Source organism: Chiloscyllium punctatum, chromosome 32, assembly GCF_047496795.1.
Source record: "Chiloscyllium punctatum isolate Juve2018m chromosome 32, sChiPun1.3, whole genome shotgun sequence".
NCBI classification, from domain to species: domain Eukaryota; kingdom Metazoa; phylum Chordata; class Chondrichthyes; order Orectolobiformes; family Hemiscylliidae; genus Chiloscyllium; species Chiloscyllium punctatum.
The window spans coordinates 57,250,746-57,394,924 of NC_092770.1; the positions used below are offsets into that span (position 1 = coordinate 57,250,746).

The 144,179-nt window shown below is 45.2% G+C and overlaps 2 protein-coding genes across 2 annotated transcripts; both read left to right on the plus strand.

Annotated features, from left to right (window-relative positions):
- The first annotated feature begins 24,531 nt into the window (after window positions 1-24,531).
- LOC140458202 (prostaglandin F synthase 1-like) lies at window positions 24,532-70,887 on the plus strand. Its single transcript, XM_072552449.1, has 9 exons — window positions 24,532-24,679; window positions 29,068-29,235; window positions 40,290-40,406; window positions 50,727-50,807; window positions 53,433-53,555; window positions 55,128-55,237; window positions 61,309-61,474; window positions 66,399-66,481; window positions 70,717-70,887. The coding sequence occupies exons 1-9, from the start codon at window positions 24,590-24,592 to the stop codon at window positions 70,757-70,759; spliced, it is 981 nt and encodes a 326-aa protein (XP_072408550.1). The 5' UTR covers window positions 24,532-24,589; the 3' UTR covers window positions 70,760-70,887.
- Window positions 70,888-84,214: 13,327 nt separating this feature from the next.
- On the plus strand, window positions 84,215-117,972 carry LOC140458201 (aldo-keto reductase family 1 member D1-like). The gene is made up of 9 exons (XM_072552448.1): window positions 84,215-84,373; window positions 89,533-89,700; window positions 90,397-90,513; window positions 93,081-93,158; window positions 102,237-102,359; window positions 104,861-104,970; window positions 112,139-112,304; window positions 117,278-117,360; window positions 117,687-117,972. Exons 1-9 carry the CDS (start codon window positions 84,281-84,283, stop codon window positions 117,727-117,729), a joined length of 981 nt encoding a protein of 326 aa, XP_072408549.1. The 5' UTR covers window positions 84,215-84,280; the 3' UTR covers window positions 117,730-117,972.
- Window positions 117,973-144,179: the final 26,207 nt, after the last annotated feature.

Sequence of the window (144,179 nt, forward strand, 5' to 3'; positions counted from 1 at the left end):
CACTCTACACCCCGCTCTGACTCAACTGTAACTCACTCTGCACCCCGCTCTGACTCAGCTGTAACTCACTCTACACCCCGCTCTGACTCAGCTGTAACTCACTCTACACCCCGCTCGGACTCAGCCGTAACTCACTCTACACCCCGCTCTGACTCAGCTGTAACTCACTCTACACCCCGCTCTGACTCATCTGTAACTCACTCTGCACCGCGCTCTGACTCAGCCGTAACTCACTCCGCACCCCACTCTCACTCAACTGTAACTCACTCCGCACCCCGCTCTCACTCAACTGTAACTCACTCCGCACCCCGCTCTCACTCAACTGTAACTCACTCTACACCGCGCTCTGACTCAGTTGTAAGTCACTCTACACCCCGCTCTGACTCAACTGTAACTCACTCTATACCCCGCTCTGACTCAGCTGTAACTCACTTTACACCCCGCTCTGACTCAACTGTAACTCACTCCACACCACGCTCTGACTCAACTGTAAATCACTCTATACCCCGCTCTGACTCAGCAGTAACTCACTCTACACCCCGCTCTCACTCAACTGTAACTCACTCCGCACCCCGCTCTCACTCAACTGTAACTCACTCTACACCGCGCTCTGACTCAGTTGTAACTCACTCTGCACCCCGCTCTGACTCAACTGTAACTCACTCTATACCCCGCTCTGACTCAGCTGTAACTGACTCTACACCGCGCTCTGACTCAGCTGTAACTCACTCTGCACCGCGCTCTGACTGAGCTGTAACTCACTCTGCACCCTGCTCTGACTCAGTTGTAACTCACTCAACACCGCGCTCTGACTCAGTTGTAACTCACTCTACACCGCGCTCTGACTCAGTTGTAACTCACTCTCACCCCGCTCTGACTCAGCCATAACTCACTCTGCACCCCGCTCTGACTCAACTGTAACTCACTCTGCACCCCGCTCTGACTCAGCTGTAACTCACTCTGCACCCCGCTCTGACTCAGCTGTAACTCACTCTGCACCCCGCTCTGACTCAGCTGTAACTCACTCTGCACCCCGCTCTGACTCAGCCGTAACTCACTCTGCACCGCGCTCTGACTGAGCTGTAACTCACTCTGCACCGCGCTCTGACTGAGCTGTAACTCACTCTGCACCGCGCTCTGACTCAGTTGTAACTCACTCTGCACCCCGCTCTGACTCAACTGTAACTCACTCTGCACCCCGCTCTGACTCAACTGTAACTCACTCTGCACCCCGCTCTGACTCAGCTGTAACTCACTCTGCACCCCGCTCTGACTCAACTGTAACTCACTCTGCACCCCACTCTGACTCAACTGTAACTCACTCTGCACCCCGCTCTGACTCAGCTGTAACTCACTCTACACCCCGCTCTACCTTAACTGTAACTCACTCTACACCCTGCTCTGACTCACCTGTAACTCACTCAACACCCCGCTCTGACTCAACTGTAACTCACTCTACACCCCGCTCTGACTCAGCTGTAACTCACTCTGCACCCCGCTCTGACTCAGCTGTAACTCACTCTACACCCCGCTCTGACTCAACAGTAACTCACTCTGCACCCCGCGCTGACTCAGCTGTAACTCACTCTACACCCCGCTCTGACTCAACTGTAACTCACTCTATACCCCGCTCTGACTCAGCTGTAACTCACTCTACACCCCGCTCTGACTCAGCTGTAACTCACTCTGCACCCCGCCCTGACTCAGCTGTAACTCACTCTACACACCACTCTGACTCAGCTGTAACTCACTCTATACCCTGCTCTGACTCAGCTGTAACTCACTCTACACCCCGCTCTGACTCAACTGTAACTCACTCTACACCCCGCTCTGACTCAGCTGTAACTCACTCTGCACCCCGCTCTGACTCAGGTGTAACTCACTCTGCACCCCGCTCTGACTCAGCTGTAACTCACTCTGCACCCTGCTCTGACTCAGCTGTAACTCACTCTACACCCCGCTCTGACTCAGCTGTAACTGACTCTACACCCCGCTCTGACTCAACTGTAACTCACTCTACACCCCGCTCTGACTCAGCTGTAACTCACTCTGCACCCCGCTCTGACTCAGCAGTAACTCACTCTGCACCCGCTCTGACTCAGCTGTAACTCACTCTGCACCCCGCTCTGACTCAGCCGTAACTCACTCTACACCCCGCACTGACTCAGCCTTAACTCACTCTACACCCCGCTCTGACTCAGCTGTAACTCACTCTACACCCCGCTCTGACTCAGCCTTAACTCACTCTACACCCCGCTCTGACTCAGCCATAACACACTCTACACCCCGCTCTGACTCAGCCGTAACTCACTCTACACCCCGCTCTGACTCAGCAGTAACTCACTCTGCACCACGCTCTGACTCAACTGTATATCACTCTGCACCGCGCTCTGACTCAGCCATAACTCACTCGACACCGCGCTCTGACTCAACTCTAACTCACTCTACACCCCGCTCTGACTCAGCTGTAACTCACTCTGCACCCCGCTCTGACTCAGCTGTAACTCACTCTACACCCTGCTCTGACTCAGCTGTAATTCACTCGGCACCGCGCTCTGACTCAGCTGTAACTCACTCTACACCCCGCTCTGACTCAACTGTAACCCACTCTACACCCCGCTCTGACTCAGCTGTAACTCACTCTGCACCCCGCTCTGACTCAGCAGTAACTCACTCTGCACCCGCTCTGACTCAGCTGTAACTCACTCTGCACCCCGCTCTGACTCAGCCGTAACTCACTCTACACCCCGCACTGACTCAGCCTTAACTCACTCTACACCCCGCTCTGACTCAGCTGTAACTCACTCTACACCCCGCTCTGACTCAGCCTTAACTCACTCTACACCCCGCTCTGACTCAGCCATAACACACTCTACACCCCGCTCTGACTCAGCCGTAACTCACTCTACACCCCGCTCTGACTCAGCAGTAACTCACTCTGCACCACGCTCTGACTCAACTGTAACTCACTCTACACCCCACTCTGACTCAGCCTGCAAGCTCTGCTCCCTGCACTGTGCTGCGGCTGCAATTTCTGAATTGAATTGAATTTATTGTCATGTGTACTGAGGCACAGTGAGAAGCTTTGTCTTGCGAGCAATACAGGCAGATCACAGAGTTAAGTAGCAGAGATAGAACGATTGTAGGAAATAGGAAACTTAGATCTGCATGCAGGAGCTCGCAAGGAGTCGACCAAATCCAACGCTATCTTGCTGTGAATATTATAACAATTCATTCTGCACCCCGCTCTGTAACTCAGCTGTAACCCACTCTGCACCCTGCTCTCGGACTCAGCCCGTAAGCTCAGCTTGCTGCACTGTGCTATGGATGCAATTTGCTCTGCACTCTGCTTTGTGACTCAGCCACGGCTCGCTCTGCACCAGGACTCAGTCTGTGAGCTCTGCTGCTTTTCCGTGACTCAGCCCACATGGTCCGCTCCTGCCCAGACGTTGGGTATGATCCGTCTCCCTTCCTCTCACCTCTGTTCTCCAAGTAGGGTGGGGTAGTTTAATCAGTTGGCGGGGGAGGGGAGACTGTTGCAAAGGGGAAAACAAGGAAGAAAAAGAACTGGCCAGCAGAGGAGTTCCGACTGGAGCATCTTACTCTGCCGCCATCTTACCAGATGAAAACCATATTGTCCCTACATGATTACTTTGAACATTTCGAAGTGACCTGCTGTAAGGTCTTTACTAATAGCTTTAAATATCTGTGATAGGTATGAAGCTGACTGGCCTATATTTGTGTGTTTTCTGTCTCCCTTCCTTTTAGAAAAAAAGGGTTTACATTCACTATCCTCAATTCTAATGAAACCTTCCCCAAATCTAGAATGTTTAGGAAATTAAAACTAATGTATCGAATTTCCCACTTGCACTTCTTTTCAGACCTTAAAGGACCACTACTGGTGCATATAATTTTTCTGATTTCCTCCCTCCCTTCAATATCCTGTTAACAGCTATTTCTGGAACTTTGTTTGGATCTTCTATGGTGAAAGTCAATGCAAAAATGTCTGTTCAATCCATCTGCCATTTCCTTCTATTCTAGTACCACTCCTCCAAACATAATTCCTACCGGATCAATGTTCACTTTGTTCGCTCTTTTCTTTTTTAGTTATTTACAGTGTCATGATTCCACACCAGACCATTAACTTAAAGTTACGATAATGTTAGGGACATTATTATTGAAGTAGACCAAAGGTGAGATCTAAGGAATTCTTCAAGATAATAAAGTGACAAGACTCTATTGTTTTGAACAAACAACCATACTTCACTGCATAAATTGGAACAGTAATACAATCTACAATATTGATTTCCAATGCCAAGAATTAGCCGGTGTTAGATATGGATAATTAAACACTGCAGAACACACCAAAGAAGAACCATAGAATCCCTACAGTGTGGAAACAGGCCATTAGTTCCCAACAAGTCCACAACGACTCTCTGAAGATTATCCCACCCAGACATATTTCCCTAACCTATAATGCTACATTTCCCATGACTAATGCACCTAACTTACACATCCCTGAACATGCTGGGCAATTTAGCATGGCCAATCCACCTAACCTGCACATCTTTGGACTGTGGGAGGAAACCAGAGCACCTGGAGGAGACCCACACAGACACTGGGAGAATGTGCAAACTCCACACAAGGTTGGAATTGAACCTGGATCCCTGGTGCTGTGAGGTAGCAGTGCAAACCACTGAGCCACTGTGCCACCCCACATCAAATAGTAACTGTAATCACAAAAGTCTTCTTTCTCTGCCAAATGTTAATGTCATATTGAGTCATCAAATCTTATTAAACCTCACAAGGGATTACTTACCTTCACTTTTGCTGATGTGGCCTTGTACCTCTCTAATGCCTGGTCCTATTCTTGTCAGATTTCCTCCTGTCCTGGGTTCACACTGTTCTGCACTCCAGAACTGCACTCTAGTACTCATTCACAAGCTTAAAAACTCCAGCTCTTCACTGACAGATAGCTTCAATGATGCACTCCTATCCTTGGGATTTTTCCCTGAGCTTCAATTGTGCACAATTACCACAAGCAAAAAATATCTGTGAGCTTTTTAACCCCCAATCTCTCAGCTGCAACTGAAGCACTTACTGCTTCAAACACCTAACAAGCCTCAGGGAGACCTAGAGAGCTTCTCCCTGTCTTGACTTCCCAGGACTTCTTCTCTTGGTTGACTACTAATTCTTAGAACTTCTTTCTGTCTTCATTTTGACACAAGCGAGCCATTCAATTAGTCTTGATTCCTCACCGAGTCCCCGAGTTCAGCAATCTTCCTAGTATTACAGTTACTCCCGAAAAAGGAATCCACACCTTCTACTCATACCTTTTGACCCTCAGTCCCTATTTGTCTCCTTTGAACTCCTGCACAGTGATGCTTGCACTGTCTTGAGTGACCCTGTTAAAAATCTTGCCAAAAGCCCCACTCTTATCACAGGGCAGCATTGAATGTGGTCATACAACAATTTTTGGAACTGCTTGTTCTGTAGGTGTTCCATTCCTACAGAAATGGATTTCATTGCACTGAAAAGTTTCTACTATCTGTTTCAATGTTTCTTGCTAGCTTACTGTAATACTCTAGTTTTCCTATCATTAATATTTGTTGTTTCATATCCTGTCCAATCTTCTGACATGCACCAGTCACCTTTGCACAATTAGAGTCATACATCACGGAAAAAGACACTTTGGTCCAAATAGTCCATGCCAACTATAATCCCAAACTAAACTCGTTCCACCTGTCTGCGCTTGGCCTCTATCCCTCCAAACATTTCTCCAAATGTCTTTTCAGGAGAAAGTGAGGACTGCAGATCAGAATCAAAGAGTGTAGCGCTGGAAAAACACAGCCAGTTAGGCAACATCTGAGGAGCAGGACAGTCAACACTTCAAGCATAAGCTCCTCATCAGGAACGGGAGGACAAGGCTGAGAGATAAATGGATGGGTTTAGATTAGATGAGATTACTCACAGTGTGGAAACAGGCCCTTTGGCCCAACAAGTCCACACCAACCCTCCGAAGAGTAACCCACCCAGACCTATTCCCCTACATTTACCCTTTACCTAACACTACAGGCAATTTAGCATGGCCAATTCACCTAACCTGCACATTTTTGGACTGTGGGAGGAAATCAGAGGACCCGGAGGAAACCCATGTAGACATAGGGAGAATGTGCAAACTCCACACAGACAGTTGCCTGAGGTGGGAATTGAACTCAGGTCTCTGGCGCTGTAAGGCAGCAGTGCTAACCACTGAGCCACCATGCCGCTTGGGGAAGGTAGCTAGTAATGCAATAGAACATAGAACATAGAACAATACAGCGCAGTACAGGCCCTTTGGCCCTCGATGTTGCGCCGATCAAAGCCCACCTAACCTACACTAACCCACTATCCTCCATATACCTATCCAATGCCCGCTTAAATACCCATAAAGAGGGAGAGTCCACTACTGCTACTGGCAGGGCATTCCATGATCTTACGACTCGCTGAGTGAAGAACCTACCCCTAACATCAGTCCTATATCTACCCCCCCTTAATTTAAAGCTATGCCCCCTTGTAATAGCTGACTCCATACGCGGAAAAAGGTTCTCACTGTCAACCCTATCTAACCCCCTAATCATCTTGTACACCTCTATCAAATCACCCCTAAACCTTCTTTTCTCCAAAGAAAACAACCCCAAGTGCCTCAGCCTTTCCTCATAGGATCTTCCTACCATACCAGGCAACATCCTGGTAAACCTCCTCTGCACCCGTTCCAGTGCCTCCACATCCTTCCTATAGTATGGCGACCAAAACTGCACACAATATTCCAGAAGCGGCCGCACCAGAGTCTTATACAACTGCAGCATGACCTCAGGACTCCGGAACTCAATTCCTCTACCAATAAAAGCCAGTACGCCATATGCCTTCTTCACTGCACTATTTACCTGGGTGGCAACTTTCAGAGATCTGTGTACATGGACACCAAGATCCCTCTGCTCTTCCACACTACCAAGTAGTCTACCATTAGCCCAGTAATCCATCTTTTTATTACTCTTACCAAAGTGAATCACTTCACACTTAGCTACATTGAACTCCATTTGCCACCTTTCTGCCCAGCTCTGCAGCTTCTCTATATCCCGCTGTAACCTGCCATATCCTTCCTCACTGTCTACAACTCCTCCGACTTTCGTATCATCCGCAAACTTGCTCACCCAACCTTCTAACCCTTCCTCCAGGTCATTTATAAAAATGACAAACAGCAATGGTCCCAAAACAGATCCTTGCGGAACACCACTAGTGACGGCACTCCAAGATGAATCTTTGCCATCAACTACTACCCTCTGTCTTCTTCCAGAGAGCCAATTCCTAATCCAAACCTCCAACTCACCCTCAATGCCATATCTCTGTATTTTCTGCAGTAGCCTACCATGGGGGACCTTATCAAACGCCTTACTAAAATCCATATATACTACATCTACCGCTTTCCCCTCATCTACCTCCTTCGTCACCTTCTCAAAGAATTCAATAAGGTTTGTGAGGCACGACCTGCCCTTCACAAAACCATGCTGACTATCCTTGATCACATCATTCTTATCCAGATGTGCATAAATCCTATCCCTTATAATTCTCTCTAAGACTTTGCCCACAACAGAAGTGAGACTCACTGGCCTATAGTTACTAGGATTATCCCTACTCCCCTTCTTGAACAAGGGAACCACGTTTGCTAGCCTCCAGTCCTCTGGCACTACTCCTGTAGACAAAGAGGTCACAAAAATCAAGGCCAATGGCTCTGCAATCTCCTCCCTTGCTTCCCAGAGAATCCTAGGATAAATGTAATCAGGCCCAGGGGACTTATCTATTTTCACCCTTGCCAGAATTTCCAACACCTCTTCTCTACATATCTCAAAGCCATCCATTCTACTTATTCGTGCCTCAGTATTCATATCGACAACAATGTCCTGTTCCTGAGTGAATACTGACGAAAAGTATTCATTCAGCGCCTCCCCAATCTCTTCAGCCTCCACACGCAACTTCCCATTACTATCCTTGATTGGACCTATTCCTTCCCTAGTCATTCTTTTATTCCTAACATACCTATAGAAAGCCTTAGGGTTTTCCCTAATCCTACCAACTAAGGACCTTTCATGTCCCCTCCTTGCTGCTCTTAGCTCTCTCTTCAGGTCCTTCCGGGCTACCTTATAACTCTCAATCGCCCCTATTGAACCTTCACGCCTCATCTTTACAAAGGCCGCCCTCTTCCATTTAACAAGGGATTCCAACTCCTTATTAAACCACGGCTCCTTCACACGACCCTTTCCTCCCTGCCTGATAGGTACGTACTTATCAAGGACACTCAATAGTTGCTCCTTGAACAAGTTCCACATATCAATTACGCTCTTGCCTTGGAATCTACTTTTCCAATCCACACATCCTAAGTCATGCCTCAACGCATCATAATTTCCCTGCCCCCAGCTATAACTCTTGCCCTGTAGTACACACTTATCCCTCTCCATCACTAGAGTAAAAATCACCGAATTGTGGTCACTGTCCCCAAAGTGCTCACCTACCTCTAGTTCTAATACCTGGCCTGGTTCGTTACCCAGAACCAAATCCAGTATGGCCTCACCTCTTGTTGGCTTATCTACATATTGTGTCAGGAAACTGAAGGGGTTGGGAGTGATGGTGATAGGTACATGAATAGGTACATGAAGGGGTTGGGAGTGATGGTGATAGGTCAGAGGCGAAGGTGGAGTGGATAGGTGGGAAGGAAGATGGACAGGTGGTATTATCTCTGGACTGTTAATCTAGAGATCCAGATCATATTCTGGGCACCCAGGTTTGAATCCTGCCATGACAGATGGTGGAATTTAAATTCAACAAAAATCTGGAATTAAGAGTCTAACAATGACCATGAATTATTGTTGGTTGTTGGGAAAAAAAAACATCTGGTTCACTGATGCCCTTCAGGAAAGGAAACTGCCATCCTTACCTGGTCTGGCCTGCATGTGACTCTAGACCCACAGTAATGTGGTTGACACTTAATTGCTTCCTAGTTAATTAGGGATGGGCAATAAATAACTAGCCAATTACATCTCATCCTATGAATGCATTTTTAAAAAGGTAGGACCGTTCAAGAGGGCAGTGCCGATTGGAGGTTTGGATCTGGGATAAGGAGGGGGAAAGGGAGATGAGGAAAATGGTGAAATGGACATTGACTCTGTGTGGTTGGAGGGTCCCAAAGTGGAAGTTGAGGTGATCTGCCTCCAGTCGTCAGGTGGCTAGAACTTGGCCGGTGGCTTGCTCGTCCTTGGTGGAGTGGGAGGGGGAGTTGAAGTGGTCACTCATAGGGAGGTGGGGTTGTTTAGTGTGTGTCCTGGAGATGCTCTCTGAAACATTCCGCAAGTTGGTGTCCTGTCTCCACAATGTAAAGGAGACCACACGGACACAGTAGATGAGGTGTTTGGATGTTCAGGAAAATCTCTGACAGATGTCAGAAAATCTCAGAAACTTTTTCCCCGGGTACAACAGAGTGTTACAAGGGGACATAAATTTAAGGTGAAGGGTGGAAGGTATAGGGGAGATGTCAGGGGTGGGTTCTTTACCCAGAGAGTGGTGGGGGCATGGAATGCGCTGCCCGTGGGAGTGGTAGAGTCAGAATCATTGGCGACCTTTAAGCGGCATTTGGATAGGTACATGGATGGGTGCTTAATCTAGGTTAGAAGTTCGGCACAACATCGTGGGCCGAAGGGCCTGTTCTGTGCTGTATTGTTCTATGTTCTATGTTCTATGTTCTATGTGGAAGGATCCTTTGGGGTCTTGGATGGAGGTGAGAGGGGGAGGTATGGGTGCAGGTTTTACACCTCTTGCAGTGAAAAGGGAAGGTGCCAAAAGGGAGGGTGGGTTAGTAGGGGAGTGTGGACCTAACAAGAGAGTCGCAAAGAGGATGGTCTCTGCGGAATGCTGAGAGGAGTGGGGAGGGAAATATATCTCTGGTGGTGGGGTATAACTGTAGCTATACAAACATTGTGACTATACCCACAACCACCACTTCCTCAGGAAGTTCATTCTACACGCGAACTATTCTCTTTGGAAAACCACTGCCCCTCATGTCTTTCTTAAATCTTTCTCCTCTCATCTTAAAATATGTCCCCTACTCTTAAAAGTCCACCACCCTAGTGAAAGGATCCCTGCCATTCACCTTATCTATACCTCTCATGATTTTATAAACCTCTAGAAGGTCACGCATCAATCTCCTACACTCCAGTGAAGAATCTCCTACACTCCAGCCTCTCCTTATAACTAAAACCCTCCATTTCCAGCACCGTTAGGTCCACACCCCCCACCAACCTACCCTCCACTCCTGACACCTGCCCTTGCACCGCAAGAGGTATAAAACCCACACCCATACCTCCCCCTCTCACCTGGTAAATCTCTGCTGACCCTTTTCAGTATAATAATATCCAATAATATCCTTTCTATAACAGGGCAACCTGAACTGGACATGGTAGTCCAGAAGTAGTTCTGTATAATCTCAACATAACATCTCAACTCCTATACTCAAAGGTCTGAGCAAATAAGGCAAGTGTGCTGAATGCCTTCTTAATCCCTATATGATACCAACTTCAAAGAATTATGTATGTGAACCTCTAATCTCTCTGTTCTATAATAGTACTCAAAGCCCTACTTTTTATATAATTCTAGCCTGTGTTTGTTTTCCAAAACGCAATACCTTGCAATTATCCACATTAAACTCTATCTGTCACTTTTCAGCCCATTGACTGAATTGAACAAGATCTATTTGTAATCTTAGATAAACATCTTCACTGTCCACTTTAGCACCAATTTTGGTGTCATCCGCAAACTTATTAAACATGTCTTCTTTATTCTCATCTAAATCACTTATATAAACAAAAGTGGACCCAATACTGATGTAGGTTTGCTTGCTGAGCTGGAAAGTTCAGTGAGCAGACCTACACCCAGAACCTCAACCTGAGCTACAAATCTTCTCAAAACTCGCTATCAGTACTGATGCTTATGGAACACTGCAGGTCACAGGCCTCCAGACTAAAAAACAACCCTCCGCCATCACACTCTGTCTGCTGCCTTTAAGCCAATTTTGTATCCAATTGGCAAGACCACCTGGAATCCCATGTGAAGTTACTTTACTGATTAGTTTATCATGTGGAACCTTGTCAAAACCTTCACTAAAGTCCAAGTAAACAATGCCTTCATCAATCTTCTTGGTTAATTCCTCAACAAACTCAATCACGTTTGTGAGACATGAGTATCCAACCCTAGACCAATTCCCCTATTACTTTACATTTACCCCAGCCGAATATACCTAACCTACACATCCCCGAACACTATTGGTAATTTAGCATGGCCAGTTCACCTCACCTGTACATTTTTGGATTGTGGGAGAAAACCAGAGCACCCAGAGGAAACCCACACAGCCACAGGGTGAATGTGCAAACTCCACACAGACAGTCGCCTGAGGGTGGACTTGAACGTGGGTTCCTGGCGCTTGAGGCAGCAGTACTAACTATTGAGCCACAGAGCAGGCATAGTCAGTTAGGAGAGCTGAAAGCTGGAGTTTTGAAGCAAGCATAGAACAACAAAATTTGTTATCAAACACAATAATTTAATAGAGTGCTGGAATATTAGTTAACCTATGAGAAGGACACAGAAATCAGGTTAGATAAATCAGGAACTGAATTTTGATGTTTTGTAGACAGTTCAAATTACAGAAGAGAAAATATAAAGGTGGATAAATTTCCGGCATGTGCTCCAGTGTTTCCCTTGACATTGTGGGAAGTTAGGGAGGAATCTACTGAGCCCTTTGCAGAAATATTTGTATCATCTGTAATAATGGGTGAGGTGCCAGATGACTGAAGAATGGTTAATGTTGTACCTTTGTTTAAGAAGGAATGTAAGGAGAAGCCTTGGAACTACAGATTCTGTGAGTCTGACTTTGGTGGTGAGTAGGTTGTTGGAAATGATTCTAAAATATAGGATTTATATGCATTTGGAGAGACAAGGAATGATTAGGTACGGTCACCATGGTTTTGTGCAAAGGAAATTGTGTCTCACAATCTTGATTGAGTTTGTTGAGGAACTAGAGCTTAAAAATGTGTTGCTGGAAAAGCGCAGCAGGTCAGGCAGCATCCAAGGAGCAGGAGAATCGATGGTTCGGGCATGAGCCCTTCTTCAGGAATGGAGGAAGATAGCTTCTTCAAGGAAGGCAAGAGGATTTTCAGGAGGTTAAAATCTTCGAGGAGAAAGTGAGGACTGCAGATACTGAAGACTGCCTCACAGCACCAAGGTCCCACTCCAGCATCTGCAGTCCTCACTTTCTCCTGTGTTGAGGAACTAATCAAGAAGATTGTTGAGGGTAGAGCAATAGATGTTCTTTACTTGGACATTAGTAAAGCCTTTGACAAGGTGCCACATGGTAGACTAATTAGGAAAGTTAGATCACATAGGATTTGGGGTGCTCTTGCCAATTGGTAGTAAAATTGTTTTAATGGCAGGAGACAGGGACTGATGGTGGAGGGTTGTTTTTCAGACTGGAGGTCTCTTACCAGCAGTGTTCCACAGAGATCAGTGGGTCTACTTTTGGTTGTCATCTATATCAATGATGAGAATTTAGAAAAATGGTTAGTAAGTTTGCAGATGACACCAAAATTGTTGGTATAGTGGACAGTGAAGATGGTTATCTAAGATTGCAAAGAGATCTTGATCAATTCGGTCAATGGGCTAAGGATTAGCAGATAGAGTTTAATTTGGATAAATGTGAGGTATTACATTTTGGTAAAACAAACAAGGGCAGGACTTATACAATTAAAAGTACTGTCTTGTGGCGCGTTGGACAGAAACGGATACTGCAGATGCTGGAAATCAGAGTCAAGATTAGAGTGGTACTGGTCAACACAGCTGGTCAGGCAGCATCCGAGAAGCAGGAGAAATCAACATTTTGGGCAAAAGTCCTTCATCAGGAATGGGCTGATGAAGGGCTTTTGCCTGAAACGTCGATTTTTCCTGCTCGTCAGATGCTGCTTGACCTGCTGTGCTTCTCCAGCACCACTCTAAATGTGTGGAATGTTGTAGAACAGAGAAACCTAGGGGTTCAGGGACATAAATGTTTGAAGTTTGAGTCACATGTTGCAGTCCTTAGTTTCTCCTAGTCACATGTAGACTTACCTTCATTGCTTAAACCTTTGAGTATTGGAGTTGGGATGTCATGTTGCGATTGTACAGGATGTTGGTGAGCCTCTTCTGGAATACTGTGTCCAGTTCTTGTCATCCTGTTATAAAAAGGATATTATTAAGCTGGAGAGAGTTCAGAAAGGAATTATTCATAGAAATCATAGAATCCCTAATGCGTGGAAACAGGCCATTAGGCCCAACAAGTCCACACCAACAAAAGAGTACTCCAAAGAGTAACCCACCCAGACCCATTCCCCTATCTAATATTCTACCTTTACCCCTGACTTATGCACCTAACTACACATCCCTGAAACACTATGGGCAATTCACCTAACCTGTACATCTTTAGATTGTGGGAGGAAAGCGGAGCACCTGGAGGAAACCCACATAGGCATGGGGAGAATATTCTAAACTCCACCCAGACAGTCACCTGAGGCCGGAATCAAACTCAGGTCCATGTTGTTGGGAATGGATGGTTTGAGTTATAAGGAGAGGCAGGATAGGCTGGGACTTTTCCAATGGAGTGTAGTAGTTTGAGGGGTGACCTTATAGAAGTTTATAAAATCATTGGGGGTATAGATAAAGTGAATGGCAGGTTTCATTTCCCCAGGGTGGGGGTTTTCAAGACCTCATTTTTAAGTTGAGAAGGAGAAATGTTTAAAAAGGACAAGAGGGGCAATTTGTTTGACACAGTTCATGTGTGGAATGAACTTCCAGAAGAATTGGTGGATGTGGCTCTGTTGCAACATTTAAAAGACATTTGGATAAGTTCATGAATAAGAAAAGATATGGGCCAAGCGTAAGCAGTTGGAATTACATTAGTTTGAGATTATGGTCAGCATAGACTGGGTGGACTGAAGGGTGGACTGTTTCCATGCTGTATGACACTATGACTGCATCTGGGCATGGCAATAATTCTCATGATTAAACAGTCTGCTGGAATCTATTGCTCTGGGTAAGATTTGAGTGAATGGTGAACCCCCTGTTGAACACTATCCCCATATACATCAGGGCAGGAGCAAAACAATTTGGAGAGAGAAATGAAAAATAAGAATCAAGTTCAATAAGTGATGAATTTTCTAAGAAAACTTGAAAGAATTGGGCCTCTGGGGGAGAGCTCACATTTTTGAGAATCAGTGAATCAAAAACAAAACTATTCCCCCCAAGAGGAGAACAAAAACTGAGCACATTAATGCAAGTCCTGTATGGTGACATTTTTAAAAGATATTTAAAAGACGTTTTTAAAAGTTTACTGAAGAAGGAAATCAGAAGGGGGAAAAGAGATTGCCTTCACTGAGAAGATTAGGGTGAATCCAAAGAGGTGCTTGAAGTATATTGAAAGGTAAAAAAAAAGCTAGAGAGAGATGGATTGGGGTCCCTCAAGGACCAAAGTGGACATGTATGTGTGGAACCGCAGAGAGGGGTGAGGTTCTGAATGCATATTTCTCCTCTATGTTTACCATGGAGAAAGACATGAATACTTGGGAACTTGGGAAAATTAGTTGTGATATCTTGGAGAGACTCCATATCACAGTAGAGGAGGTGTTGGATGTATTGGAATTTATGAAGAATCTCCTGGCCCTGACCGGATATATCCAAGAACACTGCAAGAGAATAGAGAGAAAATGGCCGAGGCCCTGGCTGATATTGTTGCATCATCGTTAGCCATGGGTGAGGTCCCGGAAGATTGGAGGGTTACAAAGAAGGGCTGCAAAGAAATGCCTGGGAACTATAGACCAGTAAGCTTAACATCTATGGTGAGTAAGTTACTTGAGAAGATCCTGATCCATGCCTCACAAATTTGTTAAAGTTCTTTGATGACAGATGTTTCTGTGGCCAGCAGCGAGAAATCAGAATGGTGTGTTGCTTCCCTGGTGCCAGGATCAAGGATGTCTCAGAGAGGGTGCAGAATGTTCTCAAGGGGGAGAGGGGCCAGCAAGACGTCATTGTCCACATTGGAACCAACGATATAGGGAGGGAAAAGGTTGAGATTCTGAAGGGAGATTACAGAGAGTTAGGCAGGAATTTAAAAAGGAGGTCCTTGAGAGTAGTAATATCTGGATTATTCCTGGTGCTACGAGCTAGTCAGGGCAGGAAAAGGAGGACAGAGCAGATGAATACATGGCTGAGGAACTGGTGTATGGGAGAAGGATTCACAGTTTTGGACCATTGGAGTCTCTTTTGAGGTAGAATTGAGCTGTACAAGAAGGATGGTGTGCACCTCAATTGGAAGGGGACCAATATACTGGGAGGGAGATTTGCTAGAGCTGCTCGGGAGGATTTAAACTAGTAAGGTGGGGGTGGGGGTCGGACCCAGGGAGATAGTGAGGAAAGAGATCAATCTGAGATTGGTACAGTTGAGAACAGAAGTGAGTCAGTCAGGGCAGGCAGGGACAAGGTAGGACTAATAAATTAAACTGCATTTATTTCAATGCAAGGGGCCTAACAGGGAAGGCAGATGAACTCAGGGCATGGTTAGGAACATGGGACTGGGATATCATAGCAATTATGGAAACATGGCTCAGAGATGGGCAGGATTGGCAGTTTAACGTTCCAGGATACAAATGCTACAGGGAGGATAGAAAGGGAGGCAAGAGAAGAGGGGGAGTGTCATTTTTTTGATAAGGGATAGCATTACAGCTGTGCTGAGGGAGGATATTCCTGGAAATACATCCAGGGAAGTTGAAGTTATAAATTGGAGAAAGGGCAATTTTGATGGTATTCGGCAAGAACTTTTGAAAGCTGATTGTTCGCAGGTAAAGGGATGGCTGGAAAATGGGAAGCCTTCAGAAATGAGATAACGAAAATCCAGAAAAAGTATATTCCTGTCAGGGTGAAAGGAAAGGCTGGTAGGAATGGTGAACGCTGGATGACTAAAGAAATTGAGGGTTTGGTTAAGAAAAAGATGTTAGGTATATGTTAGGTATAGACAGGATAGATCGAGTGTATCCTAAGAAGAGTATAAAGGCAGTAGGAGTATACTCAAGAAGGAAATCAGGAGGGCAAAAAGGGGACATGAGATAGCTTTGGCAAATAGAGTTAAGGAGAATCCAAAGGGTTTTTACAAATACAGTAAGGACAAAATTATAACTAGGGAGAGAATAGGGCCCCTCAAAGATCAGCAAGGTGGCCTTTCTGTGGAGCCGTAGAAAATGGGGGAGATACTAAACGAGTATTTTACATCAGTATTTACTGTGGAAAAGGATATGGGAAATATAGACTGTAGGGAAATAGATGGTGACACCTTGCAAAACGTCCAGATTACAGAGGAGGAAGTGCTGGATGTCTTGAAATGCAAAAAGGCGAATAAATCCCCAGGACCTGATCAGGTGTACCCGAGAACTCTGTGGGAAGCTAGAGAAGTGATTGCTGGGCCTCTTGCTGAGATATTTGTATCATCGATAGTCACAGGTGAGGTGCCGGAAGACTGGAGGTTGGCTAATGTGGTGCCACTGTTTAAGAAGGGTGGTAAGGACAAGCCAAGGAACTTCTCGACCAGTGAGCCTGATGTCAGTGGTGGGCAAGTTGCTGGAGGGAATCCTGAGGGACAGGATATACATGTATTTGGAAAGGCAAGGACTGATTAGGGATAGTCAACATGGGTTTGTGCGTGGGAAATCATGTCTCACAAACTTGATTGGGTTTTTTGAAGGAGTAACAAAGAGGATTGATGAGGGCACAGCGATAGATGTGATCTATATGGAATTCAGTAAGACGTTTGACAAAGTTCTCCATGGGAGACTGGTTAATAAGGTTAGATCTCATGGCATAAATGGAGAACTCACCATTTGGATAGAGAACTGGCTCAAAAGTAGAAGACGGGGGTGGTGTGCAGGGTGATTTTTCAGACTGGAGGCCTGTGACCAGTGGAGTGCTACAAGAATCGGTGCTGGGTCCTCTACTTTTTGTCATTTACATAAATGATTTGGATGCGAGCACAAAAGGTACAATTAGTAAATTTGCAGATGACACCAAAATTGGATGTGTAGTGGACAGCGAAGAAGATGACCTCAGATTACAACAGGATCTTGATCAGATGGGCCAATGGACTGAGAAGTGGCAGATGGAGTTTAATTCAGATAAATGTGAGGTGCAGCATTTTGGGAAAGCAAATCTTAGCAGAACATATACACTTAATGGTAAGGTCCTCGAGAGTGTTTTGCTGAACAAAGAGACCTTGGAGTGCAGGTTCATAGCTCCTTGAAAGTGGAGTTGCAGGTGGATAGGATAGTGAAGAAGGTGTTTGATATGCTTTCTTTTATTGGATTCTGGATTAGTGGTGCTGGAAGAGCACAGCAGTTCAGGCAGCCTACAAGGAGCAGCGAAATCGATGTTTCGGGCAAAAGCCCTTCATATTCCTTATGAAAGGCTTTTGTCCAAAACTTCAATTTCGCTGCTCCTTGGATGCGGCCTGACCTGCTGTGCTCTTCCAGCACCACTAATCCAGAATCTGGTTTCCAGCATCTGCAGTCATTGTTTTTACCTCATTTCTTTTATTGGTCAGAGTAATGAGTACAGGAGTTGGTTCATCATGTTGCGGTTGTACAGGATATTGGTTAGGCCACTACTGGAATATTGTGTGCATTTCTGGTCTCCTTCCTATTGGAAAGATGTTGTGAAACTTGAAATGGTTTAGAAAAGATTTACAAGGATGTTGCCAGGGTTGGAGGATTTGAGCTATAGGGAGAGGCTGAACAGGCTGGGGCTGTTTTTCCTGGAGCATTGGAGGATGAAGGGTGACCTTATAGAGGTTTACAAAATTATGAGGGGCATGGATAGGATAGGATAAATAGACAAAATCTTTTTCCTGGGGTGGGGGAGTCCTAGAGGGCATAGGTTTCGGGTAAGAGGGGAAAGATATAAAAGGGACCCAAGGGGCAACATTTTCACGCAGTGGGTGGTACGTGTATGGAATGAGCTGCTGGAGGAAGTGGTGGAGGCTGGTACAATTTCAACATTTAAAAGGCATTTGGATGGGTATATGAATAGGTAGGGTTTGGAGGGATATGGGCCAGATGGGACTAAATTGGGTTGGGATATCTGGTTGGAATGGACAAGTTGGACCGAAGGGCCTGTTTCCATGCTGTGCATCTCTATGACTCTATAAGTGACCAGGAAGGTTGATGAGAGCAGTGTGGTAGATGTAGGGAAAAGCACAGCAGGTCACGCAGCATCCAAGGAGCAGAGAATCGATGTTTCAGGCGCAAGCCTCTTCCTGATGAAGGGCTTATGCGCGAAATGTTGATTTTCCTGCTTTTCAGATGCTGCCTGACCTGCTGTGGTTTTCCAGCACCACACTCTTGACTCTGATTCAATCACCTGCAGTTCTCACTTTTTCCAGGGTGGTAGATGAAGTCCATATGGATTTCAGTGAGGCCTTTGGTAAGGTTCCACACGGTAGGTTGCTCTGGAATGTTAGATCGCATGGAATCCACAGCAAGCTGGAAAACTGGATACACAACTCGCTTGATGGAAGGAAACAGGCAGTAAGAATGGAAAGACGCTTGTCGGAATGGAGGCCTGTGACTAGTGGAGTGTCTCAGGTCAGTGCTGGGCCCATTGCTTTTTGTTATCTATATCAGTGATTTGGATGAGAATGTACAAGGCATCATCAGTAAGTTTGCAGATGACACTAAAATAGGTGATATCGTGGACAGTGAGGAAGGTTCTCAGAAATTGCAGCAGGACCTTGATAAGCTGGGGAAGTGGGCCGAGAAATGGCAAATGGAGTTAATAAGTGTGAGGTCTTGCATTTTGTAAAGTCAAATCAAGGTAGGAGTTTCATGGTGAATGGTAGGGCCTTAAGGAGTTTAGTGGAACAGAGGGATCTTGGAGTTCAGGTGCATGGTTCTCTGAAAGTGGACTCACATGTAGACAGGGCAGTGAAGAAGGCTTTTGGCACACTGGCTTCATCAGTCAGGGCACTGAGTATAGAAGTTGGGAAGTTGTGTTGCAGTTGTACAGGATGTTGGTGAGGCTGTACTTGGAGTATTGTGTTCAGTTTTAGTCAATTTGTTGTAGGAAGAATGCTATTAAACTGGAAAGAGTGCAAAAGATATTTACAAGGATGTTGCCAGGACTCAATAGTCTGAGTAAAAGGGAGAGGTTGGACAACTAGGACTTTTTTCTTTAGAGCATTGGAGACTGAGGTGTATAAGATCATGAGAGGCATGGACAGGGTGAATGCACTCAATCTTTATCCCAGTGTTGGGGAAGCGCTGATTAGAGTGCATCAGTTAGAGGAGAAAGAACAAAAGGGAACCTGAGGAGCAATGATTTTACACAGAGGGTGATACGCATATAGAATAAGCTGCCAGCAGAAGTAGTAAACATCATTTACAAGGCATTTGGACAAATATGTGGATAGGAAAGGATTAGAAGGATATGAGGCAATTGCAGGAAAATAGGGTTAGTGTGGATAGACATTTTGATCGGCATGGACCAGTTTGGGCCAAAGGGCCTGTCTCCATGCTGTAGAACTCTATGACTCTATCACCATTTTTCAGAATTGCACTGTAATCTGTGTGTATTTATTTATACATTATACATTAAAAACTTAGATAATGCACTAGTTGACAATATAATTAACTTTGTCAATTAGTGCACTAAGTTACAAAATATTGTAGATACAGTGCACATTGAGAGCATGAATTTCAGCTCTGAAGTTTGTCCCTTGATTGCACCATCATCCTTATCTTGGCAGATGAACCTACCTGTGTTGCAGCCTTGAGCCAGTTAATTTTACATGATGATAAGCTATTCATTCCTCTATTCTATTTATTTTCTAACTCCACACAGACTATTGCGCAGGGTTGAATCAAAGTCAGGTCACTGGGGCTGCATGTGAAGGGGGCCAATGAGCCTTAATAATTAACAGAACTGAAACAGCTCAGCATCACGTTCTAATATTCTCTAAAATCTTAACAAAACATCAAACTCAAAATTCACTCTTCTTTTTGTGAACACTGCATTAAAAACATAGCAAAGATATTTTAATACCATATTCTCATCTGGCTAAAGCATAGCCACTGACCCAACTATTCCTTTTTAAACAGGCAATTTAGAATTTCAAACAGATTAGGGGCTCAAGGCACTCAATCAATTTGTTTTAAGGTTACAAGTTTGAGAATTTTAAAAACAACATAATGTTATACAGTTTCAATGTAAAAACAAAATTTGCCCCATTACAAAGCCCACAATACACATTGAATTGAGATTCTGATTCAAATAAGGCAAAACAGTTACTTAAAAGGATTTTCTGAACAAAGATTTTAACAAACCAAAATACTTAAATATCAAACATTCACAACATGGCACAATTTACAATGAAACTTCCTTTTCTGACTCAAGTATTAGTCAAGCATTAATTTCAGCATTTCGTGTTTTTTTTTGCATCCTCTCAATGAAATTACACTTATAAAAAGAGAAAGCCCTCACTGCAGACCACATGGTGCTGCAGTCCAAGTCACTCCCTTCCCCCAGCACAACAACTCACCAAGTCGAGTCCACAGCCCAGAAACTGAGACTCCCACAACAAAAACCCAGACAAAGCTTCCCCAGCAGTCAATGCGCTTCACCATCGAGATCTGAGCTATCTCCACTTTCTCCCCCTTTTCCCAGTGACGCCATGTTGTCTTAAAAGTACTTCTAAGAGGAGGTGTGGGGGATAAAGGCAATAATTTTAAGAAGTACCAAGTTCTAACTTATTTTTATTCTGGAGCCTCAAATCTCATCAGATTCTAACCCAGATTTTAACCATGGGACTCTAACTCCGATTCACCCCGGGCTCTAACCCTGATTGATCCCTTGTCAAAAACCTGTTTAAAACCCAGCTTTGCACAAAGCAAGTGTGCGAGTTACCTTAAAGATTCTGTCACTACTGAGTCCTAGAAGATGAGGGGTCATCTGAGTGCTAAATTTAGAGAGAGAGAGAGAGATCAAGGTGAAGCTTACCTTGTGGGCCCGTCTGTCTCACGCAACCAACTCTCAGACGATTGTTTATTCAGTCCCCCTGGAAGCTCTGTGTATGTTGGAAGCCCACCGCTGCCACCATATGTTAGGTTCTTTTACTCTTGAGATTCTTACTCACTTGACGCAACTGCAACATACCTACTTCTGTGAACAAGCAACTAAATTTATTAAGGACAGTACAGCACAAGCTTTCTGGAGGAACCTTTAACACACACCTCACCGAGCTTACAGAATCATGGCAAAAGCTCTCCCTGAACAAAGGAAACACAGTCTTTCCTTTATACAAACCTCTCAACATCACAGTCAGTACTGCCCACAAGATAACCCTCATCCATCCCCTCATATTCACATGCCATTCAAGATACAATGCAGTGACCACCTCCAGAAACAATGTAATGCAAATTATCCCTTAATGGTCAAATCTGTTGCAAATTGTTTTTGTAACTATAGGGGAGTAGTCAAATTCCAACCCGTAGTGCTCTTATTGATTTCTGGATGAAAATGTAAATCATCCTTGAATGGCAAAGAAAAGGCCGTGTCGACCTCCCACATTCCACCTGAAAGGCAAAGACACACCACCTCTCCCTCAGAACATTCAATTTCTTGCAGGTCAGCAGAGCAAGTTAACTCTTTAATATCTCAGTACCATCATCCTTATCTTAGCAGATGAAACTATCGGTGTTGCAGCCTTGAGCCAGTTAATTTTACATGATAATAAGCTATTCATTCATCTGTTCTATTTATTTTCTAACTTCACATAGACAATTGCCCAGTGGTGGAATCGAAGTCAGGTCACTGGGGCTGAGGCAACAGTGCTAACCACTGAACCACCGTACCATCCTCTTGAAATTGCTTTACCCAGGAAATTACCTTATTTTCTAAGATTTCAATGTAAGAAAGGAGAGAAATTGAGAAGATGAAAATATAGAGCAGATAGACTAACATCTAAGGTAATTTCCTGCGTAAGGTAAGAGGGTAATTTCAACATCCAGACTAAAAGGTCACTGCTAGATGAGAACTCATAATGTTGGTGATAATATATCAGCATGGATAGAGGATTGTTAACTCACAAGAACCAGAATCAAGGTAAGTGGGTCATTTTTAGCTTGGTAAACTGTTAGAAATGGAGCTAAGGTCTCACTTATTTCTGATCCATATAAATGACTGGAATGAAACAAATACATGTATTTTCCACATGTACTGATGATACGAAGATGACTAGGAAAGCAAGTTTTGTGGAGGGCATAAGTGGCTGATTTTTTTTTCAGTTCTTTTCTTCCAGAGATAAATAGGGAAGTGGGAGGTCAGTATATGGTGGGTCAAGGTATCAAGAGGGGAATGCAATGAATTCTGGTCACCAATCCAGATGGCTAATGGTGAGTATCATAGTAGCCTCAATGTCAACGAAATAGCCAATTGTGCTTTTTTAGGCCTGTTTTTTCCCACATGAAGGTTTTGACTGTCAGAAGGACTTCCTGTTGGTGGAGATGATCTCCACCTTGCTAGTTCCAGAAGTAGGTTCCCTCATTAGCTGGTGTTCCATGGCCCATGGACAGGTCCATCAGTGGCAACAGTCATCCCTGTGGCAACACCCCATAAGCACCATGTCCCAACATGGCCCTCCCTGATAGTCAAAAACTCAACGCTGAGAACCAGTTCTCCCAATCAAAGTCATCTCTCTTCAAATGTTTCCTGTTATTAAGATGCCCACTCCCTACATGTTACAATCTCATTAATGACCACCATTAGAGGGGGTGATGATATGGCCTCCCAGCTTCTGGCCCTTCTTTTGGGCAGATAGCTGTCATTTTGCCAGTGGAAGCAAAATGTAGTCTACGGCTCCTACAGCTGGACCTCAAATTCTAGCAAGAACTTCAGCCCAAGCATCTGCTCCTGGCCTCCAGGGTGGAATCAACTAAAATCGAAGGGTAGAATTTGAATGATGATTCTGACACTGAACTCTGTTAAATTCAGCAGAAGGTAAAGGCAAATTCTGCAGAAACACTGACATTGTTTCTCTTGGGTATTCACTGATCTTTTGCTGAGAATCCAGCACAAACACCAGACATTAATTTGATTCTTATTCATAAAGAATAGGTGTAGATTGCTGCCTATGTTTGTAAGTGGAGCAATGATGTTTGTATGAAAAGTCCTTCAGAGGTCACTGCCAACCATAGTACTTTCATCTTAAAGTCAGGACATTGTTTATTTGGAAACCCAGCATGACAAGCTTGAGAGAATGATCCAGTTGGACATGCAAGTGCAGTACTGAGGGAGCTCCGTAGTATCAGCAGATCAGTAATGAGGGAGTGCTGCACTGTCATAGGTTGAGTACTGAGGGAGTGCTGCACTGTCATAGGTTGAGTACTGAGGGAGTGCTGCACTGTTGGACGGGTTGTACTGAGGGGTGCTGCACTGTTGGAGGGAGTGCTGCACTCTCAAATGGTCAGCACTGAGAGATCATGATGAAGAGTCAAGCTTGAAACATTGACTGTCTTGTTTCTCAGATGCTGCCTGAACTGCTGTGTTTTTTCCGAGTGCCACACTTTATCAACACTGAGAGATCATTGCAGGTCAGTGGGTCAGTCTGATGGATTGCCATGCTTTTGGAGTGCACTGCTGAAGAGGTGAAATTGATGAAGTGTTGCACTGACAATAGCCTGTATTGTCAGGGGGACTGTACTGTCAGTGGTAGCACTGTCAGGAGTACTACATTAACTGAAATGCTGGCATCTTGGGTGGACATAAAGGAATTTTGTACCAAGGCACCATGTCAAAGGAGATCAGCAGAGGTTTGTTTTTTTTTGTTGAATCTATCTTTCTAATTAACCTGATCAGAGATGTTATTACACACCTCTGGAATAGGTAGGACATGAATTTGAGCTTCCCAGTCCAGGGGTAGGGACACTATCGGTGTGCCATAAGGTGGCCCTTTTGTGTCCAGAACAAAATTAATAGCAGTAAAACTGAATGAGTGGTCTTTTATCATATTGCCGCTTTTGGAAGCTTGCTGTGTACAGGTTGGCTGCCATGTTTCCTACAATACCAAAGTGATAACCTCACAACTTCTTTACTGGCTGCAAAATGGGATGTCTTTGGATGGTGGAAGGTACTATCGAAATGAAAGTCATTTTCACAGTAAATTAGAAACGTACTTTGTAAAACAAACTAAGCGAGGCAGAGCCAAGCGGGGGATTATATAGAGAGTGCTGTACTTTAGTTGAAAAGTTCGATATACTTTTTAAAACAGCATCCCGGCGTGCCCTGTGTTGGCTGGGAACATTGAGCAGTTGTGTGACAGGCGGGTTGGTGGCGAGCTGTAGGGTTGGCTAAATCCAAGCTGGGAACGCCCTATCGTTCCAAACTCCTCCCGAGAAAACTCGGATTTCATTAAAGCCACGGCTCAGCGGTATCTCGGATTCTGGCTGGGATGGGCGATTCAGTGGATCAGCGGTGGGTTCCTTTGAGTGATGGGAACAGCATCCCAATCCTGGGGTTGGGCACCTGCTCCCTGGATAAGGTAAGGAAGAAATAAGCTCTGGGTGGTGAGAGAAGCTGGTCGTTTTATACTTTCCGATCATTTCAGACTGCTGGGCCCCGAGTGCAGGGCGATATACGGCTAATAAATCTCTCTGTTCATTGGAGGAGATTACAGCGGGGAATAGAAACCGTACAGAAATCCCTGGGTTAACATTAGGACTGTCTGACCAAATGAGACTGGATTCTCGCTTCACCTAGAACTTAACTGAGAACTTCACGTTCTCAGAAAGTACATTTTCAAAAAGTTGTCCTGTAGCAATTCTGAAAGAAATGTAGTGGCCAGAGGCCACTCTTTCATTAGAGAGCGAGAGGCAACCGGTTGTGGTTTAACCTGACGATCACCAGGTGAGGGTTGATGTTGAGGAAGTGAGGTGTTTGTGTGAGAATTGAACTCATGCCGTTGGTATCCCATTGTATTGTATCAGTTGTCCAGCCAACTGCACTAACCAACCCTTAAAAGCAACTTCACTTGTGAAGGTGGACAGGGTTACTTCTGAAGAGAGGCATAAACAGAGCCTTGGGGTCTGGAACACCCTGAGGGATAAAATATGGATCTGAACCCCTAATTACATTGTAGAAGGGCAGGTATTTGAGAGTTTGAAAGTTGCAGAGAAGATGATGCAAACCAAGAATTTGAAACACAGGGCATTGTAGGTTGGGGCACCAGTCCTAACTTGATGTTGTTCTCACATTATTCTGACTTGGAGACCTTGTGCTGTACAGGCAGGTGTTATGGCTGGCTCATGAAAGAGTTTCTTGTAGTTGAAGTAAGTGTTGGAGAGGAAGGATCAGTCAGAAGTCATGCTCCTGAGTTGCCATCTACTGCATGTGTAATGGATGTGTTTGGAAGAGTGGATACCAGGTGAAAACATGATGATACTCTCTTCTGGTGACCTTCACAGCCAACGAGCTAAGAGGGATCCCAACATCAACAGGAGGTGGCACTTAGAGCTTCCAAGGGAGTGAGGTAGAGAGGAAATTAGAAGCATAGGAAACAGAGCCAGAAGTCAGCCCTTCAAACCTGCTCCCCCATTTAATACGATCATTTTTGATAATCCATCTCAGTACTTGTTCCTGTTTTTCCCCGTACCCTAATTGGAGAATTAATTGCTGGGAAAACATTTAGAAGGAATGGGCATGTTTCTTGTGAGCCTGCTAAATATTACCATCCTGTTTGAATGTGCAGGTTTTGCAATTCATCCAGGTATTTAAACAGCATTTTTTCATCTCCAGGATCAATCTTGACATTATGAAGTTATCCCATGAAGTCTACACAAGGTATAAATGTATAACAGAGAGAGAAATTACTGGAAAAGCTCAGCAGGTTTGGCAGCATCTGTGAGGAGAAATCAGAATGGCCCTTCCTCAAAACAGATGATAGCTTGGACAATGTTGGTTTTTATGCAGAAGGTTAGGGTTGGAAAGGGAGCAGGGTAAGGAGTAACTAATAGGTGGAGGTAGAGCCGTATGAGAGAGAACAGTTGGACCGACAAAGGAGTAGATGATGATCAGGCTGGGAGATGAATAGCTACTAATGGGGATTGTTTGTCGTTAACAGTGGATTGTGCACAATAGCAGATGATGTAATAACAAGGCCTGATGTGTGGGGCTAGGGGCAAGGACATGGAGCAGCTCAAGCCCTAAAGTTGTTGAACTCAGTTATTGAGTCCAGAAAGCTGTAGAGTTTCCAAACGGAAAATGAGGTGCTCTTTCAGCTTGCACTGAGCTTCACTGGAGCACTGCAGCAAGCCTGAGACAGATGTCTGAAGAGTCCTGAAGAAGGGTCACACCTGAAACATCTACTTCTCCACCTCCTTATGCTGCTTGGCTTGCTGTGTTCTTCCAGCTTCTATCTGTCTATGTTGAGACAGATGTTGGCCAGGGAATATGATGGTGTGTTGAATTGGCAGGCAACTGGAAGCTCAGGGGCATTTTTGTGGACAGAATGTAGGTGATCTGTGAAGCGTTCACCCAGCCTCCAGTTCGTTTCCCCAATGTAGAGGAGCACATTGTGAGCAGCAAATACAATAGACCACATTGAGTACAAGTAAAGCGCTGCTTCACGTGGATGGTGTGTGTTTCGGCCCTTGGATACTGAGGAGAGAGGAAGTAAATGGACAGGTGTTACATTGTAAAGACTCTATTTCATTCTCCCAGTTCCTCTTTCATAATTGTTCTAATGAGGCTAACATTAACAAGGGGGCCTCTGAAATATCCGTTTTCTTCTTCAACCAAGGACTCCCCAGCACCGTATTTGACATGCTCCTCAGCTGGGTCCAACCCATATCCTGTACTTCAGTCCTCACCTCCTCTTTTCCCTGCCTTAACAGCGAGAGGGTTCCCCTTGTCCGTACTGACCATCCCACCATCACCAACATGCATAGGATCATGAGCCACCTCCAACAGAATGCCACCACCAGACACACATTTCCCTCCCCTCCCTTTTCAGCCTTCTACAGGAACCGTTCCCTCTGAAAACCCTGGTCCACTCCTCTTTCACTCCCAACACCCACCCCACAGTCCCATGGTAACATTCCCTGCGACTGCAAAAGGTACAACCAGTCGGTTTACTTCCTCTCTCCTCAGTATTCATGGGCCCAAACACACCTTCCAGGTGAAGTAGCACTTTGTCTGCACTTCACACAATCTAGTCTACTGCATTTGCTGCTCACAATGTTGTCTCCTTTACTTTGGGGAAACAAAAAGTAGACTTGGTGACTGCTTCGCAGAACACCTACGTTCTGCTAATGAAAAAGACCCTGAGCTTCCAGTTGCCTGCCATGTTCCCTGGCCAACATCTCTCTCAGGCTTGCTGCAGTGCTCCAGTGAAGCTCAGTGCAAACTGGAAGCAAAGCACCTCCTTTTCTGCCTGGGAACTTTACAGCTTTCTGGATTCAATATCGATTTCAACAACTTTAGGGCTTGAGCTGTCCTGTGTCCTTACCCCGACTCCCCATGCACCAGGCTTGTTCTCACATCATCTGCTATTACATACAACCTATTGTCAGCCACTAACAATTCCCATCAGTAGCTATTCCCATTAGTGGTGGCAAGGATCTGTTTTGAGGCCACTGCTGTTTGTCATTTTTATAAATGACCTAGATGAGGGTGTAGAAGGATTGGTTAGTAAACTTGCGGATGACACTAAGGTCGGTGGAGTTGCGGATAGTGCTGAAGGATGTTGCAGGTTACAGAGGGACATAGATAAGCTGCAGAGCTAGGCTGAGAGGTGGCAAATGGAGTTTAATGCTGAACAGTGTGAGGTGAGTCACTTTGGACGGAGTAACAGGAATGCAGAGTACTGGGATAATAATAAGATTTTTGGTGTAGAAGAGCAGAGAGATCTTGGTGTCCATGTAGATAGATCCCTGGAAGTTGCCACCTAGCTTGATAGAGTTGTTAAGAAGGCATACAGCTTTTATTAGTAGAGAGATTGAGTTTCGGAGCCATGAGGCAGCTGTACAAAACTCTGGTGCGACTGCACTTGGAGTATTATGTACAGTTCTGGTCACCGCATTCTAGGAAGGATGTGGAAGCTTTGGAAAGGGTGCAGAAGAGATTTACTAGGATGTTACCTGGTATGGAGGGAAGGTCTTAAGAAGAAAGGTTGAGGGACCTGAGGCTGTTTTTGTTAGAGAGAAGGTTGAGAACTGAGTTAATTGAGACATATAAGATAATCAGAGGGTTAGATAGGATAGACAGTGAGAGCCTTTTTCTTTGGATGGCGATGGCTAGCACGAGGGGAAATAGCTTTAAATTGAGGGGTGATAGATATAGGCCAGATGTCAGATGTAGTTTCTTTACTCAGAGAATAGTAGAGGCGTGAAATGCACTGCCTGCAACAGTGGTATACTCACCAACTTTAAGGGTATTTAAATGGTCATTGGATAAACATATGGATGAAAATGGAATAATATAGGATAAATGGCTTCAGATTGGTTCCACAGGTTGGTGCAACATCGAGGGCCGAATGATCTGTACTGCGCTGTTCTATGTTCTATTCATTCTCCCAGCCTGATGATTGTCCACTCTTTTGTCCAACTGTTCTTCTTTCTCATAGGGCAATATCTTCACTATTGTTTCCTCCTTACCCCTTACCCTCTCCCCTTCCTCTCTCTCCTGCATTAAGGGTCTGCTGTTTAGTTAGGTGATCTGGCTTAGGCAGTATCTGCTTTCTGTGCTGAAACTGGGAAAGAGGTGAATAGAAATGAAACAGGGATCCTGCCCTTCCCATAAGTCAACAAAACTCGAGACAATGGATATCCAGAAATGGGGACAAAGCCTACCTGGCAAGTGGAGTCTCAGCTGGGTGGATGAGCGTCTCTGTACGTTTTGAGTCTAGCCTTGATAGATGGCTTGTTTTGACAGCCTGTTAAAGGTGAGACGGTGAAAGCTGTGAAGGCTGGTATTGAAATTGGATACCGTCACTTTGATGGAGCCTTCATGTACGGCAACGAGGATGAAGTTGGCGAAGGCATTCGGGCAAAGATCGCTGATGGGACAGTGAAGCGGGAAGACATCTTTTACACAAGCAAGGTATGAAATGTGAATTATCTTCTCTTCTTCAAGTATCATTGTTTGTGTTATTGAAAGGAAATGACCAGAGAGGGGAAGAGGTAGGAAATGCAGTAGAGGGAGATTGTGTTTTATCCCAGATTTGTACTGAATATAAACTTCACCATCTGCCATGGAAAAGACTGGTAGAGGGAAGTGAGCTAAAGAACTGGAACTTTAGGGAGGGATGGTGGGGCAAGTGAATCTGAGGTCAGACTAGAGACAAGAGAACTGGAAAAAAAAATGGAGAGAAAAGAGGAATGGGAAGGATGTAGAAAAGATTGGCAAAACATATGTGGAGAGTAGAATGGGAGGGAAGTAGAAGAGATTTGGGTGTAGCATAGATGTTTAATGTAATTTCACATTGAATTGATAATAATATGTTTTGAGCATAATATGCAGTGGTGAGTAGATACAGAAAAAGTTTTAATCCTGGGTAGAATTTTAAGGAACATGTTCAATCAATGGATCTTTTCCTACTTATATTTGGGAAGGGTTTAGAAGTGGGAATACACTGTTTAACTCATCAAACCTCCTCTGATTCAATCACCTCCTGACTGATCTATGCCCCCACTTCATTTGCACACCAGAACTGAATCTTCATCGAAATCCTTATTTTTAAAAAAAATTCAATCTCAATTATGAAAAGACTGATTGGCTTAGTATCCAATCTTGTGAGGAAAGAGAGAACTCCCGATTTCTGCTATTGTGTTAGAACTTCTTCGCTTCTCTCCTCTTTCCTCTTTTGAACATACTGATTCTTGCTTGGATACAATTACAAATGGCATCGAGAATCATAGGACAAAAAGTGGCTATTTAATCCATCAAACCCCTGCCTGGATCTCTCTAATGCAATCTGTGTAAATCCTAAAGATAACATAGTGCCTGCTTTTTTTTTTGAAAGGACTAGTCAGTTTGACTCACTTCTCTGCCCTTTTCCTAAGGCCGTTCTATTTCAGTGCATGCCAGATCAGGACAACTTGCAGTAATCTCTTTTCCCTCTTGTTCCCTCTGGTTCTCTTGTCAAGTGGGAGAAAGTGAGGACAGCAGATGCTGGAGATGACAGTCAAAAAGTGTGGTGCTAGAAAAGCACAACCAGTCAGACAGCATCTGAGGAGCAGGAGAGTCGATGATGAAGAGCTTATGCTTGAATCGTCAACTCTCCTGCTCCTCGGATGCTGCCTGACCTGCTGTGCTTTTCCAGCACCACACTTATTGATTTCTTTTGCCAAGTACCTTTTAAACGTGGGAAATTCTCTGGTTACCAAGGTGTTTATCCCTGACAATTCTTCTTCTTTGCTCTTCCAAGTTTAATGAATTTTAATGTTTCAATCAATTATAGCCTTAACAAACTACTCTAAGGAAAACTCCTTTTAGTTTTTTTTTTAATTATCTGGCCAGAACTGGTCACAATATTCTTGCTAGGGCCTACCCAGTGTTTTAAAAATACTTTACATATCTTTTTTGTAGCAATGTTATTATAAAACCAAGGACCCCACATCACTTTTTAACAGTCTTCTCAATTTGATTTGACACCTTCAAAGATCTGTACTTATTCTTCAAGATGTTTGTTCCTGTGCCCTTTCAAAATTAGACCTTTTACTTATCATTGTCTTATTATTTGTGATGATACTGTGGCTTTAAGAGGGGTATTTTGTCCAGGATTGTTTTTTGAAGAGAGGTTTTAAGACCGAGGTGGAAAACTGTCTATTTGGATCCAATAATGTAAATAGCTTAAGAGGCCTTGAGTTTTTTTTTCATCATAACAGTAGAAGCAGCCTGAATGGGTGAAGTAAAGCTCTCCAGAGCCAGGACTTTCATAGTATTGCTAGACTATTAATCCAAGTTTTAGTTTCTCAATAGCAGTTGCTGGGGTCTTGAAGCTAGGTTTGGAAGCTGCGGTAGATCTTTCTCTGCTATTCTCTCAGCATATCAATACAAAAGAGAAGGCTGAAGCATTCATAGCATTTTCAGCCAGAAGTGATATCAAGCAACAGTTGGAGACACTGGTTACTGTGAAAATAATGGGCCCTGAAAACATTACAGCATTAGTAATGTAGACATGTACTCCAGAACTTACCAATTCCTTAGCCAAACACCTCCAGTACAGCTGCAATACTGGTATCTACCCAATAATATGAAAAATTGTCCAGGTGTGACCTGTCCACAAAAAGCAGGACAAAATCCAATCCAGTCAATTACCATACCATCAGTCTCTTCTCGATCATCAGTAAAGTGATGGAAGTTGTCATCAGCAGTACTGTCAAGCAGCATCTGTTCAGCAATGACCTGCTGAGGGACACCTTGTGTGGGTTCTGCCACAGTCAGTCAGCACCTGACCTCATTACAACCTTGGTTCAAACATGGACAAAAGAGCTGAATTCCAGAGGTGAGGTGAGAGTGACAGCCCTTGACATCAAGGCTTCATTCGACAGAGTGTGGCATCAAGGAGCCCTAGAAAAATTGTAATCAGTGAGTATGAGGGGACAAGCTCTCTGGTAATTTATCAAAGATCCTTAGACAGCACATTGCAAACCCACAACCACTTCCATCTCGAAGGGTAAGGGCATCAGATGCATAGAATACCACCATCTGCAAGTCTGGGTGGCATAGTGGCTCAGTGGTTAACACTGCTTCCTCAGAGTGCCAGGTCCCGGGTTTGATTCCAGCCTCTGGCATCTGTTGGTGTGGAGTTTGCACAATCTCCCCATGTCTACATGAGTTTCTTCCAGGTGCTCTGGTTTCCTCCCACAATCCAAAGACTTACAGGTTAGGTGAATTGGCCATGCTAAAATTGACATTTCGGGCAAAAGCCCTTCATCAGGAATCAGGCTTTTGCCCGAAACATTGATTTTTCCTGTTCCTCGGATGCTGTCTGACCTGCCATGCTTTTCCAACACCACTCTAATCTTGACTCTAATCTCCAGCATCTGCAGTATCCACCTCTCCCATGCTAAAATTGACGATAGTGTTCAGGAAAGAGTAGGTTAGGTGCAGTAGTCAGGGTAAATGTAGAGTTGTAGGGTAGGGGAATGAGTCTGGGTGGGATACTCTTTGAAGGGTCAGTGTAGACTTATTGGGCTGAATGGCCTGTTTCTGCACCGTAAGGATTCTATGATTCCCCTCCAAGCCACTGACCATCCTATCTTGGAAATATATTGCTGTTCCTTCACTGTTGCTGGGTCAAAATCCTGGAATTCCCTCCCTGACAGTACTGTGGGTCAACCCTCAGCAGGTGGACTGCAGTGGTTCCAGAGGCTGACTACCACCTTCTCAAGAGCAACTTTAGATGGGCAATAAATGCTGGCCAGCCAACGATGCCCACATCCCATGAATGAATCATAAGGAAGAAGACCTCTTCTCAACACAAAATGCATGATGACTTATGGTGGTAGTGGTGGTGTGTTCCAGTTCAGAGTCTGCATTGCTGTGGCAAATAACACATCTGTGTTGTAGCCTGGAGCGCTGGATAGTAAAGGAGGTGCTATAACATTCTTTCTATCACACGGCTGACCATGAATCTCTTCTCACCTTTCTCCCTGCCATCACTGTGTTTGGGAAGTGTTTGTAGGTTGATAATCAAACGGTTTTGGCTGCATTATCAATTTGCCTTCCTTGTCCATTCGGCTCTGAAGTAAGACTTGGCCTGGAGCTCGGGGACAGAGATGCTTCCCACTTCACCACGAGATGCGGTTGTGAAACTTTTCAGCTGTGACTAACTGGGACAAGATGGTAAACTGTAATAAGGGTATAACAGAATAACATGGTATAACAGAAGACATTTAACCAGCAATGCACAGTTTGCTTGGGATTGGATATGATATCCTACACAGGAATAGGCTATTTGGCCCAACCAGCTCATGCTGTATTTATTCTTCACTTCCTTTCCTCATACTAATTTCTCATTATAATCTTCTGTTCTCCTTCCTTATTTGCTTGTCTAATTTGCAGTCTTGGCATTTAGCCAAATATGTTTACCATTAGAAACAGCCTGAATAGCTTCATGATCGAAAGTAGAATATTGTGAATCACAAGAATCGGAAATATAAACAGAAGATTCTGGAAGTACCCAACAGTCTGTCAGAATCTGTGGGGCATAAGAGTTAATGCGCGAAAGTCCCACAGAAATGGGAAAAGTTGGAGATGGAATGAGTTTTAAGGAAGGACTGGGTGGGGCATGGACAAAAATTGGTCTGCAATCAGGTGAAAGACAGAGGAGTTAGTTTTACACAGCCAAAGAGAATGGCAACTGGGGAGGAAAAGAAACAGATAGGCTGAGAGCAGCTGCTGTTACCGTCTGAAAAGGAAAATAATGGCAAAGGCGAATCATTCAACGAATTAGTCACAATGAGGTCAATGTTTAGGATCTGAAATTATTGAACTCCATATTAAGTCCAGAGGCTATAAAATCACTGATGAAAAGATGGTTTACCTGAACCTTATGATCTTTACTGGGGCAGTGCAGCAGACTGAGGGCAGAGACTTCAGTGTGAAAGTAAGATAAAGAATTAAAATGACAGGTCACTGGAAGGTTGGGGTCATGATTGCAAACAGAATGCAGCTGTCCACAAAGAGTCATAGAGACCTACAGCCCAGGAAAAAAGCCCTCAAAAACCACCACTTGACTCTTTAATCCCCATTTTTGAGCACTTGGACCATATGACGTAGTATCAGAAATGCACATCTAAATACTTACTAAGTATTATGAGAGTTTTTGTCTCTTCTAACTTTACAGGCAGTGAGTTCCAGATTCCCGCCACCCTCTGGGTGAACATGCTTTCTCTTGTATCCTGTCTAAACCTCCTCCCCTTTAATTTAAATCTATGTCCCCTGGTCATTGGTCCCTCTGCCAAGGGGAAAAGTTTCTTCCTGCCTGCCCTGTTTATGCCCCTCAATTTTGCTACATTTCAATGATGTTGCCCATCGGTCTCCTCTGCTCTAAGTAAAACAACCCCAGTCTGTCCAATCTGTCTTCATCACAGAAACTCTCCAGCCAGAAAACACCCTGGTGAATCTCCTCTCCACCCTTCCCAGTGCAATCATATCCCTCCTGTACTGTGGATTCCAGAACTGCACCCAATATTCCCAACTGTGGTCTAACAAGTATTTTATACAGTTCCAGCATAACCTCCCTGCCTTGAACTCTGTGCCTTGACTAATAAAGACAAGCATATCATATGCTGCCTTAACCAGTTATCTATTTGTCCTGATACATTGAGGGACCATTGTACATGCACATCCTGTATTTGGTCTCTACAATGTCATGGAACCCATCACCAGCAAACACAGTAGACTAAAATGCAATAGTGCACTCACAATAGTACACTCACACTTGGGATTGTATTCATTGGAGTTTAGAAGAATAAGGTGAGACTTAATAGAGATGTACAAGATAATACATGGCTTGGAAAGGGTGGATGCTAGGAAATTGTTTCCATTAGGTGAGGAGACTAGGACCCGTGGACACAGCCTTAGAATTAGAGGGGGTAAATTCAGAACAGAAATGCGGAGACATTTCTTCAGCCAGAGAGTGGTGGGCCTGTGGAATTCATTGCAGCAGAGTGCAGTGGAGGCTGGGACGCTAAATGTCTTCAAGGCAGAGATTGATAGATTCTTGTTGTCTCGAGGAATTAAGGGCTATGGGGAGAATGCAGGTAAGTGGAGTTGAAGTGCCCATCAGCCATGATTGAATGGCAGAGTGGACTCGATGGGCCGAATGGCCTTACTTCCATTCCTATGTCTTATGGTCTTATGGTCACACTGTACACTCACTCACACTATACACTCACAATAGTACACTCACACTGTACAATGCTGCTTCATCCAGAAGAAATGTTTGGGGCCTTAGGCAGTGAGGAGAAAGAGACTGGAAATGGGTGTTGCATTTCTTTAATTTGCATGGAAGGACTACTATGACAGGAGCATAAGGATGACTGAAGAGTGGACCAGGAGGGAATGGCACATTTGGAATGTTGAAATACTAAACTTATTTTTGCCCTTACTGTTGCTCTGTCTCCCTGGTCAGACTTCTGAAGGGATTTGAAGAGAGAGGACTAAGAGGCTGCTTTTCATTATATCCCAAGTCTCAGAGCATTGAGGTCTGGGAGAAATCACACCCTGTGTCTCCTTCCACACAGTTTCCCGATTTTCTGTTAACACATGGCTCCACGGAATAAAATTGAGCACTTTCTTCCAAACGGGTTTGCAGAGTCCTGCCAGGAATTTTCCTGCCAGGCTTAACAGCTTAAGTTTGGCTCTGTGTCATCAGCCACTATGTGAGTGCACCGGTCAGTGACAATCCTTAGATTGGGAACTTTTAGTCTGGGCTTCTTTCCCTGCCAATCCAATCCTATCTCCCGTGTTCAATGGACTGGAGCAAAGCAACTGTGTCTCAGCTCAGTAACTGTAACTAGGTCCCTTGACTGAAAAACTTTATTAACTTAGTGTCTTTATGTTGCAGATCAAAACTAGTCAAACAATCATGAAAGATCCTGGACCAGACTAGGCTGTTCAGCTGAGCAAGAGGCTGCAAGGCAGGCAGCATCGGGAGGTGGAGAAGTCCGACATTTTGGGTATAACCCTTCTTCAGGAATGGAGTTGGGGGTAAGGCGAGTTGCAGATAAAGGTTTGAGGGGAAGGGTTATGGATGGGGAGAGGAGTAGAGTGGTGAGGTGGTGATAGGTGAATACAGGTGATAGGTACAACCTTATAGATCGATAGGAGGAATGAATCTGGTTGGTCACTGGAAGGAAGGGTCGGTTGGAGGGATGGAAGAAAGGAGGCGGGGCCAGAAAGGGAGCCAGGGAACGGGTGTGAAATTGGAGAACACAATGTTGAATTCTCCAAGTTGTAGGCTGCCCAGGTGGAAGATGAGGTGTTGTTCCTCTGATTCACTACAACAACAGAGGAGGCCGAGGATGGACATGTCAGAGAGCGAGTGAGAAGGGGAATTGAAATGAGTGGTGACTGGGAGGGCAGGCTTGCCCTTACAGGCTCGGCTGAGATGCTTAAATTCTGTATAGTGTATAAACAGGCCCTTCAGGCCAACAAGTCCACACCAATCCTCTGTAGAGTAAACCACCCAGACCCATTGTCCTCTGATTAATCCACCTATTATGGCCAATCCACCTAACCTGCACATCTTTGGACTGTGGGAGGAAAGTGGAGCACCCAGAGGGGACCCACGCAGACACGGGGAGAATGTGCAAACTCCACACACAGTCACCAGAGGCTGGAATTGAACTTGGGTCCCTGGTGCTGTGAGGCAGCAGTGTTAACCACTGAGCCACCATGCCGCCCATGTGAAATGTGACCTTAGTTTACGTTTGGCCTCACCAATGTAGAAAAGGCTATGTCAGGAGTAGCAGATACAGTAAACTAGGTTGAAGGAGAGGCAGGTGAACCCTTCTTTCTTCTGGAAGGACTGGTGGGGTCGTGGATGGAGATGAGGGGGGGTGGTGTGCCGGCAGGATTTTCATCTTTTCAGTTGCAGGGGAAGGTACCAGGGTTTCAGAGGTGGTTGGTGGGGACGGTGACGTGAACCAAGGAGTGGCGAAGGGAGCAGTCCTTGTGGAGGGCAGAGAGGGGTGCGGAGGGAAATATGTTCTTGGTGGTGGACATCTGGGATGCTTGGGAATGGAATGTCTCCTCATCAGAGCAGATGAAATGGAGTTGCTGCCTGGCTTGCTGTGCTCTTGTAACCTCCTGCTCTTTTACTTTGGATTCCAGCATCTGCAGTTTTTTTTTGTCTCTTTTCAGCTCCCAGTCGCTTGGCCTGAAATCAACTAAGGTTTGAATGTCACGGACCTAGATCCCTCCTACTTGCCAAATTGATTATTCCACTTCTTCTCCTTTTTTAAAATGTATCTTTCACTTGATTCTTCTGTCAGTTCTCTAATCTTAGAAGGCAACATTTTGAAAGCAAGGTTCACGTTTTCAGGATCTGCATAATACATTATTGAGTTACCTTCTCCACACTCCCCACTTCCCCACAGCATTACTTGTGCTTCAAGTAAGGAACCTGGTAGCCATACAAACCAGTTGTGTAGTTATCAGCCAGCACAGCAGTAGAAACCTACAGTTGTGATGTTTTTGGGACAGAGACTGTTATATATTCAGCCAGAGGCATTTAGAATTTGAACCGTACAAAGCAGTCAAATGTGAATTGTTTATTATCTCTTTCTTGCAGACACTCTGCTGGTATATGTATGTATACTAGCCTCAAGCAGAGAATGCACAGTTCAATTTTCAATACATTAGTTAGTAGTCTTCGTGTGAAGATCAGGCAGCACTAACTGTCTCTGAAAGACCTAGTTCTACAGTCATGCTGTCTCTCTGTTAGATTACCTGAAGGACCTTGGAGTGATGATAGTTGGAACAACGAATTCTTCCTGCTTCTTGATCTGCTGGTAACAACAGTTGGGTGCCTGAATACTTTCTCAGTGTCTGGTCTTTGAGATTACTGGGAATTTTAAAAATGATTCTTGATCCCTCATTTGGAGAAACTGATGCTTTATATTTGGCAGCTATCAATTTAACAGCATGGATTAAGAAAGTGCAGCAATTCTCTCAACTTTGTGTAAAAGTCAAGACAGTAGCAACTGTCCTTTCAAAATGGTGTTCAGGAAGGGTTACATTGTTCAACAGTTACATCTTGAGTTTTGACTCATCAAATTGCTTCTGTGCTTACCTTATCACCAGTCTTCACCAGAACAATAAGTTTTATCAGATCCCTAACCTTGGAACTTACTTTTCTCACATGTTATCTCCTTTCTGCTCTGTGTATTTCACAGTGATCCCTGACTGAGCATGTGACAATGCCTGGAATGCTCAGTCACCCTGTCTCCATTCACGTGCATGTTCTGGACCAGAGCTCATTAGATTAGAGTAGGTTACTTACAGTGTGGAAACAGGCCCTTTGGCCCAACAAGTCCACACCGACCCGCCGAAGCGCAACCCACCCATTCCCCTACATTTACCCCTTTTACCTAACACTATGGGCAATTTAGCATGACCAATTCACCTGACCTGCACATCTTTGGACGGTGGGAGGAAACCGGAGTACCTGGAGGAAACCCACGCAGACACGGGGAGAATGTGCAAACTCCACACAGTCAGTCGCCTGAGTCGGGAATTGAACCCGGGTCTCTGGCACTGTGAGGCAGCAGTGCTAACCACTGGGCCATCGTGCCGCTACTTCCTTTTTTTACTCTATTGTTATCCCTCCCTTCATCCTGTTTCCTTTCTTTTCACTACCCTTGGGTATTCTATCCTCTCAAACCACATCCTTCAAAACATCTCATCTTCCTTATTTAATCAGATATAACCCAACAGTAAATCTCTTCTAATAAAAATCCGGCATCTTTCTTCCACCAAACGGATCTTTGAGGCTCAGCGTTTTTTTGAAAGTTCATCTCTTTAACTTCCAATTTCCATCCTTTGCTCTCCATCACCTGGTCCATCTCTGACACTTCCCTTGCCTTCCCAGACTTTACTGTTTCTATTTCTGAGGACGTTACAAACTCACTGACTCTAACAGATATCTGACTACATCTCCTCACACCCTGCTTCTTGGAAGGACTCCATTCCATGTTCCCAATTTATATCATATCCACCTTCCACTGGGCTACTTCTGTTTTTCTCCTTTCTCTCTCAACCAAGGGCTCTCGCCCCCTCCAATGTGATTGACAGGACAGTTGCATCCAACTCATTTCCCGCACTTCTGCCCTCTCTCCTACCCCTCCCTCACACCAAAACAATAGTAGCGTTCCCCTTGTCCACACTTTCCATCTCACCAGTCTGTAGGTTTAAGGGATTTCTGCCATTTTCACCACCAAGTAAAGAGCGATGGTACGTGGTAATCAGCAGGACGTTTCCTTGCCCATGTTGGACCTGGTGCCATGGGATTTCATGGGGTCCACGGTTCCCAGGGCAACTCTCTCTCCTGACTGTGTGTATGCCCGCTGTGCTGTCACCTCTGAAGGGACAAGATGGTCATGGTGCTGCCTTGAACAGTATGTAAGGTATGTTCAATGATTCTTAATCTATCTTTATCCTTATCCATAACTCCATCGAATTTAACTGAATGATAAATAATACCAAAATATTTTCCCACAGTTGTTTCCACTTCCCTTGAGAAGGTATGGGGCAGGCCTTTTGCATCTCCTGTGTGTTGATGTTCCTGTGACGTATATAGCTTACAATACACACTGAGTGTAAGTGACAATCCTAAGTTGGTTGTCTGTGTAATTCTGTACATACTCTGGATCCATTGCAGAATGTGTATATGTATTGCACCTGTTGCACCTCAACAAAATATTTGACAGCTATTTATTGGTGTATTTCTTAGACAATGCTTTAACCAATTAGAATGAACTTGTCCAGTTCAAAATTTAACAAAGCTTGGCAGTTAACTATTAGTCATCATTCATTGCAGCATTCTCCATGGCAACATCTCTACCAATCAGCAATTTCCTCTCATAGTGTATGAGTTGGTTTTCCTTAGCTTTGTATTCTTGCAAATTGTCCTGATGTGTGTGAAACAAAAAGCTTGCAGAAATGTATTTTTTCAGCAATGATCAAATTAGATATTCATCATATTTCAGATGTTTATTAGTTGGTTATTAGATTTAAAATGGACACAAGGTGCAACCTTTTCATGTAAGTCATGGTCATGTATGGAATGAACTGCCAGAAGAGGTGGTGGAGGCTGATACAATTACAACATTTAAAAGGCATCAAGAGGGGTATATGAATAGGAAGAGTTTAGAAAAATATGGGCTAAATACTGGCAAATAGTACCAGATTAAGTTGGGATATCTGGCCAGTATAGACGAGTTGGAGCGAAGGGTCATACAGTGTGGAAACAGACCCTATGATAGCCAAACCATAGAATTTTACAATATAGAGGAAGGCCATTTGACCCATCATGTCTGTACCATCTCCCAAAAGCCTATCCTGAATGTTTTGAATAAAAACTGGCAATGTTGGATGGTTTTCTGGTAAAACTAACAACCCTTGTTATGTTTTGACTGTAGTTATGGATGACCTACCTCTCTCCTGCTTTGGTCCGGAAAGGCCTTGAACACACGTTGAAAAGCCTGAAGTTGGATTACATTGACCTATACCTTATCCACTGGCCTATGGGGTTAAAGGTAAAATAAAAATGAACCTATGGAAGATGGAGCTTGTAATGCCTGGTGGGTGAGCAGCCTTGTCTGCAATGGTATTAAACAATTGAGAATTACCAATTTCGGTCCTCTGTCTTCACTGAGTCAGCTGAGCTTGATAGGGCCAACATCAACTAGGAGATAGTGAGAACTGCAGATACTGAAAAATCAAAGTCGATAAAATGTTGAGCTGGCAAAAGCATAGCAGGTCAAGCAGCATCAGGACTGATGAAGGGTCCTGCCTGAAACGTCAACCCTCCTACTGTTCTCGTGCTGCTTGACCTGCTGTGCTTTTTCCAGCTCCACTTTGTATCGACAAAGTGCATCCTTGGTGTTCCTGTATTTAGAATGGAAAATTAACCATTTGTAATAGTTAACAATAATCCCAGTGTTCATCTCACCTCTGTGGATCCCATGGTGGCCAGTTTCCAGGAGTAGGATCCAAACATGGCTATCCAAAAATATAATTTGAGCGAAGGGTTGATTTGAATTTAAACGCCAGGTTTGATTTATCATATTCACTGATGTGATTGAAAATTTGTACAGGTCCATTGTTAGCAATCATTCTTTGTTCAGAAAGTATCTACCACTTTGGTATTGGCAGTCTTTCTTGGATTTATTTGGCCTTTTTAAGAATTGATGCATTCGCTATGAGTTAATAAAGTTAGAGAAAAGGGAGATTGTCACCACTATTAGCAGCCAGATAGCAAAAAAGCAGAATTATTCCATCTTTCAACTAGAGGTAAAATAAGATCCTGTGTGAGAAAGTGTAATGGATGGTCTTTACTTTTATACAAAATTGAACTAATAATACAGTTGTTTGTGTTCTGTGTTCTTTTATCTACCATCTAAAATAAGTTGACAACAGAAGCGATATCCAATTCCCAAAATAGCATGGTTAATGTTTGAAAGTTACGAAGCAATTCCTTCTGGAATCTAAGTCTGCTACCGTCTCTCCTCTCTCTATCCCCATGTTTTCCAGAGAGTGTACACACGACTATCATGTGACAAGGATGGCCTCTGTCACCCTTGCAATGCCAGTGTGAGCAGAGGGCATGTCCCTTTGATTAATATCCATCAGATTTCCCGTCTTTGAAGCTCTGAAACATTTTTTTCCCCTAATCAAGTTACAAGCCTTTCATCTTTTGTCATTAGTATAAATTATTTGAGTGTGAACATAGGAGATAGTCTTTTTGCAGATGACACCAAAATTGGTGGTCTGGCAGGCAGTGAAGAAGGTTATCTCACACTACAATGTGACATTGATCAGATGGGCCAATGGGCCAAGGATTTTAATTTAGATAAATGTGAGATGCTGCATTTTGGAAAGGCAAATTAGGGCAGGACTTATACACTTGACGGTAAGGTACTGGGAAATGTTGCTGAATAAAGGGACATAGGGATGCAGGTGTACAGTTCTTTGAAAGTGGAGTCATAGGTAAACAGTGGTGAAGATGGCATTTGGCATGCTTGCTTGCATTGATCAGGCCATCAAGTATAGGAGTTGGAATGTCATGTCTCAGCTCTACAGGACATTGGTGAGGCCACTTATAGAATATGGTGTTCAATTCTGGTCTCCTTGCTATGGACAGTTGTTATTAAACCTGAAAGGGTTGAGAAAAGATTTAGAAGGGTGTTGGTAGGGATTGGAGGGTTTGAGCTATAGGCAGAGGCTGAATAGGCTGCGGCTTTCTTTTTCCGTGGAGCCTCAGAGGCTGGGGGAGGGAATATAGAGGTTTATAAAGTCATGAAGGGCATGGATAGGGTGAATAGCCAAGGTCTTTTTCCCAAGATAAGGGAGTCCAAAACTAGACGGCATATGTTTAAGGTGAGAGGGGAAGGAGTTGAGAGGTACCTGACTTTATCACTGAGGTTGGTGCATGTATGGAATGAGCTGCCAGAGGAAGTGATTGAGACAGGTATAATTAGAACATTTTAAAAGATGTCTAGATAGGTAAATTAATAGGAAGGATTTAGAGGGATGTGGGCCAAATACTGGCAAACGGGACTAGATCAATTTAGAATACTTGGTTGGCATGGACACTAGACTTTAGGGTCTGTTTCCATGCTGTATAACTGTGTAGTGCTTTGGCTGTAGTTGGTCTTCAGCTCCCAGTATGACCTGAATGGGACTCGGTGAATAACCATGGTCTTGGCCATTTGGCTAATTGTTTTGTGCCAGCACCAAGATACTCCAGCATCAATTTACCGTGAAGCACAAAGTGGATTCTAACTGCCTCCCTTCCTGTTCATCTTCTCTGAGTCGTTTGGGGCGATGAGGTTGGTGTAAAATCACATGGATATTAAAAAAATAATTATTTTATTTCTCTTTTGTTGAACATTTCTAATCACCAGATGTTGAAATATTGAAAATGGAGGGCGGGGCTGTGAGCATCATCCAATGAGTTTTTGCCTTCCCAGGCGAGGTCAGAAAATAATGTGTCAGGTGGATGAGTGTGTTGGTCAATTAAAGGCTACAGCATGTGATCAAATGTCTAGCAATACACTTACAGATGGCAAACCAGTAACTGGAGTTTTAACCATTTTCCAAAGATTGCTTCTCCAATTTCTAAAGGTGCACAAGATAATATAAAAATCCGTGCTTTAAAGTCGTTTGTAAAACAGTAATTTCATCGACTTAATATGGATTGCAGTAAAGCTCTCCACACAAGCCTTTATCCAGACACTCTGAAGCCCCCCTCAAGAGTAGTAATATCTGGATTACTCTCAGTGCAATGTTCTAGTGAGGATAGGAATAGAAGGATAGAGCAGATGAATGCATGGCTGAGGAGCTGGTGCAGGGGAGAAGGGTTCACATTTTTGGATCATTGGAATCTCTTCTGGAGTAAAAGTGACCTGTATAAGAAGAACAGATTGTACCTGAATTGGAAGGGGACTAATATACTGGCAGGAAGATTTGCTACAGCTGTTTGAGAGGATTTAAACCAGTAAGGTAGGACCCAGGAAGATAGTGAGGAAAAAGATCAGTCTGAGACAGCGGGAAAAGAAGCAAGTCAAACAGTCAGGGGCAGGTAGGAACAAAGCAGAGAACAAGGTAGGACTGATAAATTAAACTGCATTTATTTCAATGCAAAAGCCATAACAGGGAAGGCAGATTAACTCAGGGCATGGTTAGGAACATGGGACTGGGATATCATAGCAATTGCAGAAATGTGGCTCAGGGATGGACAGGACTGGCAGCTTAATGTTCCAGGATACAAGTGTTACAGGAACAACAGAAAGAGGGGCAAGAGAAGAGGGAGAGTGACAATTTTGACAAAGGATAGCATTACAGCTGTGCTGAAGGTGGATGTTCCTGGGAATACATCCAGGGAAGTTATTTAGGTGGAACTGAGAAAAGAAAAAGGGGTGATTACCTTAGTGGAATTGTACAATAAATCCTCCAATAGTCAGCAGGAAATTGAGAAACTAATTTGTAAAGAGTTCTCAGTTATCTGTAACAATAATAAGGTGGTTACAGTAGGGGATTTTAACTTTCCAAATATAGACAGAGATTGCCCATAATGTTAAAGGTTTAGATGGAGAGGAATTTGCTAAGTGTGTACAAGAAAATTTCTGATGCAGTATGTGGATGTACCCAGAGGACAAGGTACAAAACTTGACCTACTATTGGGAAGTAAGGCAGGGCAGGTGACTGAGGTGTCAATGGGGGAGCATTTTGGGGCCAGGGACCAAAATTCTATTAGTTTTAAAATAGTGATGGTAAAGGATTGACCAGATCTAAAAGTTGAAGTTCTGAATTGGAAGAAGGCTAATTTTGACAGTTTTGGCAAGAACTTTCAAAAGTTGATTAGGGACAGATGTTTGCAGGTAAAGGGACGGCTGGAAAACTGGAAGCCTTCCAAAATGAGATAACCAGAGTCCAGGGACAGTATATTCCTGTTAGGGTGGAAAGCAAGGCTGGTAGGTGTATGGAATGCTGGATGACTAGAGAAATTGAGGTTTTAGTAAAGAAAAAAAAGGAAGCATATGTCAGGTATAGATAGGATAGATCGAATGAATCCTTGGAGTATAAAGGCAGTAGCAGTATCCTTAAGAGGGAAATCAGGAGGGCAAAAAGGGGACATGAGATAGCTTTGGAAAATAGAGTTAAGAGAATCCAAAGGGGTTTTATAAATATATTAAGGACAAAAAGGTAACTAGGGAGAGAATAGGATCCCTCAAAGATCAGCAAGGCAGCCTATGTGTGGAACTGCAGGAGATTGGGGAGATGATAAATAAATCTCCTTACTGTAAAGAAGGACATGGATCATATATAATGTGCGTAAATAAATGCTAACATCTTGAAAAATGTCCATGTTACAGAGGATGAGGTGCTGAATGACTTAAAACATATAAAGTTGGATAAATCCCCAGGATCTGATCAGATGTACCCTAGAACACTGTGGGATGGTATGGAAGTGATTGCTGGGCCCTTTGCTAAGACATGTGTATCATCAATGGGCACGGGTGAGGTGCCAGAAGACTGGAAGTCGCCTAACGTGGTGCCTTAAGAAAGGTGTTAAGGAAACGCTAGGGAGCTATAGATTGGTGAGATTGACATCGGTGGTGGGCAAGTTGTTGGAGGGAATCCTGAGGGACAGGATTTACATGCATTTAAAAAAGTAAGGACTGATTAGAAATTGTCAACATGGCTTTGTGCGTGGGATTGAGCTTTTTGAAGAAGTAACAAAGAGGATTGATGAGGGCAGAGCATTGGATGTCATCTATATGGACTTCAGTGAGATGTTCGACAAAGTTCCTCATGGTAGACTAGTTAGCACAGTTCAATCACGTGGAATACAAAGAGTACTAGCCATTTGGATACAGAACTGGCTCAAAGGTAGAAGACAGAGGGTGGTGGTGGATGGTTGCCTTTCAGACTGGAGGCTGTGACTATTGGTGTGCCACAAGGATCGGTGCTGGATCCACTGCTTTTCATGATTTATATAAATGATTTGGATGTAAACATATGAGGTATAGTTAATAAATTTGACACCAAAATTGGAGGTGTAGTGCACAGCCAAGGTTACCTCAGAGTACGATGGGATCTTCATCAGATGGGCCTATGAGCCAAGGAGTGACAGATGGAGTTTAATTTCGATAAACATGAGGTGTGGCATTTTGGAAAGGCAAATCAGGGCAGGACTTATACACTTAATGGTAAGGTCCTGGGGAGTGTTGCTGAACAAAGAGACTTTGGAGTACGGGTGCATAGCTCATTGAAAGTGGAGTCACAGGTAGATAGGATTGCAAAGCATTTGGTATGCGTTCTTTTATTGGTCAGAGCATTGAGTATAGGAGTTGAGAGGTCATGTTGCGGCTGTACAGGACATTGGTTAGGCCACTTATGAAATCTTATGTGCAATTCTGATCTCCCTTCAATAGGATGTTGTGAAACTTGAAAAGGTTCAGAAAATATTTACAAGGATATTGCCAGGGTTACAGGGTTTGAACTACAGGGAGAGACTGAATAGATTGGGTCTGTTTTTCCTGGAGCATTGAAGGCTGAGGGGTCACCTTAAAGAGGTTTATAAAATCAAGAGGGACATGGATAGGGTAAATAGACAAGGTCTTTTCGCTGGGATAGGGGATCCAGAGCGAGAGGGCATAGGTTTAGGGTGAGAGGGGAAAGATTTAAAAGGGACCTACAGAGCAACATTTTCATGCAGAGGGTGAAGCGTGTGTGGATTGAGCTGCCAGAGGAAGTGGTGGAGGCTGGTATAATTACAACATTTAAGAGGCATCTGGAATGGTCTATGAATAGGAAGGACTTAGAATAATATGGGTCAAATGCTGACAAATGGGACTAGATTAATTTAGGATATCTGGTTGCCATGGATAAGTTGGACCAAAGAGTCTGTTTCCATGCTGTACATCTCTATGACTCTAAGCTTTGTATCCAAATATAGCTGTACCTGCATTTCAAAATTTGGCAACACAGTTATGGATGTACGGGGGTACAGTAGAAGGCTAAGGATGCATCTGTTGGGGTGCTCCAGCGTTGAGTGTAATAGGTGAGAAGGTACAGTTACCTATCTTAACTGATTGCGATCTATGGGTCAGAAAGCTGAGGATCCAGTTGCAGAGGGTGGAGTTGAGACCAAGGTCATGGCGTTTTGAGATCAGTCTGGAGGGGACAATGATGTTGAAGGCAGAGCTGGAGTCAGTTAGTGGGAGTTTGAGATAGGTGTCCTTATTGTCCAGATGCTCCAGAGATGATTGCAGGGCTAGGGATATGGCATCCACTGTGGACCTGTTATAGAACATAGTACATTACAGCATAGTGCAGGCTCTCCATTCTTGATGTGTGCCGATGTTGTGGAACCAATCTGAAGACATCTATCCCACGCTATTCCATTTTCATCCATATATTTATCCAACAACCATTTAAATGCCCTTAAAGCTGGCAAGTCTACTAATGTTGCAGGCAGTGCGTTCCACACCCCTACTACTCTCTGAGTAGAGAAACTACCTCTGACATCTGTCCTATATCTATCACCCCTCAATTTAAAGCTCTGTCCTCTCATGCTGCCATCACCATCTGAGGAAAAAGGCTCTCCCTATCCACTCTATCTAACCCTCTGATTATCTTTTATGTCTCAATTAAGTCACCTTTCAGCCTTCTTCTCTCTACTGAAAACAGCCTCAAATCCCTCCGCCTTTCCTCCTAAGACTTTCCCTCCAACCCAGGCAATATCCTAGTAAGTGTCCTCTGAACCCTTTCCAAAACTTCCACATCCTTCTGATAATGCGGTGACCAGGACTGTCTGCTATACTATAAGTGCGGCCGCACCAGAATTTTGTACAGCTGCAGCATGACCTCGTGGCTTGAAACTCAATCCTTCTACCAAAAAAAGCTAACACACCGTATGCCTTAACAACCCTATCAAGCTGAGTGAAAACTTTCAGGGATCTATGTACCTGGACACTGAGATCTCTCTGCTCTTCTACACTACCAAGAATCTTACCATTAGCCCAGTACTCTGCATTCCTATTGCTCCATCCAAAGTGAATCACCTCACACTTTTCTGCATTAAACTCCATTTGCTACCTCTCAGCCCAGCTCTGCAGCTTATCTATGTCTCTCTCTAACTTGCAACTTCCTTCAGCACTATCCACAACTCCACAGATCTTAATGTCATCCGCAAATTTACTAACCAATGCTTCTATGTCCTCATCCAGGTCATTTATAAAAATGACAAACAGCAGTGGCCTCAAAACAGATCCTTGCAGTACACCACTAGTAACTGAACTCCAGGATGAACATTTCCCATCAACCACCACCCTCTGTTTTCTTTCACCTAGCCAATTTCTGATCCAAACCACAAGTCACCCTCAATCCCATACCTCCGTAATTTGTGCAATAGCCTACCGTGGGGAACCTTATCAAACGCCTTACTGAAATCCATATACATTACTCAACTTGCCTTTCCTCCAGCAATAACTTTTGCCTTCAAGGATTGATTCTTTGCCCCCTCCTATTTTATGTTTTGTGTACTAACGTCCATGGTGTAAGCTGAAGGCACCCCATCACGTTTCACTCCCTCCTTTCTCAGTATCACTTCTCTCTGAGTGACTCCACTCTCTCCTATTTGCTTTACCCTCATCCACCTGTTTGGTCATCATCTCAAAGACTAAATAAGGTTTGTGAGGCATGACCTATCCCTCACAAAACCATGTTCACTATTCTTAATCAACTTATTCCTTTCTAGATGATTATAAATCCTATGTCTTTTCCAACACTTTACTCACAACTGAAGTAAGGCTCACTGGCCTATAATTACCAGGGTTGTCTTTACTCCTCTTCTTATTCAAGGGGACAACATTTGATATCCTCCAGTCGTCTGGCACTATTTCTGTAGACAACGATGACAAAAAGATTAAAACCAAAGACTCTGCAATCTCCTTCCTGGCTTCCCAGAGAATCCTAGGATAATTTCCATCTGGCCCAAGGGATTTATCTATTTTCACACTTTCCAGAATGACTAACACCTCCTCCTTGTGAACCTCAATCCTGTCTAGTCTCGTAGCCTGTATCTCCGTATTCTTCTCGACAACATTGTCTTTTTCCAGTTTGAATACTGATGAAAAATATTCATTTAGCGCTTCCCCTATATCCTTGGACTCCACACACAATTTCCCACTACTATGCTTGATTGGCTCTAATCTTTCTCTAGTCATTCTTTTACTCTTGATCTCCCTACAGAAAGCTTTAGGGTTTTCCTTGATCCTACCAACCAACAACTTCTCATGTCCCTTCCTGGCTCTTCTTCGCTCTCTCTTTAGTTCTTTCCTGGCTAACTTGTAACTCTCAAGCGCCTGAACTGAGCCTTCATATCTCAACCTAACATAAGCCGCCTTCTTCCTCTTGACAAGAGATTTAACTTCTTTAGTAAACTACGGCTGCCTCGCTCGACCACTTCCTCCCTGCCTGACAGGTACATACTGATCAAGGATCTGCAGTAGCCATTCCTTGAATAAACTTCACATTTCAAATGTGTCCATCCCCTGCATTTCCCTTCCCCATCCTATGCATCCTTAATCTTAGATTAGTGTGGAAACAGGCCCTTCGGCCCAACAAGTCCACACCGACCCTCTGAAGAGTAAACCACCCAGACCCATTCCCCTAAATTTACCCCTTCACCTAACACTATTTATGTTTTGTGTACTAACTTTCATGGTGTAAGCTGAAGGCACCCCATCACGTTTCACTGGCTCCTTTCTCAGTATCACTTCTCTCTGAGCCACTCCACTCTCTCCTATTTGTCATGCTACTTGTCCTGGAATAGAGAGATCCTCCAACTAAATATTGGAAAGACTGAAGCCATGATGTTCTCGCACCAAATTGCACCTTATGGTCCCTAGCAACTATTCATCTGATGAATAACCAGACCTTGTGTTCTTTGATCCTGATGTGAACCTCTGACCCCAGATAGCTGTTTCATTATCAGAACTGCATATAGATTAGATTCCAGACAGTGAGAAAAGTGGCCCTTTGGCCCAACAAGTCCACACTGACCCTCCAAAGAGCAACCCACCCAGACCCACTTCCCTCTGACTAATGCACCGAACACTATGGGCAATTTAGCATGGCCAATCCACCTGATCTGCACATCTTTTTTGGACTGTGGGAGGAAACCGGAACACACTGAGGAAACCCACACAGACACGGGGAGAATGTGCAAACTCCACACAGACAGTTGCCCGAGGCTGGAATTGAACCCGGGTCCCTGGCGCTGTGAGGCTGTAGTGCTAACCACTGAGCCCCTGTGCCACCCCTTATGTCCTCAACCACTTGCCTCGATAATTAGCTCTCCTGGCCTCCCTTCTTTACACCCTCCAATCCAAATTCTGCTGTCCCTATCTTAACGTTTTTTAAAAATTCTTGCTTGCACCAGATCTGGTTCACTAACACCTTCAAGGGAAGAAAACTGTCATTCTAACCTGGTCTGTAATCCATGTGACTCCAGACTCACAGCAATGTGGTTTACTCTTAAATGCCCTCTGGGCAAAAATTGTTGGTTCAGCCAGCAATGCCAATATCCCATTAGTGAATTTTGAAACCAAATAGCTTTTACGAATGAAATAGGGGACAATTTGTAGAAGTGGGTGCGAGTGGTGCTGAAGACTATAGAGCAGGGGGGCTGGGTGCTGCCGATGAGTAGGAGGTTGGGGATGTGAAGGGTGTCTGGGGGGTTTTAATGTGACTAAAATGCAGGACTTCTCTTCTGGAGTCACCACATTGTCATTCCCTGCTCCAATCACTCAAACTCGCTATTGTTGCCAAAGATTCCCATCAAAAATATACACTCTTGAGGAGAGGAGGCAGCCAGGGTCAGTGTCTCTACTTCAGGCTTTCCTGGAAATAGAACAAAAAGCCATCAACATGAAGGGCAGGCCTTAAATATATGGTGCAATTGTGCTTGCTGACCTACCCTGTGGATGTAGGTTTGCTCGCTGAGCTGAAGGATCATTTTTAGACGTTTCGTCACCATATTAGGTAACATCTTCAGTGAGTCTCCAGATGAAGCTTCATCCCAAAGCTCACTGAAGATGTTACCTAATCGGGCAATGAAATGTCTGAAAATGAAACTTCAGCTCAGCAAGTAAACCTTACATCCAGAATCTCAACCTGAGCTACAAATCTTCTCAAAACTCACTGACCTATGCTATCTCCCAGCCTGATAATGGAATGAAGTAGACCTCTCATGTATTGTTTAAATAATTTCTGTGTTTGTAATTCTGATTTTGGTACAATAAAGCTGTATTGTAAATATATGGTGGTGTTTTTGTTTGTTGTAGCCAAGTGAAGATGTGCTGTTTCCTGAGGATGCAAGTGGAAAGATTCTACAGAGTGACGTGGATTTCTGTGAAACCTGGGCGGTAGGTAATCGCTGTCAGAATTAAATCAAATGTGACAACAGGGAATGTTCGTAATGTGGGAGACTAAAGTAGAAATTAATCTTTAAATTTTGTTTTTATTTGTTGGCATCACAGACTGGGCCAGTGCCTTTCAATGTTTCAGCTTTTAGAACTGCATCTTGGATTGCAAGGTCACAAAAATCATTCCATTACTTTTGAAGGGAGTGTGAAATCAGAACACTAAACTGCAGCAAGTTATTAAAAGCCATCAGAGGGAATTTGAGGGAAACCTTTTTCGCCCAGTGGGTGGTAGGAATCTGGAATGCCCTGGGAGGGTAGATGAGGTGGGAAATGTCACAACAGTTTAAAGTATTTGGATGAGTACTTGAAGCACCACACTTAAGACAATGGACTGAGTGCAGGAAAATGAGACTAATGTAGATTTAGAGCAGTATTTTGTTGGCAGAGACTCGTGCACTTTATTGATTCTGATTCTATCAAGTGACTAAGCACTTAGAAAAACTGAGAGCTGATTAGAATCAGCACATAGTTATAAAGTGTGCTTTATTAATTCAAGTCATTGGGATAGTAGATAGGAAAGTTACTGTGTGGACTTATTTACGAAACTGAAAGCAAATTGAATTAGAGGAAACCTAGTGTCAGGTTGTGAGGTATAAGACAGAGTAGGAATAATTTAAATCATCATGTAAAGCCCAGGAGGAGGCTATATGGGCCTTCATAGCTTTATCAGCTCTTTGAGCAAGCTCACTTTTAAAATTACATAAATGTTCACTGCCTGTCCTGACAACTGACTGAAGCAAATCTCACCTTATCCCATATCCAGGTGTTTAGCCTGTGATTTAGAATGTATAACATTTAGTTAATAACTCATGTGCAGCTATAAAATTTTGGTTAGGCCACACTTAATAGTATTGCATGCAATTCCAGTTGCCACATTACAGGAAGGGTGTGGAGGCTTTGAAGAGGGTGCAGAAGAGGTTTACCAGGATGCTGCCTGGATACGAGCTGTAAGGAGAGGCTAGAAAAACTCAGGTTGTTTTCTCTGGAGTGGTGGAGGCTGAGGGGAGACTTGATAGAAGTCTATAAAATTACAAGATGCAAAGATAGGATTGACTGTCAGAACCTTTTTTCCTGTAGTTGAAATGTCTAAAACTAGGGGGCATGCATTTAAGGTGAGAGAGGTAAGTTCAAAAGAGATATGAAGGGTAAGTTTTTTACACAGAGTGATAGGAATCTGGAGGACGCTGCCAGAGGTGGTGGTGAAAGCATAGAATTCCCACAGTGTGGAAGTAGACCATTAAGCCCTTCGAGTCCACACTGACATTCCGAAGAGCATCCCAGCCAGATCCTTCCCTATCCCTGCAACCGTGCATTTCCCAAGGCAATTCCTCCTAACCCACACATCCCCGGATGCTATGAGAAATTTAGCATGGCCAAGCCTCCTAACTTGCACACATCTCTGGACTGTGGGAGGAAACTCATGAAGTAAGTGGGAGAATGTGCAAACTCCACACAGATGGTCTGTGACTCTGAGACAGTTGCCCAGGTGTGAGGCAGCAATGCTCATGACAGAGCCATCATGCCACAGATACGATACAATACAATAGGGGTGTTTAAGGGGTGGACCAAGGGCAGGCAGGTGGGATTAGTTTAATTTAGCATCGTATTTGGCACAACACTGGGGGCCAAAGGGCCTGTTCTTGTGCTGTACAGTTCTATGTATAGGAAGGCTTTTCCTTTCTTTCATTCACTCTGTACAATTTAAGACCTCCTTGTCATGAAGACTTTGGTTAATTCAGCCTTAATCCAAGGAGAAGTCCTGAACCTCTCCTCATTGCTACTGTCCCTCACCAATGGGAACTTCCTGGTAACCCTTGACTGTACCTTTTTCTTGGGCTTTCACATCCTCCGTTGGGTTGTGATGCCCAAAATTGTCTGTGTTCTCTCGTTAACTAGATGTAGTAGGTGGCACTCTCTCAAGGTTCTGTGAAGGGACTGATTTGGGCACCTAAATTAGCAGATGATGCAGGAAGTATTGTAAACTAACAGAAGTGTTCAGGGATTTAGGCCACAGATCACCCATGATCTCATTGAAACAGGCTCGAGGTGCTAAGTGGCATATTTCAGTTCCTAACTAACTGAGTGGGCATTGACCTTCATCTGATAATGTACGGAAGTTTGGGCTTTTTATCCCTGGTGGGATATGAAGTGGAATATGTTTAGGTGTCAGCAGGGAGGGTGAGGACAAGGTGGATGACATGATTCACAGAAGAGTGTTGATTATTAACAATAATCTAGAGATTACATGCAGGAGGGGGAAGCACACATTTGACACATAAGTGGAAGACAGGAATGAGTGAGTTTTACAGCACAGAAGGAAGCCATTTGGGTCATCCTCTCTTTGTGAAAACTCTTTTGTTTTAAAGAGCTACCTAATCTCCGAGTCTTTTCCTATAGTCTCACAATGTGTACCCTTTCTAATTATTCATTGAAATTTCCTTTGGAAATAACCTGGGGGTGCCGGTGTCGGACTGGGGTGGACAACAACTTTTCCTTTTGAAAAATTGTTAAGTCTGACACACACACACACACACAATGTTGAGTTGTGAATTTTACCATTTGTAGGTGATGGAATCCTGCAAAGATGCTGGTTTAGTGCGATCTATCGGAGTGTCCAACTTTAACCACAAACAGTTGGAAATGCTGCTCAGGATGCCCAAGCTGAAATACAAGCCAGTGTGTAACCAGGTAAGACATGGGAAGTATGCAAACTGTTGTTGTATATACTAATAATGGTGCCATTTTGCACCTTCTGATATGGGAGAGGCTCTGTTACATAGTAATAAATGAGAAAAGACTGCAAAGTTTCAAACCTTGCGCCTTTTGATACCTTCTCGCTCGAGCCTGGAGAGTAAGTTATAGCTGTCAGATTAATTGACTGTGGAGACCATCAATTGTGAACTCTATTTTAATTTAGTGTACTCGTCAAGGATCACCAAACAGGAACACGATAAAGCACATGCCCTTTGTCCCATCAAGTGTTCTAGATGGCAGTCAAAAACCATCTAATTATTCTAATCCCATTTTCCAGCAGCTCGAGGAAAGAACAAAGACAGACATCACTTTGAACCATTTTTAAGAAGTCATTTTGGGGATAGTCCATCAATAAATTGAACAAAAATAGTCTATGCCTGTGACAGATGAGAATGCTTCACTAATCGCAAAACTGTTCTGTAGAATGGAGAAGCAAGGACTGTAGGTTTGAAGTGATGTCTGTCTTTGTTCTTCCCTCGAGCTCTCCTGGTGCAGAGGACTCTCCCGGTCTTTTCCCAAGAAGATGGTGGCTTGGTTCTCTGGATCCTCTGTCTTGTATCTGTCTCCCACCTATCCTCAGCAGCAAATTACTGCAGATGCTGAAATTTATACTGAAAACAATTGCTGGAGATCACAGCGAGTCAGATAGCATCTATGGAGAGAAGGCAAGCTAATGTTTTGAGTCTAGATGACTCTTCATCAGAGCATCCAACCTATCCCTTGCCAAAACCTCTTGGACAATGGCCATGAGCAGATGTCATGATGCCAGGAAGACCATCATCCATTTCCATTTGAAGGTGTGTTTTCATTCCTTCAAAAAATATCTTTTTTTTATTATTCAACAGACTGCACTGAGATTAGGTCATGTACTGCCCAATTAAATCTTTGTGTTTTAACCTCTGTGATTCTTCTCACCCTTCCTCTTTTCATGTACTAGAGATCAGACTAAATTTGCTAAGGCTCATTACTGCTGGAACACTCAAATTGTACAGAAAATACTAAATATAAAGTTTCACTTTTGAAGAGGACCCCAACCTCCAACAACACATGCTATTAGGCCTCATGAGTATTTCCAGGAATTTCAGTTTTCAGTGGAAGTAGGCGAATTGGGGTCCTGTTTGAAATTATTGATGTTTTAACTTTACTTGTGTATCACTCTGATTCAGTGAGTAATTCTCATCTTGAACTCCATGTTAGGGCTCATGTATATAAACCAACCAGCACTTCAGTGCCACACAAAGGGTGTGCATTATCTTGAAAGTCGTGGGTTGGTAAACTGAAGCGCCCCATCTGCCTGCTCATGTGTATGCTCCTGGAAACCTTTTGAATTCTCCTGGTGTTGGTCCTGCATTCCTACCATATTACTGCTGTTTGTCAAACATCACTGCACTCTGTAGGTTCTTTGGTTGTTTTAAGATGCTTCAGTGGGAGAACAATTAACCTTTGTGACATTTTCATCACTTGTTCTTTGCCATTTGTAAACTGTCTGCCCTTTGTTCTTTGCAGGTTGAATGTCACCCGTACTTGAACCAGAACAAACTGCTGAAATACTGTAAATCCAACAATATTGCTCTCGTGGCCTACAGTCCGTTGGGATCATCGCAAGATCCTAAGTGGTAAGTTCATCAAAAGGGGAAACTGCACTGTGCAAAACACATTGAACTATTTCTGCAACTTTTCTTTGGTCTGGGGAGCTGGACGCCCAGAGTGTTAAGAGAACTTTAAGATCTGTTTCATTTGAAAGGTTCAGGAAATTTTAAGTTTCCCCCAGCCCCACTCAGAAAGTGTACCACTTAGAATGTTTAACCACATCGTCAATCAAGGTGAAAAAAATCCCAATGACCCAGTCAACTTCTCAAATGCAACGAAAAACCTCTCCTCTTGGATTCATCGCTGCATCTTGCTGGACATCCATATGAAATAGGAGCAGAATTAGATCAAGTGTCCTTGGAACCTCTTCCTTTGTTCAGTGCAATCCAAGTTAATCATTGGCCTCAAACCTACTTCCCTGTCAGATTCCCATATCCCTCATTTCACTGACTTAGGCTGGTTCCGTTCCACCATTTAATCTGTCCTGTTTGCAGTGCCCCTCCTGACCCTTTTCCCTTCCATTATAAGGTCACCTGGAGTATTACATTCCCTGAGTAAAAGCAAAGTACTGCGGATGCTGAACATCTGAAATAAAATCAGAAATTGCTCGAGAAACTAAGTGCATCTGGCAGCATCTGTGAAGAGAGAAGCAGTTAACATTTTGTCACATTGAACTGAAACGTTGGTTCTGATTCTCTTGCTGTCTTCAGATTAGATTAGATTAGATTACTTACAGTGTGGAAACAGGCCCTTCGGCCCAACAAGTCCACACCGACCCGCCAAAGCGCAACCCACCCATACCCCTTTTTACCTAACACTACGGGCCAGATAGACAGCCCTATCCCATTAGCTGTGTGCCCTCTACTCTTCCTTTCAACCACAGCCTGCCTGTATCATGAACTATAGATATAACCTGCCTTACTCTTCTTGTGAAACCTTAATCATACTTGGAGAGCTTTCACTGCAGTTGAATGTGACAGTGATTTGAATTGAAGGAAGAACAGAGCAACAAGTACTTACCCTGAAGGCCAGGACAAAGTGAACGTGGCCAAGTACATGCCTTTGATAAACAGTCAAATATCTGAAGCCACCGTTTTCTCATTGGGAAGGCTGACTTAATTACAGTGAGTTGTGTTTTTAGTGAGATGCTAACACACACAGTTAGGTATCGAGACACTGACCATCAGAAAGGCCAAAACGACTTTTGAGTTTGGAAAAGAGCTAAAATTTATGTCGACGATGAGAGTCTGAGTTCTTGACTCTCACTCAATTATGTTGACCTGACTGCAATTGTCCTGGCCTATTCCTGGTCTGGGTATCCAGGGTTAGGAGGTCTGGAGAGCAGGCCATGCCAATCCTGCAGGTCCAGTTTATCCAGCCCAGGATTAGTGGTAGATCAGACAGGAAGCTGCGCTGAGATCAGCCAGGGGTCTGGGCACTTGTGAGAAAGGGCTGATTTTCCAAGTTGGTTGGTGGTGGTCGGTGTAGAACTTTCTCACTGAAAATCAAAATCAATTTTTGTGGGCCACTGTTGAAGTGGGCATTATTGAAATCAGCTGTGGGTACTGGAGACAGCATGCTGGGATGCAGAGAGGGTAATAATTGTGAAATCCAGAGAGCAGGATAATCAACATACAAGGATGGGAGGCAAAGGAGCATAGGAGGCATGGGGTATTGCGGCAACTAGCTCACATCCTGACTCTCCAAAGCCTGTCCCATCATCGACAAGGCAAAGTCAAGAGTGTGATGGAATACTCCCTACTTGCCGGGATGGGTGCAGCTGCAACGGCTCTTGAGAAGCTTAATACCATCCAGGACAAAGCAGCCCTCTTGACTGGCACCACATCCACAAGTGTCCACTGCCTTCACCACCAACACTCAGTAGCAGCAGTATGTACTATCTATAAAATGCAGTGCAGAAATTTACCAAAGATCCTTAGACAGCACCGATACCATCTAGAAGGACAAGGGAAGCAGGTACATGGGAACATAACCCAGTTCTCTTCCAAACCACTCACCATCCTGTCTTGGAAATGTATTGCTGTTCACTGTCATGGGGTCAAAATCCTGAAATTTCCTTCCTCAGGGCATTGCATGTCAATCTACAGCAGGTGGACTGCAACGGTTCAAAAGGCAGCTCACCATCACCTTCTCAAGGGCAAGTAGGGATGGGCAATAAATGTTGGCCTGCCAATGTTGCCCACATGCCACGGGTAATGTAGAAAAACCATGCCTCCATGCAATTGTGGAATGCACAACTAATGTGGGGGTAGCCTGGCCTATAGTGCAGCCTACTAGCCTGAGATGTATGGATGTGTGACCGCTAGGTTCTTTTGTCTGAAGGTCTCAGGCATGCAGAGTGTGTCCTGTACAGAAGTATGTTCACCTTCCCCAGCTTGAACTCCCAATGGATTGGGGATTGAAGATGGAGTGAAAGTGAAGGGCCTGGGCACCTCTAGATTGCCTGAGCAGCAACTTCCTTTTCTGTAGCTCCTCTGCCAAGGAGGGTTAGTCATTTAGGGGAGTTGTGGTGGGTAAAAGTGCATGAGGGATGATGTTGCAGGTAATACTGGGAATGGTAGACTATGAGCCTTGGTTTGGGTTGTGTATAGTAACAGCTAATGAGTCTGAGGTAGCAGAGAAAAAATGGTGCAAGATACCCTGGTGGAGCATAGAAGATCAGTACACTTGTGGTGTTGTTGGTCATTCTTCAGGATATTGGCAGGGTCTGGTAGTGTGGTCTTCTCTAGTGGTCATGAGGAAAGACAATCACTGTCTTCTCCACCAGGATCTCCAGGTCCCTGTCAGAGAATCAGCATGCCAACTTGCTGGAACAGTGAAAGGAGATACTTGGTTGGCAGCAATTGAACTGTTTAAAATACCACCGGAATACAGTATTTAAATGACACAACGTGTTAAATACTTTACTCATTGCTGGTGAGAGCAAGTTAGTACATGAGGCATACATAATAAGGTGAGCAGTGTAAAATTGTGAGGGGGCTCACAGAGGAGAATTCTCCATGGAACTCCCTACAATGAACACTTTGTCAAATTCAACTCGTGCGAGTTACTCGAGAGAGTACATATTTCAGTATATCCTGACTCTGGGAATCTTTGCTGTGTCAAATTGCCTCGCAAAATGTAAATTATTATTTGAGAAGCTGCACATTATTGAGATTTTTCTGAGCAAGTAGGGGCACTGGTACCAATACCACATCTGAGTGTCTCGGTGCAATGAATATTGGCAGGTTATCACCTCACAAAAGGCATCCATAACTGAATCAAATGCATGTCTTCAGCCTTCATCAGGAAATGAAACCTGAGTTTATTTTCTAATTGTCTCTTGTCAATCCAGTAGCATTTAAAACTTAAAACATATTAACAAAATAGCAAACCAAATCACCTACCCCACCTCCACCATGCTCGCTTTAACCCAAACTCCAAAGATACCATATCTAATCTCACTCACCAGAATCCTAACTGAGACTTTCTGATTTAACTTACTCAGAGCCACTTTCATAGGAGCATTTTACCTTTGAGTTTATTTTCATTTGCAGAAAAAAATCACATGAAAGACCATCCCAGATATCGACTGTATATTTGAAGGAGAGGGGAGTTTTGTGAAGTTCTTGGATCTTGTAGTGCCCCCTCCCATTTCCAATGCAGGTTTGACCCAAACAATCCTATCCTTTGAATGATCTCGAGCTGAGAAAAATTGGTGAGAAATACAACAAAACAGCAGCTCAAATAGCCCTTCGTTATCAGACACAGTGTGACATTATCGTTATTCCAAAGAGTTTCAATCTTAGATGGGTGAAGCAGCACAAAGAGGTAAAACGTTCGTCAAATAGATGCTTGTTCATTTCGCATGAGTGCACCTGATTTCCAGCGAGGTGAGCCTTGCAAGTTTTGTATTGCAAAGCATGCAGCCAAAATCAGTGTAATTTTTCTTAAGTTAGCCTATTTTTCCTAATCCACCAGTTCAGAGATGTTATTACTCCCCTTTAGAGCAGGTGGAACTTGAACCCAGGTCTCTCAGTTCAGGGATAGTGACATTACCACTGCACCACAAAAGGGTTCAGTGCACTTTTATTAGTCTGAATGTAGCCAAGGGCAGCATCAGTTATTGAAGACTCACAAATTACAGGTCTGACTTGTTAATCTCTGGTTGATCACTTTGTTAATGCCTTTATGGTTCAGAGAAACAGGTAGTGGATATTAATTGTCTTTGAGCATATCTAAAAAGAGAACCTGTGTCACTCTCAGTGTGTTGGGAGGGGGAACTACTGCACTCTCTTCACAAAGAAAAGATACATGTAAGGTCGTAGCTTCATTCGCTGAGCTTGTGTGGTTTTCTGCAAACGTTTCGTCGCCTCGCTAGGTGACATCATCAGTATGTCTTCAATAAAGCGGCATGGTGGCACAGTGTGGGCGGCACGGTGGCACAGTGGTTAGCACTGCTGCCTCACAGCGCCAGAGACCCAGGTTCAATTCCCACCTCAGGCGACTGTCTGTGTGGAGTTTGCACGTTCTCCCTGTGTCTGCGTGGGTTTCCTCCGGGTGCTCCGGTTTCCTCCCACAGTCCAAAGATGTGCAGGTCAGGTGAATTGGCCATGCTAAATTGCCCGTAGTGTTAGGTGAAGGGGTAAATGTAGGGGAATGAGTCTGGGTGGGTTGCGCTTCGGCGGGTCGGTATGGACTTGTTGGGCTGAAGGGCCTGTTTCCACACTGTAAGTAATGTAATCTAAAGTGTTGATGGTCTATCCCACCTGGTATTTTTATCTCTGTTCTTTTGGTACTTCTGGTTCTGTATCTGAGTGGTTTGTATATGGGGTCCAGTTCAAGGTGTTTATTGCTGAGTTCTGGTTGGAGTTCCAGGCTTCAACGAATCTGTCGCATGTCTGTGTTTTGTCTGTGCTATGATGGTTATATTGTCCCAGTTGAATTTGTGTCCTTCGTTGTCTGTGTGGTTGGAAATGAGAGAGTATTGATTGTGTCTGGCAGTGGGGAGTTGATGCACATGCACTCATATGGTCAGTTTTCTTCCTGTTTGTCCTATGCAGTGTTTTTCCCAGTCCTTGCAGGGTATCTTGTATAAATAATGGCTCTCAAAAAAGAATTCTCCATGAAACTCCCCACAATGAACACTTGGTCAAATGCAACTTGTGCAAGCTGCTTGAGAGAGAGTGCATATCTCAGTACATGATGTGGAGGAGCCACATGTAGTGAGGTTGACAGGCCAAGTTCCGTACTCATGAAGATGGCCTCAACTGGGATCTTGGGTTCATGTCACACTACAGGTGACCCCACTATACTGTACACTGCAACCCATTCTAAAAGATGAAAGACTTAACAATCCAGGTTTGTTCAATATGTCATTTCAGTTGCATGACACTGTAATCTTTTGCTCTAAATTGTGTCACAGTTCCTGATGAAGAAGCAACTAGCGCTTCCAAATAAACCTGTTGGATTTTAACCTGGCGTTATGTGATTTTTAACTAGCTCAGTATATCCTGACTCTGGGAAGCTTTACTCTCTCAAATCGCCTCGCAGTGGCAAGATGTAAATTATTATATGAGAAGCTGTGCATTTTGAGTTTTTTCTGAGAAATTAGGGACACTTGTACCAATACCTCATCTGAGTGACTGAGTGTGTCAAGGCGATGAATATTGGCAGGTTATCACCTCACAAAGGGCATCCATAACTGAATCAAATGCATGTCTTCAGCCTTCGCCAGGAAATGAAACCTGAGTTTATTTTCTAATTCTCTCTTGTCAATCCAGTAGCATTTAAAACAAAAAACGTATTAACAAAACTGAAACCACCCCCCCCACCTCCACCTCCACCACGCTCCCCCCAACCTAAACCCCTAAGATACCATGTCTAATCTGCTCATTCACCAGCATCCTGAGACTTTCTGCTTTAAGTTACTCAGGACCCACTTTCATAGGAGCATTTTACCTTTGAGTTTATTTTCATTTGCAACAAAAAAAATCAGATGAAAGACCATCCCAGATATCGACTGTATATTTGAAGTAGAGTGGAGTTTTGGGAAGTTCTTGGATCTTGTAGTGCCTCTTCCTCATTTCCAATGCAGGTTCGACCCAAATAATCCCATTGTTCTGAATGATCCTGAGCTGAGAAAAATTGGTGAGAAACACAACAAAACAGCAGCTCAAATAGCCCTCCGTTATCAGATACAGCGTGACATTGTCGTTATTCCAAAGAGTTTCAATCTTGGACGGATGAAGCAGAACAAAGAGGTAAAACATTCCTCGAATAGATACTTGTTCTTTTAGTTGTTTTTACATGAGTGCACCTGATTTCCAGCAAGGTGAGCCTTGTAAATTTTGTATTGCAAAGCATGCAGTCATATTTTTCCTAGTCCACCAGTTCAGAGATGTTATTACTCACCTTTAGAGCAGTTGGAACTTGAACCCAGGTCTCTCAGTTCAGGGATAGTGACATTACCACTGCACCACAAGAGGGTTCAGTGCACTTTTATTAGTCTGAATGTAGCCAAGGGCAGCATCAGTTATTGAAGACTCATAAATTACAGGTCTGACTTGTTAATCTCTGGTTGATCACTTTGTTAATGCTTTTAAGGTTCAGAGAAACAGGTATTGGATATTAATTGTCTTTGTGCATATCTAAAAAGAGAATCTCTGTCACACTCAGTGTGTTGGGAGGGGATCTACTGCACTCTCTCCACAAAGAAAGGTCGTAGCTTCATTCGCCAAGCTGGTGTGGTTTTCTGCAGACGTTTTGTCACCTCGCTAGGTGACATCATCAGTGTGTCTTCAATAAAGTGTTGGTGGTCTTTCCCGCCTGGTATTTATATCTCCCTGTTCTTTTGGTATTTCTGGTTCTGTGTCTGAGTGGTTTGTAAATGGGATCCAGTTCAAGGTGTTTATTCCTGAGTTCTGGTTGGAGTGTCAGGCTTTAAGGAATTCTGTTGCTTGCCTTTGTTTTGTCTGTGCTTTGATGGTTACATTGTCCCAGTTGTATTTGTGTCCTTCATTGTCTGTGTGGTTAGAAATGAGAGAGTATTGGTTGTGTCTGGCAGTGGGGAGTTGATGTTCATGCACTCATATGGTCAGTTTTCTTCCTGTTTGTCCTATGCACTGTTTTTTTTCCCAGTCCTTGCAGGGTATCTCATAAATAATGTTCATCCTGTTGGATGTTGGTGTCAGGTCTCTAACCTTTGTGACGAGCTGGTGAACGGTATTTACTGGTTTATGGGCCACTAAGATTCCTAAAGGTCTGAGTAATCAGGTAGCCGTTTCTGATATTTCTTTGATGTATGGTATAGTCACTATCATGTCTGATTGTGTAGTGTTTTCTTCTTTAGGTTGCATGAGTATTGGAGGATAGTGCTGCTGCAATATCTGTTTTGTTTAAGTCCCTTGAATAGGTATTCCTGTTCTGCCTTCTGAAGTTCTGGGTTGCTGCAATGTGTTCTTGCTTGTTTGGATTTAAACAAAACGAGTACCCCAGCAGCACTACCCTCGGATACTTAAGCAACGAACCTAAAGAGGAAAACACTATACAACCAGATATGAGGGTGACCATACCGTACATTGAAGAAATATCAGAAATGACTACCTGATTACTCAGACCACTAAGAATCTTAGTGGCCCATAAACCAGCAAATACTCACCAGCTCCTCACAAAAGTTAAAGACCTGACACCCACATCCAACAGGATGAATGTTATTTACAAGATACCTTGCAAGGACTGGGAAAAATACTACATTGGACAAACAGGACGAAAACTGATCATACGAGTGCACACATATTAACTCCCCACTGCCTGACAGGACCAATACTCTCTCATTTCCAACCACACAGTCAACAAAGGACACAAATTCAACTGGGACAATGTAACCATCATAGCATAGACTAAACAAAGGCACGCAATGAAATTACTTGAAGCTTGGCACTCCAACTAGAACTCAGGAATAAGCACCTTGAACTGGACCCCAGATACAAACCACTCAGACACAGAACTGGAACTACAAAAAAAAGCGGGATAGACTGCCAACACTTTATTGAAGACACACTGATGATGTCACCTAGCGAGGTGACAAAACATCTGCAGAAGACCACACCAGCTCGGCGAACAAATCTATGATCTCATCCACAACCCAAGCTACAAATCTTTTCAAAAACTGTAAAAGCTACATGTATTAGTTTCTACCTGACCAGCTGGTTTGGAATGAGGTAGAACTTGGGTGTATGTACAAACCCTCCGGCTTGTTGATCTCCAATATGAACTTGGATTTATGTAGCACCTTTAACTGGGGAGGGGCAAGTGAGAATCTCAAGACATTCAACGTGCAACAGAGGGATCCTCTATAAATAATTAGGAGCTTGACTGTTTTGCAGCTCTTCATTTTTAGATTTAACTATAGTATTTAATATAAATAGTCTTAAGTGTTACAACAGGATTGTTAACGGACTAAAATAATGAAGCCAAACCAATTAAAGCAATATCAGAGAGAATATAAAGATACATTTTAAGAAAGATCTTTGAGGAGGAAGGAGGGTTTTGGAGAGGGAACTCCAGAATTTAAGGTCTTACTTTCTGAAAGCATGGCCATCATGCACTGAAGGGAAGGGAGAATGTATATATATATATAGTGCAGTGAAGAAGGCATATGGCGTACTGGCTTTTATTGGTAGAGGAATTGAGTCCCGGAGTCCTGAGGTCATGCTGCAGTTGTATAAGACTCTGGTGCGGCCGCATCTGGAATATTGTGTGCAGTTTTGGTCGCCATACTATAGGAAGGATGTGGAGGCACTGGAACGGGTGCAGAGGAAGTTTACCAGGATGTTGCCTGGTATGGTAGGAAGATCCTATGAGGAAAGGCTGAGGCACTTGGGGTTGTTTTCATTGGAGAAAAGAAGGTTTAGGGGTGACTTGATAGAGGTGTACAAGATGATTAGGGGGTTAGATAGGGTTGACAGTGAGAACCTTTTTCCACGTATGGAGTCAGCTATTACAAGGGGGCATAGCTTTAAATTAAGGGGGGGTAGATATAGGACTGATGTTAGGGGTAGGTTCTTCACTCAGCGAGTCGTAAGTTCATGGAATGCCCTGCCAGTAGCAGTGGTGGACTCTCCCTCTTTATGGGTATTTAAGCGGGCATTGGATAGGTATATGGAGGATAGTGGGTTAGTGTAGGTTAGGTGGGCTTTGATCGGCGCAACATCGAGGGCCAAAGGGCCTGTACTGCGCTGTATTCTTCTTTGTTCTATGTTCTATGTATGAACTGAGAGTTGTTGGAATGCAAGTTCTTTGAAAGGAAGAAGGAAGGAAGAAGACAATATTTGAACGCCAGGGCAACAATTTTAAATTTGAGGCTTTAGTGAACAGGGAGATGAGCATAATATGATCGATTATGATGGTGATTAACTCGCTAATTGACTAGTTTCATGGAGTATGGAGATTGAGACAAGGGAGGTATTGCCATAGTGGAGATGGATAGGTTTCACTTTCATAAACTGGGAGAGATAGAACTTGGGTGTATTGGAATCAAACACTTGTCAGTTATTACCCAGTCTTCAATAAGTGGTTGTTTCCAGTGCATAGATACAGAGTCTTGTGGTTCATGGACAGGCATGGAAAAGCTCAATTCCAGATGTTAAGATTGATAGAGACATAACTGGAGTCTTAACAAAATGTAAAGTTTACAATATATCTTTCCTGGTTGTAGTGCAAGATTTAAAAATGTAATTAAAAGAGGCAAGGCAGTGTGCGAGAATAGACTAACAGTTAATATGAGAGAACCCAAAAGTCTTTTATAACACCTAAATTAGACAGCAGTATGTTTAAGCGATGGGCATGACTGAAGTATTATATGAGTACTTTACATTGGTCTTCACAATAAAAGAGACTTCCAGTATAGCAGGAGAAGCAAGAATATTGATAGGCTGTAAAGGTTAATAGGTTCTCTATCTTCAATGTAGAAAAATCAGCCAGTTTGGATTTGATAAATCCTCTTTAATAGACAGAAGTACAAACAAAAAGGTGCAGATGCTCTGGCCCACGGTCTCCTTTGATTATGGGAGAGATGTCAGAGGACAGGAAGATTGTAAATGTTAGACCAACTCCAAACTCTATCAGAGGGATTAATCCAGCAACCACAAGCCAATTTGCCAACTGTCAATTGCAAGGAACCTTGTAAGGCATTTGGAAAGGTAATGGGTAATAAATGATGGCATATTGTTACCAATGTACACTATAGCTGGATGCCAAAATTTTGAGTATAGTGAAGATTTGATAAACTTCAGTTGTGAAACTGATTCAATTGTAACTTTCCAAAATAAAGCAGATAAGTTCTTCTAGTAAAATATTTACAATGTATTGTGGAAAGGGGTGTAATTAAATAACGCTGGCATGGGCAAATAGCCCCTTCACTACCTTCTGTGCTGGATCATCTTAACCCAGTTTACAACAGAATCAGTGAAGAAATATGTTTGTCCATGGGATATGGGTGTTGCTGCAGCATTTACTAATCATCCCTATTATCCTTGAACTCAATAGCTTGCCAGGCCCTTTTAAGAGTCAAACACACTTATGGGTTTGGTGTCTCGTGCAGGTCAGACCAAATAAAAATGGCAGATATCTCTTCCTAAACCACCTTTAGTGAACTAGATTGGTCTTTACAAGAATGGTTATGTGGTTACTTGTAGACTAGCTTTTAATTCCAGATTTTCATTGATTCAAATTTCATTACAGGTTCAAATCCTACTCCAGCCATTGTCCCAGAGCATTAGTCCTGGGTGTCTGGATTACTATTGAGAGAGTGGTGCTGGAAAAGCACAGCAGGTCAGGCAACATCCGAGGATGTTCAATCAGCTATCAGCACATTCCTGATGAAGGGCTTTTGCCTGAAATGTCGACTCTCCTGCTCCTCGGATGCTGCCTGACCTGCTGTGCTTTTCCAGCACCACACTCTCAACTCTAATCTCCAGCATCTGCACTCCTCACTTTCACCACCCTGGATTACTAGCCTAGTGACAATGCCATTACACAATTGCCTCCACTTTGTTAGAGATTGATGATAGAATCACTTCTTGGTGAATGAAATGCAATGTCCAAGGATTGTTCTATGATAATGTCAAGAAAACCTGACAATTTCCTAATATGAATCTGAAAGAATTTCTTTCTGGACAAATACAGATCTTTGACTTCCAGCTGAGTGACGAAGAAGTGAAAGCTATTGATGGAATAAACAAAAACTGCCGATACATAACTTTGAAACAGTAAGTAATATACAGAAGCGAATTGCAATGATGTGATCCTCAATATAAGGAACCCCTACTATAGAATTAATATAGTTCAGTTATTGCTGGTGGTACAAGTGAAATAGTGTTAATGGCACTTTTTCAGGTTGTCTCTCTATTCAACATAAACTTTCAAGTTCAAAATGTTTATGTGTAGATTTCAGTTTATTTAATAATTCAATCAATAGTTAACTTGCTGTGCACAAGTTGAATGGCTTGTTCTAGGATCTACCATCTTCAACCTTCACTGCCTTCACCATCAACACACAGTATGGAGCAGCAGTGTGTACTAGCCACAAGACGCACTGCAGCAACTCACCAACACTCATTTAACAGTAGCTTCCAAACCTGTATCCCCTACATTCTAGAAGGACATGGCTGCAGATACATCAGAACACCACTACCTGTTCTCCTCCAATCCACTCACCATCCTGACTTAAAGCTTCATCACCACAAACGTCATTGTCAATATGTGAATACCCTGGAATTTCTTAGCAGCACTGTGCCTGACCCCACACACATGGACTGGAGCTCACCACCACCTTTTCCAGGGTAATAAATACCAGCAATGCTTGCAACTCATGAATAAACGTATTGAAAAATTCCAGTTCTGCAGTAGTTTCTGGGTGCAGTGATATCTTTAAGAGTCAATCCTGCTCGTTATGTTCTGCACATAACTTGACTTAGCACGAAATTATAGATGACCTTGACTAGGTTTGAACATAATACTTGTAAAATCTCAAAAGTAGTTGAAACAAATGTGAAGTCTGCATTAGATATTCCCCCTAATTTCGCATCAGTAAATGAAATGATTCTATCCCTGATTTAATTTTTTTACTTTCATTGTCCAGCATCTTTATCCTAGAAATGAATGAATGAGAGACTGTAATACTGAAAACCATTTGTTAACTGAACCTAATAGAGTAGCCTTCTACATAACCAACATTATGTACACCTTTTCAATATTTTGAAAACCTGTTTGCTGAGTGATATTTTGGCTGTGATTTTAATAGGGCCTCAGAGTAGGCTGACATATCTGGGGCACACAAATTGGGTGAGATGGCTATGAGTGAAATGTCTGCCACTTTTGGCATTTTGCCAGTGGTGTCATAGTTATAGATGTTTGCAGCACGGGAAAAACCCCATCAGCCCACTGAGTCTGTGCTAATCCCATTTTTCAGCACTTAGCTGTCACCTTGCATGCTTTGGCATCACAAGTATATACCTAAGAACTGACTTAGATGTTTTTGAAGGTTTCTGCCTCCACTTATAGGCAGTGAATTCCAGATTCCCGCCACCCACTGGGTGAAAGAGGGTTCACTCACATCTCCTCTAAACCTTCTGATCTTTACCTTAAATCTGTGAACCCTAAATTTTAATCCCTCTGCTAAAAGCAAATGCTTATTCCAGTTTGCCCTCTCGATGCCCCTCAGATAGCAATGGGCAGGGATAGATATGTGCTGCAGGGAAAGAGGTATAACTGTGGGAAAGGCAATTGTGATGCAGTTAGGCAAGATTTAGGGTACATAGGATGTGGGAGGAAGCTGCAGGGGATGGGTACAATTGAAATGTGGAGCTGATTCAAGGAACAGTTACTGCGTGTTCTTGATAAGTATGTACCTGTCAGGCAGGGAGGAGGTAGTTGAGGGAGAAAGCCATGGTTTACTAAAGTTGAAGCTCTTGTCAAGAGGAAGAAGAAAGCTTATGTGAAGGTAAGGCATGATGGCTCTGTTATGGGGCTTGAGCATTATAAGTTAGCCAGAAAAGATCTAAAGCGAGGGCTAAGAAGAGCCAGGATGGGATATGAGAAGTTGTTGCGGATAGGTTCAAGGACAACCCTAAGGCCTTCTATAGGTACATCAGGAGTAAAAGAATGACTAGAGTAAGATTACGGCCAATCATAGACAGTAGTGGAAAGTTGTGTGTGGAATCTGAGGACATGGGGAAGCACTTAATGAATACCTTTCATCAGTATTCACATTGGAAAAGAGCAATGTTTGTGAGAATACAGAGATACAGGCTACAAGATTAGATGGGATTGAGGTTGACAAAGAGGAGGTTTTAGCAATCTTGGAAGATCTGAAAATAGATAAGACCCCTGGGCCAGATGGGATTTATCCTTGGATTCCCTGGGAAGCCAGGGAGGAGATTGCAGAGCCTTTGGCTTCAATCTTTATGTTATCATTGTCGACAGGAGTAGTGCCAGAAGACTGGAGGATAGCAAATGTTGTTCCCTTGTTTAAGAAGGGGAGTAGAGACAACCCTGGTAGTTATAGGCCAGTGAGCCTTTCTTTGGTTGTAGGTAAGGTGTTGGCAAAGGTTATTAGAGATAGGATTTATAATCATCTGGAAAGGTATAATTTGATTAAGGATAGTCAACACGGTTTTGTAAAGGGTAGGTCGTGACTTAGTAACATTGAGTTCTTTGAGGAGGTGACAAAACAGGTGGATGAAGGTAAAGCGGTTGATGTGGCGTATATGGACATCAGTAAGGAATTTGATAAGGTTCCACACGGTAGGCTATTGCACAAAATACAGAGTTTCAGGATTGAAGGTGATTTATCGGTTTGGATCAGAAATTGGCGAGCTGAAAGAAGACAGGATGGTAGTTGCTGGGAAGCTCCGTTACCAGTGGTGTGCTGCAAGGATGTGTTTTGAGGCCTCTGCTGTTTGTCATTTTGATCTGGATGTGGGGGTAGAAGGATGACATGGTAAATTTGCGGATGACACTAAGGTAGACAGAGTTGTTGGTAGTGCCGAAGAGTGTTGTGGGTTACAGAGGGACAGAGATAAGATGCAGAGTTGCACTGAGAAGTGGCAAATGGAGTTTAATTCGGAAGAAGTAACTGGAATGCAGAGTACTGGGCTAATGATAACATTCTTGGCAGTGTAGAAGAGCAGAGAGATCTCAGTGACCAGGTTAATGAATCCCTGAAAGTTGCCACCAGGTTGATAGGGCTGTTAAGAAGGCATATGGTGTGTTGACGTTTGTGGGTAAGGGGATTGAGTTTCGGAGCCACAAGGTCATGCTTAAGCTGTACAAGACAGTGGTCAGGCCGCACATGGAGGATTGCATGCAGTTTTGGTCACCACATTGTAGGAATGATGTAGAAGCATTGGAAAGTGTTCAGAGGAGATTTACTAGACTGTTGCCTGGTATGGAGGGAAGTTCTTACAAGGCAAGGCTGTGGGAACTGAAGGTTGAGAGATGACTTAATTGAGACATACAAGATAATCAGAGGGTTAGATAGGATGGACAGGGAGAGCCTTTTTCCTTGGATGGTGATGGCAAGCACGAGGGGACATAGCTTTAAATTGAGGGGTGATAGATTTAGGACAGATATTGGGGTAGTTTCATAACTCAGAGAGTAGTAGGGGCATAAAATGCACTGCCTCCAACAGTAGTAGACTCACCGATGTTAAGGCCAATTAAATGGGCATTGGGCATACATAAGGATAATAATGGAACAGTGTAGGTTAGATGGGCATCAGATTAATTTCACAGGTCGGCGCAACATCAAGGGCCAAATGGCCTGTACTGCACTGTAACTGTCTATGTTCTATGTAATTTTAATGCATCTCAGTCATGAGTCCCACCCTAACACCACAACCACCACCACGGTTTGCTCTGCTTTAAGGAAAGCAACCCCAGTCTGTTCAATGTCCCCTCGTAACTAAAAGTCTGCAGCACAGGTAATGTCAGTAAATCTCCTTTGCACATGCTCCAGTGCTAACACATCCCTCTTATAATGTGGATTCCAGAACTGCACACAATACTCTAGCTGTGGTCTTACCAACATTTTATACAGTTGCCTGCTCTTAAAATCTGTGCCCCAGCCAATTAAGTATCCCATATGCCTTCTTAACCACTTTATCCACCTGTCCAGATAACATAAGAGACTGATCGCCATGTACACCAAGGTCTCTCTGATCCTCAGTGCTTCCCAGAGTCCTAATGTGCTAGTGCCAATTGATCACTGGAAGGCCTGTTCCCATTGCTTGCATTTTACCAGCAATGATTGGGGAGATCATCAGGTCTGGTCTGCCAACCTTTCTGTGTACTTGGGTGAGTGGATGAAGATCTCCTCCTGATCTGGTCTTGTTCTGGACCCACTCTTTCCCCCTTCCTAGCCCCTAGTGGAAAATCATGTCTCAGCTGAAAGACCAATTTTAAGCATGTTTAGCTGCTTCCATTTTTTTTTGTTTCATCCCAGGTTGATTGACCACCCTAAATATCCATTCCATGATGAATATTAATGCGAACTGCAAGTAATGGGATGTTTCAGTGATGCAACGATACTATGTGGATGTGTCAAGAGCAAATCTTAAATACCCTGAAGAAAATGTTTTGATAAAGATCAATAAAGTCTGAGTATTGTTAGAAATTTTATGGCAAGTGTTTTTATTTGATGGTCAATGTGTTCACCACGTATTATCTCATCTTTCTGTTTCTCTTCGCCCATTCTATATCTAAAGTGTTCTCTGCTCTTTTCCTGTTTTCGCATCCTAACTATGCTCATTTTAGAGCATTCATACAGACATCAAGAAGGCCCCCTTTGCAACACAATCCAAATGGGTCGTGCCCGAGGTGTAACAGAGTATACTACTGCTAAATTATAACTCCTCATCGTTTAGTTTAAAGGGAACATAGATCAAATTATGTTTGATAAATTTACTTGAGTTCTTTGAGAATATTAGCGTGCTTTTGAGAATATATTGTTGGGAATACATTTTGAGAATATAGAGTTGATAAAGAGAAACTGGTAGATCTAGTGTATTTGGATTTTCATATGGAAGTAACATGGCTCATAAGATCAGGATACAGCAAAAAAAAAGTTTCATTTCAGCAGCTGTCTTCCCTGAAGGACGTTCGTCAGATTGAAGGTCCTTTGGTTGATGTTTTGAGGCACCTATCTGATTCAGCATGGAAGAGCTCCACTGTGAAAGAATTTCAGGAGGATTAAGTCTCCTCCAGTATAGACAGATGACTTCATTTGCTAGGAACAAAAACCCGAGCAAGGGACATCCCAAGAGACAAAGAGATGACAGGGCTTGGAGTGTGGGGTTAGGTAAAGATCATGGAAGGAGGTGTTCAGGCTCTAAAATTAGCGACCTTAGTATTCAGTCTTGAAGGCTGCAGGGTCCCAAGAGGAAAAGGAGATGGTGTTCTTCTAGCTTGTGCTCAGCTTCACTGGAGCATTACAACAGGGTAGAGACAGACATTGACCAGGGAACACGGTGATACATTGAATTGGCAAGCAACCAGAAGCTCAGGGTCATGTTTGTGGACAAAACATAGGTGTATCACAAAATGGTTGCCTGGTTTGCGTTTCCTCATCCCCAAACTGAGAGCAGCAAATATTGTAGACTAGATTGAGTGAAGTGCAGGTAAATTGTAGACACAGGGAGAATGTGGGTTAGGGCAAAATGGTATGGGAGACGGGTCAGTTTTGAAGAAACTCACCTCCTCACTTTCCTCGCTCCGGCTCACCTCCTCACTCTCCCCATTCCCACTCACCTCCTCACTCACCCCTCTCCCACTCACTTCCTCGCTCTCCGCTGTCTCACACTCACCTCCTCACTATCTCTACTCCCACTCACTTCCTCACTCACCCCGCTCCCAAACACCTCCTCACTCTCCCCACTCCCATGCAGCTCCTCACTCTCCTCACTCCCACTCAGCTCCTCACTCTCCACATTCTCACTCAGCTCCTCACTCTCCCTACGCCCATTCAGATTCTCACTCTGAAACAGACCATTGAGTCCAACTCAAGGCTGACCATTATCTCAAATTAAACTAGTTCCACCTATCTGCCTCTGCCACATCCCTCCAAACCTTTCCTATTTAGATATCCATCCAAATATCTTTTAAACCTTGTAATTGTACCCACAGTTATAGTAATAGAGATGTACAGCAAGGAGCAGACCCTTCGATCCAACTTGTTTATGCTGACCAGATATTCAAACCTAGGGTCTAGATTAGAGTGTTGCTGGAAAAGCACAGCAGATCAGGCAGCATCCAAGCAGCAGGAAAATCGACGTTTCAGGCATGAGCCCTTCTTCAGGAATAGAGGCAGGGTGCCTGCAGAGTGGAGAGATAAATGAGAGGTGGGGGTGGGGAGAAAGTAGCGTAGAGTACAATAGGTGAATGGGGGTGGGAATGGAAGTGATAGGTCAGAGAGGAGGGTGGAGTGGATAGGTGGAAGGGAAGATAGGCAGATAGGACAGGTCATGAGGGCGGTGCTGAGCTGGAAGGTTGGAGCTGAGGTGAGGTGGGGGAAGGGGAAATGAGGAAACTGGTGAAGTCCACATTGATGCCCTGGGGTTGAAGTGTTCTGAGGTGGAAGATGAGGCGTTCTTCCTCCAGGCGTCTGGTGGTGAGGGAGCGGCGGTGAAGGAGGCCCAGGAGCTCCAAGTCCTCGGCAGAGTGGGAGGGGGAGTTGAAATGTTGGGCTACAGGGCGGTGGGGTTGATTGGTGCGGGTGTCCCGGAGATGTTTCCCTCACTCTCCCTGGTCCCACCAAGAGCCTCACTCTCCCCACTCCCACTCAGCTCCTCACTCTGACCTTTCCCACTCACCTCCTCACTATCCGACCACCCACTCACCTCCTCACTCACCCCTCTCCCACTCACCTCCTCGCTCTCCGCTATCTCCCACTCACCTCCTCACTCACCCCGCTCCCAAACACCACCTCACTCTCCCCTGTCCCACTCACCTCCTCACTATCCCACCTCCCACTCAACTCCTCACTCTTCCCACTCCCACTCAGCTCCTCACTCTCCCCGCTTCCACTCAGCTCCTCACTCTCCCCACTCCCACTCACATCCTCACTCTCCCCACACCCACTCACCTCCTCACTCTCCCCACTCCCACTCACCTCCTCACTCTCCCCACTCCCACTCACCTCCTCACTCTCCCCACACCCACTCAGCTCCTAACTCTCCTCACTCCCACTCAGCTCTTCGTTCTCAGCTCCTGACTCTCCCCATTCTCACTCAGCTTCTCACTCTCCCTACACCCACGCAGCTCCTCACTCTCCTCAATCCCACTTAGCTCCTCACTATCCCCACTCCCACTCACCTCCTCATTCTCCTCGCTCCCACTCACCTCCTCACTCTGCCCATTCCCACTCAGCTCCTCACTCTCTCCACTTGCACTCGCCTCCTCACTCTTCCAGCTCCGACTCACCTCCTCACTCACCCCACTCCCACTCACCTCCTCACTATCCCCACTCCCACTCACCTCCTCACTCTCCCCACTCCCACTCACCTCCTCACTCTCCCCACTCCCAATCAGCTCCTCACTCTGCCCTTTTTAACTCAACTCCTCACTCTCCCTGCTCCCACTCAGCTCCTCACTCTCCCCTTTCCCACTCACATCTTCACTCTCCCCTTTCGCACCATGAACGTCACTCTCCCTGCTTCCACTCAGCTCTGCGCTCTCCTCACTCCCACTCACCTCCTCACTCACCCCTCTCCCACTCAGCTCCTCGCTCTCCGCTGTCTCCCACTCACCTCCTCACTATCCCAACTCCCACTCACCTCCTCACTCTGCCCATTACCACTCAGCTCCTCACTCTCCTCACTCCAAACACCTCCTCACTCTCCCCACTCCCAAACACCTCCTCACTCTCCCCACTCCCACTCACCTCCTCACTATCCCAACTCCCACTCACCTCCTCACTCTGCCCATTACCACTCAGCTCCTCACTCTCCTCACTCCCACTCACCTCCTCATTCTCCCCACTCCCAATCACCTCCTCACTCTCGCCGTTTCCACTCAGCTCCTCACTCTCCCAACTCCCACTCACCTCCTCACTCTCCCCACTCCCACCCTCACTCTCCCCTCTCCCACTCGGCTTCTCACTATCCCCACTCCCACTCACCTCCACACTCTCCCCACTCCCACTCATCTCCTCACTCTCCTCACTCCCACTCACCTCCACACTCTCCCCACTCCCACTCACCTCTTCACTCTCCACATTCTCACTCAGCTCCTCACTCTCCCTACTCCCACGTAGCTCCTCACTCTTCACAATCCCGCTCACCTCCTCACTATCCCCACTCCCACTCACTTCCTCACTCACCCCGCTCCCAAACACCTCCTCACTCACCCCACTCCCAAACATCTCCTCACTTACCCCACACCCACTCAGCTCCTCATTCTCCCCACTCCCACTCCCCTCCTCACTCTTCCCACTCCCACTCCCCTCCTCACTCTTCCCACTCCCACTCCCCTCCTCACTCTTCCCACTCCCACTCACCTCCTCACTCTTCCCACTCCCACTCCCCTCCTCACTCTTCCCACTCCCACTCACCTCCTCACTCACCCCACTCCCAAACATCTCCTCACTTACCCCACACCCACTCAGCTCCTCATTCTCCCCACTCCCACTCACCTCCTCACTCTTCCCACTCCCACTCCCCTCCTCACTCTTCCCACTCCCACTCACCTCCTCACTCACCCCACTCCCAAACATCTCCTCACTTACCCCACACCCACTCAGCTCCTCATTCTCCCCACTCCCACTCCCCTCCTCACTCTTCCCACTCCTACTCCCCTCCTCACTCTCCCCACTCCCACTCGGCTTCTCACTCTCCCCATTCCCACTCAGTTCCTCACTCTCCCTACTCTCCCCACACTCCCCACCTCCTCACTCTCCCCACTTCCACTCACCTCCTCACTCACCCCGCTCCCACTCACCTCCTCACTCTCCCCACTCCCACTCACCTCCTCACTCTCGCCGCTTCCACTCAGCTCCTCACTCTCCCCTCTCGCACTCACCTCCTCATCCTCCTCGCTCCTACTCACCTCCTCACTCTGCCCATTCCCACTCAGCTCCTCACTCTCTCCACTTGCACTCGCCTCCTCACTCTTCCAGCTCCGACTCACCTCCTCACTCACCCCACTCCCACTCACCTCCTCACTATCCCCACTCCCACTCACCTCCTCACTCTCCCCACTCCCACTCACCTCCTCACTCTCCCCACTCCCAATCAGCTCCTCACTCTGCCCTTTTTAACTCAACTCCTCACTCTCCCTGCTCCCACTCAGCTCCTCACTCTCCCCTTTCCCACTCACATCTTCACTCTCCCCTTTCGCACCATGAACGTCACTCTCCCTGCTTCCACTCAGCTCTGCGCTCTCCTCACTCCCACTCACCTCCTCACTCACCCCTCTCCCACTCACCTCCTCGCTCTCCGCTGTCTCCCACTCACCTCCTCACTCACCCCGCTCCCAAACACCACCTCACTGTCCCCACACCCGCTCAGCTCCTCACTATCTCCACTCCCACTCAGCTCCTCACTCTCCTCACTCCACTCACCTCCTCATTCTCCCCACTCCCAATCACCTCCTCACTCTCGCCGTTTCCACTCAGCTCCTCACTCTCCCAACTCCCATTCATCTCCTCACTATCCCCACTCCCACTCACCTCCTCACTCTCCCCACTCCCACCCTCACTCTCCCCTCTCCCACTCGGCTTCTGACTATCCCCACTCCCACTCAACTCCTCACTCTCCCTCTTCCACTCACCTCCTCATTCTCCCCACTCCCACTCAGCTCATCGCTCTCAGCTCCTGACTCTCCCCATTCTCACTCAACTCCTCACTCTGCCCACTCCCACTCACCTCCTCACTCTCCTCACACCCACTCACCTCCACACTCTCCCCACTCCCATTCAGCTCCTCACTCTCCCTACTCCCACGTAGCTCCTCACTCTTCACAATCCCGCTCACCTCCTCACTATCCCCACTCCCACTCACTTCCTCACTCACCCCGCTCCCAAACACCTCCTCACTCTCCCCACACCCGCTCAGCTCCTCATTCTCCCCACTCCCACTCACCTCCTCACTCTTCCCACTCCCACTCCCCTCCTCACTCTTCCCACTCCCACTCACCTCCTCACTCACCCCACTCCCAAACATCTCCTCACTCACCCCACTCCCAAACATCTCCTCACTTACCCCACACCCACTCAGCTCCTCATTCTCCCCACTCCCACTCCCCTCCTCACTCTTCCCACTCCCACTCACCTCCTCACTCACCCCACTCCCAAACATCTCCTCACTTACCCCACACCCACTCAGCTCCTCATTCTCCCCACTCCCACTCCCCTCCTCACTCTTCCCACTCCCACTCCCCTCCTCACTCTCCCCACTCCCACTCGGCTTCTCACTCTCCCCACTCCCACTCGGCTCCTCACTCTCCCCATTCCCACTCAGTTCCTCACTCTCCCTACTCTCCCCACACTCCCCACCTCCTCACTCTCCCCTCTCACACTCACCTCCTCACTCTCCTCACTGCCAATCAGATCCTCACTCTGCCCTTTCTCACTCAACTCCTCACTATCCCCACTTCCACTCACCTCCTCACTATCCCCACTCCCACTCACCTCCTCACTATCCCCACTCCCACTCACCTCCTCACTCTCGCCGCTTCCACTCAGCTCCTCACTCTCCCCTCTCGCACTCACCTCCTCATCCTCCTCGCTCCTACTCACCTCCTCATTCTCCCCATTCCCACTCACCTCCTCACTCACCCCTCTCCCACTCACCTCCTCGCTCTCCGCTGTCTCTCACTCACCCCGCTCCCAAACACCACCTCACTGTCCCCACACCCGCTCAGCTCCTCACTCTCCCCTCTCCCACTCACCTCCGCACTCTCCCCACTCCCACTCACCCCCTCATTCTCCCCACTCCCATTCAGCTCCTCGCTCTCCGATGTCTCCCACTCACCTCCTCACTATCCCCACTCACACTCACCTCCTCACTATCCCCACTCACACTCACCTCCTCACTCTCCACATTCTCACTCAGCTCCTCACTTTCCCTACGCCCACTCAGATTCTCACTCTCCCTACTCCCACGTAGCTCCTCACTCTTCTCAATCCCGCTCACCTCCTCACTATCCCACCTCCCACACAGCTCCCCACTCTCCTCACTCCAAACACCTCCTCACTCTCCCTACCCCCACTCAGATTCTCACTCTCCCCACTCCCACTCACCTCCTCACTCTCCCCACTCCCACTCACCTCCTCACTCTCCCATCTCGCACTCACCTCCTCACTCTCCTCACTCCCACTCACCACATCACTCTCCCTACCCCCACTCAGATTCTCATTCTCCCCTCTCCCACTCAGCTCCTCACTCTCCCCACTCCCACTCACCTCCTCACTCTCCTCGCTCCCACTCACCCCCACTCACCTCCTCACTCTCACTGGTCCCACCAAGAACCTCACTCTCCCCACTCCCAATCACCTCCTCACTCTCCCCACTCCCAATCACCTCCTCATTCTCCTCGCTCCCACTCACCTCCTCACTCTGCCCATTCCCACTCACCTCCTCACTCTCTCCACTTGCACTCGCCTCCTCACTCTTCCAGCTCCGACTCACCTCCTCACTCACCCCACTCCCATTCACACCCTCACTCTCCCCACTCCCACTCGGCTTCTCCCTCTCCCCACTCCCATTCAACTCCTCACTCTTCCTCTTCCACTCGCCTCCTCACTCTCCCCGCTTCCACTCAGCTCCTCACTCTCCCCGCTCCCACTCAACTCCTCACTCTCCCCACTCCCACTCAACTCCTCACTCTCCCCACACCCACTCACCTCCTCACTCTCCCCACTCCCACTCACCTCCTCATTCTCCCCACTCCCATTCACCTCCTTACTCTCCTCACTCCCATTCACCTCCTCATTCTCCCTACTCCCACTCACCTCCTCATTCTCCCTACTCCCACTCACCTCCTCACTCTCCCTACTCCCACTCACCTCCTCACTCTCCCCACTCCCACTCACCTCCTCATTCTCCCCACTCCCACTCACCTCCTCATTCTCCCCACTCCCACTCACCTCCTCACTCTCCCCACTCCCACTCACCTCCTCACTCACCCCACTCCCACTCACCTCCTCACTCTCCCCGCTCCCAAACACTTCCTCACTCTGCCCTTTCCCAGTCGGCTCCTCACTCTCCCCTCTCCCACTCGCCTCCTTACTCTCCTCGCTCCCAATCAGCTCCTCACTCTCCCCGCTGCCACTCAACTCCTCACTCTGCCCTTTCCCACTCAACTCCTCACTCACCCCACTCCCACTCAGCTCCTCAATCTCCTCACTCCCACTCACCTCCTCACTTTCCCCTCTCGCACTCAGCACGTCACTCTCCCCTCTCCCACTCACCTCCTCACTCTCCCCTCTCCCACTCACCTCCTCACTCTCCCCTCTCGCACTCACCTCCTCACTCTCCCCTCTCCCACTCACCTCCTCACTCTCCCCTCTCCCACTCACCTCCTCACTCTCCCCTCTCCCACTCACCTCCTCACTCTCCCCTCTCGCACTCAGCACGTCACTCTCCCCTCTCCCACTCACCTCCTCACTCTCCCCTCTCCCACTCACCTCCTCACTCTCCCCACTCCCACTCACCTCCTCATTCTCCCCACTCCCACTCACCTCCTCACTCTCCCCACTCCCACTCACCTCCTCACTCTCCCCACTCCCACTCACCTCCTCACTCTCCCCACTCCCCCTCAGCTCCTCACTCTCCCCACTCCCACGCGGCTCCTCACTCTCCCCACTCCCACGCGGCTCCTCACTCTCCCCACTCCCACGCGGCTCCTCACTCTCCCCATTCCCACTCGGCTCCTCACTCTCCCCTCTCACACTCACCTCCTCACTCTCCCCACTCTTCCTACCTCCTCACCCTGCCCATTCCCACTCAGCTCCTCACTCCCCCCTCTCCCACTCACCTCCTCACTCTCCCCACTCACACCCTCACTCTCCCCACTCCCACTCTCACTCTCCCCACTCCCACCCTCACTCTCCCCACTCCCACTCAGATTCTCCCTCTCCCCACTCCCATTCAACTCCTCACTCTTACTCTTCCACTCGCCTCCACACTCTCCCCGCTCCCACTCAGCCCCTCACTCTCTCCACTCGCACTCACCTCCTCACTCTCCCCGCTTCCACTCAGCTCCTCACTCTCCCCGCTCCCACTCACCTCCTCACTCTCCCCACTCTCACTCACCTCCTCACTATCCCAACTCTCATTCACCTCCTCACTCACCCCACTCCCACTCACCTCCTCACTCTCCCTGCTTCCACTCAGCCCCTCACTCTCCTCGCTCCCAATCAGCTCCTCACTCTCCCCGCTGCCACTCAACTCCTCACTCTGCCCTTTCCCACTCAACTCCTCACTCACCCCACTCCCACTCAGCTCCTCAATCTCCTCACTCCCACTCACCTCCACACTCTCCCCTCTCCCACTCACCTCCTCACTCTCCCCTCTCGCACTCAGCACGTCACTCTCCCCTCTCCCACTCACCTCCTCACTCTCCCCTTTCCCACTCACCTCCTCACTCTCCCCACTCCCACTCACCTCCTCATTCTCCCCACTCCCACTCACCTCCTCACTCTCCCCACTCCCCCTCAGCTCCTCACTCTCCCCACTCCCCCTCAGCTCCTCACTCTCCCCACTCCCCCTCAGCTCCTCACTCTCCCCACTCCCACGCAGCTCCTCACTCTCCCCATTCCCACTCGGCTCCTCACTCTCCCCTCTCACACTCACCTCCTCACTCTCCCCACTCTTCCTACCTCCTCACCCTGCCCATTCCCACTCAGCTCCTCACTCCCCCCTATCCCACTCACCTCCTCACTCTCCCCACTCCCACCCTCACTCTCCCCACTCCCACCCTCACTCTCCCCACTCCCACTCAGATTCTCCCTCTCCCCACTCCCATTCAACTCCTCACTCTTACTCTTCCACTCGCCTCCACACTCTCCCCGCTCCCACTCAGCCCCTCACTCTCTCCACTCGCACTCACCTCCTCACTCTCCCCGCTTCCACTCAGCTCCTCACTCTCCCCACTCCCACTCACCTCCTCACTCTCCCCGCTTCCACTCAGCTCCTCACTCTCCCCGCTCCCATTCACCTCCTCACTCACCCCTCTCCCACTCACCTCCTCATTCTCCCCACTCCCACTCACCTCCTCACTCTCCCCTCTCCCACTCACATCGTCACTCTCCCCACTCCCACTCACCTCCTCACTCTCCCCTCTCCCACTCACATCGTCACTCTCCCCTCTCCCACTCAGCTCCTCACTATCTCCACTCCCACTCACCTCCTCACTCTCCCCACTCCCACGCAGCTCCTCACTCTCCCCGCTCCCACTCACCTCCTCATTCTCCTCGCTCCCAAAGCCTCCCCACTCCCCTCACTCCCACTCACCTCCTCACTCACCCCACTCCCACTCAGATTCTCCCTCTCCCCATTCCCACACAGCTCCTCATTCTCCTCACTCTCCCCTCTCGCACTCAGCACATCACTCTCCCCTCTCCCACTCACCTCCTCACTCTCCCCTCTCCCACTCACCTCCTCACTCTCCCCACTCCCACTCACCTCCTCACTCTCCCCACTCCCACTCACCTCCTCACTCTCCCCACTCCCACTCACCTCCTCACTCTCCCCTCTCCCACTCACCTCCTCATTCTCCTCACTCCCAAAACCTCCCCACTCCCCTCACTCTCACTCACCTCCTCATTCTCCTCGCTCCTACTCACCTCCCCACTCCCCTCACTCCCACTTACCTCCTCCCTCTCCCACTCATCTCCTCACTCTCTCTACTCCCCCTCATCTCCTCACTCTCCCCGTTCCCACTCAGCTTCTCACTCGCCCCACACTCACTCAGCTCCTCACTCTCCCTGCTCCCCCACAGCTCCTCACTCTCCCCACTCCCCCTCAGCTCCTCACTCTCCCCACTCCCCCTCAGCTCCTCACTCTCCCCACTCCCCCTCAGCTCCTCACTCTCCCCACTCCCCCTCAGCTCCCCACTCTCCCACTCAGCTCCTCACTCTCTTCTCACCCACTCAGCTCTTCACTCTCCCCTACCCCACTCAGCTCTTCACTCTCCCCTACCCCACTCACCTCCTCACTCTCCCCACTCCCCCTCAGCTCCTCGCTGTCCTCGCTTGAACTCACCTCCTCGCTCTCACTTCTTCCGCTGGTGTTGCAAAATGGATCAAGATCCCTTTGTAATCTTAGAAAATCTTCTTCATTGTCTACTTTGCCACCAATATCCTCGCTCCCACTCAGCTCCTCACTCTCCCTCCCCCACTCACCTCCTCACTCTCCCCGCTCCCCCTCACCTCCTCACTCTCCCCACTCCCCCTCAGCTCCTCACTCTCCCCACTCCCACTCACCTCCTCACTCTCCTCACTCTCCCACTCACCTCCTCACTCTGCCCCCTCCCACTCACCTCCTCATTCTCCCCTCTCACGCTCAGTGATATCATTTATATCAGTGATTGACAAAAGAGGACACATGCCCATCTCCTGGAGAGCACAGCTGCTGACAGGCAATCCTGTGCCATCACGCTCTGTCTCCTGCTGTTAAGCCAATTATGTATCTAATTGGCAAGCTCACCCTGAATCTCACGTGACCTGACTTTACTAATTGGTTTACCATACGGAACTTTGTCAAGGCTTTACTAAAATCCAAATAGACAGCATCTACTGACCTGCCATCGTTATTGTATTTGGTAACTTCCTCAAAAAACTCAATCACTTTTGTGAGACATGATATTTATTGCACAAATGCATGCTGACTATCCCTGAGCAATTTTTGCCTCTCTCAAAGTCTATAGATCCTATCGTTTGTAATCACCTCTAACAATTTACCCACAACTGAAGAGGTAGAACCTTCTAATCCACAGATTGGGTCACTACCACTACTCCACAAAAGCCACCTTAAGGAGGGATATATTTGCTTTTGAAGCAGTTCAGAGAAGGATCACTATGTTGATGAAGAGGTCTGTCTTCTGAGGACAGGTTGAATAGATTGGCTTCTACTTACTGGGGTTTTGAAGAATGAGAGGTTATCTCAGGGAGACATTTGGGATTGCGTGCGTGGCCAGGTGGGGTGAGGGAAATATGCTGCACAGGTTAGATCTTCCCCTCTCGGGGGGGAGATCTAGAACTAGGGAGCACATTTCAACAGAAGGGGTGTCCCATTTCAGGTGGAGATGGGGCAGAATGTCTTTTCTCATTGGGCCATTTGACTGAAGAATTCTCTTTAAGCAAGAGCAGTGGTGTCTGGATTGTTGGATATATTCAGAGCTGAGTTAAAATGATATTTGATCAACAGGGTGAAGTAGTATGGGAGTCGGGCAGGAAAGTGGAGTCAAGGCCACAACCGAATCAGCCAAATAGTGGAACAGGCTTGATTGGCCAAATTCCATTCCTGCTACTATTTCATATAACCTTATTTTTCTTTTAGTAAAGAACAAGTTCTTTGAATTGTCCTCATTTATACTTGCAGGGAATAACCATTAAGCACAATAAATATCTTATAATCCTCTCGGACCTCTCAGCGTTTTACTGAAGGGTCTTTCTGCACATTGCACAGCACCTTTTTGCTGTGTTCCACACAAGCTGATTGCTAAAGCAATCTTTATTTATAAACCATGGCCCACTTACTGATGTTTAACTAAGATTAATGTCCAATTTGTAAACTGCTGAATTGCAAGATTCAATCTGCTGGTTTTAAACAACAAAGTGTAAATAGCCATGACTTTGCAAAGCAACTCTCTCTGCAAAATCTCTCACAGCAGCATCCTTACTTTTGGAAAGTCCTACTCTGTAAAAGTCTATCCCTAAGGAAAACCCTCTCTCTGGAAAATCCCTCCTTCTAAATGTCTGTCTCTGTTATGTTTAGATTACCACAATGTGGTAACAGGCCATTTGGCCCAACAAGTCCACAGTGACCATCCAAAAAGTAACCCACCCAGACCCATTTCCCCCTAACCCACACATCCCTGAACACTATGGCCAACTCACCTAACCTGCATATCTTCAGATTGTGGGAGGAAACCCACACAGACACAGGGAGAATGCACAAATTCCAGGCAATCGCCCAAGGCGGGAATCAAACCCAGGTCTCTGGTACTGTGAGGTGGTAGTGTTAGCCACTGAGCTACTGTCTGCTGTCCTGTAGTATGGAGATAACCATTCTGTCATTCCACTTTCTGCTTTCCCCTTCTCTGTCATTGTCTGTCATCACACGTTCTCTCCACTAAACTTCTCTCCATTATCCTCCTCTCTCCACTATTCCATTCTCATCACTATCACTGTCTCCATCATCCTTCTCTCCTCACTATCTCACTCTACTGTCTGTCTCTTCATTATCTCTCTCTCTCTACCATTCCTCTCTATATCTCTCTTCACTATCACTCTCTCTTCCATCCTCCTCTCTTCACTATCTCTCTCCACCATCCCTTTATCTTCAATATCTCTCTCCCTCACTCTTTTTGTTTCCTCCTGTTCCTGTGCAGACAGCAATCCTCTCGCTTTCCACCAGTGTACCCATGACACTGAAGTCCCATTGCGGGAGTAAGCTGACGGGACATTTACCTGAATCTTTGTGTTTGAGGTGGTAATTGGGTTGATGGAAAGGCTATCTTGTCATTGGCAGCTACATGCAGGCAGCTGTGGGAGGACGAGTTTCCCCATGGTGCTGTAGGTGAATGTGCTGTTAGCATCCACTTGTGTTGTTATGAAGATGAGCAGTTGACCAGGCCTGGAGTTTCTTGCTTTCTCTGCATCCATTTAGCAAAGTTTAAAAGCTGCTTGAATAAATATGTTAAAGTTACTAGATGAACGCAGAAGGCAGACAGTTAACGGTGATATGTTTATCCAGCCTTTACAGTTAGTCCCTCCCTTTTTTTCCCCCCTTTGTGGGTGCTTGCTGCTGTAAACAAAGTCGAATTTTTGACTGGAACCAGGAACCGAAATGGACCTATCACCACAAAACCATCGAATTCAGTTAAACGACGGAAATACCATTCCGATTATTGGGCTGGGAACCTACTCTGCACCCAAAACAGTAAGTGTGTCTCTTCTATTTTCAATCTGTCTTCGATGCCTGTTACTTTATTGGTCTCGCTCTCGAAAGCTTGAACATTGCTCCGTCATTAAGTGAACGTTGTTTCCACAGCACAGAGGAACCGATTTGGATGGTCACTACGCAGACAGGAATAAAGCCACGCAAATTTTCCAGCTCACTGACCCCCTGCCTAGAATGAAATGACCCCGACTGGCCAGGTTTTCACTCTCTGGGCTGGTGGGGCTGCGGGTCGGAAGCAGAATAATGCTCTTCGTGGATAACTAGAGTCGGGTGGATGATAATTATTAGCAGAGCGTGTGCTCACAGCACTGAGTCTCCAGTGTGCCCCTCCACACACACATCCTGACAAACATATATACTCAGGCACACATACACTCAGATAGACATATCTACACATTCTCAGACACACATACACTCAGCTAGACATATATACACACACTCAGACAGACATATATACACACACCCACAGGCACACATATATACACACTCACAGGCACACATATATACACACACTCTCAGACACATATATACACACACTCAGACAGACATATACACACACACTCTCAGACACATATATACACACTCACAGGCACACATATATACACCCACTCAAATAGACAATAGACAATAGATACAGGAGTAGGCCATTCTGCCCTTCAAGCCTGCACCACCATTCAATATGATCATGGCTGATCATCCTTAATCAGTATCCTGTTCCTGCCTTATCTCCATAACCCTTGATTCCACTATCCTTGAGAGCTCTATCCAACTCTTTCTTAAATGAATCCAGAGACTGGGCCTCCACTGCCCTCTGGGGCAGAGCATTCCACACAGCCACCACTCTCTGGGTGAAGACGTTTCTCCTCATCTCTGTACTAAATGGTCTACCCCGTATTTTTAAGCTGTGTCCTCTGGTTCGGCACTCACCCATCAGCGGAAACATGTTTCCTGCTGCCAGAGTGTCCAATCCTTTCATAATCTTATACGTCTCAATCAGATCCCCTCTCAGTCTTCTAAATTCAAGGGTATACAAACCCAATTGCTTCAGTCTTTCAGTGTAAGGTAATCCCGCCATTCCAGGATTTGATCTAGTGAACCTACGCTGCACTCCCTCAATAGCCAGATTGTCTTTCCTCAAATTTGGAGACCAGAACTGCACACAGTACTCCAGGTGTGGTCTCACCAGGGCCCTGTACAGCTGCAGAAGAACCTCTTTGCTTTTATACTCAATCCCTCTTGTTATGAAGGCCAGCATGCTATTAGCCTTCTTCACTACCTGCTGTACCTGTATTGACTGGTGTACAAGAACACCCAGATCTCTCTGTACTGCCCCTTTACCTAAATTGATTCCATTTAGGTAGTAATCTGCCTTCCTGTTCTTGCCACCAAAGTGGATAACCATACATTTATCCACAGTAAACTGCATCTGCCATCCATCTGCCCACTCACCTAACTTGTCCAGGTCACCCTGTAATCTCCTAACATCCTCATCACATTTCACCCTGCCACCCAGCTTTGTATCATCAGCAAATTTGCTAATGTTATTGCTGATACCATCTTCTATATCATTAATATATATTGTAAAAAGCTGCGGTCCCAGCATGGATCCCTGCGGTACCCCACTGGTCACTGCCTGCCATTCCAAAATGGAGCTGTTTATCACTACCCTTTGTTTCGTGTCAGCCAACCAATTTTCAATCTAATCTAGTACTTTGCCCCCAGTACCATGCGCCCTAATTTTACTCACTAACCTCCGATGTGGGACTTTATCAAAAGCTTTTTGAAAGTCCAGATCTACTGGATCTCCCTCGTCCATCTTCAGAGTTACATCCTCAAAAAATTCCAGAAGATTTGTCAAGCATGATTTCCCCTTCATAAATCCATGCTGACTATCCTATCCTGTTTTACTATCCAGATGTGCCGTAATTTCATCCTTTATAATAGACTCCAGCATCTTTCCCACCACTGAGGTCAGACTAACTGGTCTATAATTTCCTGCTTTCTCTCTCTCACCTTTCTTAAAACGTGGTATAACATTAGCCGCCCTCCAATCCGCAGGAACTGATCCCGAATCTATCAAACTCTGGAAAATAGTCACCAACGCATCCACGATTTCCCGAGCCACCTCCTTCAGTACCCTGGGATGTAGACCATCAGGCTCTGGGGACTTATCAACCTTCAGACCTAACAGTCTCTCCAACACCAAATCCTGGCAAATATAAATTCCCTTAAGTTCAGGTCCTTCAGCCACTGTTACCTCAGGGAGATTGCTTGTGTCTTCCCCAGTGAACACAGATCTGAAGTACCCATTTAATTCTTCTGCCATTTCTTTGTTCCCTGTAATATATTCCCCTGTTTCTGTCTTCAAGGGCCCAATTTTAGTCCTAACCATTTTTTTGCCTTGTACATACCTAAAAAAGCTTTTACTATCCTCCTTTATATTATTGGCCAGTTTACCTTCGTACCTCATTTTTTTCTCTGCGTATTTCCTTCTTAGTAATCCTCTGTTGCTCTTTAAAAGCTTCCCAGTCCTCAGTTTTCCCACTTATCTTTACTATTATACTTTTTCTCTTTTAACTTTATATGTTTCTTAACTTCCCTCGTCAGCCACGGTCACCCATGCCTCCTCCTAGGATCTTTCTTCCTTTTTGGAATGAACTGATCCGCAACTTCTGCATTATACACAGAAATATCCGCCATTGTTCCTCCACAGTCATCCCTGCTAAGGTATTGCACCATTGAACTTTGACCAGCTCCTCCCTCATAGCTCCATAGTTTCCTTTATTCAACAGAAGTACTGTCACTTCCGACTGTACCCTCTCCCTCTCAAATTGCAGATTGAAGCTTGTTGTATTATGGTCACTACTTCCCAATGGCTCCTTCACCTCAAGGTCCCTGACCAATTCTGGTTCGTTGCACAATACCAGATCCAGAATTGCCTTCTCCCTGGTCGGCTCCAGCACCAGCTGTTCTAAGAATCCATCTCGGAGGCACTCCACAAAGTCTCTTACTTGAGGTCCAATACCATCCTGATTCTCCCAGTCTACCTGCAAGTTAAAATCCCCCATAACAACTGTAGTAACATCTTTGCAACAGGCCAATTTCAGCTCCTGATTCAACTTACATCCGACATCCAGACTACTGTTTGGGGGCCTATAGATAACTCCCAAGAGGGTCTTTTTACCCTTAGTATTTCTCAGTTCTATCCACACTGACTCTACATCCCCTGATTCTAGGTCCCCCCCATGCAAGGGACTGAATATCATCCCTTACCAACATGGCCACCCCACCCCCTCTGCCCGTCAGTCTGTCCTTACGATAGCACATGTAGCTTTGAATATTCATTTCCCAGGCCCTGTCCACTTGAAGCCACGTCTCAGTTATCCCCACAATATCATAGCTGCCAATTTCCAAAAGAGCCTCAAGCTCATCCATCTTATTTCTAATGCTTCGTGCATTCATGTATAGTATTTTTAATTTGTTACTGCCCTCACCCTTCCCATCAACCCCTAATTCACTCAACCTTACAGCATGATCCCTTTCTGAGTTTTCTGCCTCATTGATACAGTTGTCTTGCTTGACTTCCCTTGTTCTAACTTTCCCTTCAATTTCCTTCTTAAACATCCAGTTTGTCCCCTCCCCCCCGCTACTTCGTTTAAACGTAGCTGTGTTGCAATTGCAAACCTGCCTGCCAGAATGCTGGTCCCTAACCTATTAAGGTGCAAACCATCTCTCTTTTAGAATTTATGCTTACCACAAAACATACCCCAGTGATCCAAGAATTTAAATCCTTGCTTCCTGCACCAGTTCCCCAGCCACACGTTCAAGTCCATTATCTCCCGGTTTCTGGCCACACTAGCCCGAGGAACTGGAAGCAAACCGGAGATAACCACCTTGGACGTCCTGCTTTTCAGCCTTCTTCCTAGTTCTCCGAAGTCCCGCTGTAGTATGTTCCTCCTCTTCTTCCCTACATCATTTGTGCCGACATGTACCACCACCTCTGGCTCTTCACCTTCGTCCTTGAGGATTTCCTGCACTCTGACTGTGATGTCTTTAACCCTGGCACCAGGAAGGCAACACACCATCCTTAAATCCCGTCTGCTGCCACAAAAACCCCAGTCAGTTCCTCTCACGATGGAAGATGAGGCGTTCATCTTCCGCCTCGGAACACTTCAACCCCAGGGCATCAATGTGGACTTCAACAGTTTCCTCATTTCCCCTCCCCCCACCTCACCCTAGTTCCAAGCTTTCAGCTCAGTAACTGTCCCCATGACTTGTCCGGACTTGTCCTACCTGCCTATCTCCTTTTCCACCTATCCACTCCACCCTCTCCTCCCTGACCTATCACCTTCATCCCCTCCCCCACTCACCCATTGTACTCTATGCTACTCTCTCCCCACCCCCACCCTCCTCTAGCTTATCTCTCTACGCTTCAGGCTCACTGCCTTTATTCCTGATGAAGGGCTTTTGCCCGAAACGTCGATTTCGCTGCTCGTTGGATGCTGCCTGAACTGCTGTGCTCTTCCAGCACCACTAATCCAGTATTTGGTTTTCAGCATCTGCAGTTATTGTTTTTAGCTCGTTAGACTCTGTAATTGGCCTGATCGTGGAAAAAATCCAGCAGAAAACTGAATTTGTGCAGTTAGACACATTTGCTAGTTTGTGATTTAATCAGTATTATAATGTTCATATCTGAATTGAAACCTAGTCAGTTTTCCTTCAATCGAATCTCGGCTGGCTTCTCGAATCTAGAGTTTCGACGAAACGTTCATAAATGCAAAGCAAACCCGAAAAGAACTGTGGATGCTGGAAATCAGAAACAAAATTGCTGAAAAAACCTCAGCATCTGTGGAAAGAAAGCAGAGCTAAATTTTCAGGTCCAGTTTCCCGTTCTGGAGAAGGGTGACTGATATGAAACGTTGGCTCTCGTTTCTCTGCACTCAGATGGGTCTCTGCCCAGTGGTAATGAAGTGAGTGGAGGTAGGTGTGATAGCAGTAATCTGACAGCAATGCTGTTCCCGGAAGGTTTGGGCTATTAAGCTGACTGAAAATGTGATAATATACTGAGCTTTGTATGTTAAAACAGCTTATTAAGTTGTGCTCTGAGCATTGTCACTTTGCTTTTTTTTCTGTCACAGACTGCCAAAGATGCGTGTTATGAAGCGGTAAAAATCGCGATTGATGTAGGATACCGACACTTTGATGGAGCCTTGGTTTACCGGAACGAAGATGAAATCGGAAGAGCCTTTCACGAAAAGATCGCTGACGGTACAGTGACACGTGAGGACCTCTATTACTGTGGCAAGGTAATTCATCTTCTCCCTCTCCCTCTCTCTGTCCACATCTTTACTTGGGGCGGCTGACCACCGGTTTGTTTTGGTTTCACACACATCCTGCATTTTGATATTTGCCTCCAGATATTGACCATTACTCAGCTCTTCAACTCCGCGTGATCGCAGAGAGTTTGATCTTAATCTCAATTGGCCTCCGGCACTCACCTGCAATCGCACATTATTTTGCACATGCACAGACCCGTATACATCCACATGTAAACACACAAAGCCATATACACACATGCTGTTAATATAACAGAAAAATCTCACACATACAGGTAGTAAGTTACAAATCACACAACACCAGTTTATAGTCCAACCGGTTTAATTGGAAGCACTAGCTTTAGGTGGTTGTGGAGGACACCTGACACCACAACCAGCTGATGAAGGAGCGTCGCTCTGAAAGCTAGTGCTTCCTGGTGTTGTGTGATTTGTAACTTTGTACACCCCAGTCCAACACCAACATCTCCAAATCATACAGGTAGTATGTATTTGTACATGCACACACAAACACACATGCATTCACACAAACTCACAGCTCACTGCACTGGTATCCATGCTGTTTGCAATCGACAGTTGGAACTGTGAATGTAATTACAGTAATAGAGAAGGTTGTGAAGTCTTCAAAAACAGATTATCAGCTGCTTCAGTTTGACTTTACACTTTCAGCTGTGGAACACCTTTCACCCACCTCAACTGGTACGATCCAGCCTGGAGAAATCCCTCAAACTGTTGAAGTTTGATTACATCGACCTGTACCTTATTGAGCTTCCATTGGCATTTAAGGTGAGTCAATGCCCTCCATGGTACTGCTTTTTCACTGCTTTTCTTCTTGAACTGCCCCTAATGTCTTGCCATCTCCTTGACCATGCTGTCTCTTATTGCTGTACAGTTTCTCAGGCATTTGCTGTCCTCCACCACCTCATCCAAATCTCCATTCTTTACTGGTCAGTCTAGATACTGAGCATCAGCAGGCACTTCAACTATTGGAGGCTGCAGTCAATAATCCCTGCACCAGAGATTCAACAGGGATCCATCAGTTGTGATCAGGGACAGGAATGCACCCTAAATTCTTGTTGCTATCTAAGTGCTGAGTCACAGGGTTTTGTACCATAACAATTGAAGTATTGTGAGAAACGAAGCTCACTGCCAAATAATTTTAGTCTGAGTCAAACTCTGAAGCAGTCTTTATTCATACGTTCTTGCAAGAGCAAATGTCACACAAAAGTAGGCAGTTGCATTGCTCTATGCAGCTACTAATCTAATTGGTTGACTACATCTGTCTGTGGAGAAAGTGAGGACTGCAGCTGTTGGAGATCAGAGCTGAAAATGTGTTGCTAGAAAAGCGCAGCAGGTCAGGCAGCATCCAAGGAACAGGAGAATCAACATTTCGGGTATGAGCCTGAAGAAGGGCTCATGCCCGAAACGTCGATTCTCCTGCACCTTGGATGCTGCCTGACCTGCTGTGCTTTTCTAGCAACACATTTACATTTGTCTGTGGCCTGTTGTTAGTGTGCAACCCCCCTTAATAGCTGAGTCTAATTACTTCTGCTGACACAACAGAGTCTTTATGACTTCTGAGTACATGACTTCTGCAGAAGTAACTCTTACACACATTTTCCACAGTATGGAATATTTTATCATATTATAACTGTCCCTGTCCCACTCATGGATTGTTCTAACGAAGATGTATGCCAGAGAAGGCCGCACAGTTCCTGATTGGCTGGATCCATTGGGAGGGCAATAAATAAAAAGCTGGGACACATTAATTTGCAATAACATCGGGGAACTGTCACATTGGGGTCTAATGGGGAAGTGTCACATCGGGGTCTGATGGGGAACTGTCACATCGGGGTCTGATGGGGAAGTGTCACATCGGGGTCTGATGGGGAAGTGTCACATCGGGGTCTGATGGGGAACTGTCACATCGGGGTCTGATGGGGAACTGTCACATCGGGGTCTGATGGGGAAGTGTCACATCGGGGTCTGATGGGGAAGTATCACATCGGGGTCTGATGGGGAAGTGTCACATCGGGGTCTGATGGGGAACTGTCACACTGGGGTCTGATGGGGAAGTGTCACACTGGGGTCTGATGGGGAAGTGTCACACTGGGGTCTGATGGGGAAGTGTCACATCGGGGTCTGATGGGGAAGTGTCACATCGGGGTCTGATGGGGAAGTATCACATCGGGGTCTGATGGGGAAGTGTCACATCGGGGTCTGATGGGGAAGTGTCACATCGGGGTCTGATGGGGAAGTGTCACATCGGGGTCTGATGGGGAAGTGTCACATCGGGGTCTGATGGGGAACTGTCACATCGGGGTCTGATGGGGAACTGTCACATCGGGGTCTGATGGGGAACTGTCACACTGGGGTCAGATGGGGAACTGTCACACTGGGGTCAGATGGGGAACTGTCACATCGGGGTCTGATGGGGAACTGTCACATCGGGGTCTGATGGGGAACTGTCACATTGGGGTCTGATGGGGAACTGTCACATCGGGGTCTGATGGGGAACTGTCACATCGGGGTCTGATGGGGAAGTGTCACATCGGGGTCTGATGGGGAAGTGTCACATCGGGGTCTGATGGGGAAGTATCACATCGGGGTCTGATGGGGAACTGTCACATCGGGGTCAGATGGGGAACTGTCACATCGGGGTCAGATGGGGAACTGTCACATCGGGGTCTGATGGGGAAGTGTCACACTGGGGTCTGATGGGGAACTGTCACATCGGGGTCTGATGGGGAAGTGTCACATCTGGGTCTGTCTCAAAAGCTGACGTGTAAAATAGAGAAGTCATCTCCTTGTCTCGATGTGACAAGGACTGCTGCTCCTGTCTCCACATGAAATCTGCAGGCTGCTGCTCATCTCTTCACATTCACCTCCCATTATCCTACCTCTCAGAACATGCTCAGGGACAAGCTTGCTGTTTAAAAAGTCCCTGGTCCATTAACATGCCCTACAAGTGCCTAAGGTTCATAGGAATCATTCCTATGAAAGAATTGGTCCTCAGCCCTCTCTCCTAAGGTTATGTACTGAATGCCCTGATCATTCTGCTTTGTTTTTCAGATCTCAATCTCTGGGTTCAGCTGATTGTCACAGATTCCTGTAGATTCCTCTTGCAATGGTTCATTCTCTGGTATTGCCCAGAGATCTAATCACCTATTTAAGCAAATCTCTTTGAGCAAGATTTTAATTATATCTTAATTTCTTCTTCATCTTTCTTGCTGTCATATTTAGTTTTACAACATCCCCATAAAGTGTGTGATGAGTTTACATTAGGGGTGCTATATAAATGCAAATTGCTGTTGTTGTAATTTCTTTTAACTCTTTGCACTTACCCATTGCAGCCGGGAGATGTGTTTTATCCCCGTGATGAAAATGGGAAGTATTTGTATCATCCAACTGACCTGTGTGCTACCTGGGAGGTAAGCTGTCCTATCTTTACACCATCCAAATAATACACACTGCTTCTTGCTGAGGACTCAAAAACTGGTCAGCATCAAACAAGAGAGTCACAGTCTAGTTAATGCATTGTGAATTAATTGACAAACTTTTACATGTCTTGCCCAATAAGGTTCAGTGCAGTAAATGAAAGCTTGTTGTTGTACTGGTATCAGGTTTAATTCCGTTAAGCATCGAGTAGGCAATGGCCTAGTGGCATTATTGCTAGATTACTAATCCTGAAACTCAGCTGAAGTTCTGGAGATCTGGGTTCAAATCCCGTACAGCAGATGGTAGAATTTGAATTCAATAAAAAAATCTGGAAATAAGAATCTACTAATCATTGTGATGATTCCCTTCAGGAAAGAAAATCTGCCTTCCTTATCTGGTCTGGCCTATATGTGACTCCAGACCCACAGCAAAGTGATTGAATCTCAAATGCTCTCTGAAATGGCCCAGCAACCCATTCAGTTGTATCAATCGTGACAAAGTCTCAAAGAAATGAAACTGGACGGATCACCCGGTACCCACCTTGGCATCGGAAAAGACAAAGGCAGAACAGCCCTGTTGATCATCCAAAGTTGTCCTCACTAATGTCTGGGGGCTAGTGCCAAAATTGGGAGAGCTGTCACACCGACTAGTCAAGCAACAGCCAGATGTAGTCTCATTCACGGAATCATTCCTTACAGGCAATGTTCCAGACGCTACCATAACAGCCCCTGGAAATGTCCTGCCTCACTGAGGGAACAGACCTATCAGAGGTATATAGTCAGGATGGAGTTGCTCCAGGAGTCCACAACATTGACTCCAGACCCCATGAAGTCTTATCGCTTCAGGTTGACAATGAGCAAGGAAACCTCCTGCTGATTACCACGTACCGTCCTCCCTCGGCTGATGAATCAGTCCTCCTCCATGTTGAACAACAATTGGAGGAAGCACTGAGGATGGCAAGGGCACAGAATGTCCTCTGGGTGGGGGATTTCAATGTTCACCAGCAAGAGTGGCTCAGCAGCAGTGCTACAGATTGAGCTGGTTGGGGACATAGCTGTTGGATTGAGTCTGCAGCAGATAGTGAGGGAAACAACACGAGGGAAAAACATACCTGACCTCACCCTTATCAATCTGCTGGCTGTAGACGCATCTGTCTATGACAGTATCAGTAAGAGTGACCACCACACGGTCCTTGTGGAGTCAAAGTCCCACCTGCACATTGAGAATAATATCCATTGTGCTGTGTGGCACTATCACTGGGTTAAATGGGAAAGACTTTGATCAGATCTAGCAACTCAATACTGGGCATCCATGAGGCTCTGTGACCAACAAATGCAGCAGGATTGTACTCCAGCACAATATGTAACCTCATGGCCCAGCATATCCCCCCCACTCAACCATTACCATCAAATCAGGGGATTAACCCAGGTTCAATAGAGAGTGCAGGAGAGCATGCCAGGAGCAGCACCAGGTATACCTGAAGATGAGGTGTCAACCTGGTGAAGCCACCAAGCAGGAGTACTTGCATGCTGAACAGCAAAAGCACCAAGTGATAGACAGAGCTAAGTGATCCCACAACCAACAGATCACATCTAACCTCTGCAGTTGTGCCATTTCCAATCACGAATGCTGGTGGATAATTAAACAACTCACTGGAGGAGGAGGCTCCACAAATATCCCCATCCTCAGTGATGGAGGAGCCGGGCACATCCGTGCAAAGGATAAGGCTGAAGCTTTCGCAGCAATCTTCAGCCAGAAGTACCGAGTGGATGATCCATCTCAGCCTCCTCTAGTGGTCACCAGCAATATAGATACAAATCTTCAGCCAAGTCGATTCATTCCATGATATCAAGAAACGGCTGGAGCCACTGGATACTGCAAAGACAATGGGCCCTGGTAACAGTCCAGTAATAGTCCTGAAGACATGTGCTCCAGAACTTGTCACTCCCATGGCTAAGCTATTCCAGTAATTGCCCAAGCATGTCCTGTACACAAAAAGCAGGACAAATCCAACCCAGCCAATTACTGCCCCATCAATTTACTCTGGATCATCAGTAAAGTGATGGACTGTGCTATCAAGCAGCACCCACTCAACAATAACCTGCTCAATGATGCCCAGTTTGGTTTCCGCCAGAGCCACTCAGCATGGGACCACGGGGCCTTTGCCCAAAAATGGACAAAAGGGCTGAATTCCAGTGGGGAGCTGAGAATGACAGTCCTTGACATCAAGGAGTGTGGCATCAAGAAGCCCTAGCAAAACTGGAATTAGTGGGTATCGGGGGCAAACTCTCCAGTGGTTGGGGTCATACCTGGCACATAGAAAGATGGTCGTGGTTGTTGGAGGTCATTCTTTTCAGCTCCAGGACCTCTCTGCAGGAGTTCCTCAGGGCAGTGTCCTCAGCCCAACCATCTTCAGCTACTTCATGAACGACACCACCCTCCCAATCATAAGGTCAGAAGTGGGGGTGTTTGCCAATGATTGTGCTACATTCATCACCATTTGCAACTCCTCAGACACTGAAACAGTCCATGGTCAATGCAACAAAATCTGGACAATATCCAAGCTTGGGCTGACAAGTGGCAATTAACATTCGGGTCACACAAATGCCAGGGCTATGACCATCATGAATAAAAACAATCTAACCACCACCTCTGGCATTCAAAGGTGTTACTATCACTGAAACCCCACGACCAACATCCTGGAGTTATCATTGACCAGAAACTCAATTGGACTCACTACATAAACACAGTGGCTACAAGAACAAGTCAGGAGCTAGGAATACTGTAGGAGTAATTCACCTCCTGACTCCTCAAAGCCTGTCCATCATCTACAAGGCACAAGTCAGGAGTGGCACAGTGCAGCCACAATAACACTCAAGAAGCTTGACAGCATCCAGTACAAAGCAGTCTGCTTGATTGACATTACATCCACAAGCATCCACTCCCTCCACCACTGTTGTTCAGTACCAGCCGTGTGTACTATCTACAAGATGCACTGCAGAAATTCACCAAAGATCCTCAGACAGCACCTTTCAAACCAAAACCACTTCCATCTAGAAGGACAAGGGCAGCAGATGTATGGGAACACCACCACCTTCACAAGTCACTCACCGTCCTGACTTGTAAATATATCGCTGTTTCTTCACTGTCGCTGGGTCAAAATCATGGAAGTCCCTCCCTAACGGCATTAAGGGTGGACTGCAGTGGTTCAAAAAGGCAGCTGACCACCACCTTCTCAAGAGCAACTAGGGATGGACAATAAATGCTTGCCCAGCCAGCGATGCCCCATCCCTCAAAATGAATACATTTTTAAAAAGTTAAAACATCCAATATGTTTCACAACATAATCTTTCTAGAGACTTTTCAGCGTTCCACTTCAAATCAGAACAACTCTGAATAATTAATTCCATTCCTCAGTAATGTGTGGGGTAGGTTTTATCATATCTGTCTGTTCTCCTTTGGTGAATTTTTTTGAAAATGTATTCAGGAAACATTCATACTTTATTCATGTTCTTAACATATCATTGGTCAATCTCTGACAATTATCAGTCAGAAACCGCACTGCCTTCAATGATTAAATGAAGCAGTCAGGAAATTCACCATTTGCCAGATTTCAAAATGGCCTCAATATTGAACACTCGGTCAATATAATGGACAGACTATATATAACAAAGGGTGAATGCATGTTTGTCTTTTAAAATACAATGCAATGTACTGTCTAAGTCAAAGGGGAGATCCTTAAGATGATGAAAACAAATCTGAGGAAGAGGATGATTTTGTCGGGTCACTGGGAATGGGAATTCCCTGGTAAAGCATATGTCTGGTGATTATACAGTATTTATTCAAACTAATAACCAAATTGAGGTCAATTCCTCATGATTATATGGAATCAGTTGCAAAATCTAACACTCGGAGTAGCTGGTGGGAATAAATGTTGCACCTGATACTATGTATCCTTGCCTCCGGACCAGGAGACCTGAGTTCAAGTCTCACCTGTTCGGAGGTGTGTAATAATATCTCTGAACAAGCTTGTTAGGAAATATCGATATTATACATTGTATGTTTGTGATGGTGGTCCTAAGCAACAAGACGCGTTGGGGTTGAGTTAAAGCTAAATAATGAATGATAGATTTATTGTCACTTGTATTCACTGCAGTGAATAACAGAGCAAAATACAGTGAAAAGTATCACCATTCACCACAATCCAGCGCCGTTTGAAATGTTTAAGGATAAAAGTTATCATTGAATGATGAGCTGACTCATCAACATTGCCTGTGCCACCACCCCTCCCCTACCACCTTGTCGCTGCCTGCGCTAGCCCTTTAATGTAGGAGTTGCCACTTTTTAGGCACCATCTCTTCGCCGCTGGATCCACCTCACCACGCTATTGCCAATGCCAGGCCCTGTGCTAAATCCATGCTCATTCCACAGCCAGGAGTCCCCAGCTCCTTTGGTGCCTCAGTGACACCAGGAGTCTTGGCTCTGTGCATACCATCACTGTCGCTTCCGCAGCCGTAGCCTGCAATCCCCACTCTGAGCCAACTGCATCTGGGAATCTCTGGCCCGACCTGTTGCCGTCTCGCTCTGGCTGCCTTCCTCCAAGACGTCACCCTGCCAACACCGCAGCCTTGAAAAGACTGCCATTGCCACTGCTGATCACTGGAGGAAGCTTTGCCCCTGCCGCCACTGCCTCCAATAACCGTGAGGAGCCGTGTCCAATGCTGCCTCCAGCCAGTGGGATGAACCATCATTCCATGCATAGCCAGCTGTAGCAGCTGGACCGATTTTGGCTACTAACCTACTGCAACGAAAATAAGATAAAATGAAGAGGGAAAAAAGGAAACATATGAGAATTTATGAGCCCCAGGCAACTGTCCACATGCTACTCCATTGCCATCTTGAGGTTGTAAATAGTGGGAATGTGAGTGACTATGCTACAGATCAATTGTAACTCAGAGCCTGAGGGCTCTAATGGATGTATGGGTGCAGCATTTGCAGAACATGCAGAAATAGCTACTGGCCTATTTAAATACTAATAGCCTGTTCAAGAAGGTAGCCAAAAAGTGAGGTTCCTAGACTGATAAAATGTGTTGAAAGAATGGAGAACAATAAACCACAGTTCACCTGCTGATTTGGTGTCCACAAGAAACCCTTGCATCTGAAAGCAATCATATACTGGGGAAACAGATGTTGAGGGGTGTCCTGACAAATATTATCTCTTATCTTTAGAAGCAAAATGAATAACTCCAAGTGATTTCTCGTCATGAAGTCACCCTTTATTTACTTGGTGCATAGAACAAAACACTGACCCAGCTAGCACAGAGTTACCTCCTAGAATGAACAGAACCTCTGACACTCCTGTTTGTATCTGTTGGCAAGGACTCCCTAATTTGACCAGGTTAACAACCCCAATCATGGAACTCATATTCTGTGAGAGCTATTTTTCTGACATTGCTCCAATTACTACCTCCCTCCCCCTCTAAGCCCTGGGACATAGACCATCCTCCTGTAGTTTCTCCTGCCTCAGATACTGGTGGCATGTACCATGCCATAGCCCACCTCTTGCACCCGAAACATCTGGGAAGAAATTCTTCTTCAGGTGGCACCGGCATCACAGCTGCATCATCAGCTGTGTCTTTCTAGGCCTTGGAGGTTTCTTCAAGGCAAGGTGGATGGAGAGTTCTGACAGCCTCGCTAGAAATTCTGAGGGGGCCAGGTTTTTTTTGCTCTTGCCCCATTTGTGAGGTTTCAGCTTACCTATTCAGGACTGCCTCTCCTACCTGAATTTTGTACGTCATGGGACCTTATCCATGTGGGGCCATTCCCATGGTTTTGACACCAAATCTTATCCCCTGAAGTAAACTGTCTCTCTCGCTTAGAGGAGTCTTATGTCTGGCAATAGCGGTCCAGATGCTGTTGCACCCTTTCCCCCAGGTCTGGGAAGATCAGGTTTAACTTGGTACAGAGTTTTCTCAACTCTGCTGGAGCTGTCCCTGTAGTTGCATGAGGGGTGGTCCTATAATCAAACAGGAACCAGAATGGTTTGGTAATGGGTGAAGTTATAGGCTGGTTCTTTAAGCATGCCTTCCAAGGATGGACTGCTCTTTCTGCCAGACATTGGACGATGGATGATATGGATGTGTCCTTGAATGCTGAATGCTATTTGAATTTAGGAAATGCTCGAATTCACTGCCAGTCAATGATGGCCTGTTGTCTATGACCAACAGCTCTGGCAGTCCGTGTATTGCAAAAGACATTTGGAACTTTGAAATTGTCATCCCTCTGTTTGAGGAATTATCTCTATATTCATCCAACCACTTTGAATGAGTGTTCATAATGACTAAAAACATAGAACCCATGAAAGGACCAGCAGAGTCAGTGTGTAATCAAATCCAGGGTTTACCTAGAATGTGGGGGAGCTCCTGGTGGTAATTTCTGTCCTTGTTGGTGCTCTGGGAACTGCCCCACCAACCTGACTATGCCAGCAACTCATTTTCATTGCCACTGAAAAGACTCCATGAAAGCTGGTGCATAGTACATGACACTGACTAAGCTCACACAGAGTGAACACTCCTGTTTATATCTGTCAGCCAGGGCTCCCTGATTGGACCAGGTAACAGCCCCAAACAAGGAACTCATACTCTATAAGATCCGCGTGGTTGACATTGTTCCAATCACTACGCAAACAAAATGAAAAAGGTTATTAAGAGTACCAGTAGCTTCTGAAACTCTGGCTCAAGTACTTTGGAGAACCCCTGTTGTGTTAATGGATAAAATGTTCATATTGCTGAGCTTACAACATGTCAAAATATCATTAGTTTTAGCTATCACAGAAGTTTCAAGATTTCAGATCAGAAGATTCAGGAGCTTGGTTCAAAGGGTGAACAGTTATGCTTAGCAGGCAAATCAAATCTCTGTTCAAGGAAGCCAGGCACTACAACTAAAGTACTATCATTCATGGGTCTTTCTAACTGGGAGACGTTGGAAATAAGAGCTGAAAATATTGTGAAAGGCTCATGTCAGGGGCTCAGAAAGGGATCGTAAAACCAACTTCACTGCCCAAAGAAAAAGAATCTGGTAAAAGTGAGTTAAGAAAAAACTTAGAATTGAGACATAAGTGAACTTTCTGTGGAATTGAGTATCTGAAAAAGGATAGTGTTGGGGAACAGGTTGAAACTTTATGCTTCAATTTATGTTAAGATCTTTCCTGCAGTTAATATCCATATTGTCTGGACTTTTTTTCTTTTGTTTACAAAACTTAATTTTGGCTATTAAAGACTGTCTGCAGCCTCATGTTGACATCTTTCAGTGAATATCCAACTGAGTCACCAAAAATTAAACATGCTCTGTCAAGCCAAGTTTCCTTCCTAAGTAATATACAAAATAATAAATGAAACACTTGGTTTTGTTTTACAACAGGTAGAATTAAAAAGCAGAGAAGTTGTGTTATGTTTGTACAGAGCCTCAGTTAGGCCACTTGCCCAATTTTCTGAATAGTTCTGGTCTTCATGGATTAAAAGACATAAAGAAGGTTGAAAAATTAGTTACTGGAAAAATACATGAAATGAAAGGACTATCAGGAAAGGACGTGACCTCTTTTCTAAGGAAAAGAGTCTGAGGGCATAATTTTTAAGAGTTGTTTAAGATTATTAATGGGTCAATTGGATATTATTTCACTTGACCGATGTCATATACTTTGACTCAAGGATATGATCATCAGACAGGAAACTCGAAATGTGATCCAAGTCATCTGGGGATGTCTTACATACCAGACTGTACCTTTCTGTAGGTTTGGGGGGTGGTGGGGTGGGGGGGGGGGGGGGGTAGGTGGGGGGGGTCTATTGTATTGCAGCTGAGAACTAGCCCTTTGGATACAGAAGGTAGAAGACAGAGGGCGGTGGTGGAGGGTTGCTTTTCAGATTGGAGGCCTATAGACAGGGGTGTTCCACATGGATCATTGCTGGGTCCATTTCTTTTGCCACTTATATAATTGATTTGGATGTGAACATAGGAGGAATGGTAAGTAAGCTTGCCGATGACACAAAAATTGGAGGTGCAGTGGACAGCAAAGAAAGTTACCTCAGAGGACAACAGGATCTTGATCAGTTGTGCCAATGGGCTGAAGAGTGGCAGATGGAGTTTAATTTAGATAAATGTGAGGTTCTGCAATTCTGAAAGGCCTGTCATGATAAAACTTATATGCTAACAGGTTAGGTGCTGGGGAATGTTGCTGAAAAAAAGAGACCTTGGAGTACAGGTTTACAAGTCCTTGAAAGTAAAGTCGTAGTTAGACAGGGTAATGAAGAAGGCATTAGTATTCTTGCCTTTTTTGGTCAGTGTACTGAGTATAGGTGTTGGGAGGTCAAATTGGAGCTGTACAGGATATTGGTTAGGCTACTTTAGGAATATTGTGTGCAATTCTGGTCTACCTCCAACAGGAAGGATGTTGTGAAATTTGAAAGGGTTAAGAAAAGATTTATAACAATGTTGCCAGGGTTGGAGGTTTGAGCAATAGGGAAAGGTTGAAATGGCTGGGGCTATGTTCCCCTGGAGAGTTGGATGCTTATCTTACAGAATTTTGTAAAAACATGAGAGGCATGGTATATAGGGTGAATAGCCAAGGCCTTTTCCCCAGGTTAGCGGAGTCTTAAACTGGAGGGCATAGGTTTAAGGTGAGAAGAGAAAGATTTAAAAGGAACATAAGGAGCAATTTTTCACACAGAAGATGGTGTGTGTATACATTGAGCTGCCAGAGGAAGTGATCAAGACTGATACAATTACAACGTTTAAAAGGCATCCGGACAGGCATATGAATAGGAAGTGTGTAGAAACATATGGGCCAAATGCTGGCAAATGAGACTAGAATAATTTAGGATAGTTCTTTGACTCTATGCCAGTGCAAAAATGAAAGTGAAAATGATTATTATTCAATACGAGAAAAGAAAATATTGGAATTACTCATCAGGTCTGCTACATCAGTGAATTGAGAAACAGACTGATCATTTCAGTCCATTTTGAAGTGACGGAATCTGCAATGCTTTGTTACTATATCAGGATTTTTTACTTGCTAGGCCCTGGAAGCATTGAAAGATGCTGGTTTGGTCAAATCAATTGGGGTGTCGAATTTTAATCGCCGGCAGTTGGAGCTGATCCTGAACAAACCCGGTCTAAAGTACAAGCCAGTGGTAAACCAGGTACTGTCTGTTTCTGACATGTAATCCTTTAGTGCTTCACACTGAGTTATTTCAGCCATTATGGTTTAACCTGCAGTCTGAGGGAGCTCCCTTTGTCTTGGCTGTATGTTTTGCCACTTACTTTGTTCAGACTGTCATGTGGATATTATTGCTACTCACACTTTGGTCTGACACTCCTCCTTTGAGTACCTGCCTTTCCCCAAACCTCTGACATCTCATCCAACATTCTATTCCTCACCTAAGTATATTGTAAAATTTCTCGCCAAGATATCTTCACTGCTTCCTACCTCCAGCCTCTGCTACTGAGTGACTCCTCATCCTCGCTGATTCTAATCTCCATTCTCAATATATCCTTTACACCCTCAATCACCTGACGAAGGAGCAGTGCACTGAAAGCTTGTGATTTCAAATAAAACCAGTTGGATAGTAATCTGGTGTCGTGTGACTTCTGAATTTGTCCAACCCAGTCCAACATCGGCACCTCCACATCACATTAATGTCCACCTACATTGGCCATCAGGAGCTTCGAGCCTCCATCATCATTTGTAAGCTCATGGCTGACCCTCAGTTCCATTTTCTTGCCCCATCCCAATAACTTTTAACTGCCTGAGATTTAAACAATTCCTACTTCTCTTTATTTTGATCCAAAACAGCCCACCCTTTATTCTAAGACTGAGTCTCCTCATTGCAGACTCTCTAATCAGAGGACAGTCTTTAAACATCTAGCCTTTGGTGCTCTCTCAGATTATTTTATGCTTCAATTAGATCGTTCACATACTTCTCTAGGGTACAAATCCATCTCAGTGCAACTCTTGGGGTGGCACAGTGGTTAGCACTGCTGCCTCACAGCGTCAGAGACCCGGGTTCAGTTCCCGCCTCAGGTGACTGACTGTGTGGAGTTTGCACGTTCTCCCCATGTCTGCGTGGGTTTCCTCCGGGTGCTCCGGTTTCCTCCCACAGTCTAAAAGATGTGCAGGTCGGGTGAATTGGTCATGCTGAATTGCCCGTAGTGTTAGGTAAGGAGTAAATGTAGGGGAATGGGTGGGCTGCGCTTCGGCGGGTCGGTGTGGACTTGTTGGGCCGAAGGGCCTGTTTCCACACTATAAGTCTAATCTAATCTAATCTAATCTTATGACAGATAATACTCTCATTCTAGGAATCAATGTCATACCATTTTCTGCACTACCTCTCAGGTAAGCAAAATTCTTCCAAAGCTATGGAGCAAGACTGTACAGAGTGTTTGAGGTGTGGTCCCTCCAAACACCTGGACAATTGCTGCAAGACCTCAATTAATATAAAACAAAGAACTGTGGATGCTGGAAATGTGAAATAAAAATTAGAATTGCTGGAGACATGCAGCAGGCCTGCCAGCATCTGTGGAGAGAAAGCAGAGTTAACATTTCAAGTCCAGTGAGATTCTCCAGAACTGAAGGCTTTGCTTTTAGACTCTAAACTCTGACCTTCTTAATTACTTCCTGTAGGGTGGTTAACTTGCAGGAGGTTGCCAAATCCATTGAAATACAATATTAAAAGGTTTATCATTTAAAATAGTTTGCATTTCTATGTATAACCTCACACTTGCCAGGATCACGCTCCATCCAACATCATTTTTACACTCAACTAATGTATATACCCATCTTTAATTCTCAGCAAAATGTGGATATATTCTCTCAGTAATATTAGTTTATAAAGTAGCTAAGGTCTGCACTGACCATATGACGCTAATCAGAAACAAGCAGTCAATTGGAAAATAAGCCTCTGTTTTCTGCTCTTTAACAAATCCTCTATCTATCCTTAAATATTTCTCTCAACCTTTCACATAGCACCTTGCCACATGTTTTGAAAATTGAAATGCATTGGCTACGCTAGTAGTTACATCCCTCAAAAAGAACCATCCATTTGTGAAGGAGGTTGACCCCTGCCTGATCATGCACTGATTTTCTAAGTGTCTTTTGCTGCTGTTTTATTTTGAAGTTTTCCCAATGACTGACACGAGATTAAAAGTGGACAGTAATTCCCTGTTTGCTGTCTTCTGTCGTCATGTTACATTTGCTAATTTAAGGTTCACTGGCACTGATGTCAATTCTGAGAAATCTACTGCAGCCCAGAATCAGACATCAGAGCTAATGCATGTATTTAATATTTCTGTCCTTTTTTTTAACAGGTCCATATTGATTTTACATCCTGTCTTCCATGTTTGCATACTTATGGAAGCTCTTTTGTTTTATTCGTCCCTCATTTAAGAAGTATTTCGATGTCACTTTCACAAAGCATACAAGGTTCTGGGCTAAATGTTGGAAAATGGGAATGGGCTGGTTAGGTGGTTGTCTTTGATTGGTGTGTGCACAATGGGCTTTTTCTTTACTGTAGATCACTATGACCAATGACTCATGGACTCTGATGTTTTATTTTCTCTCTCTTTATGAATCTATGGTCATCCTTGGCTGTCTACTGGCCAAAAATGACAGCAATGTTCACTTTTTAATCTTTCCTCTGCTCAGATTGAATGTCATCCATATTTTACCCAGCCTAAGTTCAAGGAGATTTGTGACTCTCATGACATTGTCATCGTGGGCTACAGCCCCCTGGGAACCTGTCGGGATTCCCTCTGGTAAGTAACCTGCTTACCTTTACCTCGCTAACTCTCTGAGATGCTGACTCCCTTCTAGAAATAGAATTAGAATTAGCTTTATTGTCACATGCAGTCAAATGAATGCAGTGAAAAGTTCACAAAGTTGTCACTTACCATGTCATCTTAGGTACAAAGATGTCTAATCTTAGGATTAAATTAGAAAAATAAAGAAATAAAACATTCACTATTACAGTCCCTTCAAGCACACCCCGCCAGGACTCGCCTTCAGTCTGTGCCAGGCCTCGCTTCCAGTCTGTGCCAGGCTTCGCTTCCAGTCTGTGCCAGGCTTCGCTTCCAGTCTGTGCCAGGCCTTGCTTCCAGTCTGTGCCAGGCCTCACTTCCAGTCTGTGCCAGGCCTCAATTCCAGACTGCGCTGGGCCTTGCTTCAAAACCATGCGGGGCCTCGCCTTAGACTGTAGCAGGCCTCGACCCCAGACCACACCGAGCCGAGTCGAGCCTCCAGACCATGCTAGGTCTCACCTCCAGCCCATAGCCAGCCTCATTATAGACTCCGCCAGGCCTCGCCCTCAGACCATGCTAGGCCTCACCTCCAGTCCACTCCACACGATTCCCCCCAGTCCTAGCCAGGCCTTGCCTCCATAGTCCATGCTGGAATCTCACCTCCATTAGACCATAAGACCATTAGACATAGGAGCAGAATTTAGGCCATTCAGCCCATCGAGTCTTCTCTGCCATTCAATCATGGCTGATAGGTTTTTCAACCACAGTCTCCCACTTTCTCCCTGTACCCCTTATAAGACTCCATGCCAATCTGGGCCTTGCCTTCAATCCCCCAGACTGCATCAGGCTTTGCCTCCATTCCACACCAAACTCTACAGCAGATAGCCCACTGAGTTCCTGAGTTCAGGCTCCAGGCCTACTGAAACCAGGGGTCCTCAATCCAGGCACTGCCACCACTGCTGCTAACAACTGATCCGTATACCCCATGATGCCAGAAGATCAAGAAAAGTAAAGGGAAAGATGAAGGCAGAAGAGGAGGAAGAGAGAGAAGGATGTAGATGGCTTGGTTTGTAATGGTTCAGGAGTCCCAACATCCCTACCATGCAAGTGCTGCCATCTTGGTAAATGGTGCACAATTCCAGCATTAACCATTTCCCTTGTGTGAGAGCAGGATAGTGCAGAGGGATGGGAGGGGGTGAGGGTGTGACGATGAGAGGTGGTGTTTCCATTTTCCTGTGATGGCTCCTGCCCAAAGGCCAATTTTGCATTTTATGTGAACAATTAAAGACCTCAACCTTCTGGTAGTTTCGCAGTGGCAGACTTATCTATCACCATGCAGGCAGAATACCTAGGCAGGCACAAAAGAGTTGGTGTCTTGAACAAGTACCATATCAGGGTGGTGAAGAAGACATTTGGTACACCTGCCTTCATTGGTCAGTGCATTGAGTGTAGGAGTTGAGATGTCATGTTGAGGCTTAACAGGGCACTGGGTAGGCCACTTTTAGAATACCTGTACTGTATGGATTTCTGTAGGACAGATGTTGTTAAGCTTGAGAGAGAGTACAGAAAAGACATACAAGGATGTTGCTGATACTGGAACATTTCAGCAATAGGGAGAGGGTGTGTAGGCTGGGGCTTTTTTTTCTCTGGAATGTCAGAGGCTCAGGGGTGACCTTGTAGAGGTTTATAAAATCATGAGGGGCATGGATAGAGTGAATATCCATGTCTTTTCCCCAAGGTGGGGGAGTCCAGATCTAGAGAGTATAGGTTTAAGGTGAGATGGGGAAGATTTAAAAAGGACCTGAGGGTGCTGTGTGTATGGAACGAGCTGCCAGTGGAAATAGTGGAGGTTAGTACAATTACAACATTTAAAAGGCATCTGGATGGTATATGGTTAGGAAGGGTTGAGAGGGATGTGTGTCAAATGCTGCCAAATGGGACTGGGTCAGATTGGGATGTCAGGTCAGTGTGGTCGAGTTGTACAGAAGAGTTTGTTTCCATGCTGTATGACTCGATGTCCTGTCCCATTGCCAGGACAGAGCCAGTAGAGCTGCTGGCACAGCAGTATACAGCCAGGAGGGAGTTGCTTTAGGAGTCCTCAACCCAAGTCTCATGGCTTCAGGTTAGACATGGCTAAGGAAATCTGCTGATTACCACCATCCTCCCCATAGTTGATGATACAACACTGAGAGTGGCAAGGGCACAAAATATACTGCTATTGGGAGCTTTCAATGTCCATCACCAAGAGCGGCACAGAAGCAATGTGGATTCAGAGTCATACAGCATGAAAACAGACCCTTCACCAAACAGCCCATGCCGATCATAATCCTAAATTGAACGAGTCCATCCTGCCTGCGCTTGTTCCATATCCCTCCAAACCTTTCTTATTCATGCACTTATCCAAATGCGTTTTAACCATTCCTGCACTCATTACTTCCTCTGGAAGTTCATTCCACAGACAAATCACTCTCTGTATAAAAACATTGCCCCTCATGTCCTGGATGGGTCCGAAAGGACATTGCTGCGATACTGAGTCTGCAGGTGGTGAGAGAACCAACAAGATGAAGAAATATACTTGACCTCATCCTGACTAACTGCCAGCATCTGATATCCATGACAGTGTTAGTAACATTGTCCACCACACAGTCCTGTGCAGGCAAAGTCCCGCCTTCACAATGAGAATATCTTCCATTCTGTTATGTGGCACTATCACCGTACTAAATGGGACAGACTTCAAACTGATCTACCAACTCAAGAGTGGGCATCCATGAGGCACTGTGGGCCATCAACAGCAGCAGAATTGTACTCCAGCATAATCAGCAATCTCATGGTCCAGCATATCCCCCACTCAACCATTACCATCAAGCCAGGAGATCAGCCCTGGTTCAATGGAGAGTGCAGACAGCATGCCAGGAGCAGCACCAGGTATTATGAAAAATGGTTGCTTCACCAGGCTGATATCTCAAAAAGGACTACCTGCATGTCAAACAGCATCAGCAGCAAGTGATCGACAGAGCTAAGTGATTCTACAATCACGGATCAGATCAAAACCCTGCAGTCCTGCCACATCCAGTCATGAATGGTGGTGGGCGATTAAACAACTCACTGGAGGAGGAGGCTCCTCAGATACCCTCATTCTTAGTGGTGAAAGAACTCAGCACATCAGTACAAAAGGTAAGGCTGAAGCTTTCACAATAGTCTTCAGCCACAAGTGCCTGGTGGATGATCCATCTTGGCCTTCCTCCAGTAATTCCTAGCATGACAGGCACCAGTCTTCAACCAATTTGATTGACTCTATGTAGTATTGATTGATTTGATTTATTGTTATGTGTGCCTAAGCACAGTGAAAAGCTTTGTTTGTGAGCAGTACAGATCATAGGGTGAAAGAAAACTTGGACAGAGCAAGGCATACAGGTTACACCACACAGGATGTACTCGAGGGAAGATCAACATTAACAAGGTCAGCATTATTTGAAGTTAGACAGTCCATTCATCAGTCTAATAACGGCAGGGAAGAAGCTGTTCTTGTTCCTGCTAGTGCATGTGATTAAGCTTTTGTGTCTTTTGCCTGTCAGAAAAGGTTATAGGAGAGCATTACAGGGTGGGATGGCAGCTTTTCTGCGGCAATGAGATATGTAAATGGAGTCTGGGCTGTGCACACCACCTTCTGTAGTTTCTTACAGCCCTAGCCAGTATGCACGCGGATAGTATGCTTTCCATGGTGCATCTGTAAAAGCTGGTGAGAGTTCTTATAGACATGCCAAATTTCTTGAGCCGCCTGATGAAGGAGCGGTATTGTTGCACCTTCTTGGGAAATCCAGGACAGTTTGTCTGTTATCATCACTCCTTGGAACTTGACGCTCTCAACTCTCTTAACCTCCGCTCCATTTGTGTAAATGTGAATTGTTGTTTGATATCCATCCTACCACGGTGGTGTTGGCAGCGAACATGTAGATGGTGTTACTTCGGAATTTGGCAACACAGTTGTAGGTGTATGAGGAGCACAGTAGGCTGCGAACGCATCCTTGCGGGCTCCAGTGTTCAGTGTTATCGCAAAGGAGGTGCTGTTGTCTATCTTCACTGATTGCAGGCTAAGGGCCAGGAAACTGCAGAGGGTGGGGTCAAGACCTAGGGGTCTCGGAGTTTTGGGATCAGTCTGGAGGGGATAATGATGTTGAAGCTGGAGTTTGATGAACAGGAGTCTGATGTAGGTGTCCTTGTTATCCAACTGTTCCAGGGATGAGTGCAAGCTTAGGGAAACAGCTTCTGTTGTGGAACTGCCATGTTGGTAGGTAAATTGCAGGGAATCAAGGCAGCCTAGGAGACAGATATCAAGAAACAGTTGGAGACAGTGGATTCTGCAAAGGCTATTGGCCCGGACAACATCTCAGCAATAGTACTGATGAGCTGTGCTCCAGAATCTTCTGCTCACCTAGCCAAGCTGCTCCAGTTAATTTACAACGCTGGCATCTAACTGACAATGTGGAAAATTGCCCAGGTATATCATGTACATAAAAACCAAGACAAATCCAATCCAGACAATTCCCACCCCATCAGTTTCCTCTTGATCATTCGTAAGTGTCAGTGCCATCAGACAGCACCTGCCCAGCAACAGCCTGCCCCTTTCCCTGGATGGCAGTCCCCACTCCCTCCCCCATCCCCATACGTTTCATCCCCAGTTTCCTTTCCCTACGTTTCTCTGGTTGGTCCTGATGGACTGACAGTGGCCCACCCTTTGAGCAGCTTAAGTGGACCGTCCCAGAGAACAGGTGCCCAGGGTGGCACAGTGGCTCAGTGGTTAGCACTGCAGCCTCACAGCACCAGGGACCTGGGTTCAATTCCCGCCTCAGACAACTGTCTGTGTGGAGTTTGCACGTTCTCCCCATGTCTGTGTGAGTTTCCTCCGGGTGCTCTGGTTTCCTCCCACAGTCCAAAGATATGCCGTTTAGGTGAATTGGCCATGCTAAATTGTCCATAGTGTTAGGTGTAGGGGAATGGGTTGCTCTTTGGAGGGTCGGAGTGGACTTGTTGGGCCGAAGGGCCTGTTTCCACACTGTAGAGAAGCTAATCATCTAGTCTGATCCCTGCATGGTTGCTGCATATCTTCCTGACTGTGTTAACCCTAAGCCCCAGGCTGACTTTATCTACTCCCTGGACTGCAATGTCTGAATGAGAACACTACAACTGGACACTATGACCAATCCTCTGGACTGGTTTTGGAGACTGCCCTTGACTCAGTGTGCCGGGTCCCCATGACAGATGGTACCTCCATGGTCTTCTGTAAGAACTACTGCCCTTAGACTTTGAGAGCAGCTTTACTGGCTTGCTGCTAGCTCAATGTGTTTATGGTGTAAGCTGCTGCCACAGGGAGTGGGTATGTGATTGACATAGCAGACTGCCGTATAGCAAGATGTCCATCCTCTTTGACAAAGGACAGCAGGACAGGCTGTGTGGCCACCCACAGGGAAGGAAGGATGCTGTGAGCAGGCAGGTAGGATGTTGATGAGAAAGCGTGAAGAGAACAAGCAGACAGCCCTGAGGTCAGTCTCGTCCAATCCCTGTGCACAAGGCACCCCGTAAAGAATCATCTCAATGCTAATTGCTGGGGTGGCCTGTATAGCAGTCCTGTATTCCCTCAGTAACCTTGAACAGGATTGGAAAGGCTCTACATAACTAGTCACCAGGTACCTCCTCTCACCTCCACGTTGAGATTTCTCAGCTTGTTCAGGGTTTTGGTAAAACAGGGAGCTAATTCTTATTACTATTTCCTTTTTTGTTTTACCAAGAAGTGCTATTGTACCCAACTGAGCAACTTCCCACCACCAAAATCACCACGACTTTGCTTTTACCTTTTTTTTAACTATTGATTGCCACCAGTAAAAACACCCGTGTAGCCAGTTTAATATTACTCACAAAGGCCATATTGGCAATGCAAACCATCAAAGGTTGGGGGGTGGGGGAGGTGTGTGGTGTAGGGAAAATGGGAAGGGACTAAATCAAAATGGAGTTGGGGGAGACAGGAATCTCATTAATTTTCTTGTTTTGAGCAAGGAAGCTGATCAAGCGACAACTACCTTTAACTGGCAACTTGCTGCAGCTAAGACAGGATTTGCAAATCGATGATCAACTTGAGCACCCTCTTGTGGCACAATGGTAGTGTCCATATCTCTGAACCAGGAGGCCTGTATTCAAGCCCCTATCTGCTCCAGAGGTTTGTAATAACACCTCTAAGCAGATTGATTAGAAAAATAGGCTAAATAAAAAAAAGATGATCAATTTGTTAGGGATGCCCCCTCTAGTCAACAATTCCTGAAGTGGTGTTTAGATCAGAGTGGTGCTGGAAAAGCACAGCTGGTCAGGCAGCATCCGAGGAGCAGGAAAATTGACATTTTGGGCAAAAGCCCTTCATCAGGAATCAGGAATTCCTGAAGTGGGTCTTGAATCTAAAATTTCTGGCCCAGACGTAACAGTTGATTAGATTCCCTACAGTGTGGAAACAGGCCCTTCGGCCCAACAAGTCCACACCGACCCTCCGAAGAGTAACCTACCTAGACCCATTTCCCATATTTACCCCTGACTAAGGCACATAACACTACGGGCAATTTAGCATGGCCAATTCACCTAATCTGCACATCTTTCAATTTGTAATTGTATTACATTAGTATCACTGCATCACAGGATTGCTGCTCAATATTTATTTGACCCAAAACAGATTACCAGTCGGCTTTTTGCCTTGGTGTTTGTGGGATCTTACTGTGGACATTTTATGTGCTGTATTTCCTGCAACAGGGCCGCGATTACACTTTTAAAATATTTAATATCTATAATTAACTGGCTCAATCTGTATTCACTAACTACAGTCAAGGTAATACAGCTATCTCCCACAGGCCCCAGTGAAATGATCTGAGATTCTGCACTGGCTTTTTCTCTTTGGACTGATTGTTAACTAAAGCTCCCTTCTCGGTAGTGCGAGTGTGGGCTGACAGCCATTGAAGATTTGGCTGTGAGACCCTCAATCATTGAATAGCTTGACAACCATTCCCATCCTGACTCTTGGCGACAAAATGGTAATGGGGAAACAATATCATTAGCTGGGGAATTATACCCAACAACATGACTTACCATGAAGGGATGCACTTTGGGAGGAAGCTTTAAGCTGCAGTGTCAAGCTTGTCTTTATCTGCAGGGTGAACGTTAAGATTCCCTCTCTGCTGGATGACCCTGTGTTAAACTCCATAGCAGCAAAATACAAGAAGACCAGTGCCCAGGTGGCCCTGCGTTTCCAGCTTCAGCGGAACATTATTGTCATTCCTAAAAGTTTTAACCCAGAGCGTATCAAACAAAACTTTGAGGTATGGACCTGTTTAGTTATTTTACTCTAAGCTGCAACATTGTTTTATTGTATTTAACATTGGGATCTAGATGCAGTGCTAACTGAGGTGTGACTGATCTATTCTGATATCTCAGCTCCACATGAGCCACCTGCCATCTCTCTTTCTCTCAGCCATTCAAAGTAGCTCCAATTCCTTTCTCCCTCATCGATGAAAGGCATCCTGTAATATTCATATCAACTGTGTCACAAGTTACATACTTATAACCACTTTCTGACATGAGGTTTTTCGTGAATTGTGATTAATTAGTCACAATCCTATTTTCACGAATTTGGGATCTTCTTTGTGAAGAATTCTCGATAGGTTCAGCCTTTCATTTTCAGAACAGAAGGACTGGAGTCAGTCATTCAGCCCCTTAAACCTAAGCATGAGAGAACATTGATACCCCATGAATTTCTGGAAGAATAGAGAGCTGTTTTTAATATTCTTATGTAAATAAAGAGTTCAGACTACAATGGATAGAAAAACTTTTACTCTACATTAGGAGGAGCTTGACTGTGCAGTACAGATACACAAAGCTCAAGGGAACATAGCAAGAGTTATTGTAGCATTCTCTAGACATCAAAAAGCAGAAAATAGTATAGAAACAGTGCAGAGTACAAAATCTGGTCTGCACTTTGCATGAACAGTGTTTTCTAAGTTCACCTTTGAAAATTTTGAACTAAGATTTGACTCTGTGTCCTTGCCCCCATCTAACCCATTTATTTTCCATAATGACATGACAACTTTGTTGCAATAGTTTCTTCCTTATTTGATTCCAAGGAATTAAACCCTTATTTACTTAATCTCTCCTCATAAATTAACCCCTAGACTCCAGGTTTCCCTCCAGCCAACATCTCCTTCTACGGGACGAGGTGCCTAGAGCTGCTCATGCTCAGTCAGCCTATAGCCCCTCTCAATTCCTTACATAGTAATGCCGAACCATGACAATCACCTAACAGCTCCAAATGGGAAATTGCTAAACCTAAATCGCTTAACTCTCTACTGAGGAGGGATGAACAGTAACTCACTGTCTTTAAGCGTTGTCGGGGTTGAGCCCATATAACATTTTAAGAAGTATTTAGATGAGCACTTGCAATACCAAGGCGTACAAGCTTATGAGTCAAGTACTAGAAAATATGAATAAAATACATAATTGTTTTGACAGGCACAGACTTAATGTGCCAAAGGGTTTTTTCTCCGTACTGTCCACTTCTTTAACTCTATGACTAAATGAGATAACTTCTCTGTATTTGAAACTCTGCAGAATACAGACTCAGTTCACCCAATATTTGTTGACATCCTAACTACAAGTCCTGTGAGCTTTTTTAGTCACCCCCTGTGGTAAAATATTCTTCCTGAGGATGCTTGGCTTTGCAGATCAGCTGCAAATGATCAGTTGTTTCCTTTCAACAGCAGTTTCGCCTGCTTTCTGGCTTCAGCAGAGAGACTTCCTGTCATTTTTATGTGAAACGTAGGGATTTTCTCAGCAGTGACTCTCAAAGCACATTAGCAAGGGTTGAAATGAAACTGGCTTTTATCCCTTGTGTTTTCCTGAAAAGAGCAAACACAAGCATTTCTGCACAATTCAGAGCCAATAGGTTTTTGCTGAGAGTAGTTTGCCCTCATTTTCTCTGGGACCACAAGAGATCACAGTCCAATTTATCCTGCCTTACCTTACTCCTTACAGAAATTGTAATTTCATGCTCCTTTGGTCATTTCAGGTGTGATATTTCAAGTGTCCTATCCAAACAGTCACTGAAGTTACATCCACAATCATCTTTTGGCTCCATATCTTTTCAAAAACAACCTGTTCTGATTTCAAGTCCTGTATATCTGAACATAGGGTTTTAATTGTCAATGCACCAGATACCACCGTCCCCCCTCCCCCACCACTCCATTTCCTTCGACCTTCAATATTTCCATTTTTCACCATTCTGGAAATCTTCTGCTGTGTCCTTATCAGATCAAAGATGAATTCTGTACTGAATTCATTTACAAGAGTTTCATCCAATTACTTAGACTGTCAGCATTTCTATCATTCTATGTTTTCAACTATACTGCACACAATCCCACTTATATTTGTATCATCAACACATTTGAATATGTGATTTTTTAAAAGTTCCATCTGAACATTTAAGGCTCTACAACAGATTCTTGAAAGACACTACTGAAAACACTCTGTCCACTGGATTATCACCCTGTTTTCTTATTCTCTCTCCTGTTCCTCAGCCAGTTTCCAAACCAAGTCAATACTTTGCTTCCTTTACAGTAATTTCTTAGGCTTTATCTTTATTTAATAGTCACTTCTAGAGTCATAGAATCAAAAAGGTCTATAGTACCCAAAAAAGGCCCTTTGACCGATTACATCCCACACCAGTCACCTAACTATTCCAGAGTCTACATTAGAGTGGTGCTGGAAAAGCACAACAGTTCAGGCAGCATCAGAGGAGCAGGAAAATCGACGTTTCGGGCAAAAACCCTTCATCAGGAATGGAGCTCCATTTCTGATGAAGGGCTTTTGCCCGAAACATCAATTTTCCTGTTCCTCGGATGCTGCCTGACCTGCCGTGCTTTTCCAGCACCACTCTAATGTAGACTCTGGTTTCCAGCATCTGCAGTCCTCACTTTTGCCTACCTAACTGTTCCAGCACTTGGCTCTTAGCCTTGGCATCACAAGTGCACATCTAAATACTTCTTCAGTGTTATGAAGGTTTCTGCCTTGACACCCTTTCAGGCAGTGAGTGCTAGATTCCCATTATCCTCTGGGTGACAATGTTTCTCCTTACATCAGCAAAAAATCATCTGCCCCTTACCTTAAATCTATGTCCTCTACTTATTGATACTTCCATCAAAGGGAAAAATGTCTTCCTACCAGACAATACCCTATCTATGCTGCTCATAGTGTTATGCATCTCAATAATGTCCCTTTGAATCATATCTGCTCTAAGGAATCAACCCCACTTTGCCCAATCTCTCGTCATAACTTTCCAGCCTAGACAACATCCTGGCAAATGTCCTCTGTACCCTCTCCATTCCTATTACATCCCTCCTAGAATGTGGATTCCAGAACTGCACACAATACTCCAGCTGTGGCCTAACCCATGTTTTATATAGTTTCAGCATGAGCTCTATGCCTCAGCTAATACAAGCAAGTATTCCAGCTGCCTGCTTAACCACTTTAACCACCGATCCTGATACCTTAGGGAGCAGTGGACATGGATACCAAGATCTCTCTGAACCTCAGTGCTTTCTAGGGTCCTACTGTTCATAGTGTATTCCCCTACCTTGTCTACAACCCCAAGTGCATCACTTCACATTTATTCAAATTGAATTCCATTTGCCACTGATCAGTCTATCTGAGCAGCCAATCTATATCTTCTTGTATTCTAAGGCTATCGTCCTTATGATTTATCAAACCACCAGCCTTTGTATCATCTGTGAACTTACGAATCAACCGTCCTACATTCGATTCTAAATCAGTTATATGATCCGCAAATAACAAGGGCCTTAACACTGACCCCTGTGAAATCCCGCTGGGTACAGATTTTCAGCCCTTAACCTGATAGTCAGCTCAATTGTGGATCCAATTTGCCAAATTTCCTTGTGTCCCAAGGGCTCTTTCTTTGCTATCAGTCTCCCATGTGGGGCCTTATCAAAAGTCTTTCTGAAGTCCAAGTAGAGTACATCAAAAACAATGTCCTCAAGTATATACCTGGTCACATCTAAAAGAATGATGCTGACTGATCTTGATCTATAAATGATCCTGTCCCTCAGAATTGCTTCTAGTTGTTTCCCTATTTTAATGACCAACCTGTAGTTTCCTGCTTTATCCCTTGTTCCCTTCTTGAGTAACAGTAATCATTGGATGTCCCCAGTCTTCTGGCACCTCTCCTGTGGCCAGAGAGGAATTAAAAACTTTTGTAACTGTCCCAGCTATTTCTTCCCTGCCTCACTTAAAACTTTGCATACATTTCATCTGGCCCTGGAGAATTACCTATTTTTTAGCTGGCCACACCATTCATAGAACCTCCTTCTCTATCTATGCTAATTTCTTTAATTGTATCACAAACTGTTTCCCTGGTTTCTACACCCATGGCATCTCTCTCATGAGTGAACACTGAAATACAGTATTCATTTCAAATCCTACCTACCTCCTCTCGCCAACAAATTACTACTCTGCTTCTTAATGGAGCCTACTCTTTAACCCATTATCCTTTTCCCCTTACTGTATTCCCTGCCAGTATCCTTTCAAGTCCATTTTAATATCTCCTAATCTCCCTTTTAAGTTCCTCCTTGCATATACTATAATCCTCTAGGGCTTCCTCCGTTTTCAGCCCTCAGTTTTTGCAATAAAACTCCCTTTTTCTCTGAATCCAATCCTGAATATCCGTCAATATCCAGGAATCACAGGATTTGGTGGTACCATTCTTTATTGGGACATGTGCTGAACTTTATCAAACTAAGATCCATAGACATTTCGCCACCCACTACTTTAGTCGCATCTTCAACATGATCAGCTTCATTAGACATGATCTATCCAAAACAAATACACGCTAACTCTCCCTGAAAAAAAATCTAGGAGACTCAAATCTACATGTTGGGCTAACTGGTCTATAACCCCTGTGTTTTCTCTTTCACTGTTCTTAAGTAGCTGAGTGACATGCTTTCATTTCTACTGGAATAATCATGCATTGGATGAACATTGGAAGATTATAGGTTAGGGCACCTGTAGTGCTCTCAACAACCCTGGAATGTAAACCATCTGGACCTGGAGTGGGGTAGATGGTTGTAGCTCTTCACTGTCATTATTTTCTTCATTATTGTTGACTTTTTTTAAGTTCTGTCCCTGATTTATTATGATTTCCTTTGGGAGTCTGACTTGCTGCCTTTTTCCTTTTCTTCCCCTGAATTTGATCTCATAATTTAACCTTTGTTTTTCTCTCCTTCCTTAGATTTTTGACTTTTCTTTGACAAGTGAAGAGATGAAAATGGTTAGCAGCCTCAACAGGAATGAACGATATGTGGAGCTTTTGATGTAAGTTTCCTAATCCCTATAAGCTACATGACCTTCCGCATCGAACGCAGCCTCCACACACCCAATGTAAAATCCTCACCAACCCTGATGGCTCATGGAAGAGATGTTCCATTTGCTGCCTTATTGTTCAATAGAGAGGCTCACCTCATCCTCTAACAACACTGCCCAATGGCAGTAATTGCATAATCATTAGGAATAAGTTGATGATCCCTTTATCTACACCACTGGCACGGTGGTTAACTATGCCATCTTTGTTGCCACTCAGCTGAGACTGACCAAACCAACAAATCTTGCCTTAACCATCAGTCTTTGTTTCATCCTGGCAGGTGGAAGGATCACCCAGAATACCCATTTAATGATCCATACTAAGCTCCACAGTTCGTTGTTGGAGGTGTCCAGGAGCAGGAGTAGGAGCAATGCCAGATTCCTGGATGAAGAGGGACAAAACCAAATTGGGACCAAAATGCCAAACAAAGTTTAAGTCCTCCAACAGAGAAAAGTGATTGAAAATTAAAGCAAGTCTGTACGCTTTTTGTTCTTTTCTTCCCTGGTCACATCTAGAACAGAGAGTGTTCGACATATAATCCAATAAAGTGTAATAACAAATTGCAAGAGCTCTTTCAGATCAGACATATGCTTTTTCTGTACTTATTGTTGCTGACTGATAATAGAGAGAAAGTTCCCATGAGGGGAGATATTTTGAAGTTCAGTTTAGTTGCTGATTGTTGGCCATTTCTGAGTCGCAGTGCATGACAAACTTGAGCAACATCACTTTGTTCTGTTGATCTTCTCCATGCAGCACTGGCTATGTCTGTAACATAATTATTGTTGCCCCTGTCGAAAAGTGTGGTACTGGAAAAGCACAGCCAGTCAGGCAGCATCCAAGGAGCAGGAGAGTCGACAGGAGGGCAGAAAATCCTGATGAAGTGCCTATGGTCAAAACGTCGACTCTCCTGCTCCTCGGATGCTGCCTGACTGGCTGTGCTTTTCCAGCACCATACTTTCGAACTCTGATCTCCAGCATCTGCAGTCCTCACTCTATCCAAGTATTGTTACCCTGTGGAGATGGAGGTGCTGCTTTTAAACTAAATCAGAGTTTCCAGGTCTCCAGGTCTCTCTCTCTCTCTCTCTGACTGTCTGTCCCTTGTCTGTCTTTCTCTCCTCTCAGCCACATCCCACTATTCCCTCAGCCTTTCTTTTCTCTTCCCTATACCTTGATTCTCTCTGTCACTCCTAACAATTCCTCCCTCTTTCCAATTTTTTCTCCCTCTGTCTCCTTTCACAAGGCCTAATGTTTCTCACCCCAGACGTTTTCTCTCGCCCTATTCTCTCTCAGCACATTCTCTCTCTCACCCCAGTCTCTCTCTCTCAGCACATGTTCTCTCTCTCGCCCCAGTCTCTTTCTTTCAGTACATTCTCTGTCTCTTGCCCCAGTCTCTCTCTCTCTCTCAGCGCAGTCTCTCACTCTCGCCCCAGTCTCTCTCTCTCTCTCCCTCTCTCTCTCTCTCTCGGCCCATTCTCTCTCTCTCAACACATTTTCTCTCTCTTGCCCCAGTCTCTTTCTTTCAGTACATTCTCTGTCTCTCGCCTCAGTCTCTCTCTCTCTCTCTCTCAGCACAGTCTCTTTCTCTGGCCCCAGTCTCTCTCTCTCTTTCTCTCTCAGTACAACCTCTCTCTCTCTCTCTCTCTCAGTACAGTCTCTCTCTCTCTCTTGCCCCAGTCTCTCTCTCCGCACAGTCTTACTCTGTCAGTCCAATCTTTCCCTCTTGCCTTTCTTTCTCATTCCAATCCATCACACACACTCGGCATAGGCACTGTCTTTATCCTAGATCTCCCTTCCCCCCCAGTCTCTCTATCTCACTCTCCGTCCTTGCACCCACAAGCTCTCTCTTCACTGCCCCAAAATCTCTCTCTCTCTCTCTCTCTCTCTCTCTCTATCTCTCTGTCTCTCTCTCTGTGTCTCTTCAGACACACCAGTGGATCTTAGTCTGAATGTCACAGGAATTGTGTCAGAATGCAGCCTTTGAGGGGGCACTGGGTTTATGTGGCTCCCATCTTGGTGGATACTCGAAAGTAGCTGAATGGATTGTTGTCTGTAAACACTTCAAATCTGCACCAATCAGAATGTCTTTACATTCTGAAAAATAGCCCACCTCAAAGTGATCATTTTGACTTTCATATTGGAGTAATTCTCCGTTTCTCTCGCTTGCTTTGAGACTCCAATTGACATAAAGTATAACCATTGGCTCCTGCTTGAACATGTGACAACACTGTTCCTTGGCCAAGGACACTGGTGGTGGGTTCCAGTACATAAGGGAGTTGGAAATCTGGGTAGTCAAGTCTGGGTGATAATATGGGCTTCTGCTTATGATGTGTCTTCACGCACTAGAATGTAACCCCCTCTGCTGCTCTGTGAAGCATCACTCCTCATACACCCTTTCCAAGCAGGTTTCTGCAACTTTTTCTAATTCATTCTCAGCAAATCATAGAGTGGGTCAGTCAACTGGGCATAGCCTTGTATTAACTTCTGATAGTAACCAGCTAGACCAAGGAACCCATGCAGTCTCTCTCACTCTCTCTCTCAGCACAGTCTCTCTCTCTCGCCCTCGTCTCTCTCTCTCAGTACAGTCTCTCTCTCAGCCTCGTCTCTCTCTCTCAGTACAGTCTCTCTCTCTCTCGCCCTCGTCTCTCTCTCTCTCAGTACAGTCTCACTCTCTCAGTACAGTCTCTCTCTCGCCCTCGTCTCTCTCTCTCTCAGTACAATCTCTCTCTCACCCTCGTCTCTCTCTCTCTCTCTCTCTCTCAGTACAGTCTCTCTCTCTCTCGCCCTCGTCTCTCTCTCTCTCTCAGTACAGTCTCTCTCTCTCTCTCTCTCAGTACAGTCTCTCTCTCGCCCTCGTCTCTCTCTCTCTCTCTCTCTCTCTCTCAGTACAGTCTCTCTCGCCCTTGTCTCTCTCTCTCTCTCTCAGTACAGTCTCTCTCTCAGCCTCGTCTCTCTCTCTCTCTGTCTCTCTGTACAGTCTCTCTCTCTCGCCCTTGTCTCTCTCTCTCTCAGTACAGTCTCTCTCTCGCCCTCGTCTCTCTCTCTCTCTCTCTCTCAGTACAGTCTCTCTCTCACCCTCGTCTCTCTCTCTCTCTCTCTCAGTACAGTCTCTCTCTCTCTCGCCCTCGTCTCCCTCTCTCTCTCTCTCAGTACAATCTCTCTCTCACCCTCGTCTCTCTCTCTCTATCTCTCTCTCAGTACAGTCTCTCTCTCTCTCGCCCTCGTCTCTCTCTCTCTCTCAGTACAGTCTCTCTCTCTCTCTCTCTCAGTACAGTCTCTCTCTCGCCCTCGTCTCTCTCTCTCTCTCTCTCTCTCTCTCTCAGTACAGTCTCTCTCGCCCTTGTCTCTCTCTCTCTCTCTCAGTACAGTCTCTCTCTCAGCCTCGTCTCTCTCTCTCTCTGTCTCTCTGTACAGTCTCTCTCTCTCGCCCTTGTCTCTCTCTCTCTCTCAGTACAGTCTCACTCTCGCCCTCGTCTCTCTCTCTCTCTCTCTCTCAGTACAGTCTCTCTCTCGCCCTCGTCTCCCTCTCTCTCTCTCTCTCAGTACAGTCTCTCTCTCACCCTCGTCTCCCTCTCTCTCTCTCTCTCAGTACAGTCTCTCTCTCACCCTCGTCTCCCTCTCTCTCTCTCAGTACAGTCTCTCTCTCGCCCTCGTCTCTCTCTCTCTCTCAGTACAGTCTCACTCTCTCAGTACAGTCTCTCTCTCGCCCTCGTCTCTCTCTCTCTCTCTCAGTACAGTCTCTCTCTCGCCCTCATCTCTCTCTCTCTCTGTCTCTCTGTACAGTCTCTCTCTCTCGCCCTTGTCTCTCTCTCTCTCAGTACAGTCTCACTCTCTCAGTACAGTCTCTCTCTCGCCCTCGTCTCTCTCTCTCTCTCTCTCTCAGTACAGTCTCTCTCTCGCCCTCGTCTCCCTCTCTCTCTCTCTCAGTACAGTCTCTCTCTCTCACCCTCGTCTCCCTCTCTCTCTCTCAGTACAGTCTCTCTCTCGCCCTCGTCTCTCTCTCTCTCTCAGTACAGTCTCACTCTCTCAGTACAGTCTCTCTCTCGCCCTCGTCTCTCTCTCTCTCTCTCAGTACAGTCTCTCTCTCACCCTCGTCTCTCTCTCTCTCTCTCTCTCTCTCAGTACAGTCTCTCTCTCACCCTCGTCTCCCTCTCTCTCTCTCAGTACAGTCTCTCTCTCGCCCTCGTCTCTCTCTCTCTCTCTCAGTACAGTCTCACTCTCTCAGTACAGTCTCTCTCTCGCCCTCGTCTCTCTCTCTCTCTCTCTCTCAGTACAGTCTCTCTCTCACCCTCGTCTCTCTCTCTCTCTCTCTCTCTCAGTACAGTCTCTCTCTCGCCCTCGTCTCCCTCTCTCTCTCTCAGTACAGTCTCTCTCTCACCCTCGTCTCTCTCTCTCTCTCTCTCTCAGTACAGTCTCTCTCTCGCCCTTGTCTCTCTCTCTCTCTCAGTACAGTCTCACTCTCTCAGTACAGTCTCTCTCTCACCCTAGTCTCTCTCTCTCTCTCTCTCTCTCAGTACAGTCTCTCTCTCGCACTCGTCCATCTCTCTCTCTGTACAGTCTCTCTTCTCTCTCAGTACAGTCTCTCTCTCGCCCTCGTCTCTCTCTCTCTCTCTCTCACCCTCGTCTCTCTCTCTCTCTCAGTACAGTCTCTCTCTCGCACTCATCTCTCTCTCTCTCTGTACAGTCTCTCTCTCACTCAGTATAGTCACTCGCTCGCCCGGGTCTCTCTCTCTCTCTCAGTACAGTCTCTCTCTCACCCTCGTCTCTCTCTCTCTCTCTCTCTCTCAGTACAGTCTCTCTCTCGCCCTCGTCTCCCTCTCTCTCTCTCTCAGTACAGTCTCTCTCTCACCCTCGTCTCCCTCTCTCTCTCTCAGTACAGTCTCTCTCTCGCCCTCGTCTCTCTCTCTCTCTCAGTACAGTCTCACTCTCTCAGTACAGTCTCTCTCTCGCCCTCGTCTCTCTCTCTCTCTCTCTCTCTCAGTACAGTCTCTCTCTCACCCTCGTCTCTCTCTCTCTCTCTCTCTCTCTCAGTACAGTCTCTCTCTCACCCTCGTCTCCCTCTCTCTCTCTCAGTACAGTCTCTCTCTCGCCCTCGTCTCTCTCTCTCTCTCTCAGTACAGTCTCACTCTCTCAGTACAGTCTCTCTCTCGCCCTCGTCTCTCTCTCTCTCTCTCTCTCAGTACAGTCTCTCTCTCACCCTCGTCTCTCTCTCTCTCTCTCTCTCAGTACAGTCTCTCTCTCGCCCTCGTCTCCCTCTCTCTCTCTCAGTACAGTCTCTCTCTCACCCTCGTCTCTCTCTCTCTCTCTCTCTCAGTACAGTCTCTCTCTCGCCCTTGTCTCTCTCTCTCTCTCAGTACAGTCTCACTCTCTCAGTACAGTCTCTCTCTCACCCTAGTCTCTCTCTCTCTCTCTCTCTCTCAGTACAGTCTCTCTCTCGCACTCGTCCATCTCTCTCTCTGTACAGTCTCTCTTCTCTCTCAGTACAGTCTCTCTCTCGCCCTCGTCTCTCTCTCTCTCTCTCTCACCCTCGTCTCTCTCTCTCTCTCAGTACAGTCTCTCTCTCGCACTCATCTCTCTCTCTCTCTGTACAGTCTCTCTCTCACTCAGTATAGTCACTCGCTCGCCCGGGTCTCTCTCTCTCTCTCAGTACAGTCTCTCTCTCGCCCTCGTCTCTCTCTCTCTCTCTCTCTCTCTCTCTCAGTACAGTCTCTCTCTCACCCTCATCTCTCTCTCTTTCAGTGCAGTCTCTCTCTCACCCTCATCTCTCTCTCTCTCTCAGCACAGTCTCTCTCTCTCGCCCTCATCTCTCTATCTCTCTCTCAGTACAGTCACTCTCTCGCCCTCGTCTCTCTCTCTCTCAGTACAGTCTCTCTCTCGCCCTCGTCTCTCTCTCTCTCTCTCTCTCTCAGTACAGTCTCTCTCTCGCCCTCGTCTCTCTCTCTCTCTCTCTCTCTCAGTACAGTCTCTCTCTTGCCCTCGTCTCTCTCTCTCTCTCAGTACAGTCTCTCTCTTGCCCTCGTCTCTCTCTCTCTCTCTCTCTTAGTACAGTCTCTCTCTCGCCCTCATCTCTCTCTCTCTCTCTCTCTCTCTCTCTCTCTCTCTCTCAGTACAGTCTCTGTGTCTAAGGCCAGGGCCACTCTTCTACCACTCAGACTTTCTCATTTTCACCAAGAATGCCTTCTTTGGTAATAGAGTGCCCAAGGATTGAACCCTTGCACTGAAAATGTTGGCACTTCTCTGATTTGACTTTCAAGTTAAACTATAAAAAGCAGGCTAAAATGATGTTCACTCTTACAAGGATTTCCATGACGACCAAGCTAAAAGTAAGTATATCGTCCCGATACACAAGGTGGGAGTAGAAAGTAAAGTCACCAGAAGCTTTATCCAATCCACACATGAAGGTGGCAGGGACATTATAAAAATTTCAAAAATCACTGAAGTCTGGGAAAGTCCCAGATGATTGGAAAATGGCTGTTGTAACCCCATTGTTCAAGAAAGGATCAAGACAAAAGATGGAAAATTATAGGCCGATTAGTCTAGCCTCGGTTGTAGGTAAAATTCTAGAATCCATCGTTAAGGATGAGATTTCTAAATTCTTGGTAGTGCAGGGTCAGATTAGAACAAGTCAGCATGGATTTAGTAAGGGGAGATCATGCCTGACAAACCTGTTAGAATTCTTTGAAGAGGTAACAAGTTGGTTAGACCAGGGAAACCCAGTGGACGCTGCTGAGTAGGGTGGTGTTCGAGGTGAGCTACTGGTATGGATTGAGGATTGGCTGTCTGACAGAAGGCAGAGAGTTGGGATAAAAGGTTCTTTATCGGAATGGCAGCCGGTGACAAGCGGTGTCCCGCAGGGTTCAGTGTTGGGGCCGCAGCTGTTCACTTTATACATTAATGATCTGGATGAAGGGACTGGGGGCAATCTGGTGAGGTTTGCCGATGATACAAAGTTAGGTGGACAGGCAGGTAGTTCTGAGGAGGTGAGGAAGCTGCAAAAAGACTTAGACAGTTTAGGAGAGTGGTTCAGGAAATGGCTGATGAAATTCAACATGAGCAACTGGGACTTTGGAAAAAAGAATACAAGCATGGACTATTTTTTAAACGGTGAGAAAGTTCATAAAGCCAAAGTACAAAGGGATCTGGGAATGCTAGTTGAGGATTGTCTAAAGGTTGATTTGCAGGTTGAGTCCATGATTAAGAAAGCAAATGTAATGTTGTAATTTATCTCAAGGGGTTTGGAATATAAAAGCAACAATGTGCTTCTGAGACTTTATAAAGATCTAGTTAGGCTCCATTTAGAATACTGTGTCCAATTTTGAGCCCCACACCTCAGGAAGGACATACTGGCACTGGAGTGTGTCCAGTGGAGATTCACATGGATGATCCCTAGAATGGTAGGCCTAACATATGATGATTAGCTGATGATTCTGGGATTGTATTCATTAGAGTTTAGAAGGTTGAGGGGACATCTAATAGAAACTTATAAGATAATGCGTGGCTTAGAAAGGGTGGACGCTAGGAAGACTGTTTCTGTTAGGCAGGGAGACTAGGACCCGTGGACATAGCCTTAGAATTAGAGGGGGTCAATTTAGAACAGAAATGAGGAGACATTTCTTCAGCCAGAGAACGGTGGGCCTGTGGAATTCATTGCCACAGAGCGCAGTGGAGGCTGGGATGTTAAGTGTCGTCAAGGCAATGATTGATAAATTCTTGATCTCACAAGGAATTAAGGGCTAAGGGGAGAATGCGGATAAGTGGAATTGAAACGCCCATCAGCTATGATTAAATGGTGGAGGGGACTTGATGGGCCAAATGGCCTTACTTCCACTGCTATATCTTATGGTTTTATGGTCTGATTGCAGACCCAAATGGCATTCTTGTGTATTGTGAAGTTCCCTACTGAGAATGGCCAACTTTCCAATATTGTGTTCAGTGATGAGAAACTGCTTACAACCATGTGCCAAATCAATACCCGCGGAAATACTTTACACCTTTGAGAAGGGGTAATACTTCCTCAATCCGAGGTAAGCAGCTTTATGAGGCTTTGCGTTGAATGCCTGATAATTGACATAGATCTTCAGTTTTCTAGCTTTCTTCCTCATAGTGACTGTGGGGGAGGTGGACAGACTGGATGAAATTTGAATGACATCTCGTTCCAAAGGTATTCCAGGACTTTCTCCTAATGATGCCAGTGCAGTAAGGAATCATGACTGCACTGTGATCTTCAGTCAGTGTCCTCTAGCTCACCAGAAGACAATACCCAACATTATCATCATCCTTACTAAAAGTCTTCCCTACTTGCTGAGAGTGGAATCAAGCTGTCTCACCTGGGTCTCACAAATGTCCATCTTTGAAGTGATGTCAGAAATGACTCCTTCATTCAGTCTACCTTCCATGGCAGCAGGAGGGTTAAAGACACCACAAGGTCATGCTGCAGCTGTACAAAACTCTGGTTCGGCCACACTTGGAGTATTGCGTACAGTTCTGGTCACTGCATTGTAGGAAGGATGTGGAAGCTTTGGAAAGGGTTCAGAGGAGATTTACTACGATGTTGTCTGGTATGGAGGGATGGTCTTACGGAGAAAGGCAGAGGGATTTGAGGCTGTTTTCATTAGCGAAAAGAAGGTTGAGAGGTGACTTAATTGACTCATATAAGATAATCAGAGGGTTAGATAAGTTGGAAAGTGAGAGCTTTTTTCCCTTGGATGGTGATGGCTAGCATGAGGGGACATAAACATCTCTGTTACTGAAATTGGTGATATACCTAAGTGCCCTCCCTCAATGATGAGGACAGCTCCCAGTGTTACACCAAGTGGGAGCTCTGCTACATGTGACATGTGATGTTCGAGCAAGGCCTGATGGTGACCAGCTGGGGATTGCTGGCATGAGCCTTCAAGACCAGTGATCACTGGGGGAGTGTGTTTAAAAAAAACCTAATTGCCTGCTACTTGAACAGTTATAAAGTTCTATACAGGTTCATACATGTCGATTGTACTGAGAAAGGTCAAGGATGATTGTGCCCTGTATGCAGACTTTGCAATGTGCACTCACCGTACATGTTTTCCCAGGATGCCCGAAAATATCCAAATGCATTCAACCGCAACACCATGAGTATTCTCACTATCCTCGGTCGATCAAGTCACAAATTGCAGTAAACACAGGCTATGAAGAGTGTGAATGAGAGCTTCCTATTCTTCTTAAATGTCATATCTCTCATTTTCAGGATCCACTCCACAGCTTACAGAATTTAAAACATAGAACATTCCTGCCTCAGGCGACTGACTGTGTGGAGTTTGCACATTCTTCCTGTGTCTGTGTGGGTTTCCTCCGGGTGCTCTGGTTTCCTCCCACAGTCCAAAGATGTGCAGGTCAGGTGAATTGGCCATGCTAAATTGCCCGTATTGTTAGATATAGGGGTATGGGTGGGTTGCGCTTCGGCGGGTCGGTGTGGACTTGTTGGGCCGAAGGGCCTGTTTCCACACTGTAATGTAATGTAATCTAATCTAATTCCAGCGCAGTACTGGCCCTCAATGTTGTGCCCCCATGTGAAACCAATCTGAAGCCCATTGACCTACACTATTCCATTTTCATGCACAAGTTTACCCACTGACCAGTTAAATGCCCTTAAAGTTGTTGAGTCTACTACTGTTGCAGGCAGTGCATTCCACACCCTTACTACTCTCTGAATATAGAAACTACCTCTGACATCTGACCTATATCTATCTCCTATATTTAAAGCTATGTCCCCTCGTGCTAGCCATCACCATCCAAGGAAACAGGCTCTCACTGTCCAACTTATCTAACCCTCTGATTATCTTATATGTCTCAATTAAGTCACTTCTCAACCTCTCTAATGAAAACAGCCTCAAGTCCTTCCGCCTTTCCTTGGAAGACCTTCCCTCCATACCAGACAACATCCTAGTAAATCTCCTCTGAATCCTTTCCAAAACTTTCAGATCCTTCCTATAATGCGGTGACCAGAACTGTACATAATATTCCAAGTGCGGTCGAACCAGAGTTTTGTATAGCTGCAGCATAGCCTCGTGGTTCTGAAACTCAATCCCCCTACCAATACAAGCTAACCTTCTTAATATCTGCCTTCTTAACAACCCTATCAACCTGAGTGGCAATTTTCAAGGATCTGTGTACCTGGACACTGAGATCTCTCTGCTCTTCTGCACTACCAAGAATCTTACCATTAGCCCAGTACTCTGCATTCCTATTATTCCTTCCAAAGTGAATCACCTCACACTTTTCCACATTAAACTCCACTTGCCACCGCTCAGCCCAGCTCTGCAGCTTATCTATGTCCCTCTATTACCTACAACATCCTTCATCACTACCCACAACTCCACCAACCTAGTGTCATCCGTAAATATACTAATCCATCCTTTTATGCCCTCATTCAGGTCATTTATAAAATTGACAAACAGCAGTGGACCCAAAACAGATCCTTGTAGTACACCACTAGTAACTGAACTCCAGAATGAACATTTCCCATCACCCTCTGTCTTCTTTCAGCTAGCCAACTTGTGATTCAAACCGCTAAATCACCCTTAATCCCATGCCACTGTTTTGTGCAATAGCCTACTGTGGGGAACCTTATCAAATGCCTCACTGAAATCCATATACACCACATCAACCACTTTACCCTCATCCACCTGTTTGGTCACCATCTCAAAGAACTCAATAAGGTTTGTGAGGCACAATCTGCCCTTCACAAAACAGTGTTGACTATCCCTAATCAACGTATTCCTTTCTAGATGATTATAAATCCTATTTCATATAACCCTTTCCAATACTTCACCCACAAGTGAAGCAAGGCTCACTGGTCTATAATTTCCAGGGTTGTCTCTACTCCCCTTCTTGAACAAGGGGACAACATTTGCTACCCTCCAGTCTTCTGGCACAATTCCTGTAGACAATGACGACATAAAGATCAAAGCCAAAGGCTCCGCAATCTCCTCCCTGGCTTCCCAGAGAACCCTAGGATAAATCCCATCTGGCCCAGGGAACTTATCTATATTTACACTTCCCAGAATTGCTCACGCCTCCTCCTTGTGAACCTCAATCCCGTCTAGTCTAGTATTCTGTATCTCAGTATTTTCCTTGAAAACATTGCCTTTTTCCAGTGTGAATACTGACGAAACTTATTAATTTAGCGCTTCCCCTATCTTTTCTGACTCCACACACAACTGCCCACTGTTATCCTTGATTGGCCCTAATCTCTCTTTAGTCATTCTTTTACTCCTGATATACTTGTAGAAAGTTTTAGGGTTTTCCTTGATCCTATCTGCCAACGACTTCTCATGTCCCCTCCTGGCTCTTCTTAGCTCTCTCTTTAGGTCTTTCCTGGCTAACTTGTAACTCTCAAGCACCCTAACTGAATCTCATGTCCCATGCTAACATAAGCCTTCTTCTTCCACTCGACAAGAGATTCAACTTCCTCAGTAAACCATGTCTCCCTCACTCTACCAGTTCCTCCCTGCCTGACAGGTACATACTTACCAAAAACACACAGTAGCTGTTCCTTGAATAATCTCCACATTTCAATTGTGCCCATTCCCTGCAGTTTCCTTCCCCATCCTATGCGCCCATTCCCTGCAGTTTCCTTCCCCATCCTATGCATCCTAAATCTTGCCTAATCGCATTGTAATTGCCTTTCCCCCAGCTGTAACTCTTGCCCTATATATCTATTCCTTTCCATCACTAAAGTAAACATAATCGAATTATGGTCACTATCACCAAAGTACTCACCTACCTCTAAATCTAACACCTGGCCAGGCTCATTACCCAGTATCAAATCCAATGTGCCCTCACCCCTTGTTGGCCTGTCTACATTCTGTGTCAGAAAACCCTCCTGCACATATTGAACAAAAATTGACCCATCTAAAGCATTTGAACTATAGTAGTTCCAGTCAATATTTGGAAAGTTAAAGCTCCCCCATAATAACTACCCTGTCACACTTGCTCCCATCAAGGATCATCTTTGCTATCCTTTCCTCACCATCCCTGGAACTATTCGGAGGCTTATAGAAAACTCCCAACAGTGTGACCTCTCCATTCCTGTTTCTAATCTCTGCCCAAACTACCTCAGTAGAGGAGTCCTCAAATGTCCTTTCTGCTTCAAATGTCCGTAATACTGCCCTTGACTAACACTGCCACACCCCTACCACCTCCCTTTTACAATCTTCCCTGTTCTTAATGAAAATTCTAAATCCTGGAACCTGCAATAACCATTCCTGTCCCTGCTCTATCAATGTCTCTGAAATGGCCACAACATATAAATCCCAGGTACCAATCCATACTGAAAGTTCACCTACCTTATTCCGGATGGTCCTGGTGTTGAAGCAGACACACTTCAAATCACCTTCCTGCTTGCCAGTGTCTTCTTGCGACCTTGAAACCTTAGTTCTGACCTCCTGGACACTGGAACTACAATTTAGGTTCCCATGCCCCTGCTGAATTAGTTTAAACCCAACCAAAAAGCATTTGCAAATTTCCCACCCCACCCCACCTAGAACATTTTTACCTCTCTGGTTCAGGTGAAGACCGTCCTGTTTGTCCCACCTATCCCAGAAAGAGCTCCAATTAGCCTATTGCAACCATGTGCATATAATTCATACCTGATCTTATTAATTTACTTCAATGTGCAAAACATGTTCTGAACTATACACACAGTCAAATTGAGAGCTTTTCGTTTTCTTTTTGCTATATTTATAATATCTAGTCTTAATTGTTGATGCTTTTATTTTATCTCTGTCTCTTCCTGCCATTCTCTCACCTTCATTTCTCAGATGATTGTTTCCATCTCCTACATTGTCTCCACAAAATTTTTGAAAAACCGCATTTTTCCACATTTGATTCCAATCAGTCACTATTTAGTGTAAAACTATCTCTCTTACCTCATTATGGGGTTGAGGAGAACACTGGCCCGGGGACAATTCAGTTGCCAAATGTACCAGGAGTACTGGCCCACTGTCTCCAACACTAGCGTCAGCGCCCCATCACCTCTCCTACCCAAACTTTGAGCTTGGTTTGTCATCTCAATAAAACCAATCTCCAACCTTTTCCCTTTATTTTGATTTAAATTGATAATTAATATACTCTTAAATACCTCAATTGGGTCAGCCTTCACAACATTTACAGGCAGTGCATTGCAAGTCTGAGCTACTTCTGTATTTTCTTCACAAAGCGCAGTTCACTTCTTTTGCAAACCACTTTTAAACAGAACTTTCTGATCCTCCTGAAAGCAGGAACAGTTTTTCACTATTTATTTGTCCAGACTCCTCATAAATTTGAAAATTTCTATGACGATATCTCCTCTCTACTTTCCCCATTCCAAGTCCCAACTTCTCCATTCTTTCCTCAGAACTGAAGTTTCTCATCCCTGGAAACAGTATCATAAACCCCTTCTGCAATATGTCCAATGCATTCACATTCTCGTGCTAGTGTGGCACTGAGGGCTGTCCACAATATTCCATCTATGGTCTAACTAGTGTCCTGGGTACTGCATGACATCTCTGCTGTTATACTCTATGTTTCTGTGAACAAAGACTAACAGCCCTTTATCTGTCCTGCCATCCTTAATTAATATGTATGTTTACAACTAGGTCTCTCTGTTCTGTACACCGTGTACAATAAGGCAATGTTTGCTGATGTTGGAGCTGCAGAGGAAGTGCATGTGCATGACTTACTTGAAAACCAGCATGTGCATGGTTCCAGACTTGTTATGTCCTAGCTTCAGATGTGAAGTCCACACTGCGCACATGTGTACAGAACAGGCATGACATTGAAATGGGAATCAGATGGGGGGGGGATGGTGGTAGTGAGGTGACAAGGAGTGCAGGAGTCAGGTGTGTGTCTGTATGTGTATCTCTGTATATATGTGGCCGTGTGTGCTCTGTTGTATCTGTGTGTGTGTGGGGGGGGGGTGGGGGGAGGGGATCTGTTTGTATGTGTGTGTGTCTCTGTTCATGTGTGTGTGTGTTTGTGTGTGTGTGTGTGTGTGGGTGGGTATGTGTTGTCTGTGTGTTCTGTTTGTATCACTCTGTCCACCTCTTCTCAGGTCCCACTCTCCTACTTCACCCCCGCATCCCTGAATACATTTGTATATTTGAAGATGGTATATGTGCTGAAGTCAGCAAGCACGGCCTTCCAGTAATACTCTTTGTTTTAAAATATATCTCCTTGTTCTTGGCACCAAAAACTATAACCGTTCTCTGTGTTGAACCTCATTTGCCACCCATCCGCCCACTCCACCAACTTGTCAAAGTCCTTTCTGAGTGCCACACAATCCTCCTTTCATATTCCCAAATTTTCTATCATCTACAAGCTTTGAAATTGTCACCTGTACATCCAAATCTAGTTAATGCTTACGTAGGAATAAGGCATTTTACTGTGCAGGTATTTGTAATTCTCTTCAATATGATTTACTGGTGATGTGGATGGAATGTATTAATCTAGGACATGAGGAGGATATGACCCTTCAAATGTACAACGTATATACGATGTGGAGGCTTGCGGCAATGGCCATTTGTGTGAAATCTGTGCAGTGGCAGAGTTAGACTGAGTAATGTTTGTGTGTGTGTGGATAGCAGAGAGAAGAAAGTGCCAATTAGCCTTGCTGAGTGCAGGAGATCATTGATCTGTGGTCAATTATGTGGCACTGACGCATGCTGTGATTGCTCCCAGTCTGGACAGTCGATGGCATGGCCTCTTGATGCCAATCTTCAGGATCATAAGACCATAACACCAAAAGGCAAAGGAGCAGAAATTAGGCCATTCAGCCCATCGTGTCTCTCCACCATTCAATCATGGTTGATAACTTTCTCAACCCCATTTTCCCCTTTCTTCCTGTAACCCTTGATCTCTTTGACAATGAAGAGTCCATCTATCTCACTTTTAAACATACTCAAAGACCTGGCCTCCACAGACCTCTGTGTCAGTGAATTCCATAGATTCATCACTCTCTGGCTGAAGAAGTTTCTCCTTATCTCTATTCTAAAAGGTCACCGCTTTCCTCTTAAGACAAGGGCAATTAGGATGACCAATGTATGCTGGGTCCTAGCATATCCTGACCCTTATCCTAGTTTCTCCTACCACTGGAAGCACCTTCCAAACATCCACTCTGTCCAGGCCATTCAGTATTCTATAAGTTTCAATTAGATCCTCCCCCCTCTCTTCCTTCTAAGCTCCATCAAGTGCAGTCCCAGAGCCCTCAAATGTTGCTAATATGTTAAGCTTTTCATTCATGGGACCATTTTCAGGAACCTCCTCTGAACATGCTCCAGGGCCAATACATCCTTCCTGAGAATATTCCCAATGTCATCTGAACAGAGCCTCAGCAATATATCCTTGTTTTTATATTCAAATCTCTCAAAATAAATGCCATCATTGTATTTGCCCTCCTAACTACTGACTGAACCTGCAAGTTTACCTTGACAGAATCCCTTACTAGAACTCTCAAGTTTCTTTGCACTTCAGAATGGTGGTGAAGTGGGGATTGGTGAAGACAGGCAGAGTTGGTCAGTGGGAGGAATGGATCGAGTAGGTGGCATGGAGGAGTGGCAGTAAGGGGAGAGGGCTGGGAAGGGAGTCAGAGGATGGGGAGGAAGGTTATTTGAAATTGGAGAACTCAATGTTGAGTCCTCCAGGCTACCCAGGTGGAAGATGAGGTATTGTTCCTCCAATTTATGGTGTGGTCCATTGTGACAATGGAGGAAGCCAAGGATGGTTATGTTGGAAAGGGAGTGGGAAGGGGAATGAAAATGGGCAGTGATTGGGAAGTCTAGTCAGCCCCTGCTGACCCAACTTCGATGCTCGGTGTATTCCCTAAGTTTACGTTCAGTCTCACTGATGTAGAGAAGATCACATCGGGAGCATCTGATGTAGTGAACTGGGTTGGAGGAGAGACAGGTGAACATCTCTCTGACATGGAAGGAGTATTTGGGGCTCTGAATGCAGGTAAGGGGGAGTGGTGTACTAGCAGGTTTTGCATCTTTTCCAGTTGCAGGGGAAGATACTGGGAGGGTTCGGGAGGGGTTGGTGATGAGAATGGCGCAAACCACAGACTGTCGAAGGGAACGGTCCTTGCGGAAGGCAGAGAGGGGTGGGGAGGGGAAGATGTTCTTGATGGTGGGGTCTAGTTTGAGTAGTGCTTAAGGATGCTGCATTGGCTGCGGAGACTGATGGGGTGATAGGTGAGGAAAAGGGGGAGCTCTGTCTTTATTGCATTTTGAGGGGGCTGGTTTAGAGCAGGGGAATGGGGAATGGAGGTGGTGTGGTGGAGGGCTGTCTGGATGACGGAGGGAGGGAAAGCACATTGTTCGAAATAGGAATGGGATGTCTCCTCATCCGAGCAGATGCGGCGGAAGTGGAGGAATTGGGAGAACGGCATGGAGTTCTTGTAGGATACTGGGTGGGAGGAGGTGTAGGCCAGGAAGTCTGTGGGTTTGTAGTTAACCTCCATCTGGACACTGTCACCAGAGATGGAAATGGAGAGGTCAAGAATGTGGAGGGAGGTGTCTGAAATGGACCAAGTGAATTTGAAGGCGGGGTGGAAGTTGGAGGGGAAGTCAATGAACTGCTCCAGTTCAGCCTGGGGGCAGGATGCAGGTGCAGTCATCGATGGAAGAGTTGGGGCGCAGTGCCTGTGTTGGTACTGAGGAGGGACTGTTCGACGTGGCTGACAAAGAATCAGGAGTGGGTACCCATGGCCACCCCTTTGATTTGGAGGAAATGGGAGGAATTAAAGGAAAAGTTGTTGAGGGTGAGGACCAGTTCAGCGAGGCAGAGGAGGGTATTGGTGGAGGGGGGCTGGTTGGGTCTGTTGGAGAGGTCCTGTATTCTTCCAGCCTCTTGCCTACACCTTCATGAATGACATTTCTGGGGTTCAGAACAATGATTGTCAAAGGTTTTTGAGAATTCTCTGATCTGCAGTAACTCTCCAATTGGCCTGTAAATATGATGCCACAACCTTCAACTGTAGACAATCCTGTAAGGCTGGTTGGACACATTTGATTTGCCAAATTACACACTCAACAGAATAAATAATGAACTGAGTTGCAGGTTATTAAATGAGATGGCTCCCAAGGTATTGATGGACATCATGCCATTTAAATGACCTCACTCTATCCTTTAACTTTAAATTAAATACCATGGTCAACATGGTATTTAACAAGTTGTTTTCTCCTCCTGTTTTCTATCCTTTTTTTGCATATTTTTGTTTTGCTTCATTCCTAATGGGTTTCTCTCTTTTTCTTTCTCTCACCTCGTTACCCCCTTCTCTGGTCTCTTTTTGTTTCCAGCTATCAACTGACTGTGGTTTCATTTTCATGCTCAGTGTTATAACCTCATTTGGGAAGGTACCTGAGCAGAGTTACACACCAGCATTTGTCCGAATCAGGAAGTGGAATGAGATTTGGTTGGATCCAAAAACCCGAGATTAGGAGAAGTCTATTTCTTGAAGGAATAAGAAGAGTTAATTTTTCCCCTTGGAGCTGTTTCACTATTCATAAGAACAGAAGATCATAAAAAAAAGCAGGAAATTGCAACTTGACCTCTGAACTCGCTCCTAATCTATAAGATCATTGTTGATTATGACCTTGACTGCAACCAGTACTAAATTCCTTATGCTGAGGTAATCTACTGGTTAACAAATCTAAACTATTCTCTCCCTTTCTCAGGAGCACTTATGCATTCACCTTTAGCTAACAATCCTGCAGGACTCCCCATACTGAAACTTAAACTAAAATTGTTTTTTAAAGTATGGATGTTTCCCCCACCACATCGAAAATAACAAGTGTATAATCTTCGATCAGAAAATATAACAGAGCACACTGTACACTTAGTTTGCTTGTAAACCCTCCCAATCTAAACATTGGAAGCTATCTCTCAAACTCTTTCAAATTAAATCACCATGACCACCGAAATACAGAGAAGTTAATACATACACTTCCAGTGAATATTTACTAGTTAAATCCTGAGCAGATTTGATTAGGTGGATGTTCCAGTTATATATATTAGTTAAATCCTGAGCGAATTTGATTGCGTGGAAGTTGAAAGGATGTCTTCTCTAGGGGTCATAGTTTGAAAACAGGGGCCACCCATTTAAGACAGAGATTGAGTCATAGAGTTATTCAGCACGGACACAGATCCTTTGGTTCAACCAATCTGTACCAACCAAAATCGCAAACTAAACTGGTCCCACCTGTCTGCATTTGGCCTATATCCCTCCACGCCTTTCCTACACATGTACACATCCAAATACACAGGAAAATACACAGAAAACCTAAACGTCACCAACTCAAAATGCAAGACTATGAGATAAAGGAGCAGATGTAGGCCATTCAGCCCATCGGGTCTGCTGCGCTACTGAATGAGATAATGGTTGATCTGATAGTCCATTTTCCTGCCATTTGCCATGACCTCTGATTCCCTTACTGATTCAAAACCTATCATAACCTTGGATATATTTAATGACCCAACCTCAACAATTCTCTATGGTAATGAATTCCAAATATTCACACTTTGAGGGAAGAACTTCCTGATGAATTTACGTAGAGGTTGTAAGCAGGATATATGGGCTCTTATGGCGTTTTACGTGGTATGGTCTAAATTTATTTCAATTCCTAGTCTCGTAAACATGAAAAAGTAGATTATAAAAAGTAAAGCAATGAAAATGAACACCCCAAACGTTTGACTGGATTTCATGAGAGTGGAGGAGAAAATGAGGACTGCAGATGCTGGAGGTCAGAGTGGAGGGTGTGGTGCTGGAAAAGCACAGCAGTTCAGGCAGGATCCGAGGAGAATCAATGTTTCGGGCATAAGGTCTTCATCAGGCATGTGGAAAGCTGCATGCCTAAAATAATCACACATCACACCCTTGACCCAAAAGCAAAAAGAAAACACCTGGAAGGTTGCTTCCATGGAGGTCTGGTCATGGAGTTTGGAAGTTTCCTAACACCAGCTTTTGACTGCCAAGCAGCAATCCAGACCTCGAGAAATCAGCTCGCATTTTTTTGGCAATCAAGTGTCCTCAAGTACTGAGAGTCACAGAGATATACAGCACAGAAGCAGACCTTTTGGTCCAATCTGTGCATGCTGATCAGATATCCCGACCTAATCTGGTCGCATTTTCCAGCACTTGGCTCATAACCCTCTAAATCCTTCCTGCTCCTCAGATGTTGCCCATCCAGATGCCTTTTAAATGTTGCAATTGTACCAGACTCCATCACTTCCTCTGGCAGCACATTCCATACACGCACCACCCTCTGCATGAAGAAGTTGCCCCTTAGGTTCCCAAACATCACTATTTTTATGGACAAAGTGAGGACTGCAGATGCTGGAGATCAGAGCTGAAAAATGTGTTGCTGGAAAAGCGCAGCAGGTCAGGCAGCATCAAAGGAGCAGGAGAATCGACGTTTCGGGCATCAGCCCTTCTTCAGGAATGAGGAGGGTGTGCCAAGCAGGCTCAGGTAAAAGCCCCTCCCCCAAGTCCCTCCTCCCTACCTTTTATCTTAGCCTGCTTGGCACAACCTCCTCATCACTATTTTTATGTCATTTTTTCCATTGTATATTTTTGCATGCAGTTTATACCAGAAAGAATCAGAGCAACATTGTAGAACTGTGATGATACAATTTGGCCAGCAGGTGGTGATGCTTTATCTTTTCTCAATTAAAATGCTGTCTGATTAAGCTCACTTTCCATTTCTTTCTCACATCTCATTTTTGAAAGTGTCAGAGTGAAACTGACTGCACAATTCCCAAACACATTATTCCATTGCTCTACCATTTGCACCATTTGCACCCTCATTATTTGAAGATGGGGTTTTCAACAGTCCTTGATTTTTCTTGGAGTCTCTGGAAAGATCCGGGGTAAGTGAGAAACACAGACTAGGGAGGAATGAAGAGAGAGTAAAGAACAAACTACAAGTCAGAAACAGAGAAACATAAATAGGAGAAAGGGAGAAAAACAGAAAAGGAGAATGAGAGCAAGAGAGAGACAAACTGTGCGCATGATAGAAAGCGAGAAAATCACAAACTGATCACAGAGAGATGGATCACAAAATATTGTACAGAGAACTATGTCCTAAATAAGAGTTAAATATTGTTAGAGCATGTTTTCACTAGCGAAAGCCAGTTTGCAATGTTTAAAGTAGAGGAATTCCACTGGACCTAATGCTCAATGTCATTGTGCAGTTTATTCTGCACTGAAAAACAGAAAAGAATGGCTGAACACAGCCAACAGTTGATTCCCAAGAGTTTCCAATATTATTACTGGAGTCTTCACTGTGGCAGAGTTACCCATCTATAGGGACCCAGGGAGCACTGGGACAAACTACAGCAATTCAATCAAACCAATAGTCGTTGTGAGGACCTGGATGCAGTCTCACAGAAACCTCAATAAACTCTAGACAAATGGTCAAGGTTAATAAATACATCCTCAAAGACCATATCACAGCCACTTCAGCACTGTCCATCATTAGCAGCACATTGTGCTTTGTAATCATCATCTCACCACAAACCCAGCTTCATGCATCTCTCTTTCCACATGACCAAGAATTACCACAGCAGGTAGGCAGTGATGAAGCTGAAACACCACCCTGAGTGTTATCAGCCCTCTAGAGATGACCTGAGCAGCTTGAGGATACATGGAAGGCTGATATGTTCCCATCACCCATGGGGTCATCCCAGAAGTCAGAAGGAACTGAAGGTTATTCTAACCACTGGCCAATTAACAACTGTTTCACAATGCAGAATAAAAACACAATATTGAAACAGGTTTCCATAGTGGGAAGGGATTTGAAAGAATGAGGGTGGGGATCTCAGAAATGGGGAGGGGAGCAGGTGGTGATAGGGAAAGAATGGGAGGTTTGGGGATGTCTGCTGGGAGGTTGTTGCGGAAAGCCCCCCATTCTCCCTCGTCCCCACTCACGGTCCACTTCTCTCCCACCAGTTACCCATATCTCTCTCCCCATCCCCACTAGTCCCTCTCAACTCTCCACAACCACCCTACCCCCCAACCCTGTTCACAGCCACATCCTGCTTAAAGCTGACTCTGAATTCTGTTTTAAGTACACAATGTCAGCAATCACAGCCAGAAACAAACACCCAGTTTGTTTTCCTTCACTGGTTACTATGGCTCTTACCTAATTAGTAAGAGAGTTGATTACTTTGTGAAACAGTTGCTCTGAGTCGCCTGCAGGTAAGCATAAGTACCTGGAGAAGAGAGACATTGCCAAACAGAAAGCCCTCACAAACCAACAGAACCAATCCAGTGAAACCACTTAACTGCTTTTGCAGCTTTTCTCTCCACCCAGAACACTTTTTTTTGTTTGTGCATCCGGTATGGAAGTTTATTCCCATTGCTCTACTATAATTCTCATATGGGTTGGGGTTGCAAGTGGCTGGTTGCTGAGAGTGGTCTGGAATGTACGAGGTGATGACAGATCCTTGGATATCTAATGCTGATCTGCATTACCTTGCTGTTGTGGCCACAAATGATTCATACCTTAACGGAGTGGATTCTTTTTCAATTGAGGAAGAGTTCATGACAGCCACTCCTGATGCTTTGTGGGTGTCATTGATTGGGCCTGATTTTGTGGAATGCAACATTAGCTGTGAATCCCAATACAAATAGCCAAGGCTCTGTCTTCATGTGCTCCAAGCAATTCTGCATTGCTGCAGTTTTTCATAAAACAGATCTTTACCAGTGACATCACAGGGGCCCGGAGTCCTCATCAATCCTACCACAGGAGACATCTCCTCGAATTCTTTAACTTCAACCCCTGGAACGTCAGAGGTTGACGGGTGACCTTATGAAGGTTTACAAAATTATGAGGGGCATAGATAGGATAAATAGACAATGTCTTTTTCCTGGGGTCGGGGAGTTTAGGTTTAGGGTCAGAGGGGAAAGATATAATAGAGACCTAAGGGGCAACCTTTTCACACAGAGAGAGGTACATGTATGGAATTAGCTGCCAGAGGAAGTGGTGGAGGCTGGTACAATTGCAACATTTAAGAGGCATTTGGATGGATATATGAATAGGAAGGGTTTGGAGGGATATGGGCTGGTAGGTGGGACTAGATTGGGTTGGGATATCTGGTCGGTGTGGACAGGTTGGACAGGTCTGTTTCCATGCTGTACATCTCTATCTATGAGATGGTTTATACTGCTAGAAACTGTGAGCCTTGATAATTGGGGATGATGCGGCCTTCAGTGAATGTGATTTGCTCCACACAAGCTGCCAATCAGCCCACAATGTATTTGTTGCGTTACTGCATTGGTTCCAGACCAGAAAAGAACTTCAAGTAGCGATCCTATACTTGTCTGTCCTTTGTTCACTCCCTCAACTCAATGGGGGAGTCAGCCAGTCAGAAATATGCATGGAATGTACAGTGATACCAGTCAACATGGAACCCAAATACTGGATTAGTGGTGCTGGAAGAGCACAGCAGTTCAGGCAGCATCCAACGAGCAGCGAAATCGACGTTTCAAGGATAATCAGAGGGAAGATCAGGAGCGTGGGACTAATCTGCAGCCATAAGCAGAGGAGAAGGTTCTTTAGAAAACTAAAAAGGGAGTGCAAACGCCCACACCCCATATACACATGGTTCATGGACTCCACAGCACCACAGAACAAGCAGTTGGGCTGGGAGTCTGTGAACCATTGCAATCTGTGGTTGCAGGGGGTCTGCCTGGTTCCCGAGAGAGAGGGGGAGGACCCCCGTGTAGAGCGCCCTCCACTGGGGATCTACACCACCCGGTGGTAAATGAGCACGCGTGTCCGGGCGTTTCCGGGCGGTGGATGAGGGAGAAGAGGTGAACGGTTTGCAGCAGCGGTCTGTACAGGGCCTGCCATTTTATGTCCCTAAAAGGGGCAAAACTAAAACTCTGGAGGCAGCTCAGGTTGTGGACACAGGTTCCCGGGAGAAGTAAGGGACCCTGGGGCCAATGTGAAATTCCGTCCGGGCTGGAGTAAGTGCAGATGGGATTCCACCGCAAACCTGTGCATCCTCCACCTGGTGCACGAAGTCGGGTCCCAGCACCGCCATTTTAAGGTGTCGAATGGGAGTGGCCATGAACCGTACATCCTCCGCTGCCCTGTCTCCTGGTTACATTTTTTTCACAGTACAAACTGACTGTAACCCAACCATCACAGAATCAGTCCCCGAAACTGAGAAGATTCTAAATCTCCTAATGATTTTTTAAAATTTCTTTTACCCCCACACTACTGCCTGACAGCAGTAGTGCTTATTTTTCCCCAGCACCCATGTCGTGTGTGTAGGTGTGAGACACAGTGAAGAACAACAGGCGTACAAATCTTTATTCATTTTCCACCACCAGGAAGAAAGGAAACACCCAAGTGGCCAGTCACAGGTAGTGCCCCTCTTGACAAAGGACAAACAGTGAAGGGGAGGGCAGGGATTAATCAAAATAGAGTTGGAGGGGGAAATAATGCACTCCACTCCCTGCGGCGCGCACCTCTCTCTGAACAACTCCAGAGTGTTGGTAAACACCGCGTGCTCCTTCTCCAGAGACACACGGGTCTCCTGGTTACATTTTCTTCCCCTCAGAGCCAGTAGTAACACATTGACTATAGCAGCAGCCAGCACAGAGTCAGTGCTCCAAACTGAGGAGACTCTAAATCTCATGTTTACATTTTTCTTTTTTATCTGTGCTAGTGCTTATATTTTCCAGAGCACCCATGGTGTGTGTGTGCAGGTGGGAGACACAGTGAAAGACACAAGGTGTACAAATCTTTATTCAGTTTCCACCACCAGGAAGAAAGGAAACACCCAAGTGGCCAGTGACAAGCAGCGCCCTTCACATCAAAGGGCAATGCTGTGTGATCAAACAGTGAAGGGAAAGGCAGGGATTAAATCAAAATAGAGTTGGAGGGAGAAATAATACACTCCACTCCCTGTGGAGCCCACCTTTCCACGAAAATCTCCAGGGTGTTGGTGGACATCACATACTCCTTCTCCAGAGACATCTGGGTCTCCTGGTTACATTTTTTTGTCTGACATTACTTTTTTTTTCTTTTCTCAGAGTAAAACAGAGTAAATCGGCTCTCCTGTTTTATTTTTTTTCCCACACGACTACCTAACTGCGGTAGTGCTTATTTTCCCCCCATACCCATGTTGTGTGTGTGTAGGTGTGAGACACAGTGAAAGACACAAGGTGCATGAATCTTTATTCAGTTTCCATCACCAGGAAGAAAGGAGACACCCGAATGGCCAGTGACAAGCACAGCCCTTCACATCAAAGGGCAATGCTGTGTGATCAAAAAGTAAAAGGGAGGAAAGGGATCAAATCAAATTAGAGTTGGAGGGGGAAATAATATGCTGCACTCCCTGCAGTGCCCACCTTTCCCTGAAAATCTCCAGAGTGTTGGTGGATACCGCATGGTCCTTCTCCAGCTACACCCAGGTCTCCTGGTTACATCGGTCAGCCAGGGCTTTCCTGATCGGCCCAGGTTAACAACCCTAATCAAAGATCTTGTAGTCAACAAGTTACAGCTAGTTCCAATCACCACAGATGGTTGCGAGTGATTTGTAGATAGTAGAAATACTATGGTAGTTTGTTTGCATCTTCAGCTCAGTGACCATCTTACAGTTGTTCAACACCTTTTCACACAAAAAGCAATATATCTTTATGTTTCATGAAGTGATTTGAGTTTGGGATAATGTCATGGCATACTCGTAAGGCATGTAATTTCCTATGCGAGATAATCAACTCAATGTTTTAGTTACTCTATGACTTTTATGTGGTTTTTATTAGCTGAAACTGTATTTAAAAGCCTTTCTCCCAGCATTTGCCCCTGTAGCGTAATAGAAAGTTAAAGAAGACCAGACCCTTTTGTAAATCATGTTGGTTTTGTGGTAAACCCATCTTCTGTATCTTTTCTATTTTGGAAAGGTCAAGTCTAACACTGGGCAGTGGATAAGTTGTTAAAGAAATTGCTTTGCCTCATGTTAGTTGATTTTTTTTTAACTGTTGAAACCAAAACCAAGTTTCCTTGCTGCTTTCATGAGCCAATGAAGGTTTGTGTCATGCTTGTGTCAATTTTTTCTGAGGTTGTAATAGAGAGCCATTTGAATAGGTTCTCCGTGATACAATCCATATGTTATTGGAATATATCCTGGCTGGTGGATCATATAAATATAATCTGAGAAAACAATATCTAACAAAAGATCTCCCAAATGTTGTCCGTTCCTGTGACTCCAAGAAAACTGGAATGGACCAATATCTATTAGAATCATACTGTATGGAAACAGACCCTTTGATCCAACTTCGATCCATGCGGTCCAGGTAATCTAAATTGATCTCGTCCCATTTGCCAGTACTTGGTCCATATCCCTCTAAACCCTTCCTATTCATATTTCCATCCAGATGCTTTTTAAAAGGTGTAATTATACCTACCTCCACCACTTCCTCCGGCAGTTCATTCCATACACGCACCACCCTCTGTATGAAACAGTTACCCTTTAGGTCCCTTTAGATCTTTCCCCTCTCACCTTAAACCTATGCCGTCTAGTTTTGACTCTGCTACCTTCTGGAAAAGACCTTGGCTTTCACCATATCTATGCCCCACATGATTTTATAAACTTCCATAAAGTCACCTCTCTGCCTCTGATGCCCTAGGGAAAATAACCCCAGCCTATGCAGCTTCTCCCCTATAGCTCAAACCATCTAACACTTCCAACATCCTTTAAAATCTTTTCTGAACCTCTCAAGTTTCACAACATCCTTCCTATAGCAGGGATACCAGCACTGAATGCAGGCTTCCAAAGGTGGCCTCATTAATGTCCTGTAAAGCTGCAACATGACCTCCCAACTCCCATACTTCATGCGCTGACCAATAAAGGCAGGCATACCAAATGCCGTCTTCACTAACCTGTCAACCAGCGACTTTACTTTCAAAGATTCTTAGCGCTGAGTTTGGAAAATGCTTAGGGTGTGAGAACTTGGGATGAGCCGCTTCCAGGGCAGGAATCTTGATGGGCTTCTGTTTAGTACAATGTTTACGAAATGTAAATGTAGACAGCCATCTTTCTTTGAAATACAAGGATTGGAGCTGCACAAGTCAGTGACATGCTTGATTTTCCAGAGGATGTTGCTTTGCTCCTGGAATCTAATTCCGCTTTGATCTTCTCATGAGTGTGGATGTGCACTTAAGAGATGGATTGATGCTGGTTGGGCATCATCGCTCAGATGCAACAATGCATCACCTTTAAAGTTGCCAATTGCATCAAATCAGTTAGAGTATATGTTGGTCAGGTCATGGGCAGACTTGATGTTGTAGCCTGGAGTCTTTAGTGTTGCTGCTAATGGGCTTGTTCACTGGACGATTGTAAGAAATATGTCATAGGCCAATAATAACTGCTCCAGCAAAAGGATATCCATTCTGAGAAATCCATATTAACACTTAAGACAAATACTATTAGTCCATGGGATTTCAGACCAGGTGTAGGCAGTTAGATTATTGAGTGTGGACTGTACCACATTATAATAGCTTCTTAAGCACATCTCTTGTAAGATGTAGAAACCTATGGTACTTCCAACTGCATCACTGTCAACATTGGAATATGGAGCATGCTCTACATTCTAACTGATATTTTCATAGAGTCATGGAGATGTACAGCATGGAAACAGACCCTTCAGTCCAACCCGTCCATGCCGACCAGATATCCCAACCCAATCTAGTCCCACCTGCCAGCACCCGGCCCATATCCCTCCAAACCCTTCCTATTCATATACCCATCCAAT

Coding starts and splice junctions, on each gene's coding strand:
- LOC140458202 (XM_072552449.1), top strand. CDS start 24,590: ATGGGCGATTCAGTGGATCAGCGGTGGGTTCCTTTGAGTGATGGGAAC. Junction 40,407..50,726: donor ACTGGCCTATGGGGTTAAAG/GTAAAATAAAAA, acceptor TGTTTGTTGTAG/CCAAGTGAAGATGTGCTGTT. Junction 66,482..70,716: donor CGATACATAACTTTGAAACA/GTAAGTAATATA, acceptor GTTTCATCCCAG/GTTGATTGACCACCCTAAAT.
- LOC140458201 (XM_072552448.1), top strand. CDS start 84,281: ATGGACCTATCACCACAAAACCATCGAATTCAGTTAAACGACGGAAAT. Junction 90,514..93,080: donor AGCTTCCATTGGCATTTAAG/GTGAGTCAATGC, acceptor TACCCATTGCAG/CCGGGAGATGTGTTTTATCC. Junction 117,361..117,686: donor CGATATGTGGAGCTTTTGAT/GTAAGTTTCCTA, acceptor TCATCCTGGCAG/GTGGAAGGATCACCCAGAAT.